Source organism: Phlebotomus argentipes, unplaced genomic scaffold (assembly GCF_947086385.1).
Source record: "Phlebotomus argentipes unplaced genomic scaffold, Phlebotomus argentipes genome assembly contig_5, whole genome shotgun sequence".
Taxonomy (NCBI): domain Eukaryota; kingdom Metazoa; phylum Arthropoda; class Insecta; order Diptera; family Psychodidae; genus Phlebotomus; species Phlebotomus argentipes.
Genome location: NW_026776165.1, coordinates 233105 through 373059, shown reverse-complemented (window position 1 = coordinate 373059; position 139955 = coordinate 233105). Strand labels below are relative to the sequence as shown.

The 139955-nt window shown below is 42.3% G+C and overlaps 14 protein-coding genes across 17 annotated transcripts; 7 read left to right on the top strand and 7 right to left on the bottom strand.

The window, feature by feature from the left end:
• Nucleotides 1–64278: 64278 nt before the first annotated feature.
• Nucleotides 64279–68675, bottom strand: LOC132266109 (phospholipase B1, membrane-associated-like). 2 transcript variants are annotated; one of them, XM_059766949.1, is made up of 7 exons: nucleotides 68562–68675; nucleotides 66363–66744; nucleotides 65371–65730; nucleotides 65167–65281; nucleotides 64822–65086; nucleotides 64654–64730; nucleotides 64279–64513 (listed from the first exon to the last, which is right to left on the bottom strand). In XM_059766949.1, exons 2-7 carry the CDS (start codon nucleotides 66658–66660, stop codon nucleotides 64381–64383), a joined length of 1248 nt encoding a protein of 415 aa, XP_059622932.1. In that variant the 5' UTR covers nucleotides 66661–66744; nucleotides 68562–68675; the 3' UTR covers nucleotides 64279–64380. The 2 variants fall into 2 exon arrangements, with proteins under 2 accessions (XP_059622932.1, XP_059622931.1); XM_059766948.1 differs by lacking the exon at nucleotides 68562–68675 and adding an exon at nucleotides 67969–68285.
• On the top strand, nucleotides 68627–76823 carry LOC132265742 (prisilkin-39-like). Its single transcript, XM_059766509.1, has 3 exons — nucleotides 68627–68713; nucleotides 68769–68897; nucleotides 76014–76823. Exons 1-3 carry the CDS (start codon nucleotides 68627–68629, stop codon nucleotides 76821–76823), a joined length of 1026 nt encoding a protein of 341 aa, XP_059622492.1.
• A 64-nt stretch (nucleotides 76824–76887) lies between these two features.
• Nucleotides 76888–97659, bottom strand: LOC132255759 (phospholipase B1, membrane-associated-like). 2 transcript variants are annotated; one of them, XM_059751906.1, is made up of 5 exons: nucleotides 97586–97659; nucleotides 78623–78990; nucleotides 78381–78567; nucleotides 78120–78248; nucleotides 76888–77641 (listed from the first exon to the last, which is right to left on the bottom strand). In XM_059751906.1, exons 2-5 carry the CDS (start codon nucleotides 78975–78977, stop codon nucleotides 77005–77007), a joined length of 1308 nt encoding a protein of 435 aa, XP_059607889.1. In that variant the 5' UTR covers nucleotides 78978–78990; nucleotides 97586–97659; the 3' UTR covers nucleotides 76888–77004. The 2 variants fall into 2 exon arrangements, with proteins under 2 accessions (XP_059607889.1, XP_059607891.1); XM_059751908.1 differs by lacking the exon at nucleotides 97586–97659 and adding an exon at nucleotides 81146–81174 and having other exon boundaries at nucleotides 76889–77641.
• On the bottom strand, nucleotides 84958–85434 carry LOC132255404 (shematrin-like protein 1). Its single transcript, XM_059751412.1, has 2 exons — nucleotides 85320–85434; nucleotides 84958–85260 (listed from the first exon to the last, which is right to left on the bottom strand). Exons 1-2 carry the CDS (start codon nucleotides 85354–85356, stop codon nucleotides 85061–85063), a joined length of 237 nt encoding a protein of 78 aa, XP_059607395.1. The 5' UTR covers nucleotides 85357–85434; the 3' UTR covers nucleotides 84958–85060.
• On the top strand, nucleotides 92900–95398 carry LOC132255760 (actin, indirect flight muscle). The gene is made up of 3 exons (XM_059751909.1): nucleotides 92900–93004; nucleotides 93816–94765; nucleotides 94836–95398. Exons 2-3 carry the CDS (start codon nucleotides 93841–93843, stop codon nucleotides 95039–95041), a joined length of 1131 nt encoding a protein of 376 aa, XP_059607892.1. The 5' UTR covers nucleotides 92900–93004; nucleotides 93816–93840; the 3' UTR covers nucleotides 95042–95398.
• Nucleotides 97660–98830: 1171 nt separating the features above from the next.
• Nucleotides 98831–100507, top strand: LOC132256144 (actin, clone 205). Of its 2 annotated transcripts, none has more exons than XM_059752346.1 (3): nucleotides 98831–98926; nucleotides 99190–100139; nucleotides 100199–100507. In XM_059752346.1, exons 2-3 carry the CDS (start codon nucleotides 99215–99217, stop codon nucleotides 100402–100404), a joined length of 1131 nt encoding a protein of 376 aa, XP_059608329.1. In that variant the 5' UTR covers nucleotides 98831–98926; nucleotides 99190–99214; the 3' UTR covers nucleotides 100405–100507. The 2 variants fall into 2 exon arrangements, with proteins under 2 accessions (XP_059608329.1, XP_059608330.1); XM_059752347.1 differs by having other exon boundaries at nucleotides 98833–98926; nucleotides 99193–100139.
• Nucleotides 100498–101219, bottom strand: LOC132265739 (uncharacterized). The gene is made up of 3 exons (XM_059766507.1): nucleotides 101181–101219; nucleotides 100700–101106; nucleotides 100498–100639 (listed from the first exon to the last, which is right to left on the bottom strand). The coding sequence occupies exons 1-3, from the start codon at nucleotides 101217–101219 to the stop codon at nucleotides 100498–100500; spliced, it is 588 nt and encodes a 195-aa protein (XP_059622490.1).
• On the bottom strand, nucleotides 101144–102977 carry LOC132265754 (uncharacterized). Its single transcript, XM_059766526.1, has 4 exons — nucleotides 102785–102977; nucleotides 102607–102719; nucleotides 102431–102542; nucleotides 101144–102103 (listed from the first exon to the last, which is right to left on the bottom strand). Exons 1-4 carry the CDS (start codon nucleotides 102950–102952, stop codon nucleotides 101312–101314), a joined length of 1185 nt encoding a protein of 394 aa, XP_059622509.1. The 5' UTR covers nucleotides 102953–102977; the 3' UTR covers nucleotides 101144–101311.
• Nucleotides 102978–103035: 58 nt separating this feature from the next.
• LOC132265755 (28 kDa heat- and acid-stable phosphoprotein) lies at nucleotides 103036–104249 on the top strand. Its single transcript, XM_059766527.1, has 4 exons — nucleotides 103036–103216; nucleotides 103417–103504; nucleotides 103578–103969; nucleotides 104034–104249. The coding sequence occupies exons 1-4, from the start codon at nucleotides 103207–103209 to the stop codon at nucleotides 104066–104068; spliced, it is 525 nt and encodes a 174-aa protein (XP_059622510.1). The 5' UTR covers nucleotides 103036–103206; the 3' UTR covers nucleotides 104069–104249.
• A 76-nt stretch (nucleotides 104250–104325) lies between these two features.
• On the bottom strand, nucleotides 104326–110341 carry LOC132265753 (putative ATP-dependent RNA helicase SoYb). The gene is made up of 10 exons (XM_059766524.1): nucleotides 109947–110341; nucleotides 109781–109881; nucleotides 109609–109717; nucleotides 109304–109544; nucleotides 108465–109242; nucleotides 108231–108395; nucleotides 106333–108172; nucleotides 105935–106115; nucleotides 105417–105862; nucleotides 104326–105355 (listed from the first exon to the last, which is right to left on the bottom strand). The coding sequence occupies exons 1-10, from the start codon at nucleotides 110103–110105 to the stop codon at nucleotides 104393–104395; spliced, it is 4983 nt and encodes a 1660-aa protein (XP_059622507.1). The 5' UTR covers nucleotides 110106–110341; the 3' UTR covers nucleotides 104326–104392.
• A 126-nt stretch (nucleotides 110342–110467) lies between these two features.
• On the top strand, nucleotides 110468–114901 carry LOC132265634 (putative RNA-binding protein Luc7-like 2). Its single transcript, XM_059766373.1, has 6 exons — nucleotides 110468–110633; nucleotides 110789–110883; nucleotides 113798–113896; nucleotides 113975–114193; nucleotides 114305–114517; nucleotides 114581–114901. The coding sequence occupies exons 1-6, from the start codon at nucleotides 110573–110575 to the stop codon at nucleotides 114839–114841; spliced, it is 948 nt and encodes a 315-aa protein (XP_059622356.1). The 5' UTR covers nucleotides 110468–110572; the 3' UTR covers nucleotides 114842–114901.
• Nucleotides 114902–121432: 6531 nt separating this feature from the next.
• LOC132265979 (matrix-remodeling-associated protein 7) lies at nucleotides 121433–123231 on the bottom strand. Its single transcript, XM_059766784.1, has 3 exons — nucleotides 122940–123231; nucleotides 122549–122715; nucleotides 121433–122478 (listed from the first exon to the last, which is right to left on the bottom strand). Exons 1-3 carry the CDS (start codon nucleotides 123069–123071, stop codon nucleotides 122361–122363), a joined length of 417 nt encoding a protein of 138 aa, XP_059622767.1. The 5' UTR covers nucleotides 123072–123231; the 3' UTR covers nucleotides 121433–122360.
• A 527-nt stretch (nucleotides 123232–123758) lies between these two features.
• Nucleotides 123759–130471, top strand: LOC132266157 (phosphatidylinositol 4-kinase alpha). The gene is made up of 5 exons (XM_059767009.1): nucleotides 123759–123984; nucleotides 124055–125674; nucleotides 125747–127532; nucleotides 127610–129103; nucleotides 129177–130471. Exons 1-5 carry the CDS (start codon nucleotides 123895–123897, stop codon nucleotides 130352–130354), a joined length of 6168 nt encoding a protein of 2055 aa, XP_059622992.1. The 5' UTR covers nucleotides 123759–123894; the 3' UTR covers nucleotides 130355–130471.
• A 41-nt stretch (nucleotides 130472–130512) lies between these two features.
• On the top strand, nucleotides 130513–131113 carry LOC132266158 (probable small nuclear ribonucleoprotein G). Its single transcript, XM_059767010.1, has 3 exons — nucleotides 130513–130659; nucleotides 130736–130883; nucleotides 130957–131113. Exons 1-3 carry the CDS (start codon nucleotides 130628–130630, stop codon nucleotides 131005–131007), a joined length of 231 nt encoding a protein of 76 aa, XP_059622993.1. The 5' UTR covers nucleotides 130513–130627; the 3' UTR covers nucleotides 131008–131113.
• Nucleotides 131114–139955: the final 8842 nt, after the last annotated feature.

The following is a 139955-nucleotide window of genomic DNA, read 5'->3' as shown; positions in this document are numbered from 1 at the left end:
TCGTTTATAAAGCGCTTTAAGAAGCAGTGAATCGAAATGATTTACCACCCTTCGGTAGTCCACCCTCAACTTTGTCTCTCGTTCACCTCTGCACACCCGACGATGCGCCGCCCCCCCTCAGGCCCGGGTGAGGTCCACATGAGGCAGAAATTGTTTATGTTTTCCCACCACACTTGAGCAGTTGAGTGGTTTGGTTGCCGCTCCGATGGCAAAGGAGGTTTCGGGGTGGCAACCACTCCCGAGCCATCCGTGTCTGAATGGGTGAACTTCGTGCTGTAGAGGTTATCCACGAGCACGGTGGATAAATTTAACAACACACCTTCCCCCGGCGACCTTCTTCAGAAGTCATCTCACCCCCCCCCCCCGTGAAAGCTGCCCAGCTTTGCCAGCATCGAAAATATGTGCCACGGACAGGTGATGAGGAGTCGATATTTCTCCCAGTGCATAGTTACCGCACACACGAGCATATGGCCTCAAAGAGCCCCGTGGGTAATCATCTGTTCATCTGGCAAAAAGTAGTTTCTCAGACGCCTGAGAAAAGAGCTCTCGGAAGAACTCTGTCAGATGCAGAAAAACGTAAAGGGATGGAGATCTCTAATAGGTCATAGTGAGAGACGTTGCGAAAACAACATGGAGAGTTGATGTGGCTAGATTTGACCAAGACTTGATTTAACCCACTATAGGTATTTTCCGTATTTTCACAAATTCCTCATTGAGTTCTATGCGATCTCGTGCTGTCATCCAGATTGAATCAACTCTCTCTCTAGCAGGTCGTGGGACCATTTTTGCCCAAAGGTGAACACCAAGCAAACAAGAGATATATACTATACATCACAGATGACCGCACAATGTGAAAATTAATGAGATGCCCAAGTAGTTGTGTATCTGTGGGAAATTAAGCACGTTGCTGGAAGAGCTTTTGAACTTGAAAGCCATAAATAGAAATATTTACGTCTCCACTATCTCACCCAAGCGCGCCCCAGTTGGGGTTGGGGGGGTGGGAAAGAGGGTTTTGAAAATATTTGCACGGCATGAATGGAAGTCTGGCAAGAATCCATGCGCCTCACACCACATGCAAAACAACAAATACCTGGGGGTTGTGTGCAAAAGGAGGAAAACTTCTCCGGGTGACCTACATTTGATTATCGGGCATTATTAATGTCATTTGCAATTTAATGCCGCCGGGCGCACATTTCGCCATCTTTGCCCGTCGAGGCGTGAATGGCATTGGGCTTAGAAGGAAGGCACGCCTCCGGCAAGTGGAATCAGTTGAGATTTTGAGGGTGTTTAAAGTGGAAATTGAATTAGCAATGACGGGATTTGTAGTGTGCACACTTTAAAACCCGATGCTCGAGGCTGTACGTGGCAGAGTATGGCTTTTTCCCTGCATCTGAAGCCACATCACTTTGCCATACTTTTGCTGGCAAATATGCTGCACACGTGAGTGTTTGAGAGTTTGGTAATTAAATGCGAGTGGCAGTCAAAATATGCTTCTCTGTCCAGAGCATTCCATGCCATTTATGGCCCCTCGATTGAGCCATAAATTATATTTTTCCACGACTCTCGAGAGGGGTTTGTCGTTGTCTCACCGTCGTAAATTCTCCCCCTCCTGCATTTTTCCCTTCACCTTGCCATTGGACAAAGGAAGGGGTTTTTTTTCCATGGGGTTCCACCGGAAAAATGCAGGGGTGTGAAAGCAAAAGCAATTACCCTCATGTGCAATAATCTGTTAAGGAGTGATTTATACATCTTCTCGTGGTCACAAATTTTCACACTGAATTCCACTCGTGTCCTTGCCATTCTTGCACACCACAGAAGCCATTCACGGGACCAATTGTGGTAACATTACCAGCAATTCTTCTGACTTTTATTCCCACCTCCCATCGCGGTGGGTGGATGGAAAACCCGATGGCAGTGTGTCTCTAAAGCTCCAGGAGTTGCGTGGATTTTCCATCTCAATTTCCTCAACTCGGTTGATCTTAATCAAGGACAAGAGTGACTCGTATTGAAATTCATGTTTAGTTTATGGTAAATCAAATGATTCAAGGCGATAGTCATTAATGTAATGGCATGTAAATTCTATTGAGGCACAGCGATAAGGCGAAATTTGCTGTCTGACCGCAAGTTACACAAACTTTGGAACGAGGCGGATGATTCATTTAGCTGTTTGCTGCAATCTCTGCAAATATCAATTCGGGGGGCAAATGCCCAGATGCCAGGCAGAGAGATCGATATCGTCAAATAGAGTGACCCTCATTGTACACTGGATCTCTATGTGTGTGTGTGATTAGCATTGAAGGCACTTTGGAGTCAAATTAAGCAGCAGTCTGGGGACGTCTTCACGTCTCTCATGGGTTCATTTAATTTGATTGATTCCCCCCACTGACAAGTCAAACATCTCATTTGCCCACAATGTGCGAAGGAAGCTCTGTATTCGTCCTGAAGGAGTTGCAAGGCGACCGTGTTGTAAAATACTCTGGGAAATTTTTATGAATTTCCGTAAATTTCACTTTATCTCACATAAAATCCCATCGTCTAGACTTTTCACCCACATTTGCAGAAAAGGCAGCACAAGACATAAAAAGCTCCGTCCGGTAGTTAAGTATGGAAAAGCTCATAAAATGACCATTTTTGGGCAGAGACTCCACAAACCATAGATTTGCACAAGGCGCATTGAACCTTTTTCTATTTCACAACCCATGAGGAGCACTTAAATCATTTTATATGACCTTCCTCGGCAAAAAACATATCAAACCCCATCGCCGCCTCACATCCCCCGCACTTGGGGCCCTTCTCTCTCCAGGGGTAAAAAAGCGTGCACACGAGAGAATTAAAATGACATACATTAATGTACTGGAAGTTTATGTGGCATTTTATTGTTTGTGTGCTCCTTGGACGAGAGATAGCGACTTTTCCTGCCTTCTTCTTTCGACTTTTACTGTGAAACCATTTTATAGCACCATTCGGAAGAGGTTAGCCCCTTTCATTTTCACTCTGCAACATTATTTCCTGCACGCACATTTCCTATCTTTCTATATACTTACCAGAGTGTCAGACTTGCTTACAGATGCTGCAAGTCATCATAAAAATAATAACAATCTTTCATTCTAAGTAGCTGGGAGTGAAAATTTATCAATTTCTCACTGTGTAGGGGAGATTGGGGACACTTGATCATGGGATTTTGCACATCTTTGATGAATATGTTGAATATTCACACAGAGAAAGTAGAAAATTGAGTGGCAATTCCTGCCAATTTTCCCCTCCCTCAAAATCACAGCTAAAACTAATATTGAAAACGACTGCGCGTGGACTTCCTTCTGTGGCAGGAAGTATATTCAGGAGTTCGTGGCGGAAGACAAGTTTAAATTGATGTTGGAAGGAAGTGCCCGAGGCTTGGAAAAACGGAAAAGTGTACACCTCTGCGGGGTGTCAAGAGAAAAATGGGGAGAAAAAGTGTCTCAACTGTCATAAGGGTGGAGCTGTGTTGGGGCACATGAATGCACGAGGGGTTGGAAGATGTGTGGAGAAAAATGACATTCGCAGGTTCATGCGAGGGTGCGAGAGAAAGTGGGTCGATTGGAGCAAAGAGACACATTCTATCGCATGTGGTGGGTGGGAAATGATGCACGGATATTTTTGTAACGATATTACTTAAGCAGCGGAAATGTTATAAACTTTTCACCCTCTCTCTCTCTCTCTTGTCAGGCATTTGCACCGCACGTTTTCCATTCGAGATGAACAGCAAATAATGGGGGTATTTCTTCTATTTCCACCAACGTGAGTATACTTTGCACCCTTCGCGCCATCAGGCCATATTTCAACTTGCCGCGAGGTGTGCATGACTTTGTTGTGGCGATAAAATCCTTATACAACAATTCTCACCAATTAAAAGTCTATAATAACAATTACAATAAAAGTCTACTCATTTCAAATTCACTCACAATCACATTAAAGGTCCGTTTCCACTTCACATTTCTCTGGATGAATGAAATTACCTCTAGTTTCCCTCTATTCACAGATTTTCGGGTGATTTTGGCGTGACGAACACGGCAAAGGGGTGGGTAATTTAGGGACTAAAGTGCTTTTGTGTCACAATTGTGTGTAGTTTGACCCCATGTTTTCCTGAGAACCAAAGTGTAATATCTAAACTTATTTGTTTTGTACTTCCGTAAAATTTCTATGGTTATAGACATTTGCCTGTTTTTCTTCCATTGCTTGTCTCTCTGTGGATAAATTATCACTAAATAATTTTACTTTTAGCATTCTAATCTCATGTTTCTCAAATATTTATGCATTACTCCGATTTCCCTTGTTAATCCATTATTCACAAATTGCATAAAATCTCCTTCGTCAGCCGGTGTTCAAAATTGCTGAGCATTGATAAAAGGGCAAAAAAAAAAAATAAATCTGTCCACTGCAGCCATGTATCGATGAATGAAACCACATTCAATGAAGCATGGCATCTCGAAGCTCACATGTCCGGGGACAGCCTGTAACAATTCGATTTCGTCCATTCTCTCTTTTCCCGGTGCTCTTCCGAAGCGTTGCTTTTTCGGCAATGCAGTGGATTGAATTCATTTAAAAATTGCCAGTGAGTCACGGTGGAGTGGATTTGTGTGTCAATGGCTGAAGACAGTGTCCTGAATGTGACACCATTTGTTCCTCTAATAGCACCCAGAGCGACTGTGGGGATTGTCGACGCGCGCGCTTTCGGAAAAATGTCTGTGTCACATGACTTACATGTCCGAACGATCCCCGTGTACACAATTTACTGCGGGGAGACAGGCGGTGCACGCTGAGAAATGTACGGCATACACACAGTGTAATCTCATTTCCTCGTACTCCACACAACGGATACTCTGCAGACATGGAGCAAAGGTGCAAAAGACATAAATAAGGGAATTGTGTCAATGTGGAGGCGCTCCGCCAGAATGCGATGAGGGAGGGGGTGAAGGAGATTTAGGGCCAATAAGTTGGAAATCATTTTCTCCCTTTGTTCCGATTACACATATGAAGACCACACCAGGCATTCGCACCACTCCTCACACTAAGTGACTTCCTGGGGAATAAAATGGACCATATAGTGTAGATTTGCTATCCCGCTGTGTGAAATACATTTGATATTGTTGTAAGCTTTTCCGGTAGGGAAAAAAAGAGTCTCTGCGGCTCCTTTTATTTTGCCACTGTTGCCAAGAAAAATCGATATTAAATGTCTATAGTTTTTTCCCCACATTCCTCCATTACTATACATGACATTTTGATATAATCGCAATGATTACAATTTGACCTAACGATGAGTATTTTATCTAGTTACATTACTGACTGACAAACGTACGGATCTGATTAAGGAGTTGGTTTTAATAATGGGCGGAGCAAATCAATGGGCGTGGTTTGGAAAACATTTTCTTCTGTGCAGTGACTGGATAAAATTTGCATCCATTTAGTATAATTACTCCAGGAATTTCCCATGGTAAAAGCATCAAAATTACTGCCTAAACCCTGAATATCAGCCACACAATTCAAGCTAAAGCCCTTATTTTCGTGCCTCATTGACATTTTGAGTGCACAAAAGCTTTCTGGGATGATCTTGATAAATCATCCGGACTTAATTGAGCGAAGCGCACAAAAGGGACTTTTTTACCACCCCATAAATCAATTTTCGATTGTTTACACACCACCATCAGCGTCCCTTTCCCTCCCCCCGAAGGATAAACTTTTTTCACGACTCACTGCAAACTTTCTCTTTTTTTGCCCTTTACGACATGAGGGACTTAAATCAGTGAAAAACAGAACTTTCTCAACTTCCATCACAGTGGAACTCAATTATCCTATCACTCTCTCTCTCTCTCTCTCTCTCGTGAGCTTGGCACTTTTCGGAATGCAAACGTCTTGGCAAACGTCAAATGCGAGGCAAATTGTAGTTGACAAAGAGTCCAATTGTGATCTTCTATGTGATTTATATTCACTTCCATATCAATTGACTTTTTGATGAGGGAGTTTTTTTTTCTCTAGCTTTTCGTGCGACATTTCATCGTTCTGGGGTGTCTGAATTCTCTAGGAGACATAATGGGAAATGTGTCAATTCAGCTATTTTCGATGTGACGTCAATAGCCACAAAGTTGCCATTTACAATGTAGCATTTTTAAGTCCCTTAAAGCTTCATAATTTACTTAAAAAAAAAAAAACATTATTCACCAATGCGCTTTCTGCATTTAAATTCAATTGGGGGGTGGCAAAAAGCGAATCACCACGCTGAAAATTTTATTTATTGCTCTTTAAATACCGCTTCATATCCGCACGAATCCTGCGGGTAAAAAATCAGGCATAATTCACAGTAATTCACCAATGCATGGCATGAAGCGAAATGATACATGACATTTTGCTACAAATGCAATTTAATATTCTGGCACAACTTTTATAGCGTCCACGATCAGCACAAATGCAATTAAACACTCTAGGATAGAGCACGGAAGTGCATAATGATAGTTTTTGGTGAAAGGGATTTGCGGTCGATCGGAGGGAAGTGGAAAGTAATGTTTTTCAGGAGTCCTTTCATCAATTCACAAATCACTCACTCCATCCGTGTGTGATTGGATTATTGAGTTTCTGGTACGCACCGGGAGCTTTCCCACCTTTTCACTTAACTTATGCTCTAAATAAGTAATTTATTCGATTAAAAATTCATCGTCTGAAGTGGAGTTTCTCCCTTCATTTTGCATGAGAGAATCCCCAGAATTCATTTCGGCCGGGAAAGTGGAAGTTTATAGATGGTGATGGAAAAGAGAAAACCCAATAATTTTATTTTGAGCGTTCAATTTCCAGGAAAACCCTTTTTGGACACTGAAAAGTTTCCCAGCGGAAGACACCAAATAAGGGATGAGGAAGACTTTACGTGATAAAGATCATGGTATTATGGTTAAATTGGAGAAATTCGGTAATTTTACACTTGATTTTTATATCGTAGCATTATTTATGCTTTTAATTTATTAAAGTATTTCTCATGGACTATTTTGAGCCCACTTATTCGCCCCTGAGTTTTCTGTGTGTATTTTTTTGGCTGGTGTTTCTGTTGATGTCGGAGAAAAATCATTCACTTTTTCACTTCATTCTCGTCCGCCTGGGGCAAAAAAAAAACACCCCAAAAATGCACCACAAGGGCGTGAATTGTGGAATATAAGTTGCGAGAATTGAGCGGAAGAAGCGAGAGAATGGGTGTACAGAGATGACCAGAACACGATGAGGGTTGGATGCAATAAATTTCCGGGCTCATCGACAATGTCTGATTTATGTGTCTGAGCATTTTAGAATTTTCACGAGACATGGGCCGTTGAGAGGTTAATTGATGTGATTTTATTGATCGTGCGCGCCTTCAACGCTCGCAGAGCGGCTCATTAGTCACACACACTTGTGATCGTCATTGTTTGGAAACTTAATCATGCCCTCATGTAAATCAGGTGATTAGTTCATTAACTCAATGGCACACAATCTTCATCGTCAATTCTTCCTCATGGGCGGTTAATTTTCCCCAATGAAATCGATATTCTCAGCCACACTTGACAATGTTGAATGGGGGGGAGGAAAGTCAATGGTTAAATTATCGTCTTTGCCCCACAGTAAATTGCATCGATAAAAAGGGACGCAAATTCATGAGCATCACACACAATAACTATGACATTGTGCTGCACATCAAAACCACTCTCTCACATAAGTCAATTAATATGATTACACACATTTCCATTTCAATTTTGGCATTCATTGCTCCCAGACAACATCGACACGAATTCTCAGTGGTATTCAATGCAAATTGACTCTTGAATTGATTTGCTGAGGATCATCCTCAGCGGTTTATCTCGCCAAAACATCGCCCGAGCCACTATTGTGATTAAATGCATCGTTTTACATCGGCAGATCGCTTGTAATTTTCATTGCCCGATGATTTATAAATATAAACATCCTCATTGCACACGGAATATTGTGCCAATTGAAAGCTCTCCCAGTCAGTTGCCAGTGCGTGAGACAGCCCGCAATCAATTCACATAAATCATCCTAATAAATTGCCACAACGCCCCCTCAACAAAATACATATATGCGTATCATATCGCCTCTATCCACTTTGGCTTCATTTCAATTAAAATTTTTAATTGATTTCTCGAAATGTGATTTTATCTAAATTACACATACAATTCCAGAGCTTTTAATTCCACATTCTCTACATTCATTTGCAATATTGTATTGATTTTTTTTAACTCTGTTGCACCAGAAAATTAATTCTGGGCATTTATTTAAACTAACTAGATTTACCACCACCTCAAGCTAAAACTATATTAACTATATTAACATTGGCTGTGGCAAAAATGTGCCTCCAAAATGTATTCCTGATTGCATGTCTAATGACAATTAGCTAACAGAAATAATGTCTGAGGGCGAACGATCTTGCAATCACGGCATTTGTCCGTTACTGTTTACTGCGAAAATGCGAAAAGGGGTTGTAATTAACAGTCGTTTATATTATCTCGCCCTCACTTCCTCCACCCAACGAGTTGAAAAGTTGCAAGAAGAAACAGCGCCAAATGAGGAAAATTGTCGAGAGCCTCAAGCGCTAATTTTGTCCATGTACAATTTCTTTCGCTGTGTGGATTGAATTACTTGGCTTAGTTCGCCGCATATAAGGGGTGTGGGTGACATAAAGAAAATTATATGAATGGGCACAGAATGGGTGGCAATGTCAACCATTCAGTGCACGACAATGCGACCGTGAAATAACTTCATAAATAACAATTAAGTGGCGTGTGAAAGTGTACATTTGCAAATCAACACGCCGCGGAGAGTGTCAAATTTCTATCAGTGTTGTGTGGAAAGAATCACTTTGCCACCCTAGGGGGGGAGACTTCATCAAAAATTTCACTGCTGGAAAATGTGGCCACTCTTGCTGGCAATGGAAAATGTTGAATGTAATTCAATTTGGCGCGATACATTACTCCCGAGTGAGTTAAGAAGAGAAGACAATTGTATTCGCAGTTGTTGTATCCAATTAGAGCACTAAATAGGAAACATATGAGCCGTGGATGTGCATGGAAAATCTACCCTCGGCCAAAATGTATGGTTTACAGCATGTACATGCTTTTGTTAGAATCCCATACTATACAACTGGCCTGAAGGGGTGTGTAATCAATCATTTTAGAGTGGGCATTTCGAACTGAGCGAGTGGCTTTTTCACATCTTTTTTTCTTCTTCAAATTGAAACTGACGCTCTATTTTCCATGGTAACATCAAAACATCAATTTTTATGTATGCATACATAATTTGGCTTGTTTAATGATGCTCAATTTAGCATGATAGGATACAAAATTATTGCCATTGCGCTATGTCAGTCATAAATTATTAGTAAATTCATGATGTCACTGAATTGTTACACAAAAATCCTTCAACGGGATGCAGTTTTCTTCATATTACTTTGCTCTCACGTTCAATCAATTGTGTGAGACAAGAAAACCTCAGTGCACGTTATTTGAAAAGTATCCAGACAATTCGAGAAATCCATCTGCGTGGATGGAGATTGTAAGGAAGAGAGGCGCAGTGAGTGGGAAAATCGTGGAAAAAAAGTCGATGGTTGAAAGCTTCGCGAGATGATGCTTTGGCGGAAATTGAAGGGAGTAATATTAAGGCTGTGATGAAGGCTATACAAGTGAAAATTGTAAAGAGGCAGCTTGAGCGAAATTGCTCAAAAAAAAAAGTCCCTTTCTTCCTTCACATCCGCTCGCGCTTCAATTTTGCGAATTGAAAAGTGTATATGTACTCCAGAAAGCCCAACAATAAACCTCACTTGGTTATTAAAGCATCGCCTCATACATTTTTTTCTCTCTCTCTCATGACTCAAGGATGGTTTTCCGTGAAGAATTCCTCGTGTGGTAAATTCTTTGTTGGGCCTTCACGAGTGAATTGCAGATAAATTGAATTTTCAGCACATGTAATTTGTTCTTGAGGTGAATTCATACCAAACTTATAAAGCATTCATACAAGTTTCTCCGGGTGTGTTTACCTTTTTAGAGGCAGATGCTCTGCCAGTGAATGGCAAAAAAGGGGGAGTATATATATAAATTTGAATAAGTCGAAATTATTTCTTCTGTGTAAAAGTTGTTTCTTCAGCTTAAAAAATTCATTTCACCTTTTTTTTCCCCTCCACACCAGGAAGTGCTTTCCTGCTTGAGTTCCTCCATCCACCCAATGCCGAAAAACCTTGTACCATCCATTGTTTACTGTTTTGCGAGAAATACCTCAAGAACTCCTTTATTTCCCACTCAAGTGGATGCCCTTTTCCCGCGCGGTGCCCCTACAAATGTGCGAGACGCTCTTCCCAGGTAAGGATGTGGAAATATTTATGAGGTTTCAAATGTGTCTGTGTTATCTCTTCTGTTTCCCCCCCCCCCCACAACCCCACTCACACATGGGCTCATTTTAACCCCACGGCGTGCGGAGTTCTTCCGCCAGAATCCTTGACATAAAAGGATAACGACTTTGTTTTCCGGTGAATAAATTTTTTTCCTATTCAATATCCCATAATCGTTTTACGAATCCTTGCGGTTGCGGAGGCCATTCCTTTTTTGCTCCTCGTTCACAAATCTTCGCTTTTTCAGCACCCACCCACTAGTGGGACGGCTTGGTTGTACGTGGCAATTAAGAGGCCAGTGCCCTAAAACATATCCTTCAAGAGGGCGTTCATCGAAATAAATCTAAACCATTTGAAGACCAGCAAGAAGACGAAGCTTCTGATCATTGACCAATGAGTATCGGTTATTCAATTGGATTAGGCGGAGCTTTCTGGTGGGCGGAGCTTCCTTGATTGGTGATCACTCAAAATATTGTGATCTTTGGGCAGTTTTCACCACAAATTAATATCCCTTTGGTCCTTTTGCTTCTTTGAAATGCACACTCTCGTGTGTGTGTGTGATTTATTTACACACTCTCGTCCATGGAAATATTTATTAAGAAACTCTGAATTTAACATGGTGAAAAACGACGAAAATGTGTTTGCACGATATTTCGCTATAAATTTCCCACCATACCACCATTTTCACCCTTAATACTTAAGTATAAATTTAAAAACATTTCCACACATACACTCACACCAAATATAATGGGAAAATCCATAAAGCGCCCCACGTCGCGGGGCTCTCAATGTCCGAAGAGCCGCCCTGTGTGAGGCGCGCAAATGAGGAAAAATTGCGGCTGTGGATTTGCCTGAGTGGGCGGAGGATCACTAATGAACTTTTAATAAACGCAATAAATTGCGAAAAGTTGCTTTCTACCCCAAACAAGCATATACTAATTGACTTATGCATGTTGTGTGCCTATAAATAAATTTCATCCCCCCGCGCCTGCTGTGACAAAGTGAATTTTTCACTGATAATGGGAGTGCCAAGAAGTGGATTAATTTAATTCCATCGCACTTGAGATGTTTTCCTCTCTGGGCGCTCAGTGGTGAAAAATATCCTCCATCTCCACAATACCAGTCGCCTCCACTGCGGACGTGAGTTCAATTTTGCAATTTCTGATAAATCCCAGTCAAATATTTCATGTTGAGAGGGACTTTCGGGTCATTTTGCTGAAAAGTTATTTATCAAAAATTCATCAAATTCATCCCTCTTCACATGAGCTTGAACATCTGAACTCGGTCGCATGGATATCGGAAGGGTCCAGTGACAACTTTGTGGCGCATTATATGTACTTCATTTTCCTACACAATTCATATACACTTTCCGAGGCAACTTTCCTCGGATGAGAGTCGACAAAATGGGATGGAAAATGGAAATGCTTCAGAAGCATTATAGATAGAGAAATGGGTGTTGATTGTCTCTGTCTGCCTTTGTATTCATTATAGATTGCTTCTCCGTCACCTTCATCTATGATCAGTTGAGCCTCTAAAACCGAGGGAGTAATTGGAGCTTTTCCTCACTCTGCATGACGGCCTCACGTGAAATATTCCCGGAAATCTTCCGCTTTCCTCAAACCACACACTCTGCGTGAAATCCCCCAAAACAGCGAAACAGTGATGTTGCTGTCTGTCGACTGCGGACTATTCCGATGATGTGGTGAATACAATTATTCAGTTCGAGAGTTGACCATTTCCGACGGCCAAAAGCGCCATGTGAGAATTGCAGCAAAAGCGAAACTAATTGTTCAATTTGTCATTCAGCGACTTATGAAGACTTGAGCGCAGCGCAAATCTCGTTGGGAAATTTGCATGTGATGTGCATTCGGTCTTTTTGTCCGCGCACCCGGTCATCCGGTGACATTCAGGAGAATGCGATGACAGCAGCAGCAAAAAAATCCCGCACTATTGCACGGTCAATTGAATCCGGAGACTCCTGGTTCCCGGACCACAAGCGAAGACGTGCGGGGTGTGAGTTGGGCGGCAGAAGGAAGCCATCGTACATTTCAATTTGCCTCGCCGCCCCTCATACATAAGAGATAATTGCTCATCCATCCATTTCAACACAGTGTGTCCCACAACTTTCTTCCTCCCGCTCGTGGTGCAGAGGAATTTTTCTGCACCACAGATAAATTCCTCTGTAAATATCACATTTCCTTTTTCGGGCCCAAGACCACCCCCTCTTAATGGGTTATTTATTTTGTGTAAATATCATCAGGAGCAACTCAACTTTAATCCAATTTATACCCACATCACGTCCCGACGATATTTCTTCTGTTCTTCTCCTTGACGAATTCCTACTTTCTGGAGCGCTCGTCTTTTGATCACCAGGGAGCTTTAGTGCTCAGACCCGATCATGGCAGTTTGTCGTCTTGCCGAAAAGTTAATGTAATTAACTCAATTTGCCATTCTCTCTACAAGTAGATTTTTCACTCCGTTAGTTGAATTTAAATTGCATTTGACAAATCAGATTCTCATAGACTTTCTGATATTTTCAATGCAAATTCCTTAAATGCTTTTGACACTATTATTATTGTTATTCCACGTGACTCTCTCTCTCTCTGAGCAGTGACAGCGCACCTTAGTGCGCGCAAAAAACCACAGATAAATTCGTGGTAACGAGTATCGACCGGGCGTCTCCACTGGCAGTGCGAGCAGAAGTGAAATAAACGCCAAAATAACCAATCTCATCAATTTTAAAGTTCAATTGTTACACCCAGTGATCCATTATAGTGCTCCCCAGTGGGTGATGGGGAGTGAAACCGCACAGAACAGTCCAATTCAGTATGTGTGTGTGTGTTTAGTGCATTATCCCTCCAGAAAAGCTCCCTCATTTCCCTGGCGCACATACCGGAAGTGCAGTATGAAGTGAAATAGAAATGTTTCGCAATTCAGCAGACGCGATATATAGCACACGGCGGTGTGAGTGAATGAAAAGTTTGCATTAAAAGTCGGTGAAGACGAGAGAAGAGGGGAATTAAATTTATATTCCAGATACATTTATTACCTGGTTTATATGTTTGCAGCTGGAAATTACAATAATATTGCAAACAAAAGTGGCACGACAAAAAGACCACATTGAATTTCTCCCCTGCCATGAGTCTGCGAGTGTGCACCAAAATTTCGCGCACTCTTCCTCGCTTTTTGTGTCCCAACAGCACCGGTGTTTACATTGCCAAGTTGGGTGGCATTTTTCTACACGATAGGCGGGTGAGATTAAAGAGACACCAGAGACTGTGAATGATGGTGGAAAATCCACAAAGTGAAGAGAAAACAATCCAGGTTGAATTTAATGGTGAAAATTTTATTAAATTATTCACGTCGAATCATTGAACTTTTGCGCCTTATATTTTTCACACTCGCACGTTGGAAATTGAATAGAAAATTGCGAATTTTAAGAGAGCTTGCCTCAAAAAAATTTCATAATTAGAAACAAGCTTGAGCAATGGCAACGATGAAAGCTTCAAAAATGCAATTATTTTGCGTGTTTGTACCGCAAAAGTTGCCCTCATTTTCCTCGTTTGCAAAATAGATTCTCTTCGCATTTCACATTATTTTAATTAGTTAAAATACATTTTCAACAAAGGTTTACGAGGCTTAATTATTTGCCGAGCGAAGTAAGCGACTGGGGGAGGAAAAAAGATGGACGGTCAGGCAAAGGTGAAGTAATTTTACGAGAAGAATGGATTCACAGACGTAACAATGAGGGTTATTTTCACAATGTGCAGAAGAGATTATTCAAAATTACTTAATGGATTTGAATAAGCTTCTATGTGTGTTTTTCTCAACTAAACTGCGGGTTTTTGAGGTAATTTCCACGTTGTGTGTGTCAATATATACATTAAGCTTCATAGAGGAAATTGCATTAATATATATATCTTTCTGAAAATCATCGTTGATGCTGTATTTTTTCCTGTAATTGCCACTTTAAGTGATGAGATTGACAAATAAATGAAGAATTTCCGGGCATATCATGTGAAACACGATCAAATACTTTACTGACATTTATTTGGTGTTTTTCCTCTATATATCAGTGGAAAATCTCTCAAATAGCGATGCAATTGATTTTTCTCACTCTTCCTTTGCAAAACATTCGCTCCTGGTAAGATTGCATTTTGACAATCTCCCACAAGTCTTGATATAATCGTGGAAGGAAATTGATTTGATAGACTGAAGGGAGCTTTTCCAGAATCGTTCCCTCTTCCGTGCCTCTTTTCCACACTTCAAACACTCGTCACAGCGAACATATCATCCTGTCACATCGTATTGTATCACATTTCGCGCTTTTTTTTGCCATTCACTTCCACCACGAGCCGCCGTGAGGGTGTAAATAGCGTGTGGTGGAAATTAAAATGCAAGCTTTTGCCATTATTTCTTTGCGCAGGAAGAGCATTCTGTCACTCTGTGGTGCATCGAATATGACAACGCACACAGAAATTTCTTCTTTTTTTTTGCACACTCCGAATGAGATTAAAAGCAGGAAGCTTCACTTGAAAAATTGAGTGATTCCTGTTTGAAGCGAATTAAAAGAGGGATTTGCGGGTTGGCTCATCTTAATTGACCCACCACATATCGACGGAGCAAAGTTTCTCGTTAAGCTCAAGAAGCCCGAGTTAAATGTTTAAGCTAGAGAAAAGCTCAGAGAGCTCAATATTCACAATCACGAAAATCCCAGAGGGATTAGTTGAGCCTCTCCGCCAACCCTTCGTCACTGTGAGCGGCAGAAACTCACACGTAACTTGTGCCATGTGGCAAAGAGAAGAAGCTTTCCCTTCGCTTAAAAAGCATAATAAAGAACAACATTGTGAAATAAAACTGTGAGATTGCGAATACCTGCATGTTATGCATTTTCCTTTTCTAGGGCGGGGGTGGAATTATATAAAAAGAAGGGAAGTTGAAAGAAAAGTTGAGAGCAACTGAAGCGCACATTTCCCCTATATAATGGGCTTATATTTGATGTGGAAAAAGAGCGCGGTTGAGGAATGAATTGCCAACATTGAGGCAAAAAATCATAAATCCATTTACTGTATTTGCCTTTTCAATCGTAAAATTGCAAAACTTTCAATTATATTTTACTGTTTTTTTTCCCCTTCAACACTGCCCTCAGAACTTTCCTTCCCATTCCCAATATTCACTTTCGCAATGAAAGTCATTTTCCCAAAGCAAAGTTGTATATAGCAATATTTCCAAATTATACGCTGAGCAAGAATTTCCTCCTATGTTGAGTGATAAAACACTCTTTGTTCCCATTCCAATAGCCCATTATTTTTCATTTGTTTTCATCAGAAAGTATCTGCTGTGGAAGTGACACGATTTTTATAACGATACAATCACTGTGATTTGCATTTTCAATTTCCATTTGATAAACACGCCTTTTTTCACTCAATTTTGTCTTGCAGTTCTTGAGATTCTGATGTCATTTTCCTATTGTTTCATGATTTTAATATTGACAAAAAAAATATAGATTAATTTTCTTTCCACTATAAAAATTAATTTTCGAGACAGAAAGAAAACAGAAAGTGTAGAAGCCATGAAAAAAAAACCAATTCCTTTCCACACCATTGACAATAGCTGTGATTTCACAAATAAATGGATGCCAGTTGAAAGAGTTCCTCTCTCGAGTGACAATAATAAAGTCATGGATGGAGAGGCGGAAACAAAAATATTGAAGCTCGTCTTGTGTGCCAGATAAAAAATATTATTGAAATGATGTGTCGTTATCTGCAGATTTGCGAAGTGCTCAAAAGAGGGAGCAATTTTCCTCAAGAGACACTTTCTTCATAACTCTTAGTTCTTCGCATCGCTTCAAATGGTGACATCTGGAGGGAGTGTTTGATTGGTTTTGTTAGGCATTTTCCACGAAGTCACATGAAATTCAATTTAGCCAATCGTGATTTCCTTTTCACACACACACACGCACATAATAAAGATATCTAGAAAAATCCCTCACAGAGTTCATCATTATGAGGAGAAGAAGAAAAAAAACTGAGTTCCTGTGCAGTGATAAAAATTAGTTAAACTATATTAACAACATCATTTCTTCCACTTAGAGAAATTGCTGGTGCCAACGTTCATTCACATCATGTTCAATTCATGAAGTGATTCAACGAAATTGTCCTTTTATTACTACTGCCGGGACACTCATATTGATTGCCCATAACTGGAGTGAGCTTTCTCCTTTTCGACTGCGCTTTAATTCTTCTGATGGTATCATAAGAGAGCGCCACTCTCGGGCAAAAACATCCTCAGGACATTTTCCTTTTGAGCACTTCCTGTTTGCGGCCAACCCGACAGCTGCAGGAAGGATACCCAAAGAGAATTGAAAAATATCGCCTCTGCTTTCTCATCACACCACTTGATGGCGAGACAAATAGTCGGAGCGATGCTGGGAGAATGATGGAAATATCGGATTTCCATCCACTTTGAATTGCTGACAGGAGTTGTCATAAATCTCAGTCGCAAACAAATCAACCCACCTTTTTTCGTCACACACGGAAAAGGGATTTTTCTGGGTCTCAATCAACATCTAAAGCTTAGGATGTGCGGTGACTTCGAAATAAGCGTGAAACTTTTGTGAATCATTTCACAAAAGAATCATCAATCAACGGAAAGTATATAACAGATTAACACGGTTTTCTTAAAACTGCATGCAGAATTTATGACGAAAAAGTTAGGATTGAGCACTCAACACGAGAAAATGGTAAATGTTCTACAATTTCCGATCACATTTCAATGAATTTTGCTGAAATTCACCTGAAATTTTCACTGAAGCGCCAAACCCTCTGGAGACGCGCCCACAGAAACTCATTCACCCACAAAAGAGATCCAATTTGAATGGAAAAATGTTCAAGTATGACGGAAGCACATGGCGCGCCTCTTGGTGTGATTGTCTATTCTGAGCGCGAGGGTGGAAAAAGTCCTCGAAAAGGGATGCTCGCCGCCAAGTATATACCTTTCGGATCTAATCGCATTGTCATCCCACATGGAGACTGACAGCCAGTCACGAGACTTTGAAAAGAGCTCTCATAGTGAGAATGCATTCGATGGAATTTTATTCAAATGTCTGGCACTTCACATATCCAATAATTTCTCACACACACACACACACACATATACAAAATGTGGAGCAAATTCCTCACCTAATTTGCATAATCGACACATCGATTTCCCATTTTGTGACACGGTCTCGGATATGGCAAACACTTCATTTCGCTGCATCTCCAAAATCATAATTCATATGCCATGCGCCTCGGGGGATGGCATTGAAGGGGGTTGTGTGAAAATGGTGCAGAAATTACCACCCTTGTAAGCCAAAGTCATGCGACAGGAAATTGATTTAGTTCCTGTCTTCTGGACATCGTCCAAGTTCACCATCGTAATCTCTTTGCTTGCGCCCCATCTATCCTATAACACACACAGACTAGCGATACACGATGAAACAGGGAATTTCCGATGAGCTTTTCATTTAGAGAGCTTGAGCTTCTCACCTCCATCCTAATCTGTCATTAGGGGTGATATTCAAAGGGAAAGAGCAATAGAAACACTATATCGAAGGCTTTATTGATGACTCTCTTGCCAATCTCCCCACTTTTCTTCAACTTTCCGCCAGATTTTCTGCCAATAAAATGCTTCAACACACAATAAAAATTAAATAGACAATGTGCTCAACCCCCCAAATGGCAAGAGTCCGAAAGTTTGCTTTTGGGGTGGAAAAAAGTCCGGGACGTCTCGAAAGTTTTCGATTATACAAAGTTGTTTGATTTCTTGCTCAATTTTTAATCGGCTCTCAAGTGAGAGTGCATGTGGCCTTTTTTCCACAGTTCAAGCCCCCGAACACACAACGAGTGGAAAATCTTGTGAATTTGTAAATATATACTCAAGAGAGATATCCGGTGGCTGTGAATGTTTGGTTGCATTTATTCCTTTAGTTTTGTATTCATGATGCTGAGGAACTATTGTGGACTCTTGGCAGCACTGCTGGGAAATTTATAGGGTACTTAGGGAGTGGAAGCAGGTTGAGAAAATGGGGAAATAAAGTAGCAACAAACCGAGATGCTAGTCTGAACATCTTCGCACATTTTATCATAAAGCACAGAGAGAGAAAGAGAGAGACATTCGAGGGTGCGCCTCTCTAAACTTTGTGTGCAGAAACTTCCATTAGCATCTGCTTCTCTTGGGCGCCCACCTCGGCGTGCATTTGCGACAAATAAGGGCCAAATGTTCTGCTCAGCAAGAAAAACTTGCTTCGCAACTTGTCGAGAATGTTTCCTCAACAAGCCATCGACAAGAAAGTGCGGAAAGAAAAACATTTCACTTGTGCCTGAATTGAGCGCATTTTTACAATTATCTGGCAGAATGTGGAAGATTTCTCTCTCTCTCCCCTTTTGTCTGATTATCCTATTCGCCTTGAAATGTGCCTGAGATTTTTCTACACAGCGAGATGAGGAAAAAATCCCCAGTTAAGCTCTGTCAGAGCTTTCCTGAGCTTTCCGCACGCTCGATGTTATCAAGATCTGAACAGTGTGTTTGCGAAGTAAAAAAAAACACAGCCACCCTTTTGCTTTTATTAAATTAAAGTGTCTTTTAATTTGCCATATCTTCCGTACCTTAAAGGGTTGAGAGTTTGTTTTGGGGGAAATACCATTGATTTCTTGCTACAGGACAAATGAAATTGAGCAGAAAAGGGACGAAAAGTGCGATAGAGTGTGTAAAATTTGTGGAAAATGGAAGAAATGTGCGTGAATGGAATAAACTCTGCAAGTTTGTGGTCTTTTCGCATGAGAAATCAATTGAAAACTGACTCTATCAGTTCCCTTCAGTAGTTCCTGTCAAGGACGACTGCTCTCCAGGACTTCACCCCACAACAATCAGAGCCACGCACGTGAATCTCCCACTTCCTTTTGGCACAGAGAAAGTTTCTCCTTCGCTGATTGGATATTTTTCTCGATTTGTTAAGCACCAAATTGCTCCTTTCCGCCTTTTTTTCTATATATTATGAAAAGTTTTTTCAAAGCTCACACTTTCATTTCACATTTCTCATGGGGCATTTCGCCAACGAGTGACAAGGATATCTCTCGTTCTACTTCGCAGAGGATGTCCCGAGAGGAGCCGCGCTCTCAGAGTCACAACGTGAAGAGAAACTTTTTCTCTGGGTTATTATTTGAATTGCAAGTGAGAGAATGTTTGGTAGCATATCTTTGCGTTTCACAATAAATCTTTTAACGCAAAAGCTGAATAAATAAATGAATGAAATCCATGCAATGAATTATCCTTCTTGTATTTGGTTAATTTTCGCATTTACGCGTCAAAGCCACAAAACCGCGCTACAAACTTTATGAGCTGTGCCGTATTTTGCCAGGGAGGAAAAAAGTCAGAGCGCTCTTTTACCCCTTTCGAAGCGCTCTAGAGGGTGGGAAAAATCTCATTGAACGGCGCACATATGCCACCCAGTTTGTGGGCTCTCGTAAAACACAAAACAAATATTTGCCGGATGGTCGAGCCACGAGTAAACTTTTCTTTCAGATCGGCAGCTCTATTTTCCAGCAAATAAAAACATTCGCCTCCCCGTTGATCCCCAAACAAGTCGCGCGGACTCGCAGCACTGCAAACATAGTCGGAGAAGTGCCCTTGTTGCGGTCATTTTGCTGTATGAAATTTATTTTCATGTGAGAACTTGCCAAGCGTGAACTTTTGCCCACAATCAATGTATTGATTGGAAATAGAAGTGTATAGAAGGGGATGAAAAAGTGTTAATTTCTCACAACTCCAATTGGCTCATCTTATTGGTTGGCTTTCACAATTTTTAGGAGATGCTTTCCTAAGACATTTATAATCAATTTGGGAATAAAACTTTAGAACATCTTTCTTGAAAAACAAACTTTTCAACTGTAAAACTCCAGCGCAAATTGGTACAAATCCTTTAAAGACACACTTTCTATCGCAAATGAAACTTATCGCTGTCATGAAATGCATGACATAGACACTTGAATGCCCGTCAGCGAGTGTCTTAATTGAAAACATTTGGAAAGTTTGCGCCAAAGCGCCAAACAAGAAAGTTGAACGATATGCCAGAGAGTGTCTGAACAAAAGTTCTCCAGATGGAAAATGAAAAGCAAACATCGCAGATCTGGTCGAGATATTTGACATGCTTTCCCATTTGTAAAATCATGTTCGCAAGCATAATGCGATGGGATTTTCTAAGGCATAAATTTCACATTATATGCGCGAAATGGGCAAACATTGCGCTGCACTTTTGGCCAAGCGCGGCAGCATCTTCGGGTCGGCAATGATGTAAATTTGCCACGGCAAGAGTGACATGTAAGAGTGTGTGGTGTCACGTTTTGAGTGCAAACAAATATTACAAGCATGGCGAGATATATTTCTGGCGGGCTGTTTTGTGTTTCCCGCACTCGATGTGTACATAGGAACTTGATGATAAATATGCAAATTCTGCATAACTGAACAACCATTCGTATTCATATGGGCTCCCCTGTAGAAACTTCCACCCCCTCCTTTTCGCATCCAAACCCTCCACAGTGAAACACACTTTGTACACTGCGAACGGGGGAGATTCACGCGACATTGAGAGGGTGGTGGTTTTGGGTGTCTCGCAGGAAAAAGGCGACGAGGAGTTTGATTTGAAATTTTCCTCAGTCTGATTTTCAAATATTCATGATGTTCACTATTTTCGCATCCTGTGTTGTTGTGTACTGAAAGACAAACTTTCCGGCACACGCTGCCAAAGTGCATCAACTTTCAATCAAGTCAAAGTGTGGCTGGAGATATACTTCCAATCTAATTTGCGAGCACGGAAGTCAGCATGAAAAATTGTCCAACATATTGTGTCCTCTTCCCGAGAGTTAAAGTTCACATCTTCCACACAGCACCATCTGCCGGAACAAGAGTGAATCCTCTTGATTGCATGGATTGTCCCAAGGATTGTCCTTTCCCAGTGTGTGTTTGCAAAGTCCTGCGTGAAAGGGGGACCCTTTAACATCCAGAACCTCCGAAATTATTAATCCGGCGCAGAAATTGATTTTCACCCCTCGAGGCCCGAATGCACGCGTGATTAGAAGCAATGTGTGCACTTTGCCTTCCTTCAAGGAATAATAAAAAATTAATTCGGACAGACCCACCTTCGCCCTGGGGTCTTTAATTAAGCAATTTCTGGGCCTGAATGACTAAAGAATGGAGAAAATATACATTTTATTGCATTGAAATCCACACCCCAGAATGGCACTCGACGGAGATATTTATGGCGCCATTGTGAACCCTTATTTGCATTTACGAATGAGCTTCGGTGGAAAAAAAAGGGGCTGCAAACTCATTGGGGTTTCATCAAATATTAAATGGAATATTTTTCCATTGAATTTCCACCGCCCAGGTTGAAGAATATGTCCGCAATTGAAGACCCCGCATGCAATTTTTTCCCGCCTCTGCCACGCAGACCCTCAATTGCACAGATCTTCATGTTTTGGACCCCACGAAAATACATCAATAAATCAGGGAGAAAATTTGCATATCGTGCCAGAGAGAAAAGGGGATCGATTTCCCCGGCATGTTGCGGAGGTCAATCTCCAATACGCGCGACCTGCAAGCGAGCCGTTGAGGGCTTTTAATGAGACTCATATATATAGTTAAAATGCGAGAGAGAGAGTGAGAGAGGAAGATTAATTGGTCGTTGAGTGTGTTGAGCTTTTTCCACAGTTTGCAGCATAAATTAAATTCCTTGGGCAAAGGAGGTGCATTTCATGGGTGAATTGTTCGGCAGTAATTGAAAAATATATAATGAAGCATGATGAAATTACCAGTACTTTAATCGACACACTGCGCAATTATGGGGGCACTGCATGGGGTCCAAATGGCCGGAATATAGTCATTCCTTGGTTTTCTTTTATTGGGCACACAAATGTGGCCATTTGCATAGAATATTTTATACGATCTGTACTTTTTCCATCATTTTATTTGGTCGTTTGTGTTGTGAATTTTACTGTATTGAGATGATTGCCATAAATCGCAATGTGATGCCCGAGGTAATGCCACAAGTATCCAATTGTTCCCATTGCTTTTATGCAATACGAGAAAACATCGTGTTTTTATGCGAAAAACACGACCATGAAACTTTTATATTTACGCTGATGAACACTTTCATTGCGTGAAATATTCATATATACTCCGCATATATATGAAATTGTGACACAATCCTTTACTAATCTTCAAGCATTCTAAACCAAATACAATTAATATAAACTTACAGTTGCAATGGGAAAAGAAATATCAAGTGTTGTGTGAACATTATCTCCACTATCAGTGCTTTTTCTCCCCGTGTTTCCACCCATCTCGGATGGTTGAACAACTTTTCAGGAGATGAACAAAAGGGGGTGGCAACACGATAGGGAAAATCCTCTTGCAATGCAAGAGCATCAACAATACTTTTCCTTCAATAGCCATACAAATACGATAGGAGAGAATCCGAAACTTTAACTCCACTTATCGTAAATCTGATGATATCTGGGATTAGTGAGCAATAATATATTTTATTGGATTAAAGTAAAAGGAAATACGAAGGATATCAAGAGGCGGAAGAACAACGAGAGTGCATCCCTTTCACGCCTTTTTTTATTTATTGGAATCCTTTTGCTTGGCCCCCGGGAAGGATGTAACACGAGAGAAAGTCTCTTCTCACAATCCATGAGGAGTATAATGTGAACAATATGGGTGCTTTGGACAAGAAGAACGGCAGGATCGTTTTTCAAAACCTCTGCTTTCAACTCCTCTGTCTGTGCGATATGGAGGAACAGCGTGGCATTCAGGGGCGGATTGTCGGGTGCGAATTGTGTGGAGACTCTTAGAAAATAATAACAATAATCGTTATGGCATAAGTGTGAAGCATGCATGAGTGTAGAGAGTGGAAAATTGTCTCTGTTGAGTCCTACTCCACAGATTATGTCTCTTCCTTTAGCAGAAGAATACGCTACAATGAAATTTATCGCTCCACTGCGTTTCATCTTCTCGCGCGCCCAGTATAAAATCCCATCACCGATGCCGAATTAATCATTGCAGGGAGAGGGAAGTGAAGCAGCACTCGAAGTAGTGGAAAATGATTAATTTCCCTGATTGCAAATTTAAGAAATGCGCGGCCCTCAAGTCGAGACGAGCCGCCAATCGATTTAAATGGAAGTGAAGGGAGTTTTATTGCGTGCTTAAGACGCTCCAAGTTACAAGTTTCACCCACTCGAACCCCTACAATTTGGGGTGCAGCCACAAAATTTCCACAATAGTCGTAGTCTCGAAGGTGTTTCCCTCTCAACCCCCAAAGCAACCCCCACGTACGTCTTTTATGTGCACTTCACACACACACTTTCTCTATTCACTCTGTGCGCCTGAAAATTTCGCCATCCTCAAGCATTAATTCCACCCCGTCAGCGAGGCTTAATCGAATAAAATGGGAATCAATGAATTTTCTAATGGTCCTTCGCTGGGCTCTTAATTAAAATATACATCACCAGAGCAATTCTGTGCGCTTCCCAAGAACACAGCACAACTTTCGGCACTTGGATTAATTTGTGGCTCAATGGATGGGAGATTTATTATTCTGTGGCGCTCTCCATGTCGAATTAAATGTATCACAGCGTATTTAATCCTCTGGGAATCCTTGCTAAAAATTCCCAACTGCTCGAGGGTGTATTTTATTGAGTTTCTGGGGTTATTCGCAAAACGAAGAGGTGGAAAATTAAAGTATAGTTACATGTTGTTATTTAAATATTGAAGGCATTCCACAAAATATTGAACAAATACATGTAAATTCAATTATTAAATTTTTTTTAGGTGTCCTAATTTAATTTTTGCTGCCCTTTTAAGCATATTTCTCTGCATTCTGCGATATCTCCAAGACTTTTTCACAAAATACAAGTTCATACACACTTCCGATGTTGCCATATGAAAGTGCATATTTCGTCACACAATATTTTGCGGACAATTTACCCCAGAACCGTGATACATGAGCGTCCCTTTGTCCCACCCAGACGTGATGCAAGCTCATGAGTTGGATCTTTGGATCTCACACAAAGTGGATTGATGTCATTTTTCTCACAATTGGTGCATGTTGGCGAAGATGTCTTGTAAATGAGATCATGCATGAGATGCTGGAAAGCGGCCCGAGACAGTGGGCGGACGAACATGTTGGCTTGGGAGCAAAAAGCTCATCGTGGGAGGAGTTCTAGTGTCATTTCGCAGACTCATAAATCCCTTGTATATGGTGTGGAGGCGCCCGAACGCATTGCCTGCAATTTTTCGCCTTCCCACCACCCATCAGTGGGTGGCCAAGAGGGACTTCAGAGAGATGAACCCTCGGGAGTGGTTGACTTTTATTGTACGATTGTGGATTATATGTGGCGAATGTTGCATTGAGGACTCGAGAGAGATTGCTGAAGCAAAAACATTGTGAGAATCTCAAAAATACGCCGTGGTCATTCTGAGTCTCAACCCAGCTCAAGTGATACGATGAATCTCTAGACTCACACACACGTGTTACTCTCTTCTGAAGGAAATAAGCTGTTTCATGACAAGCACCACTTCAATTTCTTCCTTGTTGAATCCATGTTCAGAACTGGATGTAATAGGATTGCCATCGACTTGTGTTTCACCTCGTTTTTCATATGATGTTGTTTCTGTTACACATTTTTTCTGCATCTGTAAAATTTTTTTCTTCTCTAGCAATTTAAGAAAAAACCCTTCGCATTTTGGCAACCGTTGATAATGCCTAAAGATGCCAATTTAAAATGCAAGGAATTTATTCCCAGCTTTCTCTCGAATCGAATTACACCCAAATGAGTACACCTGTAATGCAAAACTCACTTCTATCCAATGGAATGACTCACTAAACGATATACTCGATGGCCGTGTGAATTTGAAATGCGCGAGAATTAATTTCCGTGTGGATAATATCGAGGTTTTTTTTTTGTCTCGCCATTTACCCGAGGAGAGAATAGGCAAAAGCTCGAAAAGCTCTGGAGATTTTCACACAGAACAAAACAGTCTCTCTTTTTTATTTCACACCACACACACACACACATTTTATAGAAATGCTCTTGTGCCACTGCCTGGAAGCGTAAAATAGCACCATCGTGACTTTTGGAGTTTTCGAGGATTATTTCCCAGTGCGATTGTGTGGAATATGAGAGCAAGTTTTTGGCAGTGGGGATGGAGAAAACGCAGAACGAGTGGGTATAAAAGACAATGGAGTGGCAATGCTGAAGTGAATTTTCATGTATTTATTTTTATATTAAGTATGTTGCTATGACAGATGGAGAGTGGGGTTATTTCGGGGTTGGAATCCTCGAGGAAATCTCCTTATTATTACCATAGTTTGTCGTCTTTCTGCCGGAAGTGACAAAAGGGAAAAGTATGGCCAACAAAACTTCTGACTTGCAGAAGCTTAACGAAAATTGACACACAAAAAATAAAATACTTTCGCACTTTCTAATATAAAAACTGTCTACACTTTGTATATTTTGGACAGCTAAGAGCTGTTCTTGCCAATATAGAACTGTCCCTTTTGTATAAGAAATTCACGGTACAACAATCTATTTTATCCCCAGAAATTATTCTCTTTCGCGCACTACCTTCGCTCCAGGAAGATTGATAAGATTCAATGCCATTATAAATTGTTGCAACAGAAAGGTTGGAAAAATGGGAAATCTCTTCGTATTGTTTTAATAAAAATCACTCACCTGCTGCTGGAGACAACTTCGTCACGACACCCCAACGTATTTTCCACTGCAAAAGACAAAGGGGAGGGAAAAAAGTTATTAATAAAACTGTCCTCAATTTTGTGCCGTGCTGCAATTGAATTAAAAATGTTATTGCAAATGATTTTTCATTCCTTCCCAATTAAGGCAGGAAAAAATCCCCTTCTTTTTTCTCCCTTGCATCGCCACTCCTCAACCAATTAAAAGTGTAACGTGAGCTTTTGTGCAAACACAGCTTTTCCCAGTTACTGAAAGATTTCACCGTCCAACTGAATAGCCTCTTCAGAGGGGCTTTTTGTAACCTAAACACCTCGTAGTTTTTGCCATTCATTTAGAAAATTCAGCCCAAAATGCAATACAAAACCCTCGATAAAAGCTCACAACGCATAAAAGCTCTGTAGTGGCTGTTTTTTGCCATCCAACAAGAGGGTCATCGTGTCAAAGCCCCGTCAAAGAGATTGAATGAGAGGAAATGGAGATGAGTTTTGAAACCGTGCGTGTTGTTGTTTTGACAGTTTATGACACCATTTCGTGTTAATTAATTAAATTTCATGGCATTGTTGCAATTTTCATCAGTTTATTTTCAAGTGAATGTCGATATATATATTCCTGTTCTATTTTAATTATGAAATTTCCACAAGTTTACGCAGTTTTGAGTTTTTTCAGCACTTGACTGAAGACGAGTGAAATGAAAGCGATTGAATAAAGTGAAATAAAAAGTATGCAAATGATCATTTAGAGATTTATACACTAGCATGATATGAAAAAAAGCCCAGAGAGTGATTGAAATATACAGTGAAAATATGGTACAACATAAAAACAACTTAGAAAAGTTCTTCTCTAGCTTTATAGCTTTTTATTTATAAGCCATTCCAGTAACTCTGCTACATTTTCACAGTTTTTCGCCACCCTTTATAGCTTTAAAGCTCGCAAAGCTCAATTATATAAAGCTTTTGAGTATGATTTTCTCAACAGTATAATTTTCTTAATAACAGAAGATTCAATAACTCAATTTTCTTTATGCAAATCTTAATTCATTCAGCACTTCAAGTCTATCGATAATTCCTCTAAACTTGAGTTGAATCCTTCAGAAAAGTTTTCCAACTAATCCACCATTGATTTGCACTCAACGTAGGCAGAATTCCTGGAGTCCATGAACTGTTTCTCCCCATCTTATAATCACTGGGAGTCCTCAACAAGTGCATATAAGCCATGGAAACTGAAGCTGAGTGGAATATTCTACTCAAGCAAAATAACTTTGATATCGAGACGATTGGATGGGAAAAACAAACTAAAGAGAAAAGTCAATAAACGTATCACCAAATTCCAATTAAAACTTATTTTATTAATATGATTTTTCTACCCTTCGCATGCGACGGCACAACTTTTCCTATCACACACAGAGCACACTTCTCGTGTAATTGAACTCTTTTTCTCAATCACTCGCCCAACTCATCCACAACGGAAGGCAATTTGTCCGGCAAAGGGAACTTTTACCGTCGAGTTTAATAGTGAATTAATAAAAATTTGCAGTTTTTCAAACTTCTTCCACTCTTTTTAATTGACGTTTTGGTCTCCCTTTTGTGGTGTTGGGGACATTTTTCACCGCATTTCACAAACTTCACAAGGGGTGGCGGCTTCTTAAAGTTCTTCATGACTTGAAGCTAAATATTTAATAAAATTCCTAACGTCGAGATAAAAGACACAATTCCCGTTCCACGCAATTTTCCGCCTACAAAATTCATGAAGTTGTTTGTATCCAGGGGGTGACTTTTCATTGAAAACCCCCTCTCGCCATAGCGTCCACCCTACTTATAGGAATTACCCGAATTATTTAGTGTATTTCCACATTAAATTTACATCTAAGAGACACAGAGTTACGCGCAAAGGTGGAGCGATTTTTTCAACTTCTCACCCCCCAAAATATTGGGTTACAATAAAAGGTCTCTTTTGCACGATTTCAGACATTCTCCGCAACACTCTTTGCATCGCCTAATGAGCGACAGACATTAATATCGTGATGTTGCCAATAAAATTCAATTACAATCCTGTCTGTCGCTCGATGGTTTGTTTCGCCAAGCCACATCCTGTCTTCCTTAAATTGAGTTACATTTTATAGTGCTCTGGCATCCACCCAAATATCCACCCACGCAGAGCCTTTGTCTCTTCTGACAAACCCCCAACGGGATGCAGCTTAAATTACAATTTTGATCATCTGATGCGATTATTTGCGTCGCAATGGCGCAACTTCGGTGACTCCTTAAGAGATGCATTATACAAATTGATGTAGATGCGAAAAAGAGCTGAAGTAAGCTGAGGGGTTCTTATATCGCCATGTGATAGCAAGCAATTGTGACAGGTTTCCACCATGAACATATTACCCCGTCAGGAATGGGGTGAAGCGTTCGTCGCAGCAATCATTCATACAAACAATTAACTTAAGTGGGCACATAATTGGTGCTCTACAATCCAGAAGTGTGGGTGGAAAAGCCCGGAAATGTAATGCTGTAGAATTGACAAAATTATATATATATGAAAAATCCTCTCGTGAGAGGCAAATCACTAACCAAACTAGATTCTCCAGGGTTTATTAAAAGCGCTGCTGTGCGGACTTTTTCCAAGTCATTACGCCAAATTGCTATTAATTGAATTAATTCACCGTTCCAACTTGGCTCTCTTTCTCTCTCCGATAATTGCTATAGGAATCACGAGCGAGAATATCTTGGAATTTTAATTAATACACCCCCCCCCCCCCCAATTCGCAATGGCAATGGAATCTCGCGGAGTGTCTGATTGTGCAAAAATGGATATAAATGAAGACTCACTCCCAGCAGCTTCCCCGATGAAATTCATCTCGTAATTGTTAAAGCATGAGCTCCACATGTGGGAAAAGTCATGTTGTGCATAGGATTTCCAGGTATTCATGGCAATTTCCACCCCATTGCCCACCCCCCCAATGTCATCCCTTGAAGCATGTTTTGTAATTACCATGGAGCAATTATACTAACTCCGGAGCCACTCTCGTGCGGATGCATCGGGATGAGGGGCGCCCCGCCAATTCATCGACATGCTTATGTGACAGGGAGCATCAAGTTGATGTTTGACGTGCGGAGAGACTCCACTGGGACACTTCATATACACTGGCGAGAATAGGGACAAAAGGCACAAGTCGAGGGGGTTCACACAATTCTCATTTAATTTCACTTAAAATCCCACCGCACAGCTCAAATGTCTCATACGAATGGGGATAATTACACATGAAAATTTGTTACACTCCACTTTCCACGAGTCAAAGAACAATTTTCAACGCTTTTTGTCGGGGTGCGCACTGTATAGTTGAAGGGTTGAAGAGCAAAAGAGGCAAACAATTGTTGGCAGAATAATATCAAGTTATTCCCTTGTAGAGAAAATTGTGCAGAACAATCAAAGACAATAATTAATGATATTATAGTATATTGAAGAGAGAATTCCATACAGAAAGTGTGTAAAGGAATTCATGCTATTTAGAAAAAAAATCTATTTTCCAGCAATACATCAAATTCACGGTGTATTTATTGGATGTTTTCTCTTGGAATTCTATTCATGACATCAAACAAGGCAGATGAAAAGTATAAAATTGTTGAAGTGTTTTCGTATGCCCCGAAAAACAGTCTTCGCCACTTTCTTCGAAGAAGAACACTTTATCCGTGGAAAGTGCTTCATTTTGTGGGAATTTTTATGCTGTGGCAAAGACACAAAAGAACGCACTTTCGGAGAAAGGGGTGGGAGAAAATGGGGAACTTTAATGTTATTTGGGCGGATTTAAAATCTATATATATAGGAGTTAAGGCAGAGATGTTTGTGTGCCGAGAACTTGGGTGGGAATGAAAAGAAGCTTTAGAGGTTTTCTCTGGCAAGTTTTCCTCATCTCTTTCCCACCGTCACTACCATGGTTATCTCTCTGTCTTCTCCCATTCACGTCCATTTAAAGCTTCGCTCTCTGGCAATCGAATGGTTGTAACTTTTCGAATTACGTCCATATAATCTCCTCACTGAGATCTTGCCTCTGGGAGCGCACATACATTTTTCCGGGTAAGACGGGCGAGAACAGGATTCCTCTGGATTTTATTTTTGGCAAAGAGAAGGGGTGTGTGTGGAAATGGAATCGACTTTGTTCATGCCAAAAGTGTTACCGAAGAGAGGCTGCTGAAATTCCTTTTTGCCTCTCCTGTCGTGTGCGGAAAAACTTGTCTATATAAACCATTTAATAAGAGGATGAAACTTGCACAAACAAAACGACACAACTTGAAGTTGTTCTTATGGATTAAATTTTTACCGCCTCTCCGCTTTTTCCCCCATCGTTTTTTCTTGATACACTCCACACCAAGGAGACACGACTGCAAATATTGTACTTCTCCACGACTGCTAACTTTCCTTTCAATACCCCATCCCACAAGGGTGTGCATTTTTTCACGTCTCTCCATCGAAATCTGCCCCGGTTGTGAGGCCTCAAGGAAGACATCCTGCACTGTGCGCGCTCCTGACTCACGTCAAGTGTGCAAATGCAAACTAGCACTGTTGCTGTTCCTTGATTCGCACGACACCCTCCAACCGTCATCTTGTGCGCTAAGAGCTCTTGCTGGTGGAGGAATTTCCAGCAGATTTACAATTGACAGCTCCTGTATTCGTAATCGCGCTGAAATTCAATAACGTCCCACACTTCGCATTCGCGGATGGTTGTCGCGAGAATCACGCGCATCTTCCGGGGCTTCACATGAGCATTTTTCTGCACACATGAAAGCGAATTCAAATATTGACCTTCTGTCTGCTTCGCATGCCTTATCTATCTTCCTCTGTGTGCATCAGTGACATGCTTCATCGCCTCCCACTCCCCGAAATATTGTGTTAACACCCCCAAAAATTACATCACAGGGGGAGAGATAAAGTGCACTCTGGCGATGATGTCATCCCAGGCTGTGGCGAAAAAATTCCCCCAGACTTCAATCCAAGATCAGCCCACGAAGAACCCCTCGCCCAGGCACACAAGGAGGCTCTGTGTTGGGTGGGGGTGGGGGCGAAGTTAGGGGATTAGTGCCCGAAATTCGTCATGTGGAAGAGATGCTACGAGTAAGTTTTGCCCCACAACAAGACACTTTGACTGATATCTCGGCCCCATTTCCAAGAATTAAACAACAATTAGACCCCTCGTCTGTTTCTCATGTGATACCCAAACAATTTTCCAATGATTTATTTTACACTCCAACACGGCCCGCATGTGTTTTGGGGGGATTCAAGCCAAGGATTTAGAGCCATAGAGTGCTTATGTCCAAGAAGAAACACGGATTTGCACGTCAATCAAACTCAAATACAAACTTGTCTTGCGTCTCACGAGGAGAAACACGGCATGAAACATATAGTAAAGTGCTCAGAAAGTGACACATTTACTGTACAGATTTGCAATATATATATTTCCAAGGAAGACCAATATTGAATTACCCGCGCTCAAATTTTTTTTAACGATCTAAAACTATATTTTGTGCCAGTCATAAGTTGATGAATATTTTCGAGTACCATTTTGGCAACAAAACGCCATCTCTAGAGCACACTGTGGAGTGTTATCAGGAAAATCAAGGAATAGAGAATAAAGATTGCTTCCGAATAGAGCTGAAAATTTGCCATTTATATTGTATAATTTCTGTACTAAAAGAAATACAATTTCAACATCAAACTCATCAGTCCGAATCAGTCAACACAGAGCCTTTCCAGGACAATTTTGCCGCTCTGATGGGAAATCCCCATAAACTGTAAAAAACAGGGAAACTCAGAGTCAAAAAGTGGATTTTCCCTGTGAATATAAAGTTTCTCAATATGCAATTTATAATGTCGATCAAATGCAATTAAACCCTTGAGCCGTGACGATTCAATTTGAATCTTACATTTAAGCCAGAATGTGGTGATTACATATTTCCACATGTGAAGCCCAGCAATTCAAACGCAATCCACCATCAATACTGCGACTTGCACACGAGAGCACAGGAAGATAAACACGTGAAGACTTTCCACGCTGAACGTACAAATATTTTCAATTCATCAACATTCCACCCCTTTGATCTTCCTGGAGAAATGCTGAATTTCAATTTCATTCCATCCTTCATCCATTTCCACGTATGATATTTCAAATGACTGTGCCGAGCATGTTGGGAAATGGCACTTTTTCATCCCTCCTATTCCTTGTCAATTAATGCAACCCTCGTTGGTGGTTTTTTTTTCCCCTGTCTCTTGCTGCTCACCACACTCGATATTCCGAAGAACATGGGAAAAGTGATAGTCTTCACGACATGAAAGGATATTTCATTCTTTTTTTTCCCCTCCAATCGAGGGGTGAATAGCTAAAAAAAAGGACACTCGATGTAGACAAAAGAGCGCAAAAGCGCAAAATGTCGTGAAGAGTGTCGCGATGAATTTAACTTTGAATTAATCGACTTAAGAGTGTCTCCAGCACTCCATGAAATTACCCACAATGCCGAGAATCAAATTTCAAATTCTCCCCCGTGGAAAATATCCACCATTCTTTATTGCTGCGTCCTGATAAACTCCTCTCGCTCTCTCACTTTCTCATGTGCTAATTATAAAGTGGAGAGACTTGATGTGAATTTCCCACACGAAAAGTAATACTTTTCAAACTCCAATTTCACTTTATACCTGCGAATTAATACTTCTCCTGTGACCCAAACAAACCCACCTGAACACAGAGGGATGAGAAAAGTTATTATGGCTTTTCTACACAAGTTTTCTCCTCTGTTTTTCATCCAGGTGAATTTTTCATCAAAAAAAAGAAAATAAATAAATCGGTGAAAACTATCCACAAAGCACACCTTCTTGCATTGATAATATCGTGTGTTGATGAACATATTTTGCCTAAGATTTAAATCCTCGCCATCCATCTGCCACTCTCAATTATAATTAGGTCTGTGCAGAAAAATAACGGACAGGGAAGAAAAGTTTGCAGAGCAACAAGAACACAAAATAAGTCATTTAAAATTCAAGACATATCTCACAGTTGCTCACTTCTTGGCCAACTTCTTCATTCTCTCTCTCTCTCTCTCTGACTTGTATTGTTCGTGAATGGCGGGGGATTTGTGAACAATCGAGGGGTTCACAGCATGAACAATTTTAAAGGAATCCTCGAGATGCTAATGTGAAAATTATGGAAATTACACTGGGGATTAGCCGTTTGTGTCTGTAGAGTTGCAATATAGAAAGCTTACGTTGCACTTGACTTCGGGAAAATCCTCAATTTTAAGCGCACTTCAATCTTATTTTGCTTCTATTTGGTGTGAATAAAGCCGTTTTTTGAGCTCCACATTGTCGAAAGTGGGATAATTCATGCAACATGTATCATAATGCACTCACTATGCAAAAAAAAAACCATTGATGGAAAGGAAAATAAGGCTCTGATGGCATTACACTGAAAAATCACATTGATAATCAATATTTACTGACATTCTAACACATTGAGTCCAATTTTACAGGTAAGCAAATTCAATTTCAGGTGCTCGTAAACGTCATTAATAGTAGAATTGGCCTTCCGGCACTATCTGCACTATCCTTCGAGCGTCCCTTGACATTTGCAACACCCCTGCGAAATCAGAGGTCACCGTGCACTGCGTGCCTCTTGTGCGCCACACCCCTCGATTCTGAAGTGCCCCAGTGATAATACAAAATTTATCATGGGGAATAAAAGCGTGGTTCTCCTACTTTTCATGCTCCACAATATTTCCTCATTTTCCGTGTTCACCACCATTTGGTGCCTGTTGTCTGTTCGACCAAATACGGCATAATTCCGGGGTGGGCGCCTACAAAGGAGAATGGATTGGTGGATGGGCTTTGGCGCACTGGAAGAAGTAAAGCCAAAAAGGTCGGATGAGGACGGAAAAACCACAAGAGTCGTGAAACTTTCCTCTTCTGCGCTCCGCACTAAGACCACACAAATAAAAACATGGTCGGCATCGGGAGCTCCTGAGGGGGGGTGAACCTGTGAGGGATGAAGTCGCGCGAGGGTTCTTTTTTTTTCTTGCCATTCATGTGGATGTAGCAATAATGATAACAATAATAATTTGAGCATTGTTGTACACCGCACAGGAAAAATTTCTCTTGCTTTCCCACTTCACGCAATCATGTCTTCACTCGTGCCATAAACCAAAAACCTCTAAGATGAGAGCCAAGAAATGAGGTTTTTTTTTGAAGTGTGGCGAGGGCGAAATTTGCAGGGGGGGGCGGAAAAAGGGTTGCGCGCCACATGTTTTCCACCCATTCTCGCCTAGTGGAAAAACACGGTCCGAAGTCCACCCCCAAAATGCTAAAATATGTATGAACGTCTGCTTCAATCCATTCATCTCCCGCAAAACTGAAGGCACGAGCTTTTGCCGTCAGCCGGAATCGTAATCAAGCAATTCCAATGCAACCTTTTCACTCCAATTCCGAGGGATGACGCCTCCCCATCCATGGGGTGTTCCGGCGCGCGAGGTGGGGCGAAATATGGCAGTTTGCAGACACGCAAATGGCCAAGGGGGCCACGCAGCCCCCCCCCCCCCAGGGCAAGCGTCGAAAAGAACAAAACGATTCTGGGGCGAGAGCTCTTGGTGAATAAATGTTAAACATGAATTTATGGCAGTGAGAGCACTTAAAATTCAACAATATGGTGCTAAAGGTCCTTTCATATCTCACCCACCACAACTTAGACGCACCCCTTTTATACCCTCCTCTCAATGACATTCGACTTTTGGCATTTTCAGCTTTGCCACTGTATTGGAAGAAAGTGTGTCGCTCGAAGGGGTGTGCGCCACCCGGAATATTTTTATTGCACTCCAAGAGATGATCTTGCCCCAGGAGTGATGATGGGAAATAAGGGAGCAATTGAATGGGGGGTGCAGAGGAGAAAAAAAAATTCATGGGAGGATTAACAGGGCAGTGAGAAGTGACTTGCGAAAATCACCCCAAAAATATGCGTGCCACTTGCTCTTCTCCGGAGTTCCATTTGGCGAAATTTAAGGGAGAGAAAGTCGGGAATTTTCACTGAAAAATTCAAAATCAGTCTAATAAATCCCTTTCTCCAATACTCTCAGATTAATTCCGGGGGGTTGAAAGTACTTATTTTCACAGGTATTTAGACGCTTTCCTCCTTATTATTATCGACTTATTCACACTTCTTCCATCATGTTCCTGATAATATTTAACAGACCTTTTCAAATTATTCATGTTCAATTTCAATCTCTGAACATTTCCGCGAAAATCTATTCACACATCCAAGCCTTAATTCAACTTCCGCCCACTAATGACGATTGATTGAATCTTGCTCTGGCTCTTCGGGCGGCAATTAAAAGCAGAAGACTAAAAGCGCCGCACATGGGTCGAAATGTCATGACATTGGGTGGGAATTTTTCTTTTTGGCCAAATTAAATTTTTCCTTCACACTCATTAATTCCGCCGAAGTGGGTTTGAGGGGTGATTTGTGAATTTATAAATGAGCTTCCTCACACTGGCGCCATCCATTAGACTTGCACAATAAATTGTAATGAGGTCGGTGGAAAGTGAAATTGCGTGTTTTTCAGACAGAGCGGCAGGATGGGGATTCCCCGTCGTAAATAATCGATTAGGCGAGCGTGAGTGGATCGGAATAAATTCGATTTTGAGCTCTCCGCAGTGGCTGGAGGAAGTAACAAATTAATTTGAGACTGGGAGAATTACACCCTTCCGCTCAAAGGGTCGCCTAGTGTGAATATGTGTGGCTGAATGTGGGCACATGTGGAAATGTGTACACACTAAATAAAACATACTCAACTGACCAAGGAGGAGAAATAGCCCTCAAGAAATTTCCAATATATATATATACATCCTTGACTGAAGCCTTATGGAAATCAATGGAATGAGACGCACATTGGAGCGCAAACTATACACATAGTTGTACGCTGAATTGCGAGGTACTTGGCTATAAACTAACCACGGGATAAAACACCCTATTTGCATTATTATTACCGTATGCACACTCCCAACTTAGCACTGATGAACAAACATTATCTTTGCAGTTAAACAACTTTGTTATTAAGTACCTCGTCTGCCAACTCACTCTCTCTCTCTTGCATCGCCTCTGCCACAGTGGAACACTCGTCCAGCCACACGTGATCCCCTCGCCAGGATTCAACCACTTTTGCACTCTTTGTCGGGACGTATTGAGGCGTCTCTGAAGCTTTTGGACAAAAGGCTCAAGGTTTTGCGGTTACTCCGGCTGCTTTGCCACTACTGCGAATAATGATGCATTAAGGGACGCAGTGAAGGGGATGCGCCGCATGTGAAATGTGATTTATTTCGTTCTTGAGGAAATAGACAAAAGGATTTTAACTTGTACGCCACTTAAGAGACACGCTCACAAAGAATAACCCTTGCCCCAGACAATTGTACATATTTTGCTTTCGTCTGCACTTCAACAATAAGTAAGGACTTTGAAGGAGAGAAGATTTTAGACTCTACAAAACGCCCGCTTACTTAACATGTTCATTTTATTCTGTGTATTCTTGGAAATTGATAAATAAAATACCACCACCAGTTGTATAAAACTATTATTTATTTCCACCAAAGTCACTTCGCTCTTTAGATAAAAAAAAAATAGTCAAAAATCGCCAAAATGCACTTACGACAGTTGCAATTTCAAACGACAAATTGCAGAAAGAAAGACCACTTCCACAGAAATTTCCTGGGAATTCCACAGGCAACATATTATATATAATTTCGGAAACTTTCCTTCAAGCCAAAAAGTGCTCCACTTGAAAACCTGCAATGCAAACTCACAATGAATTGTGTCGTGTGTTCCTCCTCTTCCAGTGAAAGCTCAGCAAATACGAGCACAAGAATGAGACAAAGCACGGCAAGTGCTCTGAAATTGGACTAAAAGTTCAACAAGAATACACAAATTGTGCCCCCAAAGTGGCTGAGATAGTGTGAAAATGGGGTGTGTTTGCAAATTTTATTTAGCATCTGCTGAAGTAACTTCTCCTCCAGAGCCACTTTTGCCCAATAACTTTCCACAATGAAGTTCCCACCGTGTGTACACATTTTTCTCCTGGCAAAATGTACACTTAATTGTGACCTCTCACACTCTACCATCGTATTTATTTAGTCTCTCATGGCGACAATCTCTCTCGAGAGAGGAAGCTTTTGCAAGAATTGTGAAGGGGAAAATGGAGAACAAAGAGACAATCTCATAAATGAGTAACAAAGTCTCAATTTATTCCAAATAATTGTATAAGTAATGATGATAAATATTCCAAATTCAAATTGTTTGAATTCAGTAGGGAGATTTATTAATAATCATGAAAATTACAGTAATTGTTGAAATGTGCTATCAGAAATCAAAAAAAAATTCAAAAAGTCCCTAAAACTGATGAAGAGAAAGAGATAATGACAACGTATGGGTAGAGATCCATAGATCGACAAACGTCTAAACATCGAAAATACAGATTCACAGATCGACAAACGTCTAAACATCGAAAATACAGATTCACAGATCGACAAACGTCTAAACATCGAAAATACAGATTCACAGATCGACAAACGCCTAAACATTGAAGACACAGATTCACAGATCGACATACACCAAGTATCTAACACATAGAAGCTGCGATTATATATATGGATTTCTACCTCATACACAGAGATGCCGATGTACTTATGACTGGTTGGTTTTGGTTTTAATTTTCCCAATAATCTTGGAACTAAACCCGTTCTTCAAGATGATAATTAGAGATTGAATACCAATTTCTACGATTAATTTTTCGCAGTTGTTTCTGAAAAAGCCAAGTCTCTGAGAACAAAAATAAATCAATATCCTTGTCATTATCTTTGATGTTGAGAAAGTCGTAAAACTCTTTATACTTATGCTCTGACTATTCCAAAACAATAATTTCAACCTTCTAATTATTCAAACGCTTTTTAAGAATTTTGAATATTATATTGAATTGGTTCAGATTTAATATGGAAGCATGCAGTCCCACGATGATCTCCTCAGAAATTGCCATCAGTTCTTTTGGGGTGAAGAGTGGCCGACACTCTGCTCTGTTCTCAGATGTTCTCGTACAGTATTTACATCCGTTATTCCGTGGCAAATCAATGGAAGTCGGACGGGAATTTGCTGTCTTCCCAAATATCTTAAATTAAGAGAAATCGAATTGCGATCGTTCAACATTGAACTGTTCCTTCGATCAAAGAAGAATTGTTGGTCAAATGGATTTATGTTCGTCTCAGTGCAGTCTTTTCCCCCAGGAAATAGAACCAATTCTCACGATTACAAGTTTTAGTTTTACGTAAGCACACTATATAGACTCGACTCTTGATTATCTTAGAAGAATTGTTGTATTTCAGTGTAATATGTCAATATGATAAATATCCTCCCAATTCGCTCTTATTCTGGGATAGAATGAATGTCAATATTTGTCACCCAATTAAATTCCTATGCTTCAATTTGCCCGCTTCCTTCACTTAATGGGCGTCTTTTATACATTTTCATCCCTTTTCTTAAACAGCTGAAGCCTTTCTCTCCCGCCGCCCCCAAAAATTCAAAGGTGTTTTCCCGGGAATGTTGACTAAATAATGACAACATCAAATATTGGCACACGTAGCCAGACTAAATATCCCGTAATACACCCTCCCCCCCACAAAAGCACCCTCCCCGAAATGCGCGAGCTTTAATGCGATCAATATTATGCGAAAGATGGCGTGAAGAAATTTAAATTTATACACTGCACACCAAAGAGGAATTAACGTGCAATGCAAATTAAAATAGTTCTCAAATGACACAATGAAAATCCATCGTGATTTTCCCTGGAAAAGTTGCACAATGAGAGCCTCAGCACACGCACAGTTGAGCAGTTTGAGCCTCAAAATTTAATTAAAAATAACTGACGCTCGAAATTAATCTCTCTATCCTCGTCAAAGCACACACCCAGGGACGCATGTGTGCTTTTCAGAGTGCTTTCCGAGCTTTCAGCCACCTCAATCACCCACTCGGCGCGTTCCCTTCGTCCCAAACACCGGAAGCTAATTAATTTTCTCTCGACGAAAGATGATCCCAAATCATCACTCTAATATGTTTTCATTTCATTTGAATAATTGGCAACGCGAAGTGTCATGTCAATCAACACTTGCGCCCCAGGCGACGTTTAATCGATGTTTTCGCGAACAGCTCTCGCGCTTCCCGGAGGCCAATTCCGAGGTGGGATTTTGTGGTTCCACCCACTGGATTGTTTGTGGAATTTCCCTAGGATTATCGCTCATAATTCTCTTGTGCTTTTCCTCAATTGCGTGCAATTAAACATCCATGACACATTTTTAATATTCCCTCTAAATAGAAAGTGGAATAAATTATTTGTCTTTTGTCGTGAGTGTTAAGTTATAAAGGGGAGAATAGTCGCAATTAGATTGATTCTTTAGCAGAAAATAGAATCATTTTTATATATACTTTTAACACTTATTTTGCAGAGACTTTCCTTCATGACAAACCCAAATTTATTCAACCAATTAAGACTAATGCAAGATTCCACAATAGAGTAAGTAATAAAGAATGGTCGATTTGATAGTCCAGAGTAATTTATAAAGTCGTCAATTTATTTAATTGACTGCTCACAAAGTTAATAGTCAGAAATGAAGAGTCAATACAATGTACTTCATCAAAATGATTCAGTCCGCATCGATGATTGCAATAATGTCGTTCCAAGAACGAATCGGTTGGCTATTTTACACACAAAAGCTTCTAACACTCCCAATTTGTAGTGAAAGCAAAATTGCATTTATTCTTATTCGTGCATTCGCTTTATCGCTGATATTGTATCAAGCACTAAGTGATATTGCAAATATTATATACTTTCGTGATGTTCGACCTTTTTGCTATTCGAACAAACTGTCAGAGGTGCTCTACTTTACCAATGACTTGATCTATCTTTCCAATAGATTGAGCTTCATATTGCTTATATGTTACAATCTGAAGAACAGTAGAGATCATTTACATTTGCTTAAGTGTGTCACAGAATTAGAGAGGAAAATTTCGAAATTTGCTAGAATTCGAAACATTTCTGGATGTACAAATATGAAAAATGTCGTTACACTGCTTCTGTTAACATATCCCGTGATCTTTGCCACAATATCTTATTTTATCGGATCAATTGATCAAGATGTGATGTCAACAAAATCCCAAATTGTTTTCACAATTGTAATCATGATTTCCATTTCGACCATTCTTTATTACTTGTACTTTATCAAGGAGATTAATATATTGGCAACATCTTTGCATGGCGAATGCATAACTGAAGGGAAATTCTCAGAAATACTATCTTTGGTGGTAGACTTTTTTGGTCTTATTCCACAAATCAATGCAGTTCTAGGCGGAATGTTATTCATAACAATAGCCAAGGAAGTACTAACAGCTTGCTGCTCAATATACTACAATATATACCTATTAACCAGCTATAATTTGAATATTTCTGAACTTCACATCGTTGTGGGCAGTTCTTTGTGGCGATTGCAGATTGCCATTCTCATTACTGTCATATCCATCGAAGGAAGTAAACTCTCAAGGCTGGTATGACCATTAATTCTGCTTAGAATCATCGAATGTGTTGATAAAAGTCTTTCCTCGCAGGCTTTAGATATTTTAAGGAAACTGAACAATGTTGTTGATCTCAAGAAGAATTGCAACAAGCATCAATTGCTTCTGCGACTTCTTCATTCTGAAGTAAAACTGAAAGCAGGCTCAACAAGAGTGGACAATTCAGGAATATTCTTGGTAAAATTTTGAAATATTCGAAGCCATAAAAGAATAATGTATCAATCTCGCTTTCTCCTCTTTGTCCAGACATTCTCATTTATAACAACGTGCGCCGTCATAATGACACAATTCAAGCAAATGGAAGATTCTGCGAATACCTAATAAATTAAAGATCTCTGTAGCCATAGCTTCCTGTCTTCTCCTCTGCGACATCCCCAGCGATGATGGTGCAAAATGAGGTGGGTTGGACGGTGCGAGAGAGTGTCTTGTGTGATGATGTGATGAAAAGTGTGCTGGACATCCCATGTCGACAAGCATCTGAGAAATGATGTGCGACGCGCACAAGAGTCCACCGCATAGAATACCAAGTAATCCCAAGATGTTGTGCCTTCCATTTGATTTGTGGCCGGGCGTCCACCTGTGCTCTCGTGACATCTGAAGAGGATGCGTCGCATCTTGTAAGTGAGACGACGAGGGGGGGAGGGAAATCCAATAGACACGTCCTTACAACCATTGATATGAACTGACACATCACGACACATCTTCCAAGGTGTTTCTTCACTCTGATGCATTCGTCGAGTTTCAAGAAGTTGCCACCCTCCCTCAAGACAAACTCATTCCATCCCATATCCAAAGCACCCCCCCAAAGAAGGGAGGGCAGAAAAAACTCAGCACATCAGGAACAATGAAACAATTTGTTTCACCCATGAGTCAAAGGAAAATCTTCTGCACAACATAGAATTTCCATGGCGGGGATAAATAACTCGAAAGTAGTCCATTTGTCTTTCGGTAGTGTTCAACTTCCGACCCAGACACCACCGCGCGCCACCCCCCCAAAATGAATAATATCTATTTCGCCTCAAATGAAAAGCTTCCCAGGAACAATTCTTACCACACAAATGATTACAAAGTCTCTGTCTTTTGTGGGCTGAATCGTGCTGCCTCTGCGCCTCCCCCTTTTTCACTCACCACCACCCACAATTGTCGACATTTTGAAAGCTCTCCGTGTCCCCCTCGTTTGCTTTTTCCACCCCCCGCCCCGTGAAAGTGTACTTAATTCATCCATTTCACTTGTAATTCACCCGCAGTCGAAATGGAGCTACACTGTGAACAATCAATTGCACCAAAAGAAGTGTTAAGAGCAATTTTTGTGAATATATGTATAATTGCAATATTCTTTGAATATTCAATCAAAATTTAAATATTTTTGCCACTAAGCGGCAGCAGTTTAAAGACGTGAAATCTCCTCACCGTTTTCAACTGTGTGGCGCATTTCTCAACACCCATCGTGGCTCATCATACACTCCATCCAATTCACCCCCCCATGAGACCGTTCGGCCCCCCCAAAGAGAAAGCCACGAAATGCTGACAAAATGTCTCGGCTGGGAGGCAGAGAATGATTTGCATAAATGACATCTTAACGAGAGAAAAGTAAATATTATAAAGTTTCTATCGTTGGAACACACATATTCCACCACCCTCGAACATGATACACTTCTGCAGACATTTCACAATTATTTGCCGGCAAAGATGCCAGACAAAAGGGGTTGGAAAATGTTGCCGAGCACAGAGAGAGAGAGAGACTTTTCGGCAGTTTGCAAAGATGCTGAAAGCACCCACACACAACTCTCAGTCTATAAATTTTGCCCGAGCCGGTGAAAGTTACTTAAAGGGGCAAAATCAAATAAAGAATTCTGTATAGATTAATTACTTGGCAAAATTTTGCGTTCCACTTTGGAATTTTCGCAACTTTTCACCCTCGAGATATGCGCGCCTCTTCACATGAGGGAAGATTGTTTCGGCCCAAGAGGTAAAAATGAATTAAATTTCAAACATTCCCCTGCATAATTAGGGGAATTATTTGATACTTCAAAGCACACTGTAAATACCAATTATACTGTGGAATTTCCCGGTTGCGAGGCCACCACCAAGGGGTGGATGATTAATAAAATGCACCAAAAATATTGGGTTATCTATAGTGTGTGGAGGCGCGCCGCAAAACCACCCCACAATTGCCACACTGAAGTTGCAACATGATTAATATCATTCATAAAATACACTTGAACACAACAGAGAGGTTAATGACTAATTGAGTAATTGCATTAGCAATTAATAATTTGCATAATCTGCAAATATCAATCAACTTAGTTACCGTAGGATCAACCGCGGTGAAATACTCAATTGCCCACCCGAATGCACGACTTTATTGTCTCGCCCAGGGACGTAGGGAAAATTTAGGAGTCCTTTTCCCCGTCAAACACCCCGGGCGAAGCACGCCACTGTGGTGACTCTAACAAGAAGCGACGCAAGTTAATTGGCCCTGGCGAGTCATCAGCAATGTTGAGGATGGATTGACAATAAAACGGCTGCGAATTAGCCTTCCTGATATCGCACAATAATTGCTGAATTGATTCCACGCAGTGGAAACGACAAAAGCCACAATCAATCGCCTGCGAAAGTGTGATTGAAGTGCGAATGGCAAAGGATGACTTCTTCGCTTCTCGGCGACTATCAATAGACTTGTCAAGCGCATGAATCGATGGGGAGGAAATTAATTTGAAAACACCATAAAGCCAACACTCATCGGAGAATCATTAGCCATCAGTGGTGAATGATGAACATTACTCACTGGCTGATGGGAATTTAGTCAATGCGGCATAAATAAATTACTCAAATTGCTGCACACAGAACTTACCCGCTTGTTGTCCCGGAACTTGAGCCATCCGGACACCACAGTCTGGTCAGGCTGGCACGGCATCTCTCCAACTGCGTCCTCCGCTCGTGATGGGAAATGCTCTTCCGCGTGAGTGGATCTGCTCAGGACACCGCTGAGCAGAGAAGCAGTGTCGCCGGCGCTCTTCCTGTTGTGAATCGGCGATGAGAAGGCGCCAGGCTCACCCAGAATACCCTTCATGGGCGTCGAGAAGATATCTCGTCTGCGCACACCTTGGCAGTCCTCGCAGGACACTTTCCGGCGCGCCCCGTCAGAGTCCACGCGACGTCTGGCCACGGGAGTGCCCTCGCAATCCGCCTGCTTCCTGCCCAGCGTGGGTGTTTCCTGGTGACATCGTCCAGCACAGCCATCACTGAACTTCCTCACAGTGGCTGGCGAGCTGTCGTTCGAGGAACTCACGTCGTCGTTCAGCCGCCGGGCGCCCAGGTACGAGGGCTTGTCCCGAATGACACCCTCGAGCTTGTCCAGTCGTCTGTGGGGCAGCGGCGAAGACTTGGCGCTCTGGCTTCCGCTCTCTAGCAGCGCCCTGTGGTGTGGCTCCAGCTTCCGCACGAGGCTGGGCGTGGTCTTGCAGGACTCCGAGTTGTGGAGGATGCCAGACAGCTCAACGAGCTCCCGTCGTCTCGGCGGTGAGGTTATCGGATGATGATCCATCTCTGAGGTCTGGAAGGAAAGATCACAAACATCAGTATCATTGCTTGTTTAGAGAGTCTCGTGCAAGTAATTAAAAAGATCCCTAAAATCTCCAAAATCAAGATATTCAATTAGATCCAATCAAAAGTGTAATGAATCACCTTAATCTCAATAACTTCTTACTGATTAGCTCATGATTTCACAAAGCTTCCCGCGCTTTTCAAAAAAAAAAATCCACTGAAACCCCTAATTTGTCTTCACTCTCACCAAAAAAAAAAGGTTCTGCCAAACGTGTTCAGGACATGTAGAAATTTTCATCCCTTCATCGTTACCTGCTTTCCATGGTGTTTTTCCAAACCCACACACAGAGTGTGATTGATTTGAATAGACGGGGAGGTGAAACCTTTTTCGCACAGCCTCAGGCGAGGCCAAAACATCAAAATAAAATCACGTTTTCAATAGATTTTGCAAGAGAAAAAATTTCTCCCAAGGTGCGAAGAAGTTTTTCCCGTGGGCGAGAGTACTTTTGATTGAATACCAAATAGCTTGAAAAGCTCTCGCAACACACCACGGGTGGCGTTTTCAATTTCCACCCACCCTCTCTGAGTGAGGTATTCATCACACGCCACAATTTGATATTATTATTTAGCCGTTAAACCACACAATAAACAATGAGGAATCCATAGTGAATACCACCCCAAAAATGGGGATAATACCCCAACGAGAGTCGACGCCTCTCATTTGACAGTGATGGGAGATGTGAGAAAGTCCCAGTGGAATTGCAACCAGCGTCAATATCTAAATTTGTATGTTTGCAGAGAGAGAGGGAGAGAAAATGTTCAATAATTTCAATACCACAAAGCTCAATGAATGACGCTTGTAAAGAGCTTTGGAAAGGTGCGGCAAAGAGTGGCTTGTTCTGTGTGTTTAGTGATGATTTTTACGGCATTATCTTGGCTGTGGATTTTGCAGATTTGGCAATAGTGTATCGAACATTGTTTGCTGCACACAATTTAACCCTTTCACGACCACTTCACGACAAAGCTTTCCACTGTAAGTCAATTCATGTCGAAAAGAAAAAAAACCTAAGTTGGTCTACAAAATGTCTAAACTGTCGAGAACTTCGAGAATCTTGTCGAGAAGAAGAAAAATCTGACCTCGCTTTGGATTTTTCCAATTTTTAGGCTACAAAATGGGAATTTTAGACGTCCACAAAGGACATTCTTCACGCCAGAACTCTTCACACCAAACGGGTCCGGAAAGGGTTAAGGCAATAATTATGACGATTATGATACACTAAAAGCTCTCTCGCTCTCGCCACAGTCAATTTCCACCCCGCGTGTGTTTGCACCTCGACTCTCTAAACCTCAAATATGCGCCACCCAGCTTTTCATTCGCTGTGCTAATACGTAATGTGTTTGCTTATAATTTGAAATGATCATGCAATTTGCAAATTGATGGAGGATCCCTCGCGTGCAAAGCGTCAGGGGTGCATTTATGAATTAGTAATATTCAGCGTGTGTGTGTGTGTGTGTAAAATGAAATATACGAGATAGAAGAAGTCGAATTCTGGGTGCTTTTGAGCCCTTTTCTCTCCCCACTCGCGCACTCTTCCAACCGCAATTTATTTATATATTTACACAGGGCCCGCATCCAATTTTTCTGCATCGCCTAAGAATGCCGCCAGCCGGAAAACCACCAGCTGAAAATGGGGAAAAGCTTGTGTGTGTGTTGTTAGAAAAATAACTCTCTTGGGTGGAAATGAAAATTTCATGGTGGCTGCCGGAGAAGTTGTATCGCGCTCAATGCAATTCACAAATGTTGGAATATTTGTCTTCGTGTCACTGCATTCAAAATGCGGAACGTGTGGACGTGAGAGAAATTCGAGTGTCTTCAGGCGCGCATAAATCTCAATACATGTCATGGGGGTTGAGAAAATGAAAATTAGATGAAATGAGTGAAGGAGAATTTCCAACTTGTACGTTTTGTTAGTGCGAAAGACTGACGGAGGGTGGGAATTTGTGTAATGAGGACTTTGTTAAGAATAAGACACATTACGAGTCGAGAATTGCAATGATATCGCAGACACAAGATTTATTGTGTGATTATACACCTGATTTCTAATTTATTATTCAGACTTATTCAGCAAAATATCACCCACTATTTCTACTGTGCTCAGCATTATTCTCAATTGATGCCGCGCAATGTTGATGCAATTAGTTCATTTAGATATTAGTTTCAGGTCTACTATATATAGTGCTGGAATGCTTAGTGGAATGAGAGTTTGGTAGAAAATATGTGAGAAGTAAATTAATTACACTTTGTGTGTGTCAATTTACAAATTTACAAATTAATTTGCCATCCACGGCACCCATTTGCAGCTCACGGAATCCACACTCTGTGGTCACTCAAATTCGGGATATATTAATTTCCATATTTGAGCCACAGCGTGTGAATAGTACACTCCGTCGCGTGTCTGTGGTTTGTCACTCAAAAAGCCTCAAGCTTTGATAGAGAACTTTTTGTCCCCTCTGCAACTGTGCTAATGGACAAGACGATAAATAAATAGAGCTTTTATCGATAGATTTGAACAGAGAAATGTTTGTTGGGAAATTGTCGCGCGAAATTGAGGGAAAAAAGTTGCGCCTTTGAAGCTCTGGAGTGGGTGAAAATTTAGTGACAATTGACCAAATCCACCCTGCTGGTCGCGTAAAATTCATTTTCCACCCTCGCCTGTGTAAATAACATGAGCCATCGTGTTCCGCAGAGCTTCTGTACCCTAATGCGATTATTGTCAGAATGCACATATAGTTCGAAGGGGAAAAAGAGCTGCGAAATTATATTCTGTGACACTGAGTGGATGAAGGTGTGCTTCAGCAGAAAAGCTCTCTCAGTCGTTCGAAAAAACAAGGCGAAAAATTAAATTTACGAGTCTCTCAAGGTCTAATCCGCATATGGTAATTTTCAACCCCTGAAAGCTCAACAGAGCCGCGATGTTTAATAACTCAATATTTCGCCTGCAGTTGTGGAGGAAGATAAACTCATATACAATTTCCTTATCATCCCTACAATGCCACACAGAGAGGGAGAGAGAGAGAGAGAGACACACATTTTGCTAGGCAAAGTGTGGAGAAGTTGCTCGAAGACTCAGAGGTGATTATCCCAATAGGATGAGACACGTACACGTTAGGGAAAAATAAAAGAACACAAATCATTCATCCATAGCGTGTGATAGCATATCTGAAGACATGAATCCACTTACGTGGAAGGAAGAGAAGTGTCATTAATCAGAAAAATGCATCCCTTTATCGAAGGAGTATTCTTTCCTCAGCTAATATACAATACACAAAAAAAAACTTTTCTATGGCATGAGTTGTGAGGTTTGTAGCTTTCATTGTCGTCTTCAAGAAGGAGCGCAATTATTTCTCCATGACAAGGGAAGGTTAAAGCTTTGCGTGGTACACTTCATGACCATCTGTTGAATTAAAAAAAAAATGCTTTCATGTTCTTCCAAACTGCTCTCAATTTCTCACGGAATTCATTGTGTTTCAATTCTGTTTAGCTTCTAGCGAATTTCTCAAACATATTTCCTGCGTGTACAAATATCACAAGACTCTTTCCCACCTTGTCTGGCAAACTCCAGAAAAAGTGTGTAAGTTTGCCCTCTCATATTGTACCACTCAAACTCGTATGAATTGGTGAGGCACGAAACTGATGGAGCTCATTCATTAATCCTTGTCGATAACGCATGGATCTCGTTTTTCTTCTCTTGTGCCTGTCGTCTCCGAGCCAAACCTTTTCTCACCCAGTCGCCCCCCAAAGTGAAATCACTTTGCCGAGGCTCCCACCCCTTTGGGTGTCAGCCAGAGACTGAAGATTGTTCAGAGAAGAATTGGAGAGATGTGAGATTTTGATTGGGAATTGATATGTGTGCTGAAGGGAGGCGAGATTGAAAAAAAAATTGCGGATAAATTAATCATTTTCTATAATTCATGGCAACTTTATGTGGAGGGGTTCTGCTGATATACGGAAATTGATTCTGAGACACACTCCGCAGCCTCTCTATATATCCTTCCCTCTGTGCGAGGGGTGGCAATCCAAGGGATGAACCGTGAGATAAAACAAGAGAAATAACATTCGAATCAAATGAGATTACCAGATGAGGAAATTTCTCCATGTCTTCCATTGCAGAAGTGGAATAAAAAGCGAGAGGGTTGCGAGAAAAAAAAATGTACGAGAATAAAATTTCCACTGTTTCTTCCCCACTCATAATCTGACAGTGGTAAATGATTCACATTTACACTCTTTTCCCTGACGCCTCCCACTCACTTCCGTCATGGTGAAAAATGCTCTTAATGCCCCTCGGTGCACCGACAAATCTGTGTATCTTTCCAACTTTGTACGCAAATTCGTATTTAAACAGCTCAAAATTTACTCCAAACTGCTTTATGAAAGTGAATAGAATTTATATACACTGAGATGAAAGTGGAGATTATGAGTGATTATTTTTATTGCAATTTCCGTGCATTCATTAAAAATACAACTCCAGCATTGTGTGTTTAATTAGATTATGAAAAATTTCATTAATCAAACAAGAAATTACTCAAATTAAAATTTTCAATTTAAATACCAAAGAAAGTAAAGTAATTCAAAGGATATAATAGGACGAATTGCATTTGCAAATTGACAAAAAGCAAAGGTTTTTCATGAATTACACAGAAGCCTTCCTTTAGGATACTCTCAAATGCCTTTCTCAAGAATTCACCAAAAATCTATTCAATCTCACCTGCGATACTCAATGAATTAGATGAAAATCAAACAATTTATCTGCAGACGTTTGTCACGCTTCGCAAATCGCCAAAGAGACTTGGATGTCTTGGTGGAATTTCAGTACAAGAATTTGTCTACAGATTGATGAAAAATCTTTACACCGATTGGCAATAACTTGGCCACAATTTCACAGGATGAAAATTCACAAAACTGAGAACTGCTCTCGATCGACATCAAGTGTTGAGTGAGGACGCGAGAATGACTCTGCGGGGCTTTTATAGCCATTGAGCGTCACTGAAGAGGTGCAAAGCTCATCTAGTGCAGTCAAAGTAATGAAATTGTGAACGCAATTCTCTTAACGCGTCGTTTGATGCGTTCACTGCAAGATTTTGTTTACTATCCCTTTGTGCAAAAATTAATTTCAAAAGAACAACTCAGAGGAAGAGCTAATAAAAATGGAAATTAGTGTGAAAAAGGGGAGAGTTTGCAAATGGGCAGACCTCCTATTTTCATCACTGCAGACTCTGGTTTATTGTGCTTTGTGCAGAAATTCATTTTGAAAGTACATCTCCGGAAAAGGTAATGAAAAAATGTCTTTGAATATTGCCAATATTGAAAGCTCTGTGCACAGCTTTTCCCCCATGAACACCCAGCTAATTGTGCTTTTGAGAAAATGAAATGCCTCACGGTGCCATATCCGTTTTCTGCCTCTGTCACCGTTTTCAATTGATGGACAATCGAGGCTTCAGGAATTGTAGGCCATTTATCATGATCCCCACCGCGCCCCGTGAAAGGAAGGGGGGGTGGGTGTGGGTGAGAGGGTTCCATGAATTTCGGCGTGAAACACGGAAAAGCTCCCGCAGTTCGGACGCGGGTGGCGAGGGTAAAACGCTGTAAAAGCCTTCACTTCCGGGAGGTGTAGTTTCGCTTGTGTTACGCCGAGGGGAGATCGAACTTTTTGTACAATACCGAATTTTTCCCTTTTCATGCACAGAATGCTTCCACAGACAATGCGTGTGTGTACCCAATAAAACTACCTCTGCCCCGGTGAGTGCGGCGGATATTGCGCCCATCAGACGTTTGCGTGCAATTTTCGCTTTTGGGGAGTTAATTAGGCATTATGTGCAGGACGTGCCATTAATAACTCTCCTCCGAAATCATCTTCCGAAAACACGGGGTGAAAAACAAAGCGATTTCCCATATAATCAAAATATCTCTCACCACCACCCCCCATCAGACACGCTCGCCTTTAATAACAGCCCCCACCTTCTCGAAAGCGACTTCCATTTAACTCTTCTCTCTCGCCTTTTGTCTGATTTCGGCCTATGAATACAACCACCGCCAATATTCACTTCCTCCATGTGCCAGGGGCTCGTGTGTTTGTCTCAAATCACTGTTTTGTGTGCGGCAAAGTACACAGAATCCATTCATCATCATCTATTTTGTATGTGCTAAATGAATTTTTGCCCCGAAGATCAGAGTCTCTGCTCAGAGAGTGTGAGAAACAGAGATAAACTCACGAGCGATTCACATGAGATTCAAGTTGTGACAGTATGTGAGAAACCAGAGGATAAATTAAAGATCAATTCCTAGTTAGTGCGGAATTCCTAGTTATTAATAAATATATTTTCTCATTGATCGCAGTTCTTTATCGAATTTTCTCTGTGAATTTCTAAATCAAATTTAAATCTACGCATCAGAAGTCGTCCATTGAGTTTCTCCAGCTTTGCTGGGATAAATTTAACAAATTTACCCTTCCATTTTGGGGAAGTTGATCTAATTAAAGAGACACCATGATGTACAAGATTCCATTGCGCAAAGCAACAATACAAATTTCACTTCAGTTGCAAAATTAATGTGATTACAAGACTCCAAGACCTTAATTTATTCATGCAAATCTAATTGATTTCTAATCTAGAGTCTCCCAACTCTAACCCAGCTGAGCCACAGTGGCGCATTGTTAAACGCAATTTTTCACTCGGGAAGTTCATGGCTGTGAAAGAAGTCCCGAAACCCCTCTTTTTAATTGTCCATTGTGCATTCATTCTTTCCACCATGACATTCTCACATTCAGGGGCATTTTGAAAATAATAACTCAGCATCATCAAAAGTTGCTCAACACTCAACATTAGAGCACAATTCGTGACAGTATCGCCATGCCAGGCTTTTGTCACGGAGGGCAAAAATCCACGTCCTCAGCATCTGAGACTCGGATTCCTCGTGGTTTTTGCTGGAGGACCCACTGCAGACTCGAGGGGAGGCGGCGGAAAACACTCGTTGTTATTCATTGTGTTTGGTTTCTGACGTGACAGATAATTAGTGTCTCTCTCTCACCCATCACACCCCACTAGGGAGACGCGCACCATGAGCTTTTTATCAGTCCGCAAAGAAAGTTCACCCGGGAGCACGAGAGGAGTCACCCAAGCAATTTCCCTATTTCCAACGTGCGCAAAATGGAGATGTTTAACTTTTTTTTGCTGCTCCTTGGCGGCACGGAAAATTGGGCCAGGAGGCGAGATTAGGTTTTTGCCGAATGAAATTTCAATATGGCCCCACATCCCATCCCAGGATGAGATCTCAATAATTAGCTTTTGCATGAGGTTGAAACAGGTGGAAAAAGATGTGAAATCTCAACGGCAAAAATAAGATAAAGCGAATGTGTGTAAACCCCTCTTAACGAGCATATTAAATAACATCTTGTCGGCTCAACCCTCAAGCCATGCCACCCTTTTCCACCGTCATTATTAAAATTTATTCCAACAATCTCGCGTGCCTCCATCGAGATCTTCCTCAGCCAGGGACTCTCTGAAGAGAGTGCCAGAAATTCAACTGCTAAATATCACAGCTCTTGGCAATGTTGAAGAGATATAGCAAGAAAATTCACAGGAAATACAATTCAATCATCTTTCACTTGAGCCCGAGATGACAATGATTATTTGTACGTGAAAATATATGTAAAAAAAAGTCGAAAGAATACAAACCGAACTATTTCATAGTAATGCCGTAAACTGTTTTGTGTCTCCACATTTGAAGATCTGCTCTATTTATCTGAGATCTGGTGATTCTCATAGCTGGACTGGCTATAATTATTACTTCTCTGGAGATTTATTTCAATGTTTGCTCGCCCAGATATACGAAATGTCCAGAAATGTCCAGAAATCTTAAGGAAATTCGTCTACCTGTGGCCAACAGGAAAATCCCTCTGCTCATTACTCATCTCAGCTTATCGTGGAGATCTTCCAGCTGTTTTGTAGGCTGTGCTGTGTTCCGTGTCTCTAAATATTCCCCATAAAATCTCTGCTGTGCGCGAATTAAATGGGGTCACCGAAGGTGTGAGGCCAATTCGCGAGAGGTTGCAATCTTCGAGATTGTACTTTTTCCATCCTCCCGAGCGCGCGCCCACGAAAAGGTGAACTCAAAGGTGGAGACAATTAAAAATAATTTTCAACCCCTCTCTTCAGGCTCATGTATAGCCTGAATGTCTTTTTTATCCCCCCAACGGCACTTCCGGGGTGAATTTCTCGTGACGTCTAGCTAATTATGGCGAGAATTGGAAAAAGGTTCGATTACAATTTTAGATCCAGCGACATTTTCACGTTGGAAATTAGTTCAGGTGGAAAATTGAAATTTTAACCTGTAAATAGACCCCGAATGCCTTCCGCCTCACCACCCACACCCACCCATGGCAAATTGTCGAGACTCCTGAGTATTTAATTTTGCAATTTTCATTGACTGACGGAAACCATTCAGTGCTGGGACTTCAATGAAAAATTGACCCTCCGTCGTGCATCGAAAAGACTCTTATTCAATACTTCTTACACTTACAATTCACCTTCGCAAAATTCCTCCCTCAGGAAATTCAATTTTCAATTGCAAAAGTCAGAGTGCTGAAAAGGTCTATTCGATTTTTCCATTTGGCAAATTCACCTCAAGGCCAATGCATTTTCCTCTGCGCCATAAAATCAACTGAACGTGAATGTTGAGAATTTTCCGTCTATTTTCCGTGTGGCTGTTATCAATATAAGACTGTTTTTTTCGTGGGGGCGGAGCCAATGTAAACTTGAGATCACTGAGGAAAATTACACGCCTGAAGAGAGAACCTCGAGAAGTGATTCTATTTCGTGACTTGAGTGTGAATCCAATGCACTTTCCCAAGCTCCTCTTTCCGCTCTATTTCATCCAATTCTTTGCACTTAAGCTGTTCTTTGGGGCCGAATTTTCTGGAATCAAATACAAATTTCATCTACGGTGTATTGTGAATCATCTTCACTTTACAGTGTTAATTATCACTGTTAGTTCGAAGGAAGAAGATGAAAAACAGTGCAAAATTAAGCGATGAGCAACTATCTTATTAATTACGTGCATTCTTCTTCCGTATCTAACCCAGTTTTCTGTATAAATCTTAATTAACACATTGTGCTATTTTCCATTATAATGAGTTGAAATTAATCCTTTTTTTTCCTCACTCACAACGTCACAATTCCATGCAAATGAAGATGGACAAAAGTTTGTGATGATTTCAACCACAAGTCTCACTGTTGACATCCAATCATCAATATATGTAATATGCCTTTGCAAGTGTTGCAGTGGCACATAGAAAAGGTGAAGGTGGAATTTTTCCTTCCGCTCAAGTTTGATTGAAAAACTTTTCATTCTCAGCACAATTTCAATGGTATGGAAAAGAGGAGGAAAAATGTATGGACAACTGAGGAAAAGAGGGAGAAATTTTAAGCAAGAAATGCGACAAAATGGACATATTTTAATTTACTACCTATATTATCATGTCAAGCACTGCGCGAAGTCTCTGCACATCTCATCTGTCCATTTAACATATACCTTGCAGTGCAGTTTTTCCTGGGCGATGTGCATTATAAATTTCTACCGCATTGAGTTTATGCAGTGCTCTTGGCGAAATTCGCTATGCACCGGGAAAGTTTTTCCCGAAGGAAAAACCGCGTGTTTTGCCTGTTCAAAAAGGACACGTTCCAACTAATATTTGATGGTGGAAAATGTACAATTTCCTCCCCAATTCACCAAGTCAAGTTAATTATTTATACGAAATATCTCTATAAATGTGAATGAGATGGCTTTGTATGAAAGGAACTACGGAGAAATTCGAGTCTTAATTCCATATTCCAACTGGAATATGAAATGACGTTCTCCACCCACAAGGCAGAAGATCACCTTTTCCTCCTGTGGGAGCCGAACAGGAGCGATCCGACCACTTCAATAGACACACACCAACGGAGCTCAAATGGACGAAAAGAGGATGAAAAGTTTTCCCTCGCCGCGCGCGCGTCTTGTGATGGTGGCGAGGCTTTTCATGGCCCCAGTAAAATTGCTGTATATAGATAAATGGATAGGAAAACAGACAAAATCGTTCATATCCTCCACAGTCGGCGAAATTTGCATGAGAAAGAATCAATTTTGGTGTTTTTTCCCAGCACTTTATGTGCATCTTACACACAAAACTCTCAATGACGGCACGATGTGGGGTCGTGGGTATTCAATTTTATGATTGAAACTGAATAAAAGAGTGTGTCTGGTCGGGGAAATATTCACAGACATACAGGTGAAAGGAGTGAGGATTACTCAGGCAAATTGAACAGCCGAATTCCTTTGGTAAACATGGTAAATGTTAGCAACTGAAAAATATTATTTAATTACAAATATTGAAATGAATGAATGAAAATAACGTAGTATCGGGAAATTGTGGCTTCTCGATGCATATTTCTGAAGCATAAATATGCGCGAAATGTGAAAGAGTTGACTGGGAATTTGAATGGACAAGGAAATTGGGCAGCATTGCAGAATATTGTATTTCGAGAAATTTCACTGCATTTTCAGAGAAAAGCAAGCAAAAAAAATAGATTTTCTCGTTTTTCATCTCCTCTCTGACAAACATCATTTCGAAGTGTAAACAAACGTCTGCACAACCCTTAAAATCATTATTAGATTAATACACTCACGATGCGAGGGAATTATTGGGCAGTGATCATTAAAAATATACCGATTGAATAATCAAATTAAATCCATTAACCCTATCGCGGGGGGTGTGTTTATTTTACCAATAAAAAGAGGCGAAGTTTGAAGCAAATGAAGCCAATAAAATCGGTGGAAAACAAACATTTTTTTCCATCAGGCTCACCCCAACCCATCCAGCCCAATAGGGTGGATTTCGGGGATGACATTCAGCAGAGCGAAACTAACAATTTGTGACAATTTTCTCCCCCGTGAGACATTGCGAGAGGGGCTGGCGGTTGATTTTCAAACTCGCTTGATTGCAAATTTTGTTATTCCCGTCACACTTGTAATTCCTCTGTCGTTCCGGGAACGTGCCATTGGGCCTCGGCGCAGCCTCTGGAGGAGCGCCCCTTGAGCTTTCACGAGTCCAATTTCACGACTGTCTCCCTATCCTTTTTGGCAGTGCATTTGCTGGGCAAAGACGAAATCTCGCCTCGCCTAATGATGCCGAAAAGATATTGAGTGGAAAGCGAGGGAGAAACCTAATCAAGGTGTTTTTGTGCTCGCAAAAACCCCTTTTGCAAAAGGGGGGGGAGGACGATATACAGTGTAGAGAGTCATGAAGAAATCGATACAAGCAATCCAATCGGCAAATAACAAGACAATAACATGGAAAATAGGGGTGTTTTGATACGTGGAAGATTATCCCATATGTGGAGGGGATTTATTTGGTCATTAGGATGGATTTTTGCCCTTAAAGACGAGATTCCGTGTGAAAAGAACGCATCACTCAATGCAATTAATTCCCCTATTTCAATTGACAAAGTCACCCCTTCGTATATGTGAGGGAATTTTGAAGGGTGCGACAGGGTAAAATCCTACCGTGAAATTCGATATATGTTATAGTGTGTGTGTTGAGCAATAAGACAGAATATCCAAAGGGAATTGTAGAATTGAAAAGAAATATTGTGCTTTTTTAAAAGTTACCCCAAAATTTCAAGACATAAGAAATACTCCGTATTAATTGTGAATTGATTTTGACTGATTCGATCGAAAGACAATTCGATCAGACAATCGATTTTTCATAACATTATACGTTTTATAGATGAAATATGTTGTATAATTAAATAGAATCAAATATTTATTTTGCTTTTGACTTTCTCTTCGGCTCATTGTTTCATAAGTCTTTATATTTTGAATATCTGTGCCTTACGAAGCAAATAAATAGCTCAAAAGCTGTGTTATTCTGTCACTCATCTTAACACATATGGCGCTAAAAGTGCAAGCAACTGTCACTCAATGGTCACGAAAGTGTATATTCTTTTCACATCTAAGACTATTTAGTGAAAAACAACTCATTTTTTGCCTCGCGTGATCAATTCTAAACCCGCTCACGAGATACACAAAATGGCAAACATAACCTCAATTCCTGCCTCATTAAAGTGACTTTGGAGATTCCAAGGAAAATTCTTCGCATTAGAGCATTACAGAAGCTCCCCTTGGAGCTTGTTAAAAACCCGAACCCCCCGCGTGGAAGTGCGTCTGAGTGGGGTGAAGCTCAAGTTGAGGATGAAATTTGAATACGACAAATTGATACTCACCAACTCCAGCGCAGACAAGATGAAACTCTGCCTCGGCGATGTCTTCCGCTCTGTGCCGCCAAAAAATTACACACCGCTTCGGGGGGTGGGGGGTGGTTGTAGTCAATAGACAAATGTGTCACACAAGCACTTTAACAAGCACTCAATATGCCTTCACTTGAAACTTTTGCCACCGCGAATGGGGCAAAATGGGGCGGCGCGCCGCTCTTGCAGTGCAACAAAAAGCTCCGGGGCTCCCACTTTATTCCATGTGCGGTGTCTGCATGTAATTTGTGAGTGGCAAGTGAACCACTTTGGACATTTTCACTCATAAAATAAACTTACAATATATATATATATAGTGTGTCGTGCTGAAAGCCAACAAACAACACTGCCAACCACCTTTTTTTTCTGTGCTCCGCAGCCGGCAAAAAGCACCGCGCACTCCACGCTTCTCTGAATGTACCGATAAATAAGCACAGCGACACCACCTTGTTTTCTCGCGATCGCGGAATTTCCCAGACCGCGGCGAGAGTCAAAGTTGGACGGTGTAATAGATGAATTTATTATCTCGCTTCCTCTGGTTGTTTAAAGTTGTCACTTAAATCCACGGCCGAGATATACAAATGTTAAATGCACAGTCACAATCACACGGATAAAAAAGAGACCTCAGACGGTCCACAGGCGAAAAACTAATCTGTGAGTCCTCGACGGAGTAATCCATATAAATTATTGTCCTTCGTGCGACATCTTTTAATAATAATGAGTGGGAAGTAATCCATGGGGAGGCGGGCTAAATTCCTAATCGCGTGGAAGGAAAAAAAAAATGTCCCAATGCTGAATATGAGGCACCAGCGCAATCAAATTTACGACGACACAATTTACCACTCTTGTGTCAGAATCACCCTTGGCAGAAAGCGATGCACTCTTCACAGGCGAATGAGGAAAATTCCCGAGACAAGTGGAGCAATAATAAATTGCTAGAGACACGAGAATCTCATCATGATTCACACCATTCACACTCGACCAGCTCTTCGAGAAAAAGCCGCGCAACGGAAGCGCTGAAGAGGAGTCGTGAACTGGCCAACGGAGCAAGTCGTCGTTACCGGCAAACGGTGAAAGCCGCACTGAATGCGAGTTCCGCATGAAAATAGCTTTTCCACGACAAAACACCGCCACTGGGATTCTCGTACGCTGACGAGAGAAGTGTTGTGTCTCCCCGATTATGGAAAAGCTGGGGAAGTGCGCGCGCAATTCGGAGAGCCGTCGAGAGGACCTCAGTGCGGAAATTGACACAAGACGGGAGAGTTTTCCGCTTCCTCACACCACGCACAGACACACGGCATCACCTGCAGCATTTCACTACAGACGCAAGATAAGTCTGTGCAGATACTATTCAATCGCACTCTTTTGTATTATCCCCGCCACGACACTGCGATTCTGAGGTCTTCTGCAGGAGTGTGTTTGCCTGGTCGCTCACTGATTTCATAATCGTTCATCTCAAATGAGCAATCTCATTGCTAAATGCTGGTCATTATCTTTAAAAACTCATCTGTGTGATCCTCTTTTGCACTGTGTGCGGATTCTTCATTCATTCATCTGATTTTTATCCTTTGCAGAAACGCAGAATTCATCAGAATTTATCTTCCTTGCTCTGCAGATGAATTTATCCCAGTTCTATGAAAGTCATTGCATTGAAATGTTATTGTGATGCAGAATTTCCTTTTGTATATCAGTGGCAAAATATTTACAAAGTAAAGAAAAGTTTAGTAATTTCTTAAGAAAAAAAACCCCTTTCCACTTGATTACCCAACGACTTGCAGCTTTTAATGGCTAAATAGTGTTTCTATCCAATATTTACATATTGCATTAAAATTGGTAAATATTGATCTCTGACCACAAAGCTAGAGAAAGTTTCTTGTTGAGCTTTTCCCTCGAGACAAAATGTAAAGTAGCTCACCCCCCCCCCCCCTTCACATCCACCCCCTCCATCGACTCAAGGAATGTTCATTGAGAAAATATTTGCAAAAGTTTTGCACAGCGCGAAGTTCAACCTTAATTGATTCTGCTGAGAGCGAATTTTCACATTGGCGGGAGGTTATTTAATGTAATTTTATTAAATAAGAAGTCACTTGATTATCCAATTTGATGACATTAAGCGAAAGCTCAATCAATAGATTTTCCCCATTCACTCGCGCGTCATTCGACAGTTTCGAGGGTGAAGTGAAATCCCTTCAGATGAAATGTCTCGACCCTCTTTCTTACCTTCACATCTCAACCACCCCTCGTGATTGTTCCCTTCGCCCAACCCTCGCATCTCCAGGCCGTTTTATTGCGTACTTCATTGTGCGTTTTATTTGATCAATTTTCTCCGGTTCTCAACACAAAGAAAATCTCGAGCATCTTACGAAACTCCCAAACTGCCTGCAATCAGAGGGTCTCAGTGACATTCTTCGCCACCCGCCCCCCCCCCGAAGCGGATGAATAAGTAAATGCTGCAATATTTCCACCCAGTCACTGTGTGACTTCCTTCTCTGCCCGAAAATCTCCACGATTTTCTGCTTAAGCCGGCAAGAACATGAATGAAATCCAGCGCTATTGCATGGGCATTACAATGTGCTGCATCGAGATATTCCTCCGCTTCACTGGACATCGTGTCCCTTTCCACCCTGCACAGGAGGATTCTCGAGATTGCTCAATCTGCCGCCTTGCCAGCCACAATGTGTCGATATTGCCCCAGAATTGTGGGGTGGAGACAATCACCCACGGACAGCGGGATGTGAGTTATGGGCCTCCCGAAAAGCTGTGCAGACAATCATTGAAGAAAGCGCAAAAAGTCCCTCCGAAGAGCATTTCAATTTCCCACCTCTGCCGGGAAAATTGTCCATTGGTTCAATTATTAAAATAAATTGCACCTCTGGAATCCATGTCACGCATTTTTTGCACAACCACTTTTTTTTCCGGCGCAAAAGGCTTTAAGGGGCGATATTCACACCAGCGATCAATTACAGCCCCAGAGGGTTGACATATTGGGTGTGAAAAGTGCGTGTGATGCAATTCGTTTTGATTTGTTAGACGCGAAGGTGCCATTCAAACGGTTCCGCAATGATTTATTTACACCTCCATCCCACTTCCGACCAGCCAGACACCATGGAACCAGAGATTACCTGGGGATAAACTGCGCGGATGCAAATGCTTGGCATGGAATTACTCTATCGGGGCTCCCAATGAGTCTCGAGTGCATTCAAGAGGACAAAATATTCAACGAAAATTGCTAATACAATATTTATCTAATGACAGAAAACCATGTAAACATCGCAGGATTACCAAAAGTTGCTAATGTGATGTTGCATGGCAATTCTGGGAGTCTTGAGTTGCGTCTAACAGAATACATTAAACTTCCTGCTCCATCAAAAGCTTATCTTGAGAATTCGTTTGAGGAAGATTTTATTAAAATAGTTACAAGTTAGACTAACAAAAGGAATAATAAACCGAAATGTTTCATTGTCAAATTCGATATGATTACAGGAATCGCATAAAACTTTATCATAGTAGGTTTATGATTTAATAAATTTGAAGTCTCAAATTGCCAACGTGCATTTTATTGGGAGGCGGGCAAATTTATATCTCAATGAATGGGAAATTTAAAGTCTTCGCTTCATAACTTCCACCTTCACGATAACCTATATAACTTCATATTAAAATGAGACCCAGCAATTCCCTTCTCTTGATTGATTAAAGGACATCCATTGTGACCCCTTGTGACCCCCGCGGAGTGCAACCGAGGGACTCAAAGTGTGGAGAGTCTTGGAAGGAAAGTAGAGCGAAGAAAAGCCTCACATCGATTTGTATGCAAATTTGAGATGTGCCTTCTTTAAAATAAATTGTCTCCCAGCATTTCTTTCACACCGTGCGGATGGTGACATAAAACGTGCCCCACCAAGTGCATAAAAGCAATTTACATTTCACCACTTGGGCGGGAGAGAGAGAATTGTTTGTGTCTTATGGGAACCAATAAACCAATGATGAACTCCATAAGGATTCGGCACTCTGTAGCTCAATTGAAAGGGGTTTGAAGGCGCAATTTGGGGGGCGGTCGAAAAATGCGATGAAAGGATTTTGCTTGAAAATTCTAATGCATTAATTTCCCAACCACTGAGCCTTGTGGCTCCTATCAATTTACACTTGAGGCAAAGTTTCGTCAACATTTGTCTTGTTGAAGGAAGGCTTCTCTTCCCCCAGGAGATTTCTTGAGTGACAAAGTTGGCATTTTAGAGGATATGGATTTGAAGTTAAATTGGGTCCTTCCTGACTTAATGCACCCAATACTCAAACTCAGACCACAACTTCTGGAAGCTCCCTTTCAATCCACTTTCTTGCCTCCGTCTTCTCGTCACGAGGTGAACGGGATTTTCTCCTTTCCACCCCCCCCCCAAAATGTATGTATTGCCCAGGATACGGAGTTTCTGTACACATAGAGGATTGTGTGGCTTCGAGAGACAAGTGAAAAGCCCGCCCGAAAAGTCTCCGTGTGCCATAAATCCCCCAACGAGTGGGGAGTCACCATTGTCCAACTTAATGACTAGCATCTTCAGCCATTCTCTGCCACAGATACAACTCAGTTCCCCATTTCACCAATTACACCTGTCTTCTGACCACTCTATCTTCCTAAGAGAAATTGCACAAGGCGCAGAAATGAGTGGATCTGCTTTTTCTCATGAGTAATTCGCTCGCTTCCTAATGATCTTATTTCAAATTGAGAAAAGAGTGATGATGAGGGTGATTTCTTCGCACTATATTACACACTGATATGCCACTAAGAATTTGAAGACCTCCTCCTTCCCATTGCTCACAGCTCTCTCTCGCTATTCGACATCTGAAAAATCCTCCCAAGAATGTCACGAGTAGCGAAATTAATTAATTGAAAAAGTTTCAAAATGCGCGAAGGTGCGGGTAAACTTCCCGCGCACTCGAGACACATCAAAATTCACCCATGCCAGCAAATGTGAAATTGCAAATCTCCATTTTAATATTGCTCCCTTCTCAGTCCCCCATTTCCCACTTTCACGGTCTTGTGGGTTAACACGGGAATCCGTATAGGAATTATCTGTGGGAGAAACACCTGAAATGTCTGCCATTCAGCCGAGAGATCATCTCCAGAAAGAGAGAGAGAGAAAGAGACTGGCTTCGAGGCATGCCAGATGATGGGAACTTCTTTCACGAGACTCACTCACACACTCCCTCTTGGGATTTTCCGTGCGAGGAAAATTGGAATTGACTTTAGTGGCATAATTTGGAATGTTTTTGTGCATCTGTCACAGTCAATTCCACACCAAATGGATACAATATTTCTCCAGTGTGTGGCTCTCAAGAACCCAAGGTAACATGTGCGTGGCTCGAATTGATGACTGCAATATCTGCTTTCGGCATTTGCCCGCAAAGCTCTGGGCTTTGGATAAAAATTGCTCAGTGACTGCGAGAGTCTGTATGAGTGTCAATTTGTGGCATCATTAATATTGTTTACGGTTTTCTCGTTTTGGTGCCAAATGCAACCCCACCACGCAGATCATCTGAACAATATAGCACACACCCGAGAGCCACCCCTATCATTCGTATAATGGCAATTCACCGAATCCGAATTGCGCTTTAAGAGACACCACACTTTGTCTTCCTCTGCAAGCTGAGAAGGTGGAAAAAAACAGCGAAAAATTCCATTCGTTGTGGAACATTTCATGATATTCTGAGAAATTTTCAACACAAAAAAAACCTCAGCAAGTCCACCATAATTGCGGTAATTTGCACGTCGCAGGAAGTCACTTGCGAAAGAAATCAATCATTTAACGCGGGGTGAATTTCTCGATCAATTCGCTGGGAATTTATGGGCAAAATTGAAGATGTCTCCAGTGAATTTAATTAGAGGGTGAGTGCATGAAGAACCCCAATTGACGTAGTATGATTTAGTGCGCCTGGGCGAATAAACGCACACACACACACACTCTTCCGAGATCATAACTCATAAATATGATATTTGGCGAGTGCGTTTCACGGGTTAATTAATCATCCCTGGGGAAGCTGAAGAAGCTCGCAACATGCGAAAAGATGCTGTACATCTTGGGCTATGTGGGAGTTAATCAAATTATCGATTTTCCTCTTGGCAATGTAAGAAACACTCTCACATGACTCGATATGACGACATATGGGACTCAACATTATCCCAGGGTCTTGCTCTTGAGACTCCGTAGCGATTCTCTGTTTGGAATTTCAATCGCTCTGTGTGAGATACCCAGTTGGCTATTCCAACGAAAGCGCTCCCACGAATTATGTTTATTGCAAACTGTATCCATGTCAGGGGGGGGGGGGAATTTTATATATTTCTATCATCCACAAAGTGGGGTTGGGGGCTGGGGGAATTGTCCAAGGAAGTGAGCAAGAAGTTGTGGTGAAAAAGGCTGAAACACTGCAGACATGGAATAAAATGCTGTGTAGAATGTTGAGGGCGGAAGTGTGAGTTGCAACGGCGCTGGTGTTTATATAAATTTGCAACATCCTCTCATACTTACCGCCAAGATTAAAATAAACCTTCAAATTCATCCGTATTGTGCCAAACTCAACTGCAAGGAACTTCCCAAATAAGCGATATCTTCCCAACTTCGCCACTGCGACTCACAAACACCACAGCATTCTTAAAAACGTTGTTCTGTGCAAAAAAAAATGACCATGTAAAATGTTCTGGGAAATTTCTCCAAGAAACTTTTAGAGGAAACCTAATTTTCATAAGAATCATTAACCTCATCATGTGGTTGCAAGTGTCTCTCGGGCGAGAAGGTGTGCAAGAAGGAAAAGTTGAGGAGGAAAGGAAGCTCATTTTGGGTGGTTAGATGGCAAGAAGGTGACTTGTAAGTTAATGCTTCCTTTGCATGTTCTTTTCCACCAACTTTAAATGCTTGAAAATATTATCCCATGAATGGTGAAAATCATATAATTTTCACATGTTCATGACTTTTTTCCCTTTAATCTTTGAGCTTTTTCATCGAGACAGACGAGAGAGTGAGAGAGAGAGAGAGATCGTATAGTGAAAATGGTGGAGTTCTTCTGTGGGATTTTCCTCATGATTGGACATGGGTTTTGGTCCAGTTTGTGAGCACAAAAGGAGAAAACCGACGAAGCAATTATTTTAACAAGCTCATCCTGTTGACTTTGACGATGAAAACTTGTCTGGGACAAGTGAATTGGTGGACAATATTCAATGGCTTGAAGGGCATCATGACGAACAGTTGGAGGGAAATTGTATGGAGAAAGAGCTGCGAAGGAGAGCACAAATTATACTCATAGTGATGGTGTATTGAAGGAGGATAAAAGAGAAGGAAGAAATGCTTTAGCACAAGCATTTTCACATTGGAGAATCACTTGATGAGTTTCATGCCAAATTGCTGGAATATTCTAAATTCCCCACCCAGCAAAACATTGAGAAATTTCACCACGAAAACTTTTTTCCTCTCTCTCTCAACTCCTCCAAACTCTTGCAAAACACTCTTGCGTCAGCATTGAAGCTTTCGTGCGTCTAAGGAATTTTTGATGGAAAATGGAATGCAAAAAGACTCTCTGGATAGAAATTTTCAACTCTTCACTTTCCTCATTCAATGTGTGGATATTTTAAAAAAACAGATAAATAAATTAACAGCGCTCTCCCATTCCATCAGACGCCTTCACGAGCATTCGTGGTCGCGGTATCAGTTGTCATGAGTGTAGATGTAGGGAAATTCTTTGGTTGGACACTTAAACTTCACGGATGGCGACTCCCAAGAGACGGCTTTGTTCGTGATCGGCTCCATGATGTTGTTCCACAGGGAAGTGCCTGCCCATCTGCCAAAAAGAGGGGCGAAAGAAGTTATTTTAAATGTAATAAACTCTGTTATCCTTTTATAGTTATAACTCCGAATTGACTTTGCAAATCTATTTCCTACAACTTTCAATCCATTCAGTGGGCAAAGGAAAATACTCACGCGTGAGCTTTTTGACTCATGTGGAAGCAGTCGAACGCCAGGAGTGAGTAGTCGGTTTTGTCGTCCTTTGTCTTTATCTATTTGGCCGGAGGAGATAAAATGCAAATTGAATTGTGCAGAAATGCCACAGAGATAAAAATACACCAGCCACCATTGCGAGCGACTCACCGAGAGATTGAGACTAAATGGCTGATAGACAACGGCGAACTCCTGCAATCCCTTAAATTCATCATACTGGGCAACTTCGGCTTCGGCTTTAATAAACTCCTGCTGAATGTTGTGGAGTCTCCGCCGGAGTTGGTCTGTCTGATTGTACAATCTACCCTCCCAGCATGAGCACTCAATGTGATGCATGAGTCGACACTGTTCTGGCTTCGGCTTCAATCCCACAACTTTGTCCACTGATGGAACGGAAACAATATTCACAAATGTTCTGCAAGGCATTTACATAATGCATTTTACCATGTGGGACTATTTTAAATTACAATCTCGCCACTCAGACAACACTTTTACCTTGGCATGTTATCACGAATGTACCGCAGGGTCTTCAGCAGGCTCACCCTGTGCTTCCCCGGCAGCGATTCTGGATCGTCCCACGTGCACACGAACGAGCAAATGTCATTTCCACCTGGAAGTTGTCACAGAGACGCTGATTAGGCACTGATTGTGGTGGATTATTGGGAGAAATGTCTGCATTTGAACACTTCATGTACAGACCCATGCTGATGGTGAGCATTTTCCAGTGCTTCTTGAAGTTCACCCTCTTGTCTGATCTGATTCTCCGGATGAGGGTTCTGGCCATGTAGGGCAGATCCGCGGAAACGGCCCCAATTTCCGCCACGTTGAACTGCGATGCACGATGGAAAGGATAGGAGTCGCCGATGGAGTAGCCGAAGACGTTGGGATTGAAGGCGCGCAGGATGTTGGGCAGCGTGGTGGAGTTGCGCCAGTCCCACTGGCCACCGATGCACCACGCGAGGCCGCGATTCTCCATGAAGAGGTCCATGAAATTGGTGGACGTGGCGCCCGTGGCGGCCGTCAGTGAGTCCCCCATTGCGGCGATAATGTCAATGTCCCCTGCAACGAGTGGCCTCGGTCAGCAACTTCTTCTATCGCTACGAGCAAGGTTCCAAGGAGGACGAGGAGCATTGCAACACATATCATACATTCCTCCTGACATGCGACCATAAGCGGCCGACTTGCAGCTAAACTGCACCTGATTAGGAGTGTATGGCGTGGTGTAATTAAATTGGAGCTGGTCAAATTTGCGCAATTGCCAGTCGCAGAGCTGGTTCTTCATCTGCGCCACTTAAACCAGATGGTCGACAAGGTGGAAATTGGCTCTCCTGACATTAGAATGCTATTCGCACACAGCCAAGACACTCTTTCCGAAGACCATTTCGCAAAGCTGTGACATCGTTCTATCGGCCAATTAAATTGCGAAAGAAGTGAAATAATTTAAATTATATACTGCAACTTTAGGCCGATCTTTTTCTCAGAAGCATTTTTGCACTCAATTCGCGTGTTACCATTGAATATGTGTTATGCGGCGTGTTGCGCTCTTCGCAAGTTCACAGTGGGGAGTCGGTTTTAGAGAAATTGAACACGAAACGACAATCAACTAAAGCGCTGGAAGGATTTTGCAATTTCCGCGGAAATCGGTGGTGATTTCATTCAAAGACGCGTGACTAGACAGAGTTGCATCTCACCTGGCCTCAGCTTGTGAACACTCGTGGGTGGTTTCTCGCTGCGCCCAAAGCTGGTGTCGCAGGGAAATGTGTCCAGTGGCTGCTGAAGATACTTTCCGCTGTTCCGGAGGCCGGTCTGTCCCACGATGCGGAAGGTCATGTTGCGGAAAGAGTGAAAGAGTGGCCGAATGATGAGATTGTCGAGTGGCGACGAGCCGGTGATTATGCGGGCGCCGCCAATGGCGAAAGTCTGCACGAAAATTATGGCAAAGAAGACAACTTCGAGGGAGATCTTTGTCATTTTCATCCTCTGGCACATTTTAAACCTCACAAGTCACTTCCTTCATCTCACAGTTTCAGCCACATCACACTTAATTCCTCGGCGTGCTGAACTTTGTCATCACTGGAAGGCATTTTAAAGTTGAAGAGAGGGAAAGAGATAAGAGAAGGCGTTAGACAATGTCTGGCGGTTAAATGCTAATCTCAAGGGAACACCAATAAATCAGCGAAATTTCTTGTTGCATCGCCAAATGCACTGAAAGGTCACATAAAGACACCCGCCAAGCCTCTTCTTCCTCTCGCATTGCGGATATTTGTCGTCTTTCACGGTGGAAAAAAATCACACTGAATGGAGGGAAATTGGCTGTAAGAGTGCGAGAAAATGTCGAGAAAGTCTCCGAGCCTCCCTATTAGTGTATTGAAACGATTTTGACGTGATTATGCAATTGGATGCTATTTATTATGATAAAGAGGAACAACTTTGGGATGATTCACGATGTGGAAATTTCAATATTTTCCCACAATTATCCAGCAAGTGATCAATCTTCATACAGAGACAGTAAATCTTGAGATTTTCAGTGTCTGTCTCACTTAATCCGCTCATCAAGTTTCATTGATTCTATGAAAGATTGTGAGAAATTTAATTGGCATCACCATTAATTGTTTTATGCTGCTAACGAGAAAGTAGTTTTTTAGCAAACTTCAGAGGATAATAAGCAACAATATGGAGAGCAAATACTGACTTTAGGCTTTGGAATCTTATCCTTACTCTTCTGTCCGTGCTTTTCTTTACAATTTCAGTCATTTCCTGCATCTTTACTTCACTCTCATCAAAATATAGCAATATTTTGAGCCAGTTTTCAGGAAACTATCAACTCTTTTCACCAATTGCTCGCCTTCTAATCGCACAATCGCTTGGTATGCACCAAATGAACAAATCCAGCAATTAAATGACACAATTGACGGACTTTCGATCACGAAGCCGTAAAGGCAAAAATTCGGAGGCCCACTCATAACATTCTGGTGACTTTCTCGCTGACCAAAAATTGCTCTCCTTGACTCACAATTCCATTGTTTCTGAAGACTATCTTACTCGCGTGCGGAGAGACGCGTTTTCGCGCGAAATAAAACGGGGAGACACATTAAATGGGCATTGCGGCACTGCAAGTTGATCTTGCCGTGTGACCGTCATTCGGACTGATGCATTTGACGTGCGATTTGGACGATTAAGAGAACCGCCGAACACACACCGGACGGCTTTTACTTCCGACTCAACTTCCTACTCCGCGGCGGGATTCATTCATACGATGTGAGGAGAACTGGTTGAAATTGCAGCACACAATCTTACCACGAAAAATGCGTTTATATTGAAAATCTCTCTGCGCGCGCTGCAACTTAATCTTTCTCAGTTTGGGCCCCAAAGACAGACAATAATCCACTTTTTGCGCCTGCCTCCACATATGATCGTTGCCACACCGCACAGACTTCCCACTTTACAATCACATATTTTCAGCCACTTGTCAACAACGAAACACTGCGCTGAGATCTCTTAGGAATGTTGAATTTCTTTGGGGGAGAGAAAAAAAGCATTAAATTATCCGCGATTGAGGATTATTGAGAAATGCGCGCGCGCGCAATTCAAGTGGACAATTCGTGAGGAAGCCTCGTCAAAGCTCACGGAATGTACAAGACCGTCTGGGCATATAATTTGCGCAGTCTCTGTCGCTGAGGTCTCAATATATATTGGCTCACGAGGCGCTGTGTTGCATAAGATATCACCAAGTGGAGTGTTTAATATATGTTTGTCTCTCAACACAAAAATGCGAAGGTTCTGCACCGCACAAAAAGGAATCAACTTGACCACCGCAAAAACACAATAAAGTGCCAAAAATTGACACACATTCGTCAATAATAACTGCGTGAAATTAACAAGATATTCACCTTGATTTTGAAACTATCAATATCACGCACTGTTGTGGAAACTTTACGACGCTATTCTCGGACAAATGCTGCAGAACTCCCAACATCACGCCTCGAGATTCACGCAAAGACTGCGGAGAGTTGGTCGCCTGATCTCCATGGCTCGTGGTCAGGTTTCCCGTGCGAGAGTCAAGTGTCTCTCAGACCAAAAAGAATGCTTGTTTACAGTGTGACTCCAAGATCCTCTTATATCACCATCGCTGTGTGACTCAGAGTGGATGCTTCCGCTTGCAGATGCCTTCCCACCGTACTTTTGCCAAAACTTCGCCAACATCTTCGAGATTTGAGACGTTGGACGTAAATACGATGGGAAATTTGACACTTTATTACTCACTGTTTAAATGAAAGCGAAATCCAGACACTAAAAGGAATTAGTGATGAAATTGAAAAGTAAGAGGGAAAATGACTGAAGAGTACGCAAGAGGATGGAAAAACCCAATTTTTCCACACATATAAACTTCCTCTCGTGATTCTATATGGTTGAAAGGATAAGATTTCAAATTTTGAGAACATCCAAAACTTGGCTTTATTCAACTTTGTGCAGAAATAAGACTTCCTGCACTGACTTATGCTCTGAGTCAAAGGTTAAACATACATTTTAGGAGAACTGCGAAATTCCAACATCCGCTGAAAGTTCAGTGAATCACCCTTTGAGGCGAGAGGCAAGCATCATGTGGAAATTGGCGAGATCTCTTAACAGATTCTTGTACGAGTGGCTTCGAGTGCGGCTTCGCTGCGGTTTTGAGCGCTCATCTCGCCGGAGATCATCAATGGGAAGGGATTAAATGGTACATTGAAATAGACGCAACTGCAGACGAACACCTTCTCCATCCACTAGGCGGAATTATTCAAAGTGTTGCCAATGGAATTGTGACCGAAGACAAGATTTTGTGTCATGGTACTCAATTTGAAATTACATTTGAAATGCAAAGTACCATTTCTACACACGCTGAGAAACATTGGCATGAGGTAAAATCCTTCGGCGGATCCAGCAATTTCTTCTCCACGCGGTGTACATTTTCTCCAGCTGTTGTCACACTCTTGCACAGCATCGGAGCGACACTTTTTCCCTCGCGAGACACCTCAAGTAGATCATGCCAATCAAATTAAGTCATTTCACGCAAATTATGCAAGTTTTTCTATGCAAAAACCAAACCAATATTGTCACACTGCAAATCCGTTAAAAACACACAAAATTATGTGGGCAGAAAAAGCTTCATCATCAAAATATATATATCACGTCCCATTTAAAAACCGGACATCTTTCGTGAAGAAATTATGATGGAGTGTCTGCGGTGCTTTAATCGCATAAAATGACGAATCAATTAGGCGTTTTTTTTGTCATCTGGCAAGTCGAATATTCATGCTGAAGCACAAGAAATTCCAATCAGTAAAAAAGTGAAAGTGATATTGACTGGCAATGAACTATATCTCTGAGCTTTTTGTGGCCGTTCTGCGGGTGTCAGAGTTCTCTGTCGGCACTCGCGCGACAAAAAAAGAAGACCATTGATAATCGAAAGCCTTATGCAGCATCACATAATCAGCAGAAGAAGTATGTCAGAGATGTGAGAAAAAATGCTATAGAGTTGACTTAGATGAAATTTGAGACGCTATACGAATGCAATAAGATATTCTTTTCTTAATGTGCAATTGTCCCTACATTCCTCACTTAAACACCTTAACTTGAATTTAATCCTCATTAGTGCCATCTCGGACTAAGGCAAAGTTACAATCTACGAATGCAATGCAAACTTTTCCCTGAATACAATGAATTTTCTTCCCATCCCGTGACTCACAACATATGCGCCATTTCCCAATGAAACACCCATAAAACTACATTGAATATTGCAGAATCCTCTGGACTGAAAATGCCAGATCTCCATAAATGAGTTCTACGTGAACAAATGCAACATGTCTTGGCACTGTCGTAATGATTCTCGCATTAAGACGTGTCTCATGACCTGCGGAGACGCATTTCTTTGGGCGCTATTAAAATTTAATAAAAATTTCTCATCTCCAAGCGTGTTTTACCTGAAGAATCGTGCTGAAATGAGTGAGGCATTCCTCAGCCTCGTAAAATGTTGACCTATTGACTGTTTATGGATATTCAGTCACGAACATCGAGTCTTTTTCCACCCACTGTCGCTTCCTCATTTGTATTCGTCATCAATTTTGAGCCGTGAATATCGATGGACAATCATTTTCCTCTCACCTCGGGTGAAATGGAAAACACATTGTGAATTTATTTTTTTCTTTTTCGCCATTATACGTCTGCACCCATCCAAACAATTGCCATTCACAGCGAGAATGCACAAGAAGAGCGTTGGCAGAATTAAATAAACATCCACGCGCGTCTCGTGAATATTATGGAATTCAAGTGCCTAATGAAGACTTCAATTGCCTTATCAGCATTTTAAATTACACCTAAATAGATCTTCTGCATGTGTGCAAACACTGAATACTTGTCTCATGTTTGTTTCATCTGCCGAAAAAAAAATTGTTTACCCATTGTCTAAAGCGCCTTTTTGAGTTGGGGGAACATTGCAAATATTTCAAGAGAAAAATATTTGGTTGTCTCATTCTTTTACGATGCCGTTTTGTACGCACTCAGCAGAAATCCTCACGATTTTCGCCCCGCATTAGCGACATATCGATAAATTTTTATGCAATTCCTCATTATTAATTACCTTGTAATACTTTGCAAAGATAAGTTTTTGCATTTTTTTATCAGTTGCTCAAATTGCAACATGTAAACAATTTCCAAAAGCCCATAAATATGTGAAAATGAGCAACAATTCAAGGTGTTTTGGAACTCAATCGATATAAAATCCTATCGTGAATGTCTCAAAAAGTCACAATTTTGACCCTCGTGATTAATTTCCCTTCTTATGGTGTACTTCTTCTCTGTGCTTTAAGAGTGTTTCTCTTTGCAATTAACAGTGCTTTGTTGACTTTATTGTCTTCGCACCTCTTCATCATCGATTCCTCTGCCTATTTAATCTGCAATTTACCTCCAGACTTGCCTCCAGCGTCTTTTTGCTTTTAGCACGAAGAAGATATTTCATCAGAGAACTTAACGCAATTGTCCTTCGCCTTCCGTTGTTTATGACTGTATAGAGAGTTAATATTTATTGTCTCTGCGTGCGTCAAAATAAAAAGAAATAAATCCAGAACACCGAGGCTGCAGATAAATATGCCATAACGCCAGCAGTCAAGATCATCGCCAAAAAATCGTAGGGTGTGCTCTAGGCTAGAGCGGTGATTGACTCTAGCGCGTGCATATCACGTTGATCTTGTCGCCTTGCCTTGAAATAGACACTGAAAAGCGTTACGAAATCTTTCACTCTCGTTTTTTTTCTTCTTTACACCAGCAGCATAACTTAATTTTCTCCACACGCGCCGCCGGTGAAAATGTCTCTCTTCTGCTGCACTTGATCGGGACCTTGAGAAAGCCCAGATCAAGTTCCCACGCAATTCACTTCTCTGGCGCCTTTCACTTCGCCCAAAATGCTTCCTGGGGGAAAATTCGATGCACTCTCTATCGACTGCAGAAGCCCTTTAACTCACAATCTCACCATCAGTCTTGATCTTTGCGGTGCATTTTATAATTAAAAAAGACTGCAATGCGATGAATTGAAATACGTGGCGGGGAGAAGCTTTCTCAACCATCTTCTCAGCGACCGCCACAATGCAGGCAAAATAACTGTTGAGCGACAAATCGCTGAGATTGCGCGCTTTCCTCTCGAAAATCCTGACGTCACGCGCTAAGTGAAATGGTAAACCGCGGATGAATGGCCATCACGGAATTGCAGAAACTTCTCACCCACGCACAACTCTCTTTTCCTCCGCCACGAGACACTTTAGAGCTGTGCAACTGTGTAAAAGATCATCAAACAGACCAATTGTTAATGTGAGTTTACACACAATTTGGAGCTCTTCTGTGTCTCTTGTTAGCGAACTTGTGGTTGTTTTGTTCCACAGATCGTTTCGCTGCTCTTAGCTTGAAAATTATTAAGTAATCTGAAACTCTTTTTTTTTCTTTTTCACCACAATAAAATGGACTTTCTGAGGCACACCAAGAAATTTCGCCACACGAAGCAAAACGGGTTTAACGATCTTTAGATAAATTCAAGCCAGAAAAAATAGATGTAAAAACACATATATGTAGTTTATCAGGATATTTCGCATGGCAATTGCGATGACAAAGTGATGGATAAAAGTTGCGTAAGCGCTTGATCAGCAGAATAAAGAATATCCAGAGCGTAAGATATTCATGTTTTGTCACAAAAATTTATGAAAGCAGAAAAATTGTAATTCGTGTTGGATTGGGCAAAATTTTGTAATATGACTGGTTTGCATAATTTCTTTAAAGTGATAGTCAAACCACATGATGGAATGAACGAATGATGACCCCTTATCGAAACAACAAGAGAATGGCTCTCCACTTGATTTCTTTCATTTCAGTTTTTATTACAAATCTTAAGACTTCGATTTCAACAAAGGAAATAAATCAAGAACTGACAGAAGTGAGCAGTTTTCACGCCACATTGCTTGTAATTGGCAAACAGTAGAGCAAGACTGAAGGAGTTCGAGAAAGGATCTTATTTCACAGCCACGCCCCTTTAAATGCCCCGCCCAATTACTGATTATTTCTACTTGAAATCCTTCATTTGCCCATTTGTTACATGAGCTTCACCAAAGTTTCGTATTTCATTAAATTAAATCAACAATTGACTTGTTTTCTGAGTATGTCTGTTGAATAAAGTGAATAAAAATTTTTAGTATAATAAGCAAATTGCTATGGTAATTTCATTGACGGTGTTTTCTTTGCTAGCATTAATCTTCATTTCATACCTTCGTTGGCTACAGTATAAGCAGCTTATGAAACTACACACGTTAATGGGAATTGCATCCGAATTTATTGGCCAGGATGGCTCGATAGACTGAAAATCTTCATCAAATGAACGATGCGCGCGAGTTTTGTTATGTGAGTTCTTTTCATTTGCTAATGTTGATGAGATATTAAAACTGGATTCAAACTCGGAATGTATCGTGTGTGTAATTTCTCCAAGAAATGTCTTGTATCATGATCCTCTTTCTCTCCAGTTGACTCCGTTGGGGATTGCACAACCAAAGATCTGTACCCCAGATCGGATTCACTTTCAATTAGCTTCTCCCATGCGCCGCAAAGTGAAGACGATGCTGATGTATACGGAAAAGAGATTGATAATTGAGTCAAGAGCAAAAAAATAGACACACGGCAGGTGAGAGGAATTTTTGCTTGCTTTGGGAATCTCGTGCCCGTAAAAAAAAATGTGTGGTCAAAAAAGTGAAACAACTTGGGAGTGGAGACAGAATACGATCTTATTGTATGCTTCGGGCTGAATTAAATTCGTGTGGCAATTAAAAGTGAGCTGAAGATGGCCATTCATCACGACTATTTCACAGGTGATCTGCTCAACAATACAAGCAAGCCATATACAAGACATTACCATGAATTGTAGACAACGAAAAGTTTGTCAATCGTGATTTTGCCCACAATATCGCGTTCCTCCTCCACCCAAAAACCGCGCACTGTTCCACATTGAGCAGATGAAGCTGGAACACTGGCTAACGAGATTCCGTGTCCATAAATTCACCGATCGGAGAAAGTAAGAAAAAAAAAGAAGTCAGAATTATGAAACTCAGCATCAATCCTATATGATTCGCCACCTTCACCACATCGTCATCCATGGCAATCTCCCGCCAGGAGTGGCTGGCAAAAGACAAAGTGCACATCACGACCCTACAACTGGGGTTCGGTCAGCAACTCGCGATGGTCTCTGTTTGGCGCAATGGCTCTTTCTCCTCTCCATGCATTATATTTAACAGAAAGGCGTCCGGAAGCAAGGCTGGCGCACTCAATTGGAGGAAGTGTACGCGCCGCTTCAGCAATCAGAATTTCTAATCAAATGTTTGGGTGTGAAAGATGTGAGTTAGCCTTTAACACAGTCCTGAGGCGTTCCAGGCTACACACAACCATTTGGGGTAGTTTTTTTTTATTTTCTGTTGAAATTGTGGTCCTGATTTTCCAGCCTTAATGCGTAAAATGCGAAAAACTTTCATTTCTCAATCAATGACTCAGAATAGCGTGAAGACATGAAATATTAGCTTTATTTTCCTTTATCATGTAAAGTAAAATTCTGCACTAAAGAGCAAATTAATGAAGTGTACAATCATCTCACCAACTCAATGCTCTCTTGTCTGCGTGAATCCCTTCACTTGTGACCCCACCGAAAAATCTCTCATTTGGCACCCAAAATACCCAACGAGATCGCAGATGACGCGGTGTGGGCAATTCAGCGATGCCGAAAGTGCGTCTGGTGGGCAAGACAAATGTGATTGTGGTATATAAAGATGATGAGAGCTGGAGATGGTACCATAAGACCATTTTCAGTGACCAGGAATACTCGTCTCTCAGTGTGCATCCTCGAAAGTCGCGAGTTCAGTGAAAACGTACTCTGGTGGAATATATATAAAAAAAAAGGAATAGACAAACACACACAAAATATGAACAAATTCTGTGTGGTAAGTTTCATCCATGGTCAATATCGTTACAATTTTCGGGGGATGGACTAGCTGCGAGGATTTCCCGGTTTTGTGTGCGTGCTTAATGTGGATTACTTCATTTGCATTTGGATAACAATATTTTGTCAACCATGTGGGGGTGTTTATTTGTCCCCAGGAAGAAAATGAAATTTCACGCGTGCACTCAAAATGCAAATAATCATAATTCATATCGACTGCACTCTATGGGTCAAATAAATCAGTTTCAACATTGTGCACACCAGAGCTCACAATTGCGACAACTATTCCAACATAAATAATTGATTTACGGCTGTGTTATATGTTTACTCGCGACGGAATCCTCATTTCCATCATTTCGCACATTTCACGGGCACTTCCTGATTGTGCGAAACACAATACATATTCAGTGTGTGCGACCTTTTCGGAATCGATTATGTTCCAATCATAACGTCTCACGAGCATTTTCTCTCAGTGCACTCCACAATCTCTTCCGAGCAGCCACAATTCTTCCCACTTCCCCCAAAAGCCATTGCGAGCGCTCTTCTCTGACCTTTTCCGATGAAAGTGAAGATGCGAAAGCCACTCTCGAATTTCTCGATCATCGCCAATTCGAGGTCATGCGATGAAATGGAAGACAAGCGCGTCGTGATCAATAAAACACAGTCAAGTGTGTGGCCAAGCGATGCTGAAAAGAGACTAGTTTGCCAGAGTCATTATGGTAATTGGATGTTTTAGGAAGCGCGCGCGCGCGCCAAAGCGGCAACTTTCGCACATCTCCATAGGCGATCGACAATAAATTTTAGGGGATAGGAAGTGCGCTCGCTAAATTGGAGATTTCTCTTGCAGATTGGCGTGCTGGCGCTGGCAGCTGCCGTTCTCGCTGAGCCACCGTCCTTCCGTCGTCCATCGTCGTCGTACGGAGTGCCGTCTGCCAGCTACGCAGCGCCCTCTTCCAGCTACGCAGCGCCCTCTTCCAGCTACGCAGCGCCCTCTTCTAGCTACGGAGCCCCCTCTCTGTCCCTGGGACACAGCAGTGGAGGATTCGGACACAGCAGCGGAGGATTCGGACACAGCGGAGGATTCGGACACAGCGGAGGATTCGGACATAGTGGAGGATTTAGCAGTGGCGGCTTCGGTTACAGCAGCGGAGGACTCAGCCATGGTGGTGGTTATAGCCATGGGGGTGGCTACAGTCACGGGGGTGGCCTGCACTCTGGCTTCGGCGGCGGCTACCGCGCCGTGAGCCACGGCTACCAATCCAGCGAGGGCCAGCACGTTGACCCTCAGCTGCTGCACAAGGTGAAGCAGATCCTGCTGGACCAGGAGAACCAGGCTGAAGCCCACCACGGCGGCCACCACGGAGGTGCTCTCTTCACCCCATCCTCCAGCTACGGCGTGCCCTCCCACTCCTACGGCGCCCCCTCACCCGCCTACGGCGTTCCCCATCACCAGACACGCGTTGTGGGCATCGACCTCGGCCACGTGCGCCAGGGCGTGCAGGTCGCTCAGTACCACCAGGAGTCCCTGGGACACGTGAGCCACGACGCCGGCTATAGCTACCCATCCTCCGGATACTCCGCCCCGTCGTCCACCTACGGCGCCCCCGCCGCCTACGTGGCCGCACCCTCGTCGTCGTACGGCGTGCCACACCACTAAATAGCAGAAATCTTAGTCACAGTCTTGAAGATCTCTCTCCTGCACTCTCTCTTCCCCGTCGATCACCTTCTGATTTCCCTCCCTGTGGCGAGAAAAAGACGAAGAATGTCCAAGACTTGATTTTGTACATATTCCATGTGTCTCTTGTAAATACGCATTAATAAAAGAATAAGTTTAACAATCAACTGTTGGCGTTTGTGAAAATGTATGGCTTTTCGGGCGTTGGACACTTGAACTCCTGGAACAGCGGTCTGAATCCTAGACTCTTCCTCCCGACAGGCTCCATCATATTGTTCCACAGTCCGTTGGCACTGACAGCATGTCCTTTCTGGCTCAAGTGTACGCAGTCGATAGACATGAGACTCATGTCGGGCTGCTTAGAGCCTCTGTAGAACACCGAAGCGTCCCCAAAGAAGGGCTGAAACACCACCGTGAAGTCCTTAGTGTGTAACTCTCCCAGGAAACTCACTCTCTCCATGATCTTGACGAACTTCCTCTCCAAGGAACGATACAACTCGCGATCCTTGGAGTAGCGAGGACCAAAGAGGCAGGAGCACTCAATGGGACGCGTGAGTGAGCAGGAAAAGGGCGTCTGCACGTGATCCATGGAGAAGGAGAGGCTCAACAGTGGCGATGGCACGAGATTCACAATCGTGCGTGGCATGTTATCGCGAAGGTAGCGCAGAGACTCAATCAGGTACTTTTCCTGCATCTCATTCATCCACAGCGTGGCGTTGGTTTGATAGCAAACGTCCGAGCAAAAGTCATTTCCGCCAATCATGTACGTGAGAATTTTCCAATGATGCGTCATGTTGACTCTGAAAGAGAAGAACTGAAGTAAGAAAGCGCTTTTTATCCTTTCAAATCCGCGAATTATGAAAAAACAATCACAAGAAGAGTTAATCAAAAAGCGCTTTCATATCGAGACCATCACAGTAATGACTCTGTATAATATTTCTCTGAGTTTCTTTTTCCTCCGACATCAATAAAGTAGTTTACTCTGACATCTCTAGAATTACAAATAGAGAAGCAAAGAAAAAAACCTGTAAATCGACCCCATAATCAAATTGCAACACCATCCAATCTCGCGCTTTTGGCAGCCAATTGATTACAGTGCATTGCTCGCTTCTTTTTGCCGATGAGCCCGTGTTTGTGGCACGAGTGAGAAAAAGAAATGGTAAGAGTCCATTTGAATTCAATTGCAGAATTAAATGAATTTCAGTGATGAAATTGATGAGATAGTATTGTGTGAAATGAAAGTGAAAGTAGTTTCGGACATAAATTCCTTGGACTCACCTGGAATCGAGCCTCATGCGTCTGACAAGTTTTTTCACATTGTACGGCATATCGCTGGTTGTGGCGATATTTTCCGCCACATTGAACTGGGCCTCGCGGTGCACATTGTACGAGTCACTGAGTGAGTATCTGTGCAGGAGAAAGAGTGTCAGAGTGGAGAACATCTTCCCGATTTCAGGCAATTAAGTCTCTTGTGGGCGGCAACTCGAGCACACCATGCCACGTCAACCTCATCGTCAATCAATTCCCGGGCAAACTCACCCAAAGAGCTGCGGATTGTACTCCTTGATGATGTTGGGGAGTGTCAGATGTGTGCGCCATGTCCCTTGACCCCCAATTGACCACGACACTCCCCTGTTCTCCACCATCACCTCCCACAGGGCGACGGAGTTGGCAGCTGTGGCCGTGGTTAGGGAATCTCCCACGGCTGCAATCACATCGATATCGCCTGCAGGAAATTGAATTTCAGTTCAGAACCTACCCTAGATTGCCATGAGACTCACCAGGACGCACTTGCTGGACACTTTCCGGTGGCTGAGAGCTGCGGAAGCCCTCGAGTGAGCACGGGAAGGCTTTGGAACGTGACACGTGCGATTGGAAGGAGTTTCCAGATTCCCTCTGACCAGTCTCACCCAGGATGCGACTGTAGATCTCGCGAAAGCCACGGTAAAATCTCCGAATGGGCAGGGAAGCATCCAAGGGACTCGTCACGATGGTGTCCTTGTATGTCTGGGTCCCTGTGAGATTCCTCAGCAAATTCCCAGTCGTGCGACTGATCACATTCTCCTGTCCAGTGGGAGCCAGAAGCTGACCGCTGGATGAGGCGATTAGGATGACAATCAAGTATGAAGGATGCATTTTCCTGCTGCCACTGTGGATCAAGATAACATACAGTTCATTGTACAAGACAGGATCACACGAGAGTTTTATTAATTCTGTCGTTTTACGTTTTAATGAATGGAAAATTTATATAACTCATTAACTGAAGTTACCAAGACATCTCTCCAAATTATCTCCGTCATACATCAATATACATTTCAACTCGCTTCATAAACTTAATTGCAATTTAAGCCACACTTGTGCCAAGCCTCATACTTTTACCAAATCTACACTGTCGACCATAAAACCATCGAAATTACAAAGAAATTGCAGCCCAAAACTGATCGAAAACTGGAAATGCACAGTCTGGATAGTGCACGCAAGACGTCATGATGGAGAAATTATTCGTGCGATTGCAGATTTCGGCAGAGGATGGGAAAGGAGAAATGGCTTGCGAGGGCAGCGAAATTACAAGAAATTCCAGCGCAATTGACAACGCGCAGAGAGGCAGAAAAAAGGCCTGAAATGCCTGAAATTGACGCTATATCGTTCGAGGAAGTGAGAGTTTTGCACATGGGCGGCATTTTTTTTTGGGAAAGTTACCGCCAGTGTGAAATATTAATAAAATATCTTCAGACAATTTAAAGTGATTTTTGGCGACTCGCCCGGGAAAAAATGTGATAATTAATTTTCTTTCCGCAATCTCGCGCGTGTATTTGTGAGGGGAAATCATCAATTGGCCAATTCATCAATCCAACACTTCACCATCAAAGACGCCTCGTGAGGCAATCACGCCAAGAGATGAGTATTTGGACTGAGACAAAGGCCCGCAATGAGGCGGTTTCTCGCTCATTTATTAATGTAATGATCCCATTACATAATGCCAGATACATAAAGACACGCTAGGAGAATGTCCGAGAGATGAAAATCAATTTTGGGGGTCTTCATTTGGCCAAAAATTAATTCACGCGCGATTGTCTTTCATCTGGGAAAGTGTTGTCTTCTTGTGCAAAAATCACAATATTTTCGAAATTGCATATGCGCGCGTATTTAATTAGGCAATGAAAAGATATGCAGCGCAATCGAAGAGACAAGTTGATGGTCAGTTTAGATGGACAGCAGAAATCAATTCCCCATTGAATATTCAGTGCCTTTAAACGGTTTTCTTTTGAGAAACAGGTTATAAATTATTCTCACTTTCGTCTGAGGCATATTTTCCCACTACAATGCGTCTTCGTCTGCATGGGCCAAAGAAAACAAAGACACACACCATCAGAAAATCAAGGGAGATTTTCACCAATGAGCCACACGATGATCCAACAATTAAGCAAAGTTTTGTGAAGGAAGGACAATTTGAAATAAGTTTAAAGTTCACACACACACAAGAAGTCATTTAGTTCTGCTGGCAAGAATCGCCAAGAAAGGAAGAACATATTCCACAATACAGTGAAGTTTTTTATTGGAAAAGTTCCGTCTCTCCTTGCCAATTAATTGCTTAAAGTCATCCTCGAGTACAGTTTGAATTGTTCTATCTTCCACCTTTATCTGGACTTGAAAACAAATAGTTTTACTGCAAAAATTCCCACAGAGAGTGTGATGAATTATATGTGGGTTTTCTTCATGGGTGGAAAGCTAAGAAAAATTTAGAGTGTTTGTTCACAATTCACAAAATAAATTATACTTTATTTGCAGAGATCATCGTCGAGGTTTAGTTCTGTAGCTCCACCCACAAAATTGCGCCGCCCACTAGAATTGATAGTCAAGGAAACTCATGTCTCAATCACAAAATGTCATGAAATAGTGTACTTGTTCGCCCCTTGAATAAAGAACGTATTGGCATGGTAAATGGTAAATATTGAATTGATTTAGCTGCGTCCAGTGTGTACTAATTTGGTGTTAAATATTGCAGAAAATCCCCATTGAATATCCATTACAATTGAATTGTGACACAGTCCTCCTCATTAAGCATTCACCACACACGATAAAATAAATCCATCCGGTGTGGGGGAGGGTGAAAAATTTGCGGAAAACACACTGTCCAGGAGCACGGGTTAAAAATGGCAAAAGCCAAAATCATGCTCTCCTCTTTTAAATCAAATTATTCAAATGTCACTGTTTAACAATCTATAATTAATCGACGAATGCAACTATCACGTATTACGAGCACGTATTTTTGTCAGCCACTTTCAGTCGATGCTTTTCAGTACCTCAGTCCATGGAGGTCGCCGAGAATCTGGCCGAGAGTTCTTCCACTTGCAATCTAATGCCATGAATGGCATCAATAAAGTCTTGGGAAAATTGGGCTCAAACACCGCATGTGTTGTTGTGTCTTTGAGGTGAGCAAGAATCCATTGCATAATCTCACCGTCTTGCAAGTTTAATGTTGAGTGCGAGAAAAAAAAACACCTTCAACTGCATCTCATTTTCCCCCACCCAGAGATGCTGAGAAAATTAATTTGCCGTAATTATACTTTTGAAGAACCCTTTGGCCATTCTATACTTCACGGAGCGAGTCCAATGGAAAATGCTCAAATGCAGTCAAACTTCACCAAAAGTGACACGGTTAGGAATCAAATAATCGAGTTTATGAGCTCGTCTCCTCACTTGAAGCGCAACTAAATGGACTGACCAATTAATTTATTTGTAATTTTACTGCCCAGGCCTCATGGTGTGCAATGTGGAGCGCTTGTGGGGCTCATTAGTATCCAAGTGATGCTTCCCGCCTCCACCAAAAAAACCAGAGCTCACCCATGTTGCTGCAGATTTAATTATAATGAAATTGCGTAAGTTGCTCGATATAAAATCTAATAATCGATGTCATGCTCAACTTCGGGCGAGAGTGTCAACAAGAAATTGGACGGGAGGTTGACTTTTCCGCAGGACAAACACACATCAAGCCAGTGAAGCAATTTGTTCTTATGACCATGAGAAATTTTGGGCTAAACGAAAATGTTACGGATAACTTTTCGAGTATGTTATCGTCATTTCAAGTTTACAATCTCACGTCGAGATTCAATTTTAGATCACAAATTTTGGGGCTGGAATTTGACGGCAGTGGAGAAGTTTCTGCATAAGAAATTAACATCGTTCTTTGAAAATGGTCCAGATTGTCTAAAAATACAATTAAAAAGTTGCTTGAGAGAAAACTATTAAGATTTTGTTGTTAATTGCTTATCGGAAATATTTTATATCACTCGAATGCGAACATTATTTTCAAATTAATACAAATTTCATGCTGATGAGGCAGAAAAACACACAGAAAAAAAATTACATCAAATACTTTGAGTTTATTCAAATTTGCCTAATTATAATAGGATTCTCCATCAGAATAGCATAAAACTGAGGTTTTAATGTGAAATTTCAAAGTGCATATCTTTGTCTAAACATATTCTGATAGTTGAAAACATTCTGGGTCTCACAGCAATAAAATTGAAGTTATTTATAGGCATGAAACTAAATGCATATCACTCTATTTCAAATACTGATAACATTTTATGTCCTCTTTATTTTCTATGTGACATTCTTAGTTACTGAAAGTTATTATCTACTTGTATATATTCCATTCGTGTCAGCTAAAAAATTCCGCATGATTTCTATTTCCACCAGGGTTAAAACTTGGCAATATGAGTGCTCTTCTGAGATATTTGAAATTGCAAAAGAATAATTGCCGAATACATAACTTACTTTCCTTGGGGGGCGTTTTATGAATGCGAAAATGTAATTGTTTGTGATTTCATCAGTAATTAAAATTAGCTGTGATTAATTTTGATGAAACATGACCACGACTTTCTCAAAACATCAACACCAAAAGTTTGAAGAGCGTCTTGTGCTGTTCACTTTGTTGTGTGTATTTTCTTCGGCAATTTCGCAGCACGTCGGAAGTGTGGCTCTCTTCCTGGACCCAAACACTGCGGGTTTCAGGAAATTCAAGTCGATCATCTGCCGCATCACGAGGCGTCATCGAGTGCGAGACGCTCGCATGCAGTGCACAAAATCGCTAAGATGCCAATGGAGTGATGCGTGAGGCCCCAAAGAAGGGCGGTCGCGAAGACAACGCGCCCAACTATTTCTGTCCCATGCCGACAATCACCATGTTCGGGCTAATTAAATTCGCGTGATCGCCACACAATTAAGACGAATTGTGCTCACCCAAGAACTCATTCACGAAGCCCTGGGATTGTCGCTCGCGAATCGTGCTATTTTTGCATCGCAAAACGCCTCACGTCAACCTTCATCGTCGTCGCGATGCAGACACACACCCTGCAGGCGCACACATGTGAATGTGAGAAGGAACCGTCGTGGTCTGAGGAAACAATTGCCAAATTAAGTCACAGACAAATTGGGAAAATTTCACACAAGGCGTCCACACCAAATTCAGATGCTGCGACGCGACGCCAGGAGGAAGCCGCACACTTGCGCACTGTCAACCGCCGGCATCCCAACATCTCACCTGAATTTTAATTGTTTCGTTACGTACATGACGATATCATGCAAATAAAATACCCAGAGAATGTGTGTCTGACATAAAATGCCGACGCGCGGGCTTTTATTATTCACGACAGAATCACAAAACGTAACAAAACAATTCTCTTTTCTCCTCTGCCATTATGTAATTACACCGCGGTGAATTTTTTTCGAGTGGTCAGGGCTCAAAAAACAACGCATTTTTATTCGGGTTGGTATTATTTATGACTTTATAGGGGTCAACATGGTTAAAAGGCGGTCTAAAGATGTGTTTTTCTTTTTGTTCCTAAAACATGCAAATTATAGCAATTTATATGGATGATATATTAAAAATTGCAATATATTTATGGCACATAATGAGAGTTTAATCACTCATGAATCAATCAAAATTGCAATCTTCAGCTCAGAAGCTAACCTTCACATTAAGATATCGGCTCTGACAAGGGGCAAAAGATTTTTTATAAAGACTGCCAATTGCAGCAACATCGCAGAATTACGTCGAGACTCTCTTTCTAAGTCACTCAAGCCCAAGCAATAAATAATCATAACGAAATAAGCATGAAAAGACTTTCATTTCGAAGATGCGTCAAGTCATATTTCACTGACACCTCAGACGATTGCGAACTAATCAAAAACACTTTCATCGTCCCAAGTCTTGTGACACTGACCAGCAGATGGGTTTCTCGCCAGAGTCGTCAAGTGGGTCATAAGTGGATTAAAACATTATCACTTTCTTCCAAGTGACAAAAAGAGATTTTTTCACTGATAAATCACACGCATTCAGCATAACTTTCGGCACATCTTTGCGTTATGAGTCTCAAAGAAGAAATTGCATGCCATGACCTTAAACTTTCCGTTCAAATATTTGACTCACTCATTAGAGGCAATTAGATCGATTTGACTGTGCCTGATATTTGAGCACTCGGAAGATGCTCATCATTGTCTGCTCCAACTTCTTTCACTCCATCGTAATTGCAGCTTAATTGTCACTCCGCAAAGTTTTCACACCTTTACAGCTTGCATCACGTGCGTTGGAGATTTTGTATGAGACTCTGGATGGTGCTCAGCAGCTTTTAAAGAGGGTGACAAGAAGGAGCGAACAAGGTTGCGGAATTTGTAATTAGAGTGAAGAACATGTTTGACAATACAGTCAATATTGACTGAGAGTTGTTAACATTTTTCTTCCGCCCACACTCACACTTTTCACAGACGTGAATTGGCAGGAGTTCAGAAAACTTTCACGCCTTGTCTCGCACTTTAATTTTCTTCCGCCCCCTTTCATTATTTTTGCCAAGAACAATTCTACAAGAGGATGGTTTTAAAGATTTTCCTATTTGTACAATGTTCTGCTGACAAGAAGAAGAGTAAAATTGAAAAATTCTTGGTTCCGATCATAAAGATAAGACGTGAGAAATGACAAAGCGAATAAAACTACGAAAACAACCAAACAGATCTTGAAAGATAGGTGGAACCAAATACAAGAAGAATCAAATGTTCACGGTAGTTACAGACCACGTCGTATAAATTTTTCAGATCAATAAACCATGTGAAGAAATGCTGTGAACAATTTTTATTTTAAGTTTTCTCATAACATTAAGAAATTGGTTAAGCAAAAGAAAACTGCATTGTTTTGTCGTATCGATTGGGCTTCAGATAGTTTAATAGTATCCAACGAGGCCAGTGTATCCAGTGTAACCATTGTAAAGGCCATATCCACTGAGTCCATATGTGGTATAGGGATAAGTGTAGTAGCAATATGGGTTGTAGAGTCCGTAGGAACCATAACCAGTGTAGCCGCCATAATATCCAACAACTCCATTGGTGACAACCTGTGCCTCGGTGAAGGCAGAGGTCATGGCTGGCGATGCATTGAAAAATCAGTTGGTATTCAATGGGGATTAAGCCAAGGAAACTCACCCACGACGACGAGGAGAGCGAAGACGACAAACTTCATGATTTTGAGTTGCTGGTTTAGCTTCAGTTGACTGATCGAACTGATATAGTCACTGCATGAAATCGCAATGGTATTTATACCAAAGGAGAAGTCATGTTCCTTGCCTAGTTACTTACTACAAGTGATCGTGATGTTGTTGCCTACCAGACTTGTTTCCAAGCAGATTCCATGGTTTTTATTTATACCGTCTCCAAATGCGCCGTGAGCGTGCAATTTTAGTGCACCCAGAGCGAAATTATGCAAAGACCAATCAATTCTCGAAATACCCTCACTAAAACCATAACTACATACCTACGATGCAAGGCATCCGTCTGTAGGGGAATGCCTCGGCTTGGAGGATTCACCCTCTTGGCACGAGATCCACATTCGAGTGTTATTATGAATAATAAAATGGGCCTGTACAATTAATAGCGCAGAAAGTTCAAATGGGCACGGGGATTTGCCGCTTGGGGTGGAATCGAAAAAGTAAACAAAGGCACATTAAAATTTATATATGAGAGCGCGCCCGAGGGATGAGTGAGTTATTGTCATGCGGCAAAGGCCACCCTCTGGGCGCCCCTTCGCAACAGCAAATATTTGAATCATTTGAGGCGGCCCCGAGAAATTCCTGCACAAGCGATGAAAATGGATTTAACTTTCACTGATTCTGGGGTTGCACAGCCCTCAATTGTGATTTTCACCACTGTGCGTCTGCAGGGGGTTGGTGCACGGCAATTGCCCTGTGATTTCACTTGAGGACTGTCGCATTTTGGACAATTCAAAGCCCACCCCCCAGAGTCATGATCACTCGCGGCCGATCGTGTGGGTGCATGTGAAATGCCACACACTGTGATGGGGAATTTTGGCGAAATTGGAGGCAAATTTATCGCCGTGACTGTGTCAGTCGCCACCCCCGGTGGATACAATCACGAGCGGTTATACTTTATGGCGTGGCATTTAATTAACATGCACAACAGTCGAATGGCCATGGCTGCAAGATGATATGTGAGATTTCGGCGCAGGAGAACGCACTGCGAGGGTGCACCTCCCGAGGGGTGGCGAATGGTAATCACCCCGCAGTTTTGGGTAGAACAGCGCGAGCTTTAGCCGTATCCCTCAATTCGAGGGGGCCACAAGGAAATACTCCCTGAAGTTACGGGGTTTACAAAGAACAAGGGGGTGTGCATTGGCATTGCTGGATCGGATTTTGCGCTATTTCAATGTCAGGAAGATTAACAAAATAAATCCTGGTCAGTTTGCAGCTGTCATCCAATTCTAATTGAACCGTGGATATGACTTTCCTATGTGTTTATGAGACAGAATAAATTATAGTATTTCACTAATCAGCGAATGTTGTAGAATTGTTTTGATTCTCTCGTCGCCGGATGATTTTCATCCAGCTCAGACGCCCCATTTGATATATATATCTCTTCCAATTATTGGTATTTTCAACTTCACTTTTGAAACTGTGACTGTGAGATGTGTTCTGGATTTTACACAAGGCCGGATTTGATGAAATTTAGTGGATGAAGTGGCGGAAGAGCTAGAAAACTGTGAAGAATTCGTGTCTGATGGTGTTGGCAAAATATTCACAGAGACCGACTTCCTGTTGGCAATAACTTCCTCTGAGCACCGGATATTCACTTTCACTCTGGCCCTCTTCGCTCTCACCCCCCAAGAAGGGGTGACACACGGGGTGTGGCGGAGATTTCAGTGAGGTCGCTCTCTGCGTCTCGTGAGGACAATAGAAAATTATTTAGCATAAAGATTCGTCCGTGGGGAGCAATTTAGGAGGATTTAGAGCATAATTCTACTCCCTCACGAAAGTGCAGCTCTCTCAAGATGCCGGGAGAGATTTCATTAATTTGTTTTTTGGCCGTTCAACTGTACCGAAACCACCCAGTCGCGAAGAGGGTAAGATTCGGAGGAGACATAATGAGAAAGAGTGAATGATGAATTATGTGTTTTGTAATAATCCAATTTAGCGCTGGAGAGAGACGCAATTCCGCACTCCAGATGCATTAACTCTCGGGCAAGGAACAGGGTGTGGGTGGAAAGTCAAGTCACCCCACGTCTCGGTGCCGGATATGAAAGTACTAATGACTTCAATTCTAATCATTTACAATTTAAATTCAAAAGGAGATGCGCGATGAGCAGCCAAGAAGCAGGAATCCTCCACTTTATTCATCTTCCTGGCATGGTAAGGAGATTGCGGGGATGCGGGAAAAACTTCAAGATGCAATCAAGTGCCAGTGCAGGAGTGGGTGTTCCCTTGTAATATTCCTTGAGTATGACGTGCAAAGGGGAAGAAGTTGACGATGGGAGGCATAAATTAGAGATTGTGGAGATTGTAAGCAACGCATTATGTCTCACAATGATGAAATTAAATTAAACTGCAAGATTAAATTAATTTTTATTGTCACGCTCCTTCGCTGCCCCGTATTGTGGTCCTTTTTCAAAATTATCTTGAGCAGCATCAGAGGCAATGTTCCCAGAAGATGAATAGGCACAGAGATTTAGGATTGAAGACAGATGTTGAAAGAGTTCCATATTTTGTAGGATCTTCAAATGGGTTTGCGTCTCAAATATTCACAGATTTCAAGATAATAATTTCTTGATCTTTAATACATATGATATGGATTCCTTAAGCTACACTATTAGGTACAAGCTTCAATTGAAACATTCATCCTATTGACATGATCCTCTGTCGATATGATATCTAACGGCGCCATCTCGTGTCAAGAAGTCAATATGTGAACATCGCTCTAAATATTATTTATAACGTGCAAAATAGATCAGACCGAACCATTCGTTCCACTAAATTTGCCGTAATATAAATCGCATTTTGGATGTCTGCTTATCCGTTGCGGGGTGGCTTCTCCGGTGAATAAATATTCCGCACTTGCTGCTCTCTCTCCGCCATAAATGGCAGTTGTACTTTTTCACTTGATGCATCCCTGGGATGGGCCAGGGATTGCATTTTACAAGCGCCTGGTGTTTCCGCACGAACGAGAAGAGTGTTCCGCACAATAAACTGATTGGTGATTTACACTGTCTCACCCCAGAGCGAAAGCTCGCTGGCAGCGAAAGCTTCCCCCGTGCGCCAAACACCTCTCATATTCATGTCGACTGTACAACATAATTTATGAAAATAAATTCCCGATACATGATTTATGGAATATTGAATTTGCTCCGACATCGCGTGCATTCGAGACGCTCTTCAATCCTCCTTGTTTTCTGTTCACACTTTGCGCGTATATTCGGGAAATTATGGGGGAATTCTGGCCGAAGAGTTTCCCTGAATGACAAGTGCATATCGTGAAATGCAGCAAATTTAACTTGATATTACACAACTGAAATCATCCAAAATGCAAAATATGCACACCAAGTGAAGAACATCTCGAGTGTGTCTTCTCCACACTAAAGAAGGGGAAATGAGACTCTTAATTAAGGGATGTTCATGCAAATGGGAGCGCTAATGACGCGAATTAACATAAAACCAAGTAATTCTATAAATGGGTTGTCTGTGTCTCTAGCATACAGATGGAGGAATTTATTCTTCAACCCAATTCCACTCTGATTTCACCTCCGCCACACGAAAATCTTGTACAAATCGGTCGACATGATGAATGGCATCAAGAGCAGATGCACTTCCGGGGAGCCCTTCTCGACATTCCGCACGCCTTTTTCCTCAGCTCACCTCCGCCCATGTCGTTTAATTAATGCCATCGTGCTTCATCTGCAAATGCTAATACTCCACCACCAATGTGGAGGAGCGCTAAATTGTAGCCGAGGAGGAGCTCTCCTGTGTGCGGCTCAAGAGGGACTCAAATAAATTCTCCCTCCGGTGAATATCAATTTCATAAATGGATACTCCATAGCGTGTGTCAACCTCATGTCATTCTTCTGTGCACTTGATTTATGACTCCTCTCAGCCAACATCTTCCTTTTCCACCTCAATATTTCACTTGATATTCCATGCATTACATTCCTGTGCTGAGGGTTTGTCATTCTTTTTTCTCCATTCAATGATTTTTGTCCGCTTTTCAGCATTGACAAAAGATCCACCCTTTGCTTTTCGAGGCTTTTCATCATTTCACGGATTTAAAATGAAATTTTTTTTTCCTGAAAATATATATATGCCTCTTCAAAGTCATACATAAATATGAGCTAACCAAAACATAGTTGTTTTTATTGCTCCACCCAGTGAAATGCTCCGCCCACTTGCAGTGTAAACTTTAGTTAACTTTCTGCACCAATGCTTATAAAATCTGTATAGTTTTATTTCTCAAGCCAATTAGAGAACAAGCTTAAACAACCCAGAGAAGATATACCATTTATCATTTTCATGACTCTCATCCTCTCAAGTGCACTTTTCCACACTAAAAACAAACCTCTTTGAGGATGCTTTTTGCACTTCAATGCTGCAAAATGCCTCAAATATTATTGCAGTGAATGAGGAAATTAATGCTGGGTGCATTTATGGTGGGAAAATGTTGATGGAGAATTTTCGCGATGGATTCCCCCACCTAAGCTCAACTGCAATTTCCTCTGCCAAAACTACCAGAAATGCTGCATCTTCAAAAACACTATTAATGCCTTAATTGAGCAACTTTTTCATGTGTCTCATGAATTTCACGCTGAAGGAAAACTACCCCCATTTCCTCTCCCGATGGGCGAAAATTTCTCAAGTGACAAAATTGTGCCACTCCTCATCCGAAAAACTGACACGAGCCCCAAATGGCAAAAGTTAAAGTGTCTCAAGGGAGGAGCATTAAATGCCATGACTCCTTTTGTCATGCCCCCAAACCCAGTAGACACACTACAATGAAAATATTTACAATTTATGGCAGTTTCTGCTGCGAAAGTAATCACTTGCCTTTTCAAACAAGGTGGCGAGAGAGCACTCAAGTACAATAGAGAGTGGCAAGTGAATGAAAACTACGAGAGAATTCAGCCCTATCCTTAAGGAGGAAATGTGTGTTGAAGGATTCAACCATCTACCATTAATTTTCATATTTAATCTCTTTTCAGACAATATGACGTATTATTATCGCCTTGCTCTGCTCTGGAACTTTTAAGCATCCGCCGAGACTTCCTTATGAGCACATCCCTGTGATATATATCATTTACAGGAGGTGTAATCATTACAGAACATTCCATTCTAGTCACTCGCTCTCTCCTCATGCACTTTCAATTCCTCGCTTGAGGAATATTCCGAGGTAGTGGCGCAATTTCACTGCGATGGTACATTAAGAAGATTTTAAGGAAATATCATAATTTTCATAAAATATCCCTACAGTCAGATCAAATAAAGAAAATGTGCAATTTTACACTTTGAAGTACTTTCAAATTGAATGCGTGAAATTGTCCACCCTTTCTGTGAGATCACTTTTACCTTGTCTCTCTGGCAATAACCGATACTGCAGTGCAATTTTTCCATGAAGATCATTTGCGGGGTAATAGGGAAAATTTTATGAAGCTCGCAATTGCACGTTTAATATCTTCTCAGACATCTGTTTTTCTGCATCGTTAAATTTCTGCATACTGGCGACACTGCCGAGTCACTCAAGAAAATTGCCCCTGAAATTCGTATTGGGCAAAGGCATTTTACGACCACGGCGCAGAGCTTCCTCCTGATAACACTGATTAGCACTTGCTGACGAGATTTTCATTAATTCACTCTATGTGGATTACGAGAGATTTCCACTGGTCATGCCTCATCCTCTGACCTCAGTTCCTTTCGCTCTCTCTCTCTCTCTCTAAATTCAGCTCGAGCCTCGTGGCGAGGAAAGAAGTGGAAAGTATGGGGGCTAAAAAAAGTTACAAGACGATAAATTGCTGCGATAATCGTGGTTTTATGGTCTAGTCAAGTGTATTTGGCCAGATAAAAAGTTAATGCAAGAAGTTCTCGCCCGATGTCGGGTTGGAATGAAAAATTGTGAAATTTTTTCTCCGCCATTGCGCATTTTCAATCGCCATGAGGAGGAAAAGCGCGAAATTTCTCCCTCTTCCCCCCCATTGCAATATGGGCAATAAATGTCTCTCTCTCTCCCCCGGACAGATGATTGCAAGAATGTTTTTTTTTTCGCCCATCCGCACATTGTTGTCTTGAAGCATCCACTTATACATCTGGCTCGAGTTGCATGCCCGCGAAAGAGATAAATTGATATCAATGGCGAGAGGAGACTTATGTTGATAAATCACACTGAAATAGCTCGCATCACAACACTTGCAAATTACTCTTTTCTTCGCACCATTCTTCCCAATCATTGGTGCACACAATGCAAAATTACCCCCACAAGCGCGACATTATTTATTCGAGGAGCTCCTCTTCACACATCTGAATGGCAGACTCAACGTCTTTTTCGGTAGCAATTTCAGGTGATACACACACTATACTCTCCTCTTTTGGGGGAAAATACAGCGAGCAGTTGTTAATTTTGACGAGATTCCGTCTCGTGTGAAAATAGCAAAATGAATGCGTCTCTAGAGCTGTCGTCCATAAATCCTGCCAGAAGCACCGCGCGTCATCCAGATGTTCTCATTAATATTCCGCACGCTTTTCTCACGCACTCAACGCAAAACGCTTTAAGTGATTAGCTGTCATAATTGTTATTAGGCCAGGAGACCATCTTGCTGATTTGAACATCATTTGCCCGCTTAAAGAGCCGCTGAGTGAGGATGTTCTTCAGGAGTTCTTCCTGCTCTTCTTGGCTGTTGTTCAGCTCCGCGCAATGCCAATTGTGTCAGCGACACACAGACAAATTATGCATGAAATCTACAAAGATTTTAATAATACACTTGATGATAACTTCGATGAAGCTATATGTTTTAAAATCATAAGTATAGATTTTTGAAAGTTGGACTAATATAGATCTAGTCCAGACAGTTTAAACAAATTTCTAAGTCCCTGTCATTACACACATTTTTAGTCTACCTTTGCGATCTACACCTAGTTCAATCTAATGCTTCTTCCTGGGTCTCCTGATACCTTTTCCCAAGATACTGCGCACACAGATTTGTTCATTCTGCGTCAGAAGGAGCCAGTCCGAACATTAATGCAGCGTCAAGAAGGATTTCTCACTCTGTGCTCTCCTCCACCTTGACTTGCTCGCCATGGAAATCAATTGGCAGTGATCATGAGACTGATGGGACGTGCACACAGTGGTGGCTAAGTGGGGGGGCACCCCAAGAGTGCAATTGATTAGGAATCTGCGAGTGTGAGTAGTTGTATGGGGAAAATGGTATTTTAAGTGGCACAACACTTAAGATCGCGAAAGAGACAGCGATAAAACAGTCACACAGAGTTAGGAAGATTAATGTGCATCTGTGGCTTGGGCGCTCGCCCGCCCCCCGGCTCGTCCCCAGCCCTCGGCCAGACGCTCTTCTGGGTGGTGGTGCCTGTGCTGGCCCTATATGGGTTCACCGCAATTGTCTGTAGTTGTCTGAATGCGCGAGGTTGCTCTTCGCGATGGTGTGCATCCATTACAATAAAAACGCGCTACAGTGGCATCGATTCGATCCTTGTAAGGATCGTTTCTATTTCGAGCATACAAAAGCACTTTGCTGTAGTATAAAAGTCGAAGTGTATTCGGCACATTGTCTCACTCGCCGCAACATTCGTGCCATCGACAGGCAGATTTCATTGTTCATAAGTGTCTTTGAGGTTGGTTAGCAAATCATCTGGATTTCATAGATTCATAAAGAAAAAAAAATATATATCCCGTGCTCACAAAAGTGATTTCTGTGCCTTTCTCTTCTGAGTGACTTCTTTGGATTATCTGTGGCTTATTGAAGTGGAAATTATGTGAAGATTTTCCAACCCTTGCGTTTTCGGGCGAGGTTGACAATTCGCCCTCTCGAAGGAAATTGGCAACAAAATAAATAGTGTGCATAATGAAAATGTTGTCGATCCCCAATTACAATTATTTATATGCGCCCACCACCCTTCGCAAGAGGGTTGGGGGAGGCTCATTTCCTCACCCTCACCAGGAGGGGACACATTTCCAGATCCCATAAACACATTTGTAATGATGATTTATGGTTATTCGGGTAATTTTGTTTTGTGTGTTCCATTTGATTCCACTTTAATCAAACGTGTACGTAGGGAAGCCCATCATTGGGCTGGGGTGGCACGCCAACAAGTCAAAGTCGAGTCCCCAAGACTCCTCAGGAATCCAGCGAAAACATCCAATCGTGGGGTGGAATTCCACCGCGAAGAGCCTTCATTGTTTGGCAAGAAAGTCTCCCCCAAATTGGCATTCACTGTGCACAAATGTGTGATAGATAATAAGATGTGACAGTAAATAATTACTTATTCCAGCCGCACACGAGTTTCTGGGGAAATAATTAGGGAATTATAATGTTGGCACTGAAATCCATGTGTCTCTTATTTTAAGAGACAATCCTCACTAAAATCCCGAAAGGCATTCCATTGAAGACGTTAACCGACCAATTTTGCAATGGTCTCATTTCAGAAAAGGCTAAAGCCACTCAGTCAAGATGTGTGATGAGGATGCGGGAGCACTTGTGATTGACAATGGATCGGGAATGTGCAAGGCCGGGTTCGCCGGCGACGACGCGCCGCGCGCCGTGTTCCCGTCCATCGTGGGCCGGCCGCGCCACCAGGGCGTGATGGTGGGCATGGGGCAGAAGGACTCGTACGTGGGCGACGAGGCGCAGAGCAAGCGCGGCATCCTCACGCTCAAGTACCCCATCGAGCACGGCATCATCACGAACTGGGACGACATGGAGAAGATCTGGCACCACACCTTCTACAACGAGCTGCGCGTGGCGCCCGAGGAGCACCCCGTGCTGCTCACGGAGGCGCCGCTCAACCCCAAGGCCAACCGCGAGAAGATGACGCAGATCATGTTCGAGACCTTCAACTCGCCGGCCATGTACGTGGCCATCCAGGCCGTGCTGTCGCTGTACGCCTCCGGCCGTACCACGGGCATCGTGCTGGACTCCGGCGACGGCGTGTCGCACACCGTGCCCATCTATGAGGGCTACGCGCTGCCGCACGCCATCCTGCGTCTGGATCTGGCCGGCCGCGACCTCACCGACTACCTCATGAAGATCCTCACGGAGCGCGGCTACTCCTTCACCACCACCGCCGAGCGCGAGATCGTGCGCGACATCAAGGAGAAGCTCTGCTACGTGGCGCTCGACTTCGAGCAGGAGATGGCCACGGCGGCCGCCTCCACGTCGCTGGAGAAGTCCTACGAGCTGCCCGACGGCCAGGTCATCACCATCGGCAACGAGCGCTTCCGCTGCCCCGAGGCCCTCTTCCAGCCGTCCTTCCTGGGCATGGAGTCCTGCGGCATCCACGAGACCGTCTACAACTCCATCATGAAGTGCGACGTGGACATCCGCAAGGACCTCTACGCCAACACTGTGCTCTCCGGCGGCACCACCATGTACCCAGGTGAGCACTGCCTTCCTGAGAATCTCTTTCATCAGCGTATTCAATTGATTAAATTCTTCTCTTCTTCCAGGTATTGCTGACAGGATGCAGAAGGAGATTACTTCTCTGGCTCCATCAACCATCAAGATCAAGATCATCGCTCCTCCTGAGAGGAAATACTCTGTCTGGATCGGCGGCTCCATCCTTGCCTCTCTGTCCACCTTCCAGCAGATGTGGATCTCAAAGCAGGAGTACGACGAGTCCGGCCCCGGAATCGTCCACCGCAAGTGCTTCTAAGCGGACACACCACAGCTACCAACCAAAGAAACATCATCGCATCGGAGGAAGTTGGTCTTCCTCAACATCAAAGGGCAAAAGACGAGCGGATTTCTTCAAAAATATCTCACAAACTCTTCACTCATCTTATGATTTCTTTAAGTTTCTCTTTCACTCTTTACCACCACCAGAGATCGCCAGACTCTTTGCCGGACAATGCTTGAGCATTGTCCGGTAAAATTTGTGCGATTCAGTGTAACATCAGCACATGGAAAAAAGGATCAAATCCACGATTGATTTGATATTTTTGTTAATAAAATGGCTTTTTTTTTGTAAAAACGCATGTGATTTCGAAATAAAGAGGAAATTTCTTATGCATAGTCGTCCCGGAAGTGCTGATAGAAGAGCTCTTTTGATTACCACTCAATTGTTTGCGTTGCGGTTTGTTTTTCCTTTTTGGAAGCGGAATTTAATTATCTACACCCGTTGTTGATCAATGAGTGTGACAACAAAGCATTGGGCAAAGAGCTCAATAAATAATTCACTCTTGCACCTAATTATGTGATTTAAATGGAATTGTTTTATTTCTACCTCAGCGGTTAATCTCGGTTTTAGCATTCACACACATCAACCCCATCAAATAGTCCACAGGAAAATTAATATTTATATACTGGGGGAGTGAAATTTAATTAGAAATTTATCACTGCTGCACCATAATTGTTGCATCCCAATTTCCAAATTACACCATTAACTCAAACATAAAAGACACCATAAAAATCCACTTTTCCCCATCATTCGTCAATTCTCAACACCCAATTGAGTACACATAATTATGAATATTGAAAAATGTGGCAAAAGTGGAGAGTCAGCATTTCATGAAAATTGGCATACGACCAGGATATTGTCAACAAATTACTTCCATATGTATTTGCAATGCAATTTTCTGTCTGATACGACAGAAATTATAATTAATGCGATATTTGCACTCACTGTGAGGTCTTTTACTCTATTTTAGGATCATGAGATGAAAGATGGGGGGCGCATGATGAATTTAGAGCTGGCAAAAAGACCATAAATCGGTTGTTCTTGCGGGCAATGAGTCCATTCATCAAGTGTGCACAAGTTGCAGAGAAGCGAGCGAAGAGATGCAGTGTGAAATTGCATTTTGTTAAAGGAGCATTTTCAAACATTTCTCTACAAATGTCCTAAGAAAAACTACGAATCATTTGTGAAAAAAAAATGCATTTGAAGTGTCTGATTATAGTTATGATCGTTAGGATTTGAATTAGATGACTTAAAGCCTGTATTAAATAAATTCAGAATGTCTGGAAGAAATCACATTGCAGTTTAATTACTACTAAACCCCTGACAAAGCGGTACTGAAAAGTGTAATTTTGCAATTCTTGTACAACTTTTGAATGCTCACGATATAAACTATATATTCCATGTTATCCTATCAGGATCAGGAAAATCCGCTCGTGCGTCCAAGACGGAGGAAATTGAGGTGAAAAGCTGGCGGCATTTTCGATTGTTGGGAAAACTTTCTTGTTTTGCAGCAACAATTTGTCAAGCTCTCAACTTGTGTATTTGGCCAAAAACGTGATCGTGTTTATGTTCCCGAACTTCACACTGAGACTTTGCGCAATGACTCGAGGAAAAACTCAATCTCATGAGATTTGTGGCGACAATTCCGAATATACAGAGAGAAATTAAACTTTATGTGCGGAAAACCCTGCGGTCAGATTCCCATACACAACTTATTGTAAATTCTCCGCACTCTTCCTCAAAAGCAAAAGTTCATGGAAGGCTTGGTTGACCATCGAACTTCACTTTTGCCCACAATCAATTGAATTAGATTGTCTTCCTCACATGAAAACCCATCAAAGAACTCTCACTATCACTCCTCTGTCCATGTCGACGATGAGGTGATTGAGATATGCCTTGTTGGAGCTTTAAGGCATGTTGAAAATGATTCACAAAGTGTGTAAAATGTTTGTGTGCACTTTTCCTCTGGCTAAAATAACACCAGGGTAAAACATCCCATGAAGAGGAGGACTTCAGGAGGAAAATACACGGAAATGGTCCGTGAAAGTTGAAGCTTTTCGCACCACAAGAGCTCCTCCACGATGAATGGAGAGTGCAAAGGGGCGCCCCAGCATGGAAATTCATCCTGGCAATTTTTTCCGCTCGAGTGGTCTAACGTACGGACGCTGACCGTGGCGATGGGAAGACCCTTGTGAGTTGCATATTCAAAAAGTTTTGAGCTTTCACGGACAGTCAATTTATGAGTCATCTTTGCATATTCCCCATATATTCACCGTCCATTTCAAGTCCCTCCAGACTTGCGAGTACCCACTTGAAAATTCCACCCCTGCCGCCCGGGCACAAGTATCCCATCGGCCGCGAACGTGACCAAACTATAAAGTGTAATTAAGTTCGGAAAAAAGGATTACTCCTGCCGCCACGGCATTTAAACAGTTCCTGTAGAGACAGGACGAAGTGACGCGCCTAATTAGACACTCTTCACCCCGGAAGTTTGCCACACACACACACTCAGAGACTCACCCAGTGTCATCCTGGCCGAGGATTCTCACTCCCGAGCACTCTCGCGGACCTCCGCATTGCCTTAATAGCCAATGGTCGGTGGATGAGGCGCAACTGGGAGGCCCAACATTTGTCACATCTCGTGATCTTTTCATCTGGGGAATATGGGCGGGGGGTGGCGGGCGGACCCAGGCAGCTGCCTCTGCAACTTCTTAATCGCCTCGCGACTCATCATAAAATTAACACAATGCAAATATTCGAGAAATTTATCAACAGGAAGACACCAAAATCCCGCCTCACCCAGAGAAATTCATCATATAAGAGACGTGTAATGAAAAGTTGAGGGTATTTCGATGTGCTTTTCACAAGTTTTCAACCACTTTGCATTTAATTCATGCACAGAAGAATTATTTATGGGTTACAACATATCAGGGCGCTTATATGAAGTAGAACTGTTAAGAACCAGAGCTTGGAAGGGATTTTTCAATGCAAAAGCCAAAGAATTTCCTTTCCTACATTTACATGGGTCCTCGAACCCGATTAAAAATCAACAAACATTGACTAATAGCGATTGTAGGCTAGGAAATTACTTACTTAAGTTGCAAAAACACCTTTGAAAAATGCTTTTTCCCTAAACCAGAGATATTCCAGACAACTATCTTGTCCACTGAAGTATTTATTTTAGTTGCAACGTTTAGTAGCAATCACATGAGTGCTCTTTTTTTTAAATTCTCCTCTGAAATGCTTAATTTTTTCTTTCTCTTTATTATGTAGTGTAAATATATAATCCTAATGATTAGATTAGACAAACATTGCTTTAAATTTCACTGAAATTTCCAAGAGCACAAGATAATCTTCAGAATCTCCCTGTAGGCAATTAGAGATTTTCAACTATTTTAATAAACGCTTTTTCCTGCGCCACGCCACTTCAGTCGTCCCCTCGCCCTATCGCAATGAATCAAGAGCAATTATGCGAGTGCAGAGACGCACTCATCATCTCAAGATGATGTACCACCTCTTCGGAAGAGGGTGGCCACATTGGCAGCGGCCAGAGTGCCATGAGCCAGCCAGACAAATGCCACTTCGCGGGCAGCCTGAAGCCAGCTCTGGGCAAAGGGGCGTCCCTTGGGCAACCTCTTCCAGGTCATCCTTAAAAGGCCTGCCACCGAACGGCGAGATCGCGCCCTGACGCGACCATCTATGGATGGCGTCGTCTATTTTCGCCATCGCGACGAAATATATAAAACAGGCCACAACTGCACTCTTGCACTCACTTGCTTTTGGGATATTTGTCCGTTATTATAGCTGCAATCTCGTGAAAATTTCACGCGCTTCCCGTCGGATTATCTCGTCAAATACACTGTAAGTGATCGATGATCGAGTGAAGTGGAGCGCCGATTATATTGATTGGGAAAAATATTTTTTTAAAAAAAAGTTCCTTGTGAATACTTAATGAGCAGATAATTACTTTTATTGGCAATTTTAAAGAGTGCGAACAATGAATTTGTTAAAAATCTAATTTTGGACAAAAAAAATATTCAACTTTCAATTAAATTCTAGTGAAAAGATCTTTCAGGATTTTTAAAATTAAAAAAAAAGCAATCAACGAATTCTCTCATATCCAGCAGGTGAACAAAGTGAAGAGTCGAGATGTGTGACGAAGAAGCTGCTGCCCTTGTCGTGGATAATGGATCGGGAATGTGCAAGGCTGGGTTCGCCGGCGACGACGCGCCGCGCGCCGTGTTCCCGTCCATCGTGGGCCGGCCGCGCCACCAGGGCGTGATGGTGGGCATGGGGCAGAAGGACTCGTACGTGGGTGACGAGGCGCAGAGCAAGCGCGGCATCCTCACGCTCAAGTACCCCATCGAGCACGGCATCATCACGAACTGGGACGACATGGAGAAGATCTGGCACCACACCTTTTACAACGAGCTGCGCGTGGCGCCCGAGGAGCACCCCGTGTTGCTCACGGAGGCGCCGCTCAACCCCAAGGCCAACCGCGAGAAGATGACGCAGATCATGTTCGAGACCTTCAACTCGCCGGCCATGTACGTGGCCATCCAGGCCGTGCTGTCGCTGTACGCCTCCGGCCGTACCACGGGCATCGTGCTGGACTCCGGCGACGGCGTGTCGCACACCGTGCCCATCTATGAGGGCTACGCGCTGCCGCACGCCATCCTGCGTCTGGATCTGGCCGGCCGCGACCTCACCGACTACCTCATGAAGATCCTCACGGAGCGCGGCTACTCCTTCACCACCACCGCCGAGCGCGAGATCGTGCGCGACATCAAGGAGAAGCTCTGCTACGTGGCGCTCGACTTCGAGCAGGAGATGGCCACGGCGGCCGCCTCCACGTCGCTGGAGAAGTCCTACGAGCTGCCCGACGGCCAGGTCATCACCATCGGCAACGAGCGCTTCCGCTGCCCCGAGGCCCTCTTCCAGCCGTCCTTCCTGGGCATGGAGTCCTGCGGCATCCACGAGACCGTCTACAACTCCATCATGAAGTGCGACGTGGACATCCGCAAGGACCTCTACGCCAACACTGTGCTCTCCGGCGGCACCACCATGTACCCAGGTGAGCACTGCCTTCCTGAGGAGTTCCGAAGTGGTTCTGATCGATTCCTCTTCTTCCAGGTATTGCTGACAGGATGCAAAAGGAAATCACCGCTCTTGCGCCTTCAACCATCAAGATCAAGATCATCGCTCCTCCTGAGAGGAAGTATTCCGTCTGGATCGGCGGCTCCATCCTGGCCTCTCTGTCCACCTTCCAGCAGATGTGGATCTCGAAGCAGGAGTACGACGAGTCCGGCCCCGGAATCGTCCACCGCAAATGCTTCTAAAGAACCCTTGAAACTCTCGATCTCAGTATTAAGGATGTGAAAGAGCAACTGAAGACAATATCTCAGATCATGTAATTGGGAATTACAGCATTCTCAGAAACTCTCTATGCTTTCTTGATCCCTTGGCGCTCGGAATCCTTTGAATTTGGTATAAAACCAGTCGGCGAAGTTCAATCTTAGTTTTAGAGGTCGAATGGCGTCCAAGTCTCGTCGTTCCAGGACCGAGAGAGATTGTCTGGATTGTCGGGAAGAGGGAAATCACAGTCAACATTCAGTATTTAGTTAAGGTACTCACTCAGGAGGCTTGACATCTGTGGTCACCAGCAGCAAATCGAGGCAGTAAATGCAATGCAGCAGGAAGATCAAGGATGTCGTGAGAGCCAATAAACTCTGCATGCGACTGAACCGGAAGTAGTCATGCCAAGTCTCTTCGGCGTCTGTGAGGAAGAGCAAATGAATGTCCTTCTCAGCATTCGCCATCGACACGATCGCCGAGGCGATGAACAGGATGAAGAAGAAGCCAGTCAAGATGACTTCCGACACCATCGTAATCTCATTGCGAATGAGAATACTTATTGCCCCGATCAGTGACACAAGCAGAGCGCCAAAGAATGTTCCACAGAAGATGAACTGGTGAGGTTGAGGCTCGTGCTTGTAGAGGAAGCCCAAGATGTGAATCACCAAACAAGTGAGACACAAAACCTGTAAAGGAACCCAAGGAAAACCATGATTTGGAGCTTCCTGAGTGTTTATTCTTCTCATCACTTTTGACTTACGGCCTCGACGAATTTGATCAAGAACCAAATCTTTATCATTGTAAGGATTGTGGGTAATTCAGACGGATTTTGTTTATTTCAATGTCACTTCAATTTCAGCGAGAAAAGAAAGTATAAAGAAAATAATAATTTCAGTCAAAGAGAGCGTGGCGAATGGCGCCGCCGGGAAGAGGCATGGCGGAAGTCCTGGATGACAAATTGGTCGTGTCTTGGGGTTCTGGTTCCTCCTGTAGTGCCCGAATGAGGCTCTTGAGATCCACTTGGGGCTTCGAATCGGACTCATCCGCTTCTTCGTCCGCCTCCAGGATGGGAGTCTGCATGCTGCGGTGCTTCTTCACCGGCACGTCCACAATCTTCAGCTCCTGAATCACTTGATTGTGGCTCTTCACCTCATCAGCTCCGCTCTCCACAGCCATGAGTCGTTCGTTCTGCTCACACCAGTTGCTCACCTTCGCTTTCACGTTGCGTCGGTGATACCGCGAGATCCTCGTCAGCTCCTTCTTCTCTTCTGAGCTCCACGAGCCATAGAAAGTCCCATATTCATCCTCTGGCTCGACAATCTTCTCGGTCGTCACGTAATTGGGTCGCTGAGAAACTGTGCTGAGGCCAAAATTCACGGCGTTGCGATCATTGTCGTGCCACCGTTCGAATTTTGTGGTGCCCAAATTCACGAGATCATTCACAAAATCATCAGACGCGAGAGCGAAATTCTCCTGCATCAGCACACTTGCCACATCCACGTCCTGCAGCGAGAGCGTCGTGAGCTGCAGCTGGCCAAAGATCTGGCCATTGGGCCTCTTCATCTCCGGCTGGAAGTGCACAGCGTGACAAGAGTCGAGCATCTTGGAGAACATGATAATCGCGCCTTTGCTCCAGTGCTTCAGCGGTTGCATTTGCACTTTGGCGTTCACCGGATTCACACCCTGAAATCATTATTGAAATTCTACACATTCAGAGAAGAAGAAGAAGAAAAACATACCAATGTAAACAAGAGATAAGAAATGTTGAAAATATATAAACAAAACATCACGACCATCGCCATGCATTGCGTCCACATTTCTCACCATGAACTGTTTTGGAGGGAAATTTTCAAACAGTATGAACTTTGAGGTGTTTTTTCATGTATATTTTTTCTATCCACTGCAATTTCAATCAAATATCTTCATCAAAAAATCACTTCTATTCATTCTGGAAATCGTTTCTTATCCGGCAAGTCAAGGAATTAAGCCCCAAACGATAGAAATACTCACCAATTTGCAGGGGACAATCGATTTTATGCCTCCCATATAAATAATCTTTGACGCTTCTTTCAGGCCCTGCGGCAGCGGCCACAGCCACTTCCCGATGCTCTCCATGGAGTACCTGAAAAACAAATAAGGGCCCCATAATATCTAGAAACTCAGGGAAACCCAAAGAAATGTCTTACCCATAATCCAACGCGAAAAGGAAGTAAATCTTCTCGTTGTTCATAGATTGGGTGATATAGTCAACTTGAGCCCTGATCCACTTCTTCTCGGTGGGATTGTAGTGAGCGACAATCTGCAGAGTAATAAAGAGAGTGAATTAAAGAGCATTGTCAGCAAAATTCCGACAAGATTTCTCACCTCGTGAAGCTTTGGTTTGTAACTTATAATCATTTCATCCAAAGTCTGTTTGTTGGGAAGGATTTCCATCAATTTCACCTCGTGTGGCTTGGGCAGTAACTCATCCTCCTCGTTGTAATAGTAAAAGAGATGCGGATTAACAAATTGTGTGATTTTTATCTTGAACATCTCGCCGCTTGTTGAACAATACACAACACGCCATATTGGGAAACCCATCAATTGCGCATGGCGCGTGGCAACACTAATTTCTGGCAACCCATGGAAAGTCATTTCCAACAGCTGTGTCTGTGGAAGGTGCTTGGAAAATTGTGGTTTTTTGTGAATTTTATCGCCGAAAAGTGCATTCTTGAGGATTTTTCCTACACCACACTACTCTTTATTATCTTCTACACCTGTGATCGTTGAATACTTCACCCTAGATCATGCCACGAGGTGAGAAAACCCATTTTTCCCCGTCGCCTTTGTTCCTCCGCATTTTTCACGAAATCCTGGGGAAAACTCACAATTTCCCACTACAAGACTTTCCAATTCTATTCTGAGTATCTCACATTGTGAGATTGTGACTGAAATAATTGGTTCTAGTGCATTTGGAAGGGGATTGCATGTAAACATAACCTTGCTTTTGCTTCCAGGAAAATACGTCAACCACAAAGGGCGCAGTCGTCACTTTACCAGTCCGGAAGAGCTGGAGGAGGAGCGCCTGAAGGAGCAGAAGAAGAAGTGGGTGTTAAACACACACAGGGAAGTATCAAAAGTTGATTTATGAGCTGTTTTTGCCGTGTTTTGCCTTCAGGAAGGGCGGCAGCGACAGTGACAGTGCTGAGGAGGAGGAGGAAGACCAGGAATCCGGCGGCGACGAGGATGGCGAGGAGGAGGAGGAGGAGTCTGATGACGAGGACGAGAAGCCTAAGGGTGTCTCAGGGCTCATTGAAATCGAGAATCCAAATCGCGTGACGAAGAAAGTGAGCCAGAAGGTCGAGAGGATGAGCCTGGAGGAGGGTGGCTCGAAGCCGGAACTCACGAGGCGCGAGCAGGAGCAGATCCAGAAGGAGAAGGCCAGGCGTCAGTACATGAAGCTGCACGCTGAGGGGAAGACTAAGCAAGCGCGCGAGGACTTGGCGCGTCTGGCCATCATCAAGCAGCACAGAGCTGAGGCAGCGGCCAGGAGGGAGCAGGAGAAGAAGGGTGAGCAAGCACGGCACTCTCTGTCTTCAGGACGTGCACTAATTCACGTGATTGATCTTTGCAGAGAAAGAAGAGGCGAGGAAGAAGGCGTCGGCTTGAGCATGGCCAGTAAGATTGGCCGACACACAAGAATCCTCCGGATGAGATTCCTAATGGATTTTAATCACTCTTCCGCCACCATGAGAGCAAAAAGCTATACTGGAATTTTGTTTATAAATTAAATAAAAAATGGATGTGTTTCTATAGAGAAAATAAAGATTCACCGCGAAAATCTTCCGAATTTGAGGGAATTTGAATATAATTTCGAGCATGAAGCAGAAGTGAAACACAATTGAAATGCAAGTGAAACACATTTTCAACGAGTTTAACTTCAATATATTCGAGATATCAAAAAGTAGTTCAACAAAATGGCACAGAATCAGACTAATCATAGATCACTTGACGATTTTCGAAGCCATCAAAGAAGAGTTCATTGTCAGAATCCGCTTGCTCTTCCTCACTGTCCACATGATCAGAATCCGTCTCCATATCAATGTGGCGGCGCTTCACAATCTCTCCTTCGTTCTCTGAATCGCTGGAATCCACGAGAATGGCCGGCTTGAGCCACGGAACCTTCTCAGGTGGATCCATGAAGTATGGCCAGTGGAATTGCTTCCCGGGCAGGGATTTGCACAGCTTGATGGTCAATGAGTTCGCTCGCTTCTTCACCACTGTCTTCTCCTCATCCACACAGCCGAAAAAGTTGATCACACAGCCTTGCTGCGGTCTGTCCTCGAAGACAATGCAGAGAGTGAGGAACATGGGATGCACTGAGAGATGATGACTCTTCATATCCACAGCACTAACAGTCAGGATAATCTCCTGATCAGTCTGATGCCATTGAACGGATGGCGCTGGAAAGAACGGTTCCGGAGGTGGTGTGACAGATGAAGTCGTGTCATCAGAGTCCAGAATCTCTTCAGTCACCTTCTCCACCTTCTTCGACGTCTTCACGACATTGGCGGGAATCTTATCATCCCAATTCGGCACCTCTTCCTCAGCCTCATCACGTTCGCGCACCGACAGTTGCTGTGACAATTCTCTATCCTTAAGGAAATCCACCACCAATGTCCACTTCTTCTCATCTCTGTCACAGTAATTCGCCTCCACAAGTCTCTCGTTGATCACTACATGCTCCTTCGGATCCTCAGCCAGCAGGATAATGGAGTATTTGGTCAATTTCCAGATGTCTTTGTACCTCAAAGTGCACTCGTCCACAGCACAAGCGTGCAGAATGAGACAATCATTTTGCTCCTTGATAAACTTCTCAAAGATCTCATCCAACTCCTCCTGCGTCGCCTCCATCTGGTTTTTCGCCTTCACTCCAGCCATCGAGCAGCGAATTGCCTGCAAAATATTTACCAATTAATTGACCTTTTCACCACAATTGATCGTCATATTTACGCACGAAGAATGGAAAGTCTGAGACAATCTCAGGCGAAGCTTCGAACATCTGCGATGATTGATAGTACTCACTAATGCCCTCATCCACGAAGAAGACACAGTACTCATCATCACCATCAGATGCCTCCTGCCACACCTTTCCTCTGCAAAACTCCCCTTCGAACTCAATCAGACAGTAATCACCAACATTTGGCGTCTCCAGAGGCTTCAGATTCTCTCTCATTCCCACAAAGTCAGCAATATTTTCCTTCAATCGTCGCAAGTCCTTCGCCTTTCTCAAATCCTGCACGTAGAACTCAAACAGCGACTCAAAGCTCAACACATAAATACTAGTGATCTCTTCATGCTCCAATCTCATCCAATTCTCCTCCTCCATCTCACGCTCAATCCTTCTCGGTGCCTCATCAGCATCATCATCCACCGGCATGAACTCCTCCTCACTGTAAATCCCTACAATCAAATCAATCCAGCGTGCCTAAATCAACTTCATTAGTAGCACAGAGACTACTTGAAAAATCTCACCATAGTGAATAGCCAAATCCTTGATGAACTGCATCTTCTCCTCCTCAATCTCCACTGCGATTTGATTCCTCAGCAGAACCTTTCTTAAGTCACGCTGCACAAAATTTGACTGATGACTGTCGACGAATTCAACACAAAAGAGAGATTTCACGTAAATGGTATTCTTCAGTGTGAGATCAATCTGCAAAGAGAACAGCATTAGAACATGGATAAGCCAACACCAAGGTTAGTCCATATCTTCTTCGCCCCTTAAAACATCAATCTTTATAAATGAGGAGTTGTGGGAGAAAGATGTGAGAAAAAGATGTTTCAGAGGTATTAAAAATGGCGGAGAAAAAGTGATCTTTCGTTCAGTTCAATTAAACACCTTCCTCTGGTAATGCGATGCTACAACTCACTTGGCCAATGAAGGACAGATACTCAGAAGTCTGCGAAGGTTCCACCCAACTCTTGACCTCTTTGGTGCTATTGCTGTCCCACTGCATTTCGTAGTCGTTGGGCACTAATCCGAACAGTCGCACGTCAATGAGTTGCTGCGGAAAGGCACGAAACTCATCGGGCAGCAGTAGCAAATCCTGCGCCTGCACTTGTCTCTTCGTCACCGGCAAATCCACACCCGAGATGGTGACCAGTGCCATGCCGCGCTCCCTCTTCACGAACTCCACACGCACGCGACAGTAATTGTCATTGCACTGAATCACAAACACATCCTGCACCCGCACATCGGCCGACGCGGGCGTAATCTTGTTCTCCTGCTCCACCATGTGGCAATTGAGATCGTGCTGGAAGGTTAGAAAGCCATCGCTGCTGTTCACCACACGCCACTTCTTGAAGTGATCCGATTTCTCCTTCATGGCATGCAACAGGTGACATTGGAAGTGCAACGGTGAGATCACGGAGAGGATCTTCATGCGCACACAGTTCATCTTTGGCAGCAGAATTGATGGCTTATCGGCATCACAGAAGACGTGACGCGATGCACAGTCAAGCTGATTTATTCTGCACTCACCAAATTCCATCATAGCCGGACAAAGTCGCACTTCTCGTGAAATCTTGTCCCATTCGCGACGCTGCAAATTCGCTTCGGCACACTGCAATATCTCTGGCGCAATCTTACCATCCTTGAAGCGTGTTCGCATGAAGTGAATAAGCTTCGGCAGCTGAACATCGTTGTCTTGATCCAGGAAAATATGTATCATCACCGGTGACTTAGTTGTCTCACTGCACACCAATTGATTCTCATAGTAGTCAAAGCACACCACAAAGCGCTTATCGAACATACTCCATTTTTCTGGCAGTGAGAAATGTATTAGATGCTGAATATCACGCACATTCACATCCAAAATGCACGCATCTGTGCAGAGAATCACTGCTTTGTCCTTCATCTGAAACTTCTCCAAACTCGGCACCTTGAATGCCATAATCGAAATGGACAATTTGAGCAGCACATCAGTGAGGAAGTCCACTTCCTCTTCTGTGTTGCACACAATCATTGTCGGCTCATTGAAGTACGCCTCCGTGGTGAGAATCTCCCGAATTGTATTCGCCTTCATCTCTCTGTCCATAATCTCTAGACTGAATTTTGCATTGGCATACAGTGCCGATTCCACACCCGATGTGATGCACAGCATCGGATTGTCAAATTGCTGCCACTGCTCACGGAACTCCGGCAGCCACTTGGATGACGTGAGCACCACCTGAGTGCGGCACTTTCCATACTCATCTACGCGTGACAGGAGAAAATTCAGCAGCGAGTGCAATTCCTGCCGGAAATCCTCCACAATTGCATCATAGTCATCCACCACCACGAACTGCACATTGTCCAGCGTGACCAGATCCACCGTCTGGCGCTTCGCTTCCTGCATCAGCCTCGTGAGCGCCGGCGCCGTGGTAAACAGCACATCATAGCCATTCTGCAGCTCCTTCACGTACCGCTGCGTGTGGCACGGACTGGTGGATGCCAGCACATTCAATTTCATCTTCCTCACATCGTGATAGCCAACGAAAGTGGTGCTCGTGATCGTGACACTCTTGCTGGAGGCACAAATCACGATGGCCGACGCCCCAATGGGCGAGTAGCCAGACTGTGTTGTCTCCTTCCTGTTCAGCAAGTGTGTGAAGAGCATGGGCAGATAGGTCAGCGTCTTTCCAGACCTTCGCTGACCAATCAAGATTATCGAGCCACCCCGGAATATGTGAGGCCATCCGAACGATTGAACACGATGAACATCAGCAATCCTGTCCAGGAAATTGAGAGATATAGATTGAATTGAAGAGGTAAAAGCCCATTTCTCACCGTGACTGCCTCAATTTATCATGCACTTCCTGGCGAAATGGTGCCTCAGTGATCCTCTCCACCATCTTCACGGCCAGCGGACTGTGCACCAGAACCCTCTGGTATCTCTTCTTCGCCGTGGCATCAACCGCCGCCTCACCCAATTGCTTCACATCCGTCTCGAGACTATAGAGGACAGATCATTGTCAGCGGGAAGTGATTTATTAACAATTTAATTAATGTACAAATCAATACCTGTTAGGCTTCATTGCAGTCTTCACTGCCTTGTCCTCTGACGATGACAAGCTCAATCTCTGCTTCTCCAAATATGCCTTCAGAGCATACTTAGTGCTCGCCTCCATGGAAGTCCTGGACGCACAGTCACTATAGACACTGTGAGAGATGCGAGGCTTCTCAATCACAGATGGATTAATCTTTTTGCATCGTGGCGTCAAATTGAAATCAAATTCATCCTCCAAATTGGCCTCAATCTTTGGCGTTTGCTGCTGAGTCTCTTGCACATGTTCCTCCGGCACATCCTTGGGAAGTTTAAACTTCTTGTCTTGCTTCTTTGCCTTGCCATTGATCCTCGGCAAGTCCTTTCCATTCAACATCCCACCAGGCATCGGAGTGAGCTTCGACCTCGAGCTCTCAGTCATTCTTAGCTGTTTCTCATTGAACGCCTTCTTACCCGCCATGGCCATCGCCTCGTACTGCTCCCTGATCGGTCTATCGAGTTCAATGTTTGAGTAAGGCATCTCTGTAGTCGCCAGTCGAGTGTCAAGACGGCGTCGCAATGGCTCAACAACAACAACCGTCTCGTGCTGATGCCTGAAGACTGGATGACTCGTGCCATTTGAGATCTTTGCAGTCTCCGCAGGATGATAAGTACTCACAGACTCATCGAAGTCATCATTCTGCACGTCAATTGTCTTCTCCACCCAATTGCTGACAAAATCCCTGGACGTGGAAGCACTCGTGACAATCTCCTCGGACTTCTGCTGCAACGTTGAACTCTTATGTGGATAAATCACTGCGGAAAAGAACTCTTTGTCAGTTTAAATCTGGAAATATTCTCACTAAAAGTCACTCACTTTCTAGGAATCTATCTGATTTGCAACTGAAATCAGCCAGAAGCTCCTCAGCAGTCAATTTCTTCCCATCCGGAAGATGGAAGAGCATAATTCCAAAGCAAAGTCCAGGTTTAGGCGTGATCTTCACCTCGAACAAGATCTTATCAGCGCAACTGATGACATCCTTCATCAGTTCAATGGCATCTTGACTCCAATCCTCGCTGTCCACCAAATTCACACTGAAAGTCGTTGTGTTGTATTTCTGCAGGAAGACAAAAGAGACACAATAACCTCAAAGATCTCCGGGAAAAGAGGGAGAAATTCACCTTCTTGACTGGAGTGAGCGCTAGACCTCCCTGACGAACAATCTGCATCGGGGGCGCTATGTTTTTCGGCATGGGCTTAATTTGCTTCCTCTTTGCCTTCTCCGGTAGTCTGAAATTGCGGAATGTGTCAGTGAAACGCATGGAAAGCGCTAAAAAACATGGCAAAACGCACCCCATGTCTTCCAGCCAAAGAGTAATGACACCATCCGCGGCGATGTTCTGCACAGTCGCCCTGTCCCACACCGCGGCGTGCTGTCGATAGTACCCCACCGTCTGTGTGGACAAAAATACTCTGATCAATTTGACTGGAAAATGCTGAAAAATCAGGCAAAACTCACCTCGCCAATGACCGGCGACCAAGAATCGCAATTCTCGGTCGCCTTCATGGCTCTCTTCAGTTTAGCTCGGAATGCATCAATTTCGTCGTCCTGCTCGTCGACTAGCTTAAACCAAAAGCTGTGCGGACTGATAAAGTGTGTGATTGTTATGTTCTCCATTAAATCACCTTTAATTTGAAGCAGGTAAATCACTTAAAACTCACGGCGCAAAAAGCGCATCTCGCCGCCATAAAATCTCACAGGTTATGCGATGATTGCCCCGATGATGGAAAATGATGACTTCCGAAAGGTGGAGGTGAGAGTCGAAGAATTTCGAAATGGCGGTTAATCTTTTAACACAAAATTTTCTTAATTTTGCACTTTACAGACACACCAATATTCCTATTCATAACTTGTAATAAAAGAGAAGAAAAATTGAATTTTTCATCTATTTCTCTACTTATTCGACTGACAGTCAGAGAATTCCTTTGTGGCCCCTCATCGACTCACACTTACTTTTTCGAAGACAGCAGTTGCGCCACTGTGCGGAGAAAGTTGAAACGTATAGTGAGTGTGAGAATTGCAGTTTTTCTTTCTCAGTTTTCTGTGCATGTTTTTCGTGTGAAAAAGTGCAAAACTCATCAAAAATGACGGCTACTGATCAGATGCGTGCCATGCTTGACCAACTAATGGGCACGGGGCGCAATGGTGAGTGGTGTTTGGGTGTGAAAATCGCCCGTTTGGGCTCTGCCTCGGGCCAGCCCAATATGGAGAGCTGTCAAAGCGCCCCCTTTCTTTACATAACCCAAACGCCCATGGTGTGATTGTTTTTCTCTGACGCGCGCTCTGTTTTCCTTTCGCAGGTGAAACCAATCGATACACGCTCAAGTTCAACGACAGCAAAGTGTGCAAGAGCTTCCTGCTCGGCTGCTGTCCGCACGAGATCCTGGCATCCACGGTATGTGGCTTCCCCCTAGGCTAGACGCCCCAATTCTGGGGCCTCACACACTCCCGGACACCCCAAAGTCCTCCTCCTAAGCCTCCCTTGTCACCCCACGTACAGTAATTTGCATTCTTATCACTTGAAATTTGTCTCTCAAACCACCAAAAAGAGCATAAATGCCACTTAAAGACCAAAAGACTTGAAATGTCCATCGAAGGAACTCTGCTTCTCTTCTTAATCTGTTACGATGTATACTTTTCAGAAAATGCCCATCGCTTTTTCTGTTAAGATGTGGATAGAAAAAATGTTAAATAGGCCTCTTTGTAAGTACAATTGACGTACGTATTAACAAATCAAGTATCGAATTCTACCTCCCCCCTAAAAGACCCGCAGAATCAATCCCCCCACGAAGAGTCGCGCCGCAGGAGCTCAATAATGAATGTGATTTTCTTGCAATGAAGGAGACACAAAAGTTCTCCAACTTGATGGTTTCGCTATCATTTTCTTGGGAGCACTAATCTCCTTCTTCCACCGATCACTGAGTCGTGCCATCAACTTTCGCGGGTGGAGACAGAGGATTTTGTGGCAGTGCCGTGTGGTGGAAAAGGTGGCGCGCGCAAGAGGAGTTTTTTTCAGGAAATTTACACTGATTTTTTATCAGCTATCCAATATTTTCATCTCATGTCTAATTTCTCCTAAGAAAATCCTTTATGCGCGAAGTTCTTTTCTTAAAATCTAAACAAGCCACTTGATATCTATCATTTCTCAGAATTGAATGCGAAGTAAGAAGGTTGTCTTTAAGATCTAAAGTGAAATATCATATTATTCATGCCTTCATTACAAATTGCACAACAAAAGAAAATGTAAAAACGTTCTTATTTTATCACAACAATCATGATTCATTCAATTATTCAGAATTTAAACAACACTTTAGGATAAATTAGAGAAATTCAATTCTTCAATCTCTTTTTGACATTGAACAATCTTATTTCATTATCTTTTCGTCCATATTTTATCATAGCACTTAGATTTAATGCAATTTCCTGAAGAAATCTTGAGAAATCACCACTATTTTCCACACGACACTGTGTCTCCCTTCTTAAGAGAAAATAGTATCGAAATTTTTTTGTTTGTTTTTCTTTTGGAAACAATTGTGGGTGGGAACAATTTTTTTTTCCATATCTTTATGCTATATTTACATGAAAAAATTGCCCCTCAAGAGATGGAAATATTTCCAGAACACTCGAGACACTTCTGCAAATATTTCAATCTCTCCTGCCTGACCTGTAAAAAAAAAACAATATAAAGTCAAAAGCTGTCACAATGGAAAACAATCAGAGGATTAAATTGTCCTTCCATGACTTGAGGAATGTTACATATATATATTTTTTCTGTGGTATATCTTTTGGTTCTTTTTTTGTATTCCTGAAAAGAGGGAGTGAGAGAAAAATTGCCGCAAATCTTGGGTATGTACAAAAAGCCACAAAGCGCTCCACAGCTGATTTATAAGAAAATAGTGGGTAGATGATGATGATGAGAGAGTCTGTCGAATAGGACATACACACACACAGATGTGAAAAATTGTACGTAGAAATTGAATCTTTCTTATTTGAACAAAAGTAAGCAGAAAAAAAAGAAGAAATTTATTTACTTATTTTCCCTATTCCAACACCTGAGATAATGAGAAGTTGGTGGTGGTTTTTGCGGGTGAGTAGACCAAAAAAAAAATTGAGAGAAAAAAAAAACAACAATTAAATACAGAACAGCAGCAAATTCAAGGCAATTTCAGTGCGACTGTTTAAGTGATCAATCGCGCGATAAAGAAAACAGATTCTTCCACATTTGCTCAATGGCGGAAATGATTGCAGAGAAGAAGGGACAAGAGAATTATCCTCTTCGATTTGGGTGTTTCTGAGTAAGAGCAAACAATAAACTTATATTTTCTTTTTTTTTTACACAATATTCTTTCACATATGATTTTATTTAATGAATTCTTCTTGCAGTAATTAAATACTCTCTCTATATTTCCATTTCTATAAAATTGTAGAGAAGATTTTTTTTTATTTCCCTCTCTTTTTTTCTCTTTGTTTTCCGAATCTCTTCGAATTATGATTCTTCACAATGAAATATTATGAAGAAATATAAAATAAAATTATGATTGCAATTGTTAAAGAAATGTAGCAGAGTTTTATAGAGTGAAATCATAAATACAAAAAAGGCCATTCTGTAAGTTTGCCAATATATATATATATATATTTTTTATTATTCCTTTTTAAATAAACTTTTTGAAATAATAATAGAACATTTTATGAAATAACAAATATTTTGATATGAAATGAAATGTAAAGTGATAAGAAATAATGATATTATGTATTTTTCTGTTGTGTGCTTGTGGTGTGGAAGTGAAAAGAAAAGCTGAATTGCGTGTGTGTGTGTGTGTGTGTGTTGTGTCTTGATGATCATTTGAAACAGTCTTCCCCGTAGCTGCAGTCTGCAGATCATCGTCATCGTCGTCCCAATGCCACAAAACCTCACACATTGTTCACGAAGCGATGGTTCGTTGTTTTAAAAAATCCATAACAGATCTTGTGTCACAATATTTTCTTTATATAATTTTGTATTTTATTCTCTATAGGATTTTGAGATTTCAGGGCAAAAAAAAAAATGCATAAAGATCAATGACAAGAAAAAAAAAACCGTGAGATGAATATTCCTAATCTATATAAAGTTGAGATCATGTTAAAACAACCTATGCTTTTGAATTCTTTGATTTTTGAATTTATAAAAAAAGAAAGAAAGAAAGAAAAGGCATATTTAGACATTGCAAAAAAAAGAACTTTTTTTTTGTGAAAATGAAGAGAAATTGAGGAATTTTGGTAGTGTTGTAAATCTCATGAAATGCTCTCTTCTTCTCTTTTTGGCTGCTCAGCGCATGGATTTGGGTGAATGTCCCAAAGTTCACGATCTCGCACTGCGTGCAGACTATGAGAAGGCGTCTAAGTCGAAGGATTACTACTATGATATTGAGGTGAGAATTAAGAAATGCCTCTTTGGCTTGATAGTGTGCGTGTGTGTGTGTGCTAATGGTGAAATATTGTTTTTGTAGGCCATGGAACATCTGCAGGCTTTCATTGCGGATTGCGATAGACGCACAGATGCCGCAAAGAAGCGTTTAGCTGAGACACAAGAGGAATTGACAGCCGAAGTGGCGCAAAAGGCGAATGCAGTGCATCAATTGGCGGAAGAGATTGGCAAGAAGTTAGCCAAAGCTGAGGCACTCGGAGAGGCTGGACAAGTGGAGGAGAGCATGAAGCTTATGAATGAAGTGAGTAATATGGAATAGATAAATGAAATATGGACAAATGGGCGGGGCATTCAAAGGGGTGGAGTTTTGGAGAACACTTTGTAATCATTTTGTGCATATTCTCTACGGCAGATTGACGAATTGCGTGCCCAGAAAGTGAAGGCAGAGCACGAGTATCGCTCATCGATGCCGGCGAGTACTTATCAGCAGCAGAAATTGCGGGTTTGCGAGGTGTGCTCGGCTTACTTGGGAATTCATGACAACGACGTTCGATTAGCTGATCACTTTGGTGGCAAACTTCATCTTGGCTTCATGGCCATCAGGGAGAAACTGAGTGATCTCGAGGTGAGTCATAAATGCTCCAAAACATATTCCTCCGGAGAGTGATCAACGGGGTGTTTCTTGCAGAAAACTGCCGGACCCCGGAAGGCGGACCTGCGGAAGGGCGGAAGCCGCAATGAGCGTGAGTATGAGGAGCGAAAGTCTCGCTATTATGTGGGTGGGCGCGAATTGGACAGGCGATCGCGGGTGCATCGATCGCGGAGTCGCGATCGGAGGACGGGAAGCAGCAAGTCAGGCCGTCGATCACGGTCCAGATCACGTAGTCGATCCCGAAGCCGCCAATCATCGCGTCGACGCTCTTATTCGCGAGAGAGAGATCGCAGATAAGCATTCAATCTTGGTTGGGAAGTTCAATTTTTTCAGCTTCTAACAACAAATAAAGAAAAAGAAAGGGAAGATCAACAGAAGGAGAGGAGAAAAAAAAAATTATGTGTAACATGAATAAGAAATTTGTCCTGCAACAGAACAAGAATACAGAAAGAAAGAAAAAAACAATCATCTTCATGAAATTCCGTGTTAATATAGGAAGAGAAAGAAAGAGAGAAAAGGAGAGAATTTTGTGAAAAAAAGCTCACAGACAATGAAGTGAAATAGAACAACAATTGTATATTTGATGACTGAAGATTGCATCTTTGCCTAGGATGTGAAAAAAGATGGACAATGAGTGGAATGATGTTTGAGGATCTCTGGAAGATGCAACTTCATGGCTTGTGTTTATTATTTTCAACACGATTATGGATTTATTCATCTGAATGTCTGTAGAAAATTTCTGATTTATTTAGTAGCTGTATGAGGATTACATCAAGATTTGAAATAAAGCAGTTTCTTGTGAATGAACAGGGATTAGTATTCTTTGAAACATGGACAAAACTCAAGGATACTCTTAATTTAAGAGATTTGGAATGAACAATGGAAGTATTCTGAATGAAATCGCCGATGAGTAACTGCGCATTTTCCATGATCAGCGTGTGTCAAAAAGTGTTCGAGTCGTCGATGTGCCTCCCCCGCACGCGTTTCCGAGCATTTTCCGTCGGGAAAGCGTCGTGCGAGGGACTGAGAAGCGCTCCTTCGCGGAACCATCCATCAAAGTGGCTCCGACTTCTCTCATGATCAGTGCGTCGCGGCGTGTCGTTGGCATCGCAGTGCTTCAACGCCCTCGCCTCTGTCCAGGAAAGTAAAGGAGGAAAAGCGTTTCTCTGCACTTCTCTTTGGCTGACAGTGCTCCGAATGGTCAGGATTGATGATCGAGCGTGATCCGCGGTGGCGAAGATCGCGTGTGAGATCGCGGCCAGAGTGTGTGTGGGGGTGGAAAGGGCAAGTAAATGGTGAGTAAATCCTGATTAATTCGTCACCTTTTTTTTCTTTCTCTACCCAATCTTGGCCTGTGATCATCAGGAGATTTTGCGGCTTGATCGACCCCAAATCAACTCTTTGAGTGTTTATTATACGCATGAAATTTATTTCTTGTGCTCACACGAGTTTAAAAATACGGAACGGTGCCATGACGTCAATTCCTGACTTCAACTAAAATTAAATTCATTTATTATATTTTTGAAAAAAGCGAGTCACCATGAGTGACTTCCCCACCAAATGAAAATATACACTCCAACTTGAGCGGGACATTTTTCACAAGCGCGTCACTCTTTCTCACATCTCTCGAGAATTAATAATTCCATGATTTTTTAGCACCGCAAAGCACACAAAATATACATAATATTTTCCCTGTGATGAAAGACTGTGAAGATTTATCAATTTCCCTCTGGATTTATTAGCTACAGCAGCATATACACACACACACACACGTAAAGTTGATGAGGAAAGTGGAGCTGACAAAATCAGATCACCGGAAATGAATTTAGCCAAGAATTCCACAGCGAATGAAATTTCAAACATTTAACATCCACAAGAGAATCTCAAGGGTTTCTCTGGCCAAGGGGAAGACAATTGTCACATCTGGGTGTACAAAAAATCATTGTAATTCACTGCAAATATTGTGACAGAACTTATCTTGCTGGCATTTTATGTTGCTCATAAAATGCCAGTAAAATTTATGTGCACAAATTATGTCTTACTTTCAGCCAGTGATTTTTCACCTTAAATCCTTCAAGTTGAAGGCAACTTTCTCTTTTTGAGCAAAGCCCAAAGTTTGTTTCCTTGTTTTATTACGGAAATTTAGTGTTTGACTTTTCAAACTCTTATTCTTTACTGACTTGGTGGAATTTCAATCAATCTTTAGGCATTTCTCTAGCATTCCTTGTGATCAAATTTATCAATAGAGAGACACTCTAGAGAGAAAAAAAAACACACACACTTTTCATGATGGGGAATCGCGGTGAAAATTTACGATCATGATTGTGTAATTCCACAATTATCACGCTTTGTCGCATGCGAAGCACGGAAGGGAATTTTCCGTCACAGGCAAGGCTTAGAAGGAAGCACAGTCGTTGACCTCGTGGCCCAAAAGTCCCTCCAATTCCAATTCTTCGTGATGTGATAAAGTGAAAAATGCTCTCCTCAATTAATTATGAGTGAAAAAATGCTGTGGAAAAGTCCGTGTTCGCGCGGAAAGCCATGTTGGATGGCGCAGGAGAGGAAGAAGAGTGTATATAAAACGTAAACATCTCTTCATGTGTTGTCTCTCCTCTGTTTTTATTATGCCTCCTCTCCTCCACAGCGATATAACTTTAAAAATACATTGCAATCTACTGAAATACACCACAAGATATTTATATATGGGCAACACGGCCGCGGAGGGAGTGAAGATATCTGGCCTAAGGAAGAGGATGGAGAGAGAGATATGAGTGTTTTTCCTCAGCGTAGCCCAGGAAAAAATAGTCCAACGAGGGCATCTGGATTGTGGTCTGATCACTTCTCTCACCACAAGCAATTACCGGGCGGTGAGAAGGAATTAATTGCGAATATTCTGTGTGATGAATTTCATCGGATTTCCACACAATTGCCAAAGGCAGGAAGTCACACCGAGTGTCCTATTTTCACTGACAAGCACACGGGGAAATTGGGTGATCCTCGTGCAAGATCAAACACACCAAAGTGCGCACATTGAGTCGATGAGTTGCTGAATCACAGCCCAATTTATGCACAGAAGCTTTCTGGATATTCACAGATGTCTTTTGACCCTTTAATTGGACCCAGTTTTTATTCTTATAAATCAATATCAACTAATTCTTAATCTTATCCTTTTTAAGTGACTTCACGCGTTTTATAAAAATGTCGTTAAGTGAGTAAAATTTCTACATTTCTCAATGGATTCAAATACTCCCAAAAAAAAAAATCTTGGACCAAAAATTTCTCATTGAAAAGAAAATGAATAATTGTTCCTAAAGTTACAATTTTCTTTAAATTGGCCATCAATATGTATTTAACGATTTAATCATATCAATTTATTTCTGTAAGGCAATATAAATTTGTGTCTCTCAAGTTAAGAATGATGTTCTGAACGAAAATTTTCGCTCCTCAACAAGAAAATCTGATCATATAAACACTACTCTTTATTCTTAGAGATGTCTTGCCAAGGTCCTAATGTTTAACAGTCCCTCCAGTTTCTAATTTTGTAGCATTACAAAGTTTCCCAGCTCAGGAAAAGTACCATCTTTCCTTCGCACTCTTCCCCCCCACATTTTCCACGCCTTTCGGGTGGGTGAGAGTGAATTTTATTGGGACAGACGAAGAGTGTGGTCGATGATAGAAAAGTGGTGAGTGTTTGTTTGAAAATCTCCCAATCCATTTTCCACTGAGATATCGTATAAACAACAGTCATGTAGCAAATCTCTGATGACTTCAGCCACTCGCAATTCGCCGTTTGGCATTTTTACAATAATAATAATAATAATTCCAATAAATTCCCACCGCCCGGCAACAAGAAATCCCGCGAAGATGCGCGCGCGTCTCGCGAGTGCAGAAATTGATGCATCTCGACGATGTGTTAATTGGAAGCGGATGTGGGTGATTTTTCTGCGGTGGCCCCAAATGCGCCTGCAACATTCTTGGCACGCGCAGAGCCGCCACGGTGACAATTGTGCACAAATGGACGCAACAATTCACCAACTCACATGAAAATGCACTTCAACAGTTCAATTTTAATTTCACATTAATCAACCCGCTCGCAATTCCCAAATTCCACATAGCGCCAAAATTGGCGCCTGTGTGTGGTGTGAATGTGAGGATATTTGTGCAAAGTGTGGCTCATTTCTGCACAATTGAATGTGAATGAATGTAAACAATTGTGTGGCATGTTTCTGTTGGTGTGGAGAAAAATGTTCCTTTTGCCGTTCTGGATGAGAGAATTCAGCAGAATTTTCACTTCACTCACCGAATAATGGCATGAACAATTCGAATTACATATTTTGTATTGGAAAATTCCTGCCGCGCCTGGTTTGCAATTTTCACATATGAAGAAGAGATGTCGAAGGTGGGAAAAGTGCATGATTATTGAATCAACATTGTAGCCAAATGTGAAGCTGTGCGTTGGCTAAAGTATCCAATGCGAGAATGAAAATGGTGTGTATATATTTTGTGAATTTTGAGGCAAACACGAAGGAGTTTTCGGGAAAAAAGCACGATGAGAGGCAGCAAAGCGGCGGTGAAGGAGGACAAGCAAAAAGGCGTTCTATTTTGGGGGCGTTCAGTTTACATCCCAAACCATAAATAATATCGGAACATCGACTTATATACAATTTCTCGTAAAACTAATTTTATTCGACGATTGAAATATTATATAGTGATTTCATTCTGGAAATTTATTTTTAGCCGGAAATGAAAATGTTTCAATTCAACGCGCGCTCGCAACTTCCCTCCAATGCTTATGGCTGAAGGAAAATCCCGCGATTACACATACATAACAGCAGCACAGCGTCTTCCATTGTCGGAATGCAGAAGATCTCAATTGATTCCAAGGGTGAAGAAATCGATTGATTTGTCTTTTTCCGCTTACTGCCGCCTGAATTTGAGACGCGACAGCAAACTGAAAGAGGCGCATTACTCGATCGAACACCTTTTAATTTTCTCGGCAAAACTACTGGCCGGGGAGCTTTTGAGAGAACATCACTCAGCGAGAGATCATCAAAGAGCCTAATAAATTTCAAGAAACATCGCTTCTGAGGTGGATTTTCCGCGGCTGCTTGGTGAACAAAGGAATGGGATTGACCAGCACAAGAGGCGAGTGAGTAACCGAATCAAGAAAAGCAAGTGGAATTCACCACTAAATCTCATTTAAATATAGTCCATGAAGAATTTAAGATAATCTAAGTAGATTTTCACAATTAAATTGTTGCGAATGAAGCTTCAATATTCTCTTACCTTTAATTCTGTCACTTATTCGCCTCTTCCTTGTTGTAATGTGGGCTTATTGCGTAAAATTCTGCGCGCGAATCAAGATCAAGAGGGAAAAAAAAATCGGCCAGAACTGAACAAAAGTTCACAGATATAATTCATTGTAGACGGAAAAAAAAAGTTTCCCATTTTCCATTCTTCAGCCTCACATACATATGATGATGATGGGTGGGTAATCTGGCTTTTGAGTGCAAAGGAATGCTCAAAAACTTCTTTCTCCCGGCTGTTCATTCACCGTGAAATGAATTATTTTTCTTGGTGGAGAGAGAGTGTAGTGTAAAAATAAAATAGACAACACAGAGCGGCAATATAAATAAAATGTTAATAAAAATAATCATTTTGGGGAGATATTTGATGGAAAACAGTTTGTGTATACAACGATGGGATGAAAAACTCTCGCCTTGGCTGGCGGAGATTTTTCACTTCACGTGCTTTCCTGGCTTTCTCTCTCTCTCTTTCTTGTGCGCTCGCCGTCTTTGGAAGGCGCAAAAAGGAGGGGCGCGCAAGAACTGAATAGAAAAAAAAACTAATTGGGAATGATCTCGCGGATGGGCTTCGATCGAGGGGAGGATGCTTCACTGATTCCTTCGGTGGGTTGCTGTATTTTTAGCGGCGATCATTCCCAACAAAGTCTCTCCCCCTCGAACTTCAGAATCACACAAGAGAATTTCTCCTCAATGATCCGCGCACTTATTTTAATGCCTCCTTCATTTTTAGCCTTCGCCGTTGCCAAGTCATAAAAGAATTTTTTTTTTTCCTATATATCGATGGGTGGTCGCTCGAGCTGAGAAATCTCCGATGATTGATCCTCGCGCAAACCATTTCTGGAGAGGATGAGCGCACGCGAGAATATTTTTATTGGTGGCACACCAGCACTGCGCCAAGATGGGGGGTTGATTTATGATCATTTTCCAATAATGCCCAGGCCCGCACTTAGATCGCGCGCCCACAAATCCACAATCTTGCGCAGATGCTGTGCAAACAACTCCGCTCCCGATCATCAAACACTTGAGCGCTTAATGGAGATTGTTTTTTTCGCTCTGTGCGCTTGTTGAGCATTGAGAAAGTGGCGCACTTTGGACACATAAATCAAGATTCTCGAGACTTGTGCTTTGGCTTTTCTTCCCAGAAGAAGCATGAAGAGAAAAAAAAAAGAGCAGGGGAAAAACAGAAAAGCGGATTGAAAAATGTTTGCATGCATAAACTCTCTAGCTAGGCGCGATCATTGATGGAAATATGATGATTTTGCTCCACTTTGATGCTCACTCCAGGGGGTGGAAAAGTTCAGACAGAATCCAGGCGATTGCTTGAGCGATTTGTGAAGGCAAGCAGACGTAGTAAAAGTTTAACTAATAAACATTTAAAGTTATACGAGAGACTCAAATGCTTTTCTCTGCTCTCTTGTATTCTTTCGTATTAGTCAATGATATGAAGTATTGAAGTGATTCTATCTTGCGGAATTGAACAGACTATTAATTAGCGATCACTTCACGAGGAGAAAAAGAACATTCACCATTGTTCACGAGAGTTTATTCAAGTGTGTTCTTTTTTTTTATTATTTAAACTTTATCTAAAACATTACACACAATAACATCTCTGAACGATTAAACAAATATTTCCTTATTTTAACTATAAAACAAATAGATTTTGATCTTGATTTTGGTCATTGGAACATAAAATCTGGATGAAAGAAAGTATGATCAATATGCTTAAGAAACGATCGAATGCAAAGCAGACACAGAAAGCTAAGAAATTAAAATCGACATAAAAAATGCTAATTTCTTTAAGCTAAACACACCTTTAAGTTTTCTTATTGAGATCCTTATCTTGAGGAGCAATACAATTAGCAATATATTTAGCCAGAAATATCAGAAGATCGCTAAGAAATTTTTTTTGATATTTTCGCTTTAGCACTTTTTGATTAAGGGCATGCTTTAAATTTAGCTTAGATATCTCAGTGCATTTTGAGCTGATTCTGGGGTTTGCTGAAATTTTATTTCCCGAATGGAAATTCATCAAAAATTTGTGTAAAATTCTATACAAAAAGAAACAGGAATCATTTGAACAGTGACTAATAGAGCCTCTGAATCCAGAATAGATTTCCAATCAATAAATATTCAGTTAGCCTTTCTCCGCATTGATTGGAAAGCAGCCCAACTGAGTTCACAACTTGGAACAATTGGCGGAGGAATGAAAGCGGGGAGTGAGTGAATGTCTCCTCATTAGAGGCTTGGAAGAGGCCCAACAAATCAACCAAACAGACACCCGCGCGGGTCTCTCTGCCAGAAGAGTCCCGCGCGAGATGGTGAAAACAGAAAAAATCGTTATGAAATTCCGCGTCAATTTACTTCATCACAAAAGGGAGCAGAAAAAATTCATCATCATTCCTGAAGAGTTGCACATGTTCCGTGGGTGTGCATTTAAATGAGTTAATTGGTGACGACCAGTCCGGTTGACACACGATCTTTTTGGTCATGTTGGGGAATTCACCTCTGGATTAGCGATAGAGCTTCAGCTGGGCATTGAAGTCATCTTCCGTGAGGCTCTCAGCATTGAGCTCCTGTTGCTGCTTCTGCAGCAGCTCAAAGATCGCCGCCAGCTGCTGCTTCTGCACCCTGGGGAAGAAAGAGGAAGAAATGCGTGACAGGATGTGTGAAGACTGAGTTTTCAGGTCATTTGTCGCACTCATTCTCCTTCTCGCGCTGCTCCAGCGACAATTTCTGCTCCATCTTGCGCAATTCCGCCGACTTGAGCTGCGCCATGAGGCCCAGTGACTGGCCAGCCTCATCCTCTGTCTCCTCATCGCTGGTTCGCACATGAATCACATCCCGCGCTTTTGATGTGGCACCACGCTTCGGAAATTGGGTCCGCAGATGCAAGAAAAACAAACCCAAAATCAGTCACGGCAGATGAAAAGATCAGCTTTTATTTAAAAGAGAGAGAAAGATCAAGCCATGCGAGAGATCGGAAGTGGCGGGAGGACTTTTCATAATCATCAATTCTGGGTTATCCAATCATATTTCAGCTAAATATTTATTCAGCATTTCCCGCCACTCTCCTTGCCGCCGCTACTCACGTCTTCAGGTGGTCTCAGGCGCTTCCACAGGACAACCGTCACGATGGGCAGCACGGCGGTGATGATGAGCTTCACGAGGGTGAGAGTGCTCGCGCTGGCCACAAAGCTGCTCACCTCCTCCAGAAAGTCCATGATTCTCTCCTCGCAGATTCACGAAAGACCTCTGGAAATAACTGTTTGCACTGACATTTCGGACGTGATGAAAAGTCACTGCATGAGCGGATCTGCGCATCTGTGGTCAGGGATGAGCACATTCCCTACCCACATTCACGTAATCAAACATGTGGTAGGCAAAGAGCTGTAATCTTTGTTATTTTAAATAAAATTTTCATCCATTTAAATCCATATTATCTTCGATATTTTCCAAATGTGATTTTATTAAGCAAAAAAATGTGTTTATTGAATCTTGAATCACTCTATAAAAACTTTGAACTGCTATTAATGCTGTTTTTATATAAAAGCCTTATTTGAAAGGCACAAAATATGATTTATTGATTGTCTACACATTCTTTTGTAGACAAATCAATGGGTAAAAAATTCACCTATAAAAGAAACTATAATTCTTGGCGCATTTTTCAAACTCACAGCATTTCAACACTTTATATTGAATTTGTTCAACACTCAGTGACGAATTTAGTAGATTTCTATGCACTGATTCAAAAATTGTCAAAATTATTTTCCAATAACCAAGAGAAATGTGTGGAAAAGCGTAGGAAAATTTTCACAACGGATATATTTCTTTGAATTGCTCATCTCCGTACCGAGTGCAGCGCCTCTGTTGGCTGGATCCCTAAGTGTACTTGTCAATATTTTTCCATCATGTCTACTTTTTTCATGGTGCAGTAAAAAGTGATTTTCACTGTGGAAAATTGTATAATCGACCCAAATTCTAGTTGAAAAGTGTACACTAAGTGTCCGAGTATCTTTTTCAGTTGTAGGATTGACAAAATTCGCCATGATGACGGTGGAAAAGTTCACTTTTCAGAGCACTGTTTATGGCACCGCCCGCATACTATCGCAGCTCCCTTCTGTGGCGTGGACAAGGGTGAGAACTAAATGTCCGGCATTTTTCCAGGAAATTTTGGCACTTATCAGGAACATTCGTGCAATTGCAGGTGGAGGTGATTTATCAGTACTGTCCACAGGAGAACAATGTGGGTGTCTTTTGCTTGGACAGTCGAAATGAAGACGCTGTGATTGCTCTGGGAATTTTTCTTCTGGAGAGTGGTTTGCAGCATGAGGAAGTCATCGTGCCGTACTTGATAAAACTGGCCAAAGGACTGCCCAAGGCGGTGTGGATTGACGATGGAAATGCACGCAGGGAGCAATATCGCATTCCGGCCACGGAGAATTTCTCTTTCTGCCTCAATACACTGCTCACGGACGTGTCTGTGCGGTGTATTAAGTACAGGGAGGAAATCCTCGCCACGCAAATTGACATACTCAACGTTCTGGCCAATATCATCAAACAGAAGAACGCTGTGTCGCCCATGATACTGTGCAAGGCCACAGTTCCACTGTTTCTCGGTCTGGCACGCTCAATGGGACGCTTTACCACGACAGATCCACCTCTTCTGTGCCGTCTCTTTCCAAAATCCTCCACCATGAGCGAGAAAAAGCCGCCAACCAAGGGCCAGATGGTGCAGTCGCCCTCCATAAACCTGGAGTGCGTGAAGAAGAAGGTCTTCTCGCAATATCTCCACAAGTATTACATTCCCTACAACGCCAATGCTCTGTACTTCTCCAAGTATGGCTCTAGCTTTCAGTTTCCTGTGGGGAAAGACGAGCCGGGCGACAAAACAGGCAAAAAGGAGAAGCCTCAAGAGTGCACAATCCAATTCCCAGTGCAGCACCTTCAGACAATCTTCGCCATATCGAAGAAAATGCTGGCCAAGGAAGTCTTGGCATATCTGGATGAGCAGGCGGGCGATGTGTATGAATTGAGACACCATGGCAGATATTATGGCTATCAGTCATTCTCAGAAACCATCAATCTCGTCATTGTGACACTCTTGCGTGAACTTCTGCAGACTCAGTGTGATCTGCCGGCACCTTTCACGCGAGATGTGCAAGAGTTTGTGAAGGATCTCTTCTTGAATGGCAACACACAGCTCCAGAATCGCCAATTTGATGATTCAGATGCCAAGTGGCGCGATAAGAATGCCCACTACGTCAACAAGTACAAGCTGAATGTCCTGGCGAATGCTGCCTGTGTGGATCTCTTGGTCTGGGCAGTGGCTGACGAGACAGGTGCTGATAAGCTGTGTGGCAGGCTGTATCAGAAGCTGAATTCTGTGCTGAACCACAAACTGGTGATGGATCACATGCCACTGCTGATGGTGTGTCTCGAGGGTTTGGGAAAACTGGCTCAGAAGTGTCCAAATATTGCTGGAACTTCTGTCTCTTACTTGAGAGACTTCCTGGTGAATCCCAGCCCAATTCTGGCCAATCTGTATGCATTTACGTGTGCACAGCAGAAGAAGGACAAGGAGATTCCCTTCACGCTGATCGTTCAGAGTCCAGAAGCGCAAGCCTTGAGTTATCAATCAACAAAACCAATGCAGATGACAAGAGCGGCTCAGGTGGCTTTTGAGTCGCTGCGAAATGCAGCAATTGAGAATCTGAGCAAGGCCTTGAGGGCAGCGCATCTCATGGATCCGTATTGTGTGCCGGCACTCGTGGCAAACGTATCTAATCGTCTCTTCACGGCGGAGAAACAGGGAAATGACTCAAAGGTAAGATGGAGAGAAATTTGTGAAGATTGAGAGAGAGAGAGAGACATTGAGTTTTTCCATCGTGTGTTTCAGGACTCATCGTCGATTGTTTCCCTGAATATCATCGTGATGCTGGGCCAGGTGGCTGTGACACTGAAGGATACGCCCAAGACCACTCATAGCATCCTCCAGTTCTTCATTCAGCGCTTCTGCAAGGTTCCGTCGGAGCAGAATGTGCTTATTGTGGAGCAACTTGGCTGCATGATTGTCTCCAAGTGTGAACCGGATACCTTCGAAGAGATCATGAAGATGTTCTCCCGTGTCACTGTACAATCCGCCTCACTGGCCTACACTACCAATCCTGAGCATCGGCGCCAGTACCACAATGTGTCAGATGCGATTGTGAATGCGCTGGGAATGATTGCGGCCAACATCGAGGGGGAGCTGGAGATGCTGGATCTGCTGGGGAAGATGCTGGAGCTGTTCGTGCAGATTGGCCTGGAGGGTGAGAGGAGTTACGACAGCACGCCAGGTGTGCAGAAAGCGAGCTCCAGTGCGGGAAATCTGGGCATGCTAATTCCCGTGATTGCCATTCTCGTGGATCGCCTGCCGCCGATCAGGAATCCGAAGCAGAGGCTGCACAAGTTGTTCAAGGACTTCTGGCTGTACTGTGTTGTGATGGGATTCACAAATTCACGCCTGTGGCCGTCTGAATGGTGTCACGGTGTGCAGAGAATTGCCGCCAAGTCACCACTGCTGATCAGTCAGACTGCGTACAGGTCGGAGATGAGGGAGTTGAACTACACGTCAGCTGTGAAGTCGGACAGTGTGAGTCTGAATGAATTGAGGAGTCAAATTCTGCTGCTTCTTGAGCATCCCACCGACGTGGCGGCAATCATTCACAAGCTCACCTTCCCACAATGCACATATCTGTTGAGTGTCTACTGGCTGGAGACGCTGCGCATTGAGAATGCCAAGGAGCCGAGTCTTGAGCTCATCTTCAGCTATCTGTGTGATTTGGCACTGCAGAAGGACAAATCGGGCATTTGGCAGTGCATCAAGTGCATTGGCGATCAGGTGTTTGAGAAGTTCTGCAATGTGCTGCTGCTGCAAGACAACTTGAGGGAAAATGTGCTGGAGAGTCAAGCCATCTTGCTGCTGGTGTACTTCAATCACACACACAAGCAGATTCAAGTGGTGGCCGATCAATACTTGTCACAGTTTGTGGACAAATTCCCGGACTTGCTGTGGAATCGACGATTTCTCTGGTGCATGCTGGACATTCTGCAGTTGCTCTCTTTCTCCCTGTCACTGAATCCCAACGAGGAGTCACCGAGTCTCAAGGTTCAGGGCACACCGTACACACTGCAGCTGATGGACAGTCTGCCCGCGCGGGAGGGACGCGTGAAGGACTTCGCCCACCGATGCCAGGGAATCTTCAATGAGGCCATGAAGTGGGCGCCAAAGCTCATCAGAAGTCATCTGCAGGAGTATCCCAACAATCTCAATATCTCCTCATTGAGCAATCACTGCGGTCTGGCGCTGGCTTTCGAGTCCATCCTCCAGACCAGCATTGTCAATTCACCGGGAACTGTGGCAACTGGCGTGAATGCCAAGCGATACAACACGCCCAGCACGAATGACACGTCACAGTTCGTGTCGGTTCTGTGTCTGCGCAGCAAGTATGCTGGAGAGATCTCAGGGCTGCTGTCGGTGTTGAATGACGAGGAGAAGCAGGGCCTGGCGGATCGACTGATTAGAGATGTTTGGGAGGCGTGCAAGGAGAAGTGCGATATCAAGCATCGAGGAGCAGTCTGGAGGGCGACAGCTTATCTAATCCTCTGCTCGGGTCTCAATAGAAAGCTCATTCATGCAGTTTGTGAGTCTCTCATGAAGGCACAAAATGTCCACTGTAAACTTACTAAATTGCTCTCTTTTTTTCCTGTGTCTTTCCAGCCTCATCGCAAGTGGAACTCTTCACAGAATCCTCCGTGACCACGGCGATTGAGTGTTGGCAGTGGATTGTCACAGCACGTCAGGATCTCGAGCTGTGTCTCATTCAGGAGATGATAAGTGCGTGGCAAGCGACTTTCGAGAAGCGCTTAGGCATATTTGCCAAGGAAGATGAGATCATGAGTCCAATGCTGATGTCTGATGCCACGGAGATTGCTTCGCTGCAGATGAACGTGACTCCACATGCCATCTGGCTGCAGCTGCTGTCGGAAATGGTGGACACGGCGAAGTACTGTAACAGGGACAAAGTGGAGATGTTCTGCCTGCTGCTGCATCGATGTCTGCCCATTGGGACACGAGATATGCGATTGAATCACAATATTGCCGCTGTGGGATGCAGATTCAAGTTGCTACAGTGTGGCTTGTCGCTTCTGCAGGGAAACACCATTGCCAAGTCAATGGGGAGGAATATTCTGCGAGAGCGGATTTATAGTTATGCCTTGGATTACTTCTGTGGTCCACAGATATCGCCAACGCAGACGAGGAAGGTACTTTATGATGATATTCTGGTGTTGTTGAAGTTCTGGCAGACAATGAGGAGTGAGAAGAAGTATTTGGTGTCGTCTGAGTTGGTGGATTTGGACACGACGGGTCAATTTCCCACAACTTCATCATCCACGAGACCATTGAGTGAGGTTTCTGTGGCCGGGAGTGATTTGGCCAAGAGCAATAGCACAGGAACTGGTGGATGGTACAACACAATTCCCCACTCAACATCAACACTGTCCAAGAAGTCAACGAGGAGCAAGAGGAGTCCCTTCCAGATCGATGACACCAACAAGGAGTACATGAAGAAGAGGAACTTGATCATGGATTTGCTGGCTCTGGAGATTGAGTTCCTCATAACGTGGTACAATCCCACCTCGGCGCCGGATCATGTCATTCCCGGTGAAACAATGATCAGCGAGTGGAGAGCCAGACCGACAAAGGTGCATATTTGGCGTGATCATGCACGCGTGGCGTGGGCTCACAATCCAGCTCTCGGCATCTATTTGATTCAGAGGATTCGCAATGACGACAGTGTAATCGATGAGATATCGCGACTGGTGTGTCAGGATCCCATTCAAGTGGCGCATCTGCCGGAGGCCATCAAGTACTTGGTGACAACGAAGACTCTCCTCAGCGAAGTGCCGGAACTCGTGCAGATGCTCTCGTGGAGTCGCGTGGGTCCCATTCAAGCCATGTCATACTTCTCCAGACAGTATCCATTGCATCCGCTGTCGGCTCAGTATGCCATCAAGTCCCTGAACTCCTGTCCGGCCAATTCAATTCTGCCGTACATTCCGCAACTCGTGCAGGCGCTGCGATATGACACAATGGGCTACATTGCGGAGTTCATCAAGCACATCTCCAAGAGATCACAAATTGTGGCTCATCAATTGATATGGAACATGCAGACGAATATGTATGTGGATGAGGATCAGCATCACAAGGATTGTGAGTAAAATGTGACTCAATTATTGGGTTGTGATATTGTTAACAATCGTTGAAATCTCTCTCTCCCTTTCAGCTCTCTATGACACACTGGACGCTCTGACGCAGAACATCATAAACTCCTTCTCAGGTGCGGCAAAGAGCTTCTACGAGCGTGAGTTTAGCTTCTTCAGCAAAATTACAGCTGTGAGTGGTGATATTCGGGGCTTCCCGAAGGGTCAGGCGAGGAAGAAGGCGTGTCTGGAGGCGCTGAGCAAGATTAAAGTGCAGGCCGGCTGCTATTTGCCCTCCAATCCCGAAGCAATGGTCCTGGATATTGACTACAACAGCGGCACACCGATGCAGAGTGCCGCCAAGGCACCTTATCTGGCGCGATTCCGCGTGCTGCCGTGCGGAATCTCAGAATTTGAGTCGATGGTGATGGAAGAGCAGAGCTCAGTGGGCTTGAGTCAGACGGAGGCATCGACAAATGTGTGGAAAGCAGCTATCTTCAAGGTGGGCGATGATGTGAGGCAGGATATGTTGGCACTGCAGGTGATTACGATCTTCAAGAACATCTTCAGACAAGTTGGACTTGATCTCTTCCTTTTTCCCTATCGCGTGGTGGCCACGGCGCCGGGATGTGGAGTGATTGAGTGTGTGCCGAATGCCAAATCGCGAGATCAACTGGGAAGACAAACAGATTCCGGGCTGTATGAGTATTTCCTGCATCAGTATGGCGATGAGACTGGTCGGGACTTCCAGACGGCGCGCAGTAACTTTGTGAAATCAATGGCGGCGTACTCGGTGATTGGATATCTGCTGCAGATCAAGGATCGTCACAACGGAAACATCATGATTGACACGGATGGCCACATAATTCACATTGATTTCGGCTTCATGTTTGAATCGTCACCCGGTGGGAATATCGGCTTCGAGACTGACATGAAGATCACCGATGAAATGGTGATGGTGATGGGTGGGAAGATGGACGCACCGGGATTCCGGTGGTTCTGCGAACTCTGCGTGCAATCCTTCTTAGCTGTGCGTCCCTATCAAGACGCTATTGTCTCTCTGGTGTCGCTCATGCTGGACACAGGACTGCCGTGCTTCCGCGGGCAGACCATCAATCTGCTGAAGCAGAGATTTGTGCCCAACAAGAGCAACAAGGAAGCAGCAGCTCACATGTTGGCCATCATTCGGAACTCATATCAGAACTTCCGCACGCGCACGTACGACATGATCCAATATTACCAGAATCAGATACCCTACTAAACTACCCAGCGATATGCAACATATATTTATCGAATTGTGATTAGGAAATCTTAGGAAAAATCAGTGTATTTATGACAATTATTATTGTGGGCAAATGAAACCGTTGAATGTTCAAAACTCCCTGACTTTCACACTAGCGCCCTCTGAGCACGCAGTCCAAAAACCTCGAAAACATTGTGGGAAGTTTGTCAGCGGCGGACGCTTTGTTTATCTCCACTAAAACACCACTAATTGCTGTATTTCCGTGTGAATATCGAGTGGAATCCCTGAAAGATGTCTAAAGCTCACCCACCAGAGTTGAAGAAGTACGCCAGCGAATGGAAAATTCAGTGATTCAGGCGTGTTTTGCTAAACTAACCTCACTTTGCAAACGTTTCCCAGGTTCATGGACAAGAGGATGAGCCTCAAGCTGAACGGGGGCCGCACCATTGTGGGCATTCTCAGAGGATTCGACCCCTTCATGAATGTGGTGATCGACGAGACGATAGAGGAGTGCAGAGACGGTTCCCGCAACAATATTGGAATGGTGGTAAGATTGCTGATCTCTGCACAATCTCAGAGTTGGGACTGAAGGACTGTTTTTGCCTTGGTTTCTTTTGCAGGTCGTCCGGGGGAACAGCATCATCATGGTGGAGGCACTGGATAGAATATAGAATACCGCTATACATTACCCCAACACACGAAGTAAAGCAGGAGAGTTAAAAAGATTGTTGTTTCTTGGAACATTTTTCTCTCATCCAGTAAATTTCAATACTCCTTCGTTGGTGTTTGTGAAAGATTTGGGATCCTGAAGGCAAAACTGAAGCCATTAGAGTCACTTATTGTTCACTATGCTGCATCAGGCAGTTGGAGCGGATGATCCAAGGATGGGTTTTCGAGGATGTGAAGAAGAGAAAAGGATGGGTGGGAAAATAACAAGAGAAATTCATGGAATTTCAAATTGAATGAAAATGTCGATGCATGATGGACCCCTTGGTAAATTGAAGCAGTGTTCAATACGTTATTTATCCACTATTGAAAATTGCATTTGTTGCAAGCAACCCCCCGAAGCAATGTTCTTTCTATTGGACAAATAATGAGTGAAGGAAAAATTGGGAAGAAATCGCGCTCATTCGCTCACGGAAATAGAAAATACACGCACAATCTTCAAGCGAGACACATTCGTGAAGATTGTGACACAAATCAAATGCTGAGCGTGAAATTGAGAAGCAGCAAAGAATACGATAAAGTCCACACTCCAGGAGGGTTATCAATAAAATTAATAAACATTTTATTAATAAGCTACTTTACAAATTTGCTCAGTAAAACATCAACAGTTGCTGATTACAAAACTCTTTTTTGCGGAGGCGATATGTTGGAATTAAGACGTCGGAATTGGAGGCTTTCCCGACTATTAATTCTATTGGGTTCAAAGTGAAAATTTACGATCTCACCAATTGACTTATTTTTCCCCTTTCTCAACACGCGATCGCCCAGAATCCATGAAAGAATTAGCGCACAAAATGAGACACTGATTAATGGGTTGAAAAGTGAATTTACCAAAGAAGAAAATAATCCAAAAATTGCCAAAATAATCAAAATTTGAATATTTTCAGAGGCAAAATAACTAAATAAATCAAATTATATTTCAATGAAAAAGTAAATTTTCGATCATTTTCTCTACATATCGCCGTCAGAGCGCAGCAAAGTTGGCGTGGGGGACGCTAATAATATTGCATTTTCGTATATTTTCAAATTAAAATGACTTCCTGGCGGTATTTTAGATAGAAGAGAACACTGAGAGAGAAAGGATGAGTGAAAAAGTTTGCCGGAAGCCACAAATCACACAAATCATTAACGGACACTTGGCGGGGGTGGTTGGGGTGGGAAAAAAGGTTATCATGCTAGAGAGTCAGAATGGAAATTGGCCCAAGCATTGGTGTGCGGTGTAATTAATCATGTGGCAAAAGAAATCACCCCTCAGTGATTAGATAGGGGTGTGTGAGCTTTCGGAATTGAATTTAGCGTTATTATTCATCGTCTTCTTACACCTTGTGTGCGGTGTAATTAAGTCTGCAGCCATTTGCCGTGCAATACCCTCGAGGATGTGGCACAGGAAGACGCGCATTCATCTGCTTGAGGGGCTGAGAAAAGTGTCAGATGGCTAACTTATCGATCACCATCGCACCACCAACATATATGGGAGTGGAATTTGCAAAGTGTGTTGCGGCGGAGGCAAAAGGGATGGAAAAAGAGTCATCGTGTCGGAGTCAATCAGAACCGTATCGATCTTGCAACATGAAATATCCATTATTGTTGTTCAATTACACCCTCGTGCCTCAGCCCAGAAGCCACCCTTGGCTGAGTCGAGTCGATGTGCGGAATGGAGGCTGATACGTGGCTCAGGGATGAATTCTTCCGGATTTCCATCTCGGGAGTGTAGTTAATAAATGTTATAGTGTAAGATTGTGGCATATTAGATCATCTTCAAAATGTAATTATATACAATAATTATCCTCTCTTCAGCCTAGGATGTGCAACAATTACAATGGCGGAGAATGTGTGTTGTGGAGGATTGTAGGTCAGGGCAAATTAAATCAACAACAAACCTCTCAGTTGCTTACAATTCCCAATTGGGCAAATTAGCAGAAACCATCGCTTGTTCAAGTATCCCATACACCTTGTTTTGTGCTCATTCTGCAGTCTTGCCATCTCTGAACATTTCTCTCATCCAGTAAATTTCAATACTCCTCCGTTGGTGTTTGTGAGAGATTTGGGATCCTGAAGGTAAAACTGAAGCCATTAGAGTCGCTTATTGTTCGCTATGCAGCATCAGGCAGTTTGAGCTGATGATTCAAGGATGGGTTTTCGAGGATGTGGAGAAGAGAAAAGGATGGGCATCTTGTGGTGCAACCTCAATCGTCCTGAATAGAAATTCACTGGGGAGTGATTCAAATGCATCGTCCATAACTCCAAACCATCGTATTTCACTCACCCTCCTTCTGCTCCTGCACCTTCCACAATACTTTCTATATGGCCAAGTGAATTACCAGTGGGTTTTCTGCTCTGTTTTCCATTTCCACCATCCCCAGAGTTGAGTAATTACTTTATAGATTGCAACAAAAATCATCAGCAGAAAATCCCCAGAAAACGGCGAAAAAAATGAAAAAAAAGTCACGAAATTTCCAGAAAACTAAATTTGAAATACAACAAAACTTCTACATGCTTTTTAAACATGATTAGTTGATCAGCTAATGATGAAACTAAGCTTTTTCCATGCGTGAGAAAAGAGAGAAAATTATCTGTAAAATGGCGGTATTATTAGCGTCCCCCGCGCCAATTTTGCTGCCCTCTTGCGGCAATTATTCAGCAATCTACTTGAATTGACTTATTTAAATATTTTGCTGGAAAATATTCATTTTTTAGTTTTTTTTGCAAATTTTTCTTTTAAAAATATTTATTTATATTCTAATTTTTACCTTTTTATAGTTTTACTTTTAAAAATAATCATTTTTTTATTTCCTTTCCTGTTGATCAAGAGATGTGATTTTTTGACTGCTGGAAAATCCTTGAAATCTTTAAACTATCATCTTGCCTACTTTGTCCATGTGCGGAAGGGTGAAACCGTTTCTGTGTGTGTGTGAGGCTCATGAGCGAGAGTGGGTGGGAAAATAACAAGAGAAATTCATGGAATTTCAAATTGAATGAAAATGTCGATGCATGATGGACCCCTTGGTAAATTGAAGCAGTGTTCAATACGTTATTTATCCACTATTGAAAATTGCATTTGTTGCAAGCAACCCCCCGAAGCAATGTTCTTGTATTCTTTTGAAAGCTTTAAGGGTGAATAATTTATACAGCGCTCAATATAAGACTATATATGTATTTACAAAAAAAGGGTGGCAAAGCCTTAAACACTTTTCCATCCCTCTCTCTTAGGCCATTTCGACAAATATTGAAGTGAATTGTGCGCGGGGTTGGAATTTAATTATCCCGAAGAAGAAGAAGTTTAAAGATATACCAATGGTGAAGTGATATTGAAGAAAAAAGTCTCAAGGGAGTCATTTCACAACCTCTGTGTTGGGCCATGGATAATGGAAAAATATTGGAAGAGTGGCCCTTTTCGATTTACAGCCAGCGTGACCTGGAAAACCCTGGAAATTGTTCTCACAATCCCCAGGGCAAGTCCTTCAATCCTTCTCAATTCCCTCCGTCTCGCTCCTTTATCTCTCCTTCGGCTGGCCTTTACGCGAACGCGCGGCGCTTTTTGGTATTTCCAGGTGGAAATTGAAAGCCCGCTAGTGATCAAACACAGTGGAGAGAATTTGGGCATTAAACAATCGAATCGCTGGTAATATTTGCTTGGTGATGAAAACCACTCCAGAGTTCAAGCGATTCACCCTTTCAAGTGTGCTGCGAGAAGAATTGACCAAGCATGACCACGAGACTGTGGAAAGTGTCGTGATCTATTGATGGTGCTTCTGTTAAGCGTCTCAAATGCAATGGAAAAGTCCTTCAATAGAAACTCACTCGCTCTCTTCAATACATTCCTCAATAGTGTTTTCTCCATGAATCAATATCACATAAATTTTCCACCCCTCATTCCTCGATCATTCACCCATTCATCGGCATGGTTTTTTTTTTGGTCGCGCGCGCGTCTTAGTGGTAAAAAGTTCAAGATAAAAAGAACTCGCTCTTCGGCTTGGAAAGGAGAATTTTTATCAGCCAATGTCCAATTGGTATTGAGGATGCGGGGGTGGAAATATACATGGGGATGGTTGAGGGATGGAGGGAGTTTCAATGAGAACGTGATATACCACAAATAAAATATTTAATAAATTTTTGACCATAAATAACGGAAGAGCCACAGAGAAACTCACCCTCAACATTGGCAAGCATCACCATTTGCCATCCATTTCGTCTATCGTCAGATGCTCACCCTGGAAAAAGGGATGATAATAGCGTGGGTGGCGAGCGAATGCTGTTGTATATCGGAGAGTGTACAATAAATAAAAAAAATATATATCTATCTGCCACTGGGATATGGAGATTGGCCACCGACGATAAAAGAATCGCATCTATTTTTTACGCTCTCTCTCTGGCTCTCTGTGCGTTCGCCAAGGGGCAGATATTGTGGTCAGAAGTGGTGTACAACATTGCAGAACTGTTTGGCATTGATATTGATAAAATATTTCAAACATTTGCACTGCAAAAGTTTCTGTTTCCATAAGAAAAAATCAATTTTTTTTGCATTATAATCATCTTACAATCACAAATTGGCGATTTATAAGGAATCTTTATTGTTCTAAAATCTAAATTTGCATATTTTCTGGTAAAATCACCGCAAGAGGGCAGCAAAGTTGGCGTGAAGGACGCTAATAATAACGCCATTTTACAATTTATTGGGCGAAAATGAAACTTTCCACGTGGAAAAAGCACAATTTCATCAACTGATGATCAGCTGAGCACGTTTGAAAGACATGTAGAAATTCCAATTGTATTTCACAAAGGTGAAATTGGCATTTGAAGAGTTTCTAATCCAACTTTTGGCAATTTTGTGACTTTTTCTCTCTAAAAAATCACTAGAATTCAAGAAATTACAGAGTTATCACAAAGTTAAGGCCTGAAAAATGCACTTTTTTGAACACATTCAGAACAGTCAGTATGTTATACACAGCTTCAAGGCATATTATCTTCCCCTTGGCGTTCGCCAAACAACCCCAACTCTGCGCTGGGACTTCGGGTATGAAGGAGGAGAAGGAGAAGGAAAAAAACCACTGAGATGGTGGCAGGAGGTTCTGGATTGCCGAGAATATACGATCAGCTATTTGTAATCAAAACAATTTTGGCAGAAACGCCCGACTTCCGCAATCCCCGTTTAAATATATTGCATTTCGTTCTTCCGCTCATTCATCTCGTGAATGCGTATCGTTTAAAATTGATTAATCTGCGCCACCCATCGCCGCGACTAAGAACACACACACACACTGATCAAATCTCTGATCCATAAAAATTGGGAATTACATATATTGAATGGTATGAAATTCACTCCCGCGCCACTAAATTCTTCACGCTTTGCGGGGTTTGATAAAGTCAACGCTATATTCAAATATCCGCGAAATTGTATGCAAATTCGGCCAGGGTGGAAGACGTCTAAGGGCGGCGGCGCATAGGATGATGAAATCGTGTGAATGCACAAGATAAACTCCAGGAGGTCGTGCACATTTAAATTCAACCCTTGGTATGCATCTTATGCACACGATGCGATATATAGAGTGTGAAAGAGGAGGAATTTCACGTTAAAGGGGAAGGTAAGTGCCAAGAGAAGAATCACAAACCAATCTTGCAGGTAAAAAAATTAAATTTAAAAGGAAAATTGAAAAATAACTATTTTTCAACGTAAAATACTCAAAATTTGAATAAAAACTATCAATAAATTGTTATTTAAGCAGCCCTTTATCCTGCCTACCCAGAGGTGATGATTCACGTGAGATCATCCTCTCTTGGTTTTTTTTTCAACTGAAGTCAAGCAATTTCTGAAGAATTTATAGTTAGGCTCACGCTGTGGCGCCGTCATGACTTTTTCAAGTGAATTTATTCAGCGCACAAGTGGATATCTCGTGGCGAAAAGGACCTCTTCAGACGGCATTTTCGCCGCTTTTTTTTGACTCCTCGGCACGACACTCTATAAGGTGTGTGAATGGCCAAAATTTATTCTCATCCAACTTTAATATAACATCGCACACGAAACCCCTTTTTTCATTTTGTCACTTTCACCATTTTTCTCGCGCGTCCATATTTCTCCAACCGCGTCTCAAGCGGCGTCGCATATATTCTCCAACTATCATTGCGGATTGTGGGCGGCAAAGGAGTTCTTCAGGAGCTGCCGAGGGGACAGTCACTCACTAGCAACTTCAAATCATTCACTTTCCGATTATTTAATCGCTTTTTTCATTTGATTATTTGTGATTTTAATTCAGATTTATTAACTTAATTATAAAATTATTTTTCAATTTTACTTTAAAAAAGAATAATTTTTAAATTTTTAATTTGAATATAGGATTATTTTTGAATTTAAATTTAAAAAACAATTATTTTTTGATTTTTCTTAATTGAATATAAGATAATTTTTCAACTTTACCTGAGAAAATAAATCTTTTTTTTGATTATTTTCTTAAAATAATTGATTATTTTGATTAGAAAACATTAAAAGTTTCCTTAAGAATCGCTTTTTAACTTTGCCCCTCAGGAGCTGCTGCTTCCCAATGGTCCACAACGGTGGAGGATAAATGTTGGGAGAGGAATATTCCATGGCTTTGCCATAGCGCCAAAATGTATCGCCCAGAGCGTCCCATGGAGTTCATGAAGTGAAACTTTTATTCCAAATCATCATGTGACAATTTTATCCCCCGAAAGCACATCGTTTCCTCGCCATGGCAATAATTTTTCTCAGTTCTCCTCCATTGCAATTTCCCGCATGGACAGCACACAAGAGTGTGCCAAAAGCGTGTGTTAATTAATTTGTACCGATTAACAGAATGTGTGGGAAATATGTTTTGTTTTTTTTCTGTGATGAAGGAAAAGATAAAGTTTTTCACGTCAGAAAAATATTGAATTTCACCAAGTGAGAATAATCTTAATTGCATGCAATAAACATTGTTTTTTTTTCTGAACATTTGATGCTCAAGAAATACTGAAAATTGTGCTAAAATCATACATAACCTCAAAAATATTACTTTGAACTTGAAAAATATTCATTTTGGAATATGTCTAGACGATTTTGACACTTAATTAGCAATTTTGAGTTAATTTTGCGATCCAGAAAGCTTCCATGGTAAAAGAAAACTGAAAGCATTGGAGGCTCTCCACATCTTCTTATCGAGACATAGAAATGTCAACAGAAAGGAAGACTGTGCTTGTTAGAATAATCAGAACATTTTATCATCTAAAATGCTCCCAATTAGAGTCTTTTGAATATCTCTTACTGTTATTTTTGAGATTATGGACAGATAAGAGGTGGTTTTACGTTGATTTTGACAGAAATATCACATGACACCCTAAGAAATTCATTATAATTTGCAGATTAGTGTGGAAATAGTCTAAAACTTTATGTAAAAATGTCAAGTAGTGGAAATGTCAGACATTTTTGACAGTGTTCAGATACATTTGATGACTTTTCTCATCTCCTGCGTGAAACCCAGATATTGCGCCAAGGAAATGTATCTCACGGCAGAATCTTGAGTACTTTTAGATGGAGAAATTCTTGCAAATGACTCTGTGCGTGTGGAAATGAATATATGGAAGATGGAAAATAGTGTGGGTGAGATTGTTGGATGTTTATAATAAACTGCAGACATTCCATTTATCATTTTCTCCAGCGATTCATGCTTGAAATACTTTTGTGTCTCTCTGGCGGGAAAGTCAATTTTGCCTCTCCTCAGCGATGAGACTTCCTGAGCGCGAGGCGTGCTTTTTTCCCACATCCTTCCCACCCCCTATTTCTCCCCCTGTCTCCCGCCATTTGCGGAGGAAATTGTTTCAAAAGTGTCAAACAATTTCATCAACTCATTACTATTATGTGTGATGATGTTGCTGGCGCGGCGGTGTTATATTATGAAATTAAACTTTGTCCTTAGCACTTGATTTATGCATTCACCACCGAAGAGATTGTCGTGTGCGACTTTCGCGCGCAAAAGGGAGGATAATCGTTTTCGTGCACGACTAAGTTTTCATCACTCACTCACACACACAACTCTTTCCCTCACGTTGGCGAACTCCGAAGGGGGAGATATTGAGGCATTTTCCTAATTAATTTTGCTTAAAAATCCATTTTATTGCTTTTTTTTTGAGGTTATGTGATTGATTTAAGACAGATTCAGGTGAATAAAAAATCCTCAAAATCATGAAAATTGTGTTTAATCTGGGAATCTTGGCAAAGTTGAGCCTTTTCTTTAGAAGTTAAGAAGTATTGAGGATTCTGCAGAGGAATTATGGAAGTGATTTGAGGCACATTATCAACCCCTTGGAAGGAATGACAGTGCGGGAAATTTCCACCGAAGAGTGCCATATAGAGAACCTTTCTCAGGAGTGAGATAAATACTTGCGTCTTCCCAAACCACCCCCTCGCGCGGAGTAATTTCAAGAGATGTGAAATTATGGGCGGATTCTGATGTATGACTGCTATGTGAATGGATTCGCATATTAAGTTCAAACCCACGGAAAGCCCACACTTTCGCCGCCGGCATTTTCTCTCCTCCAGACAGGGAAACGAGCAACTCTTGGGCGCGATAATAATTCCTACACCGTCAATTTCCATCTTGCAGATTTGGCGTCACAAAGTTTCACATCTTCCAATTTTATTAAACACACACAAAAGTCCCTCTTCGGGAAACTTTGTGTCCCTGTGGAGAAATTGTTGAATATAAATTACACATGTTTCAACGATAAATTCGACAATATATTAGAAATATTGCCTGCAATTTGTCATTCTATCTCATAGGTTAGAATTCATGGAGAACAATCAACAGTCAACACTGCAAAAAAATGTACTTTTATAGCAATTTTGCAGTCTTGGTTTAATTATTAGACAGATTGTGAATGAATTTAAGAAGATTTATGAGTC

What these genes read in the sequence shown, in the direction of transcription:
- LOC132266109 (XM_059766949.1), bottom strand. Translation starts at nt 66,660, where the DNA reads ATGTGCCAGAGGATGAAAATGACAAAGATCTCCCTCGAAGTTGTCTTC. An exon ending in TGTTCACAAGCTGAGGCCAG is followed by an intron (nt 65,731 to 66,362) that starts GTGAGATGCAAC and finishes CACTCGTTGCAG; the next exon opens with GGGACATTGACATTATCGCC. An exon ending in ATTCGTGATAACATGCCAAG is followed by an intron (nt 65,087 to 65,166) that starts GTAAAAGTGTTG and finishes AATGCCTTGCAG; the next exon opens with AACATTTGTGAATATTGTTT.
- LOC132265742 (XM_059766509.1), top strand. Translation starts at nt 68,627, where the DNA reads ATGCTGCAGAACTCCCAACATCACGCCTCGAGATTCACGCAAAGACTG. An exon ending in TCTCCATGGCTCGTGGTCAG is followed by an intron (nt 68,714 to 68,768) that starts GTTTCCCGTGCG and finishes GCTTGTTTACAG; the next exon opens with TGTGACTCCAAGATCCTCTT. An exon ending in CGAGATTTGAGACGTTGGAC is followed by an intron (nt 68,898 to 76,013) that starts GTAAATACGATG and finishes TTTCTCTTGCAG; the next exon opens with ATTGGCGTGCTGGCGCTGGC.
- LOC132255759 (XM_059751906.1), bottom strand. Translation starts at nt 78,977, where the DNA reads ATGCATCCTTCATACTTGATTGTCATCCTAATCGCCTCATCCAGCGGT. An exon ending in TGTCCAGCAAGTGCGTCCTG is followed by an intron (nt 78,568 to 78,622) that starts GTGAGTCTCATG and finishes AATTTCCTGCAG; the next exon opens with GCGATATCGATGTGATTGCA. An exon ending in TACAATCCGCAGCTCTTTGG is followed by an intron (nt 78,249 to 78,380) that starts GTGAGTTTGCCC and finishes TCTCCTGCACAG; the next exon opens with ATACTCACTCAGTGACTCGT.
- LOC132255404 (XM_059751412.1), bottom strand. Translation starts at nt 85,356, where the DNA reads ATGAAGTTTGTCGTCTTCGCTCTCCTCGTCGTCGTGG. An exon ending in CGCTCTCCTCGTCGTCGTGG is followed by an intron (nt 85,261 to 85,319) that starts GTGAGTTTCCTT and finishes ATGCATCGCCAG; the next exon opens with CCATGACCTCTGCCTTCACC.
- LOC132255760 (XM_059751909.1), top strand. Translation starts at nt 93,841, where the DNA reads ATGTGTGATGAGGATGCGGGAGCACTTGTGATTGACAATGGATCGGGA. An exon ending in CGGCACCACCATGTACCCAG is followed by an intron (nt 94,766 to 94,835) that starts GTGAGCACTGCC and finishes CTCTTCTTCCAG; the next exon opens with GTATTGCTGACAGGATGCAG.
- LOC132256144 (XM_059752346.1), top strand. Translation starts at nt 99,215, where the DNA reads ATGTGTGACGAAGAAGCTGCTGCCCTTGTCGTGGATAATGGATCGGGA. An exon ending in CGGCACCACCATGTACCCAG is followed by an intron (nt 100,140 to 100,198) that starts GTGAGCACTGCC and finishes CTCTTCTTCCAG; the next exon opens with GTATTGCTGACAGGATGCAA.
- LOC132265739 (XM_059766507.1), bottom strand. Translation starts at nt 101,219, where the DNA reads ATGATAAAGATTTGGTTCTTGATCAAATTCGTCGAGGCC. An exon ending in TGATCAAATTCGTCGAGGCC is followed by an intron (nt 101,107 to 101,180) that starts GTAAGTCAAAAG and finishes GTTCCTTTACAG; the next exon opens with GTTTTGTGTCTCACTTGTTT. An exon ending in ACAGATGTCAAGCCTCCTGA is followed by an intron (nt 100,640 to 100,699) that starts GTGAGTACCTTA and finishes CCGACAATCCAG; the next exon opens with ACAATCTCTCTCGGTCCTGG.
- LOC132265754 (XM_059766526.1), bottom strand. Translation starts at nt 102,952, where the DNA reads ATGTTCAAGATAAAAATCACACAATTTGTTAATCCGCATCTCTTTTAC. An exon ending in ACAAACCAAAGCTTCACGAG is followed by an intron (nt 102,720 to 102,784) that starts GTGAGAAATCTT and finishes ATTACTCTGCAG; the next exon opens with ATTGTCGCTCACTACAATCC. An exon ending in CTTTTCGCGTTGGATTATGG is followed by an intron (nt 102,543 to 102,606) that starts GTAAGACATTTC and finishes TTTGTTTTTCAG; the next exon opens with GTACTCCATGGAGAGCATCG.
- LOC132265755 (XM_059766527.1), top strand. An exon ending in CTGAAGGAGCAGAAGAAGAA is followed by an intron (nt 103,505 to 103,577) that starts GTGGGTGTTAAA and finishes TTTTGCCTTCAG; the next exon opens with GAAGGGCGGCAGCGACAGTG. An exon ending in GAGGGAGCAGGAGAAGAAGG is followed by an intron (nt 103,970 to 104,033) that starts GTGAGCAAGCAC and finishes TGATCTTTGCAG; the next exon opens with AGAAAGAAGAGGCGAGGAAG.
- LOC132265753 (XM_059766524.1), bottom strand. Translation starts at nt 110,105, where the DNA reads ATGGAGAACATAACAATCACACACTTTATCAGTCCGCACAGCTTTTGG. An exon ending in CTTTGGCTGGAAGACATGGG is followed by an intron (nt 109,718 to 109,780) that starts GTGCGTTTTGCC and finishes CCGCAATTTCAG; the next exon opens with ACTACCGGAGAAGGCAAAGA. An exon ending in ATCAGATAGATTCCTAGAAA is followed by an intron (nt 109,243 to 109,303) that starts GTGAGTGACTTT and finishes TCTTTTCCGCAG; the next exon opens with TGATTTATCCACATAAGAGT.
- LOC132265634 (XM_059766373.1), top strand. Translation starts at nt 110,573, where the DNA reads ATGACGGCTACTGATCAGATGCGTGCCATGCTTGACCAACTAATGGGC. An exon ending in GCATGAAGCTTATGAATGAA is followed by an intron (nt 114,194 to 114,304) that starts GTGAGTAATATG and finishes TCTCTACGGCAG; the next exon opens with ATTGACGAATTGCGTGCCCA. An exon ending in AGAAACTGAGTGATCTCGAG is followed by an intron (nt 114,518 to 114,580) that starts GTGAGTCATAAA and finishes TGTTTCTTGCAG; the next exon opens with AAAACTGCCGGACCCCGGAA.
- LOC132265979 (XM_059766784.1), bottom strand. Translation starts at nt 123,071, where the DNA reads ATGGACTTTCTGGAGGAGGTGAGCAGCTTTGTGGCCAGCGCGAGCACT. An exon ending in GCCTGAGACCACCTGAAGAC is followed by an intron (nt 122,716 to 122,939) that starts GTGAGTAGCGGC and finishes CAATTTCCGAAG; the next exon opens with CGTGGTGCCACATCAAAAGC. An exon ending in CAGCGCGAGAAGGAGAATGA is followed by an intron (nt 122,479 to 122,548) that starts GTGCGACAAATG and finishes TTTCTTCCCCAG; the next exon opens with GGTGCAGAAGCAGCAGCTGG.
- LOC132266157 (XM_059767009.1), top strand. Translation starts at nt 123,895, where the DNA reads ATGATGACGGTGGAAAAGTTCACTTTTCAGAGCACTGTTTATGGCACC. An exon ending in AACAGGGAAATGACTCAAAG is followed by an intron (nt 125,675 to 125,746) that starts GTAAGATGGAGA and finishes CGTGTGTTTCAG; the next exon opens with GACTCATCGTCGATTGTTTC. An exon ending in AAAGCTCATTCATGCAGTTT is followed by an intron (nt 127,533 to 127,609) that starts GTGAGTCTCTCA and finishes GTGTCTTTCCAG; the next exon opens with CCTCATCGCAAGTGGAACTC.
- LOC132266158 (XM_059767010.1), top strand. Translation starts at nt 130,628, where the DNA reads ATGTCTAAAGCTCACCCACCAGAGTTGAAGAA. An exon ending in CACCCACCAGAGTTGAAGAA is followed by an intron (nt 130,660 to 130,735) that starts GTACGCCAGCGA and finishes AACGTTTCCCAG; the next exon opens with GTTCATGGACAAGAGGATGA. An exon ending in GCAACAATATTGGAATGGTG is followed by an intron (nt 130,884 to 130,956) that starts GTAAGATTGCTG and finishes TTTCTTTTGCAG; the next exon opens with GTCGTCCGGGGGAACAGCAT.